Source organism: Cynocephalus volans, chromosome 17, assembly GCF_027409185.1.
Source record: "Cynocephalus volans isolate mCynVol1 chromosome 17, mCynVol1.pri, whole genome shotgun sequence".
NCBI lineage: Eukaryota > Metazoa > Chordata > Mammalia > Dermoptera > Cynocephalidae > Cynocephalus > Cynocephalus volans.
Window position 1 is genome coordinate 15751552 of NC_084476.1, and position 144179 is coordinate 15895730.

Genomic DNA, 144179 nt, shown 5'->3' on the forward strand with positions numbered 1-144179 from the left:
TTTTCAAAAGATGAGAAACTCTCAGTTGTTTTTGGGCAAAGTTGGGTCAGTGGTTGCTGAGGCTGACTCTAGGAGCCCTGGTATCTGGTTCAGCCTCCTAGGGACACCCAGCAAGTTCTGCCACCTCCTAGGGCATTGCAATGGAACAGGGAACCAGCCTTCACTTCTCCCAGAACCCCAGACTCCATTGAACCTCGGGCAAGCTCTCGCCCCTCCCATTTGCTCTCCCCCTGCCTCCACCCTTGCTCCAAGGGACCAGCCTCTCACCTTCTGGCATAATCGTGGCAAAGTTAGGCTTTTGAAAACAAAAGCCAGGGTGGGGTGTGGGAATTGTGGTGTTCAAGCAATTTCTATTATGGCACCAAGCTAAGGTATCTTAGGTCCTGGCTAACCTCAGAGACAAATCACCGTGAGCCAGCTCGAAGTGCGTACACAGATGATGGGAGCTGTTGTTATTGAGGCAAGCAGGAGTCCTGAGCGCAGACCGGGCCAGCCAACAACAGCATCTGCTGCCAGAACTGAGACCCGAGGCTGCCAGACAGGATCATGTTTCTGGACAGAGCAAAGATATCTTTTAGGAGTGTGTCAGCTACAAGGAGCCAAAGATCTAACTCAACACAGTTTATACATGCAGGAGGCAAAGACGGGCTGCTTCCAGGGCAGTTAATTGTATGGCTCAACGACATCACCTGGGACCCACCTTTCATCTTTCGACGCTGTCATCCTCATTGTCACAGAGTGGCTGCTGTCGCCTCAAGCCTCACACCCTCACTTTATTTGCTCACTCATTTATGGACACATGAAAGCACAGATGGGGAGATCTGACCATGTCGAGAAGATCACCGCAGGCCTGCTGCACGTAGAAGTGAAGGTTCATTCACCCAATCATTCCTTTAACATTTATGGAGCACCAGGGAGCTGAGGGAGTCCCTGCCCTCCTGGGGAGACAGACAATAGACACATACAGCTATAGCAGCAGGTCCGTGAACCTAAGGGCTGTGGGGAAAAATTAAGCAGAGTGGTAAGGGGACAAAGAGTGTGATGTGGGTGGGAGAGGCCAAGTGCTCCAAGGTGGGGCTGGAGTCCAAGGGGCTGGGAAGACTGGTAGGTGCCTTGTTATATTTAGAGCTCCTTTTGCATGATCACACATAATCTCATTTTTTATCTTTACGAATCCCTAGGAGGTAGAGATAATTATCCCCACTTTACAGATAACCGAGGCTCAAAGAAGTTAAGCGACTCCCAGCCTCATCCCCAAGGTCATACAGCTTGTGGAACTGCAGGCATAGAATTTGAACCCAGGCTCATTCCAGGCTTGCTCTACTAGATAAAAATTTTAATTCTAAAGCCTAGAAGACAGCATTCAAACTGAGGGAATCTGGTAAGTTAGCTTTTCTTATTTGTGTTTTAAAATTTTATTTATGAAACAAAAAAGGAAAAAACAAAAAATTATTTTTGTACTTGATTTAAAACATAGATAAGACAGTCTCATGGAACAACAGTCTAGAAGTATAAAAGAGCTTAAAACAAAATCTTCCCTTCCACTGTGACTATTTTCATTTTTATTTTTATTTTGTTTTATTTATTTTTTAAGATGGTAAGTCAGACTTTATTCAAGGGGAGGTATAGGGACGACTGCAGTGGGGTTTTGCAGTGGGGGAAAGAGAACAGACTCAACTCCCCCACTATGACCTTTTTTTAAAGGTTGGGAGAAGCACACTTTTAAAACTGGAGGAATGTAACTTTTTAAACTTTGGTTGCATAGGTAAAATTTTTATTTCAACTGGTAGAATTCTTTGGCCCTGGGAGCACTGACAGTTTTTTAAAAATGAACCCAAGAGCATAAAAATACTTGGCTTTCTCCCTGTTTCTGCCTTTTAAAATTAGAAATATATATAAATGTCAGAGGTGGAATTTAATATCCATCTTCAGAAAACAAAGGACTTCCAAGTACATAACCAAGTAAAAAGATAGGATATTTCCTCCCCTGGAAATAATGATTTTAACAGCATTTGCTTGGGGTCAATAAAGGACAGAGAAACTGATGGACTAGTCAATTCCTCCCTTCTTGTTAATCGTCAAGTCAGAAGGAAAACAGTTATCTGATGCCCGTCCTGAGGCAGGAAGCCTTTCTTCCATCTCTCTCTCTTTTTCTCTTTCTTTCTTTTTCTTTCCCTCTTCTTTTCCCTTCCCTCTTTCTCTCTCTCTCTCTTTTTCCTTCCTTCCTTCCTTCTTTCTGTCTCTCCTTCCCTCCCTTCTTTGTTTCTTTCCCTTGTGACTTCATTTTCTAGCAGTGATTCTGATTACCTCGATGGGAATAACTTCTTCATACACGACCTCCACCATGTCATCCTCCCTTTCCAGGGGTCCTCCAGAGGCTCCTTTTCATGGAAAGGATACAATGGAATCCCTGGCTCCCCCTCCAAAGCCTCTCGGCTATGGCTCCTCAGCCTGGCCCCTCTCTCCCTCCAGGCTGCCCCATGGCCCCCTGCAGGGACCTGGCTCTCCTGCCTTCCTGGTTGGAGAATTGAATAGCTCCCCCTGCCCGGTGCCCCTTCCGAGGGCTCTCTGCTCCCCCCCCACTTCCTCCTAGACTCTGCTCTCACGTGCCCCTTCTGCTTTTCCTGACTAACCAACCCTACCACTTCTGGTAGCTTCTTTAAAACACCTTCCACTTGGGACTTGGGAGTTTCCCCCACCTGTCTGGTGCTGAGGAGCCAGTCAGAGAGTTGGGAATGAATCCTAGCTCTGAAAACCCCAACTCTGTGCTCGTGAGGAAGTCAGTCCTCATCTGGATCTCATTTCCTCTCTGTAAATCAGGGGCTGGGGCTGATCCCCTCTCAGGGCTCCAGGGCTGTGTGTTTTTCTGAGTCTGTGGACATTTCACACGTCCTTCATCTAGTTTTCTATGAGAAGGACTCATCAAACTTGGAGGACTTTGATTCCTCCCCACCCTTTACCCTTAATAACATTTCTGTTCCCCACCAAGGTCACAAGGAGGCAATTTTCCCTGCAAAATGCACAACTTCCGGATGTGCATTTCAAACCCTGCCAGGCAGAGGCCACCTCACCTCGCTGTTTCTGACATGAAGAATCTGATGAAGAAAGAGACCTTGTTGGAAAGAGGAACGTAGAGTGAGAGGGGTTGGAGGCTGGTTGCAAAGTGCACCTGCCAAGTGCAAATTCCAGAAATGTAAGAGGTGATTATCCGAGTCATCAGGGAGGGTCTACCCCTCATCAGGCCCAGGGTGGGGTAAACAGAATGAACTAGAGGTGCCCCCGCCCTCTCAGGATATGTTCTCCATTCTTCCATGCACCCGTTCCTCCATCCGGTCAACACATGTTTATTTCTCCTGTGTGCCAGGCTCCTGTTATGTCCTGGGACGCATCGTGCCAAGTCAGATGTGGCCATTGGCTTGTGGGACATGCTACTAAACAAAAAGCTATGGTTGTACAGTTGTGATAAGTGGCATGCAGGGGACATACAGGGACCCCGACCCAGTGACATTTCATCTAGGACTTTAGTCAGGTACAAAAATGGAGGAAGAATATCTTTTCCTGTTTATTTGCAAGAGTTCCTTAAGTATTCTGGATACCAATCCTTTGTTGGTTATCCAGGTTGCAAATACCTTCTCTCAATGTCTGAGTTTGTCTTTTCTGAATGTTTAGCATTTTATTTTAGTTTATTATCTTTGTTTAGCATTTTAATGTAGTCAAACTTATCCGTATTTTTTTATGGTCAGTGCTGTGTGGGTGTGGCTGTGTGTTTAAATACACACTTACCTCTTCTGCAGTATAAAGATATTTTCCTCTAAAGGTTTTAATGTTTCTCTTTACCTTTATGCAATTTACCCATCTATTACATGGTGTGTGTGTGTGTGTGTGTGTGTGTGTGTGTGTGTGTGTGTGTGTGTGTATTAGGAATCTAATCTTATTTTAGTTTTTTGCATGGATAACCAATTGTCCAGCAACAATTTTTAAGTTGTGGTAAAACTTATATAACATAAAATTCTAAATTTAAAATGGTTAAGCCATTCTAAAGTGTACAATTCAGTGAATGTTCACCTGACCCACCCTTCCTCCCCATGAATTTTTCAACCTTACATTTCTGTGAAGTTCCTGTGACTCCAAAGCCATTTCCACGAAATTACCTCATTTTGATTTTACTTCTCTCACAAACTAGTCATCTTACTTTCATTTTGCATATGAGTTAAATGAATCTCAGAGGAAAGCGACTCATACAAGGCCTTAAACCGAGAACTCCTGACCCCAAACCCAACATATATGATCTTTAAGGTGGTTTCCAGCTCAGACATTCACTCAGTAGAATTGCTAGTTCAACTTGAACTATACAGCTTCTCTCAAAAGGAAAAAACAAAAAACAAAAAAAAACTAACAGCCACACAGTGTTGACTTATATTATTTCTATTTTTACTAAAATAGGTATGAACCTAAATTTAAGCGTGAACTTCTCATGCTCATACCTCCTATGCACCCAACCAAATCTTCAAAGCAAAAAATAAAAACACAACCACAAAACCAATAAAAAAAATTCAAATCAACAGCGTTAAATTAAATGATTAATGAAACCTCTCACTTTGGGTTTAAGAGTAGTGGGGCAATGTTTTGGTGTGTTTTATGTTTCCTGTGCCATCATCTTTTGATTTTGAGCATGATAGTTCATCATGTGAGCCACAGTTATATTCACTATCATTGTTTTCTTAAAAAAAGAAAATAACATTACCATCCAGTTTGATGGCCCGGGCAATTTAAACAATGAGTTCTCAAAAGCAATAATGAAAAGTGGGAAATAATGAACTTGGTGTGACGACGCCCATTGCATACTTGCTGGGGTGCTCACTACTGATGAACTGTTGCAAACATGTTCACAAAAGACAATAATGGTGCAATTTATCCTCTAGCAAAGGGCCCATTGTGCTGGCAGCCGTAGAGTTCCTCATTCCCTCCCTGGGGCTGATGATTCAATTCTCCCACCAGGATATTCCACTGGATCCACCAGGAAACTCCAACCTCCCAAACTCTCTGGTGTCACCTGGCCCAGCTGTAGGCTCTGTGCATCCTTCAAGTCTCTTCTCATTATTATGAGACAATTAAAATTAAACATCATGCCCATACTCTGTGCCATTGTCATGATGTCAAATTACAGTTCCAATGTATTCAGTTATTTAAGAAGCGAATTTCTTAGTCTATGAAAATGATGTTCAACGGCAAATGAACCCAGCAAAAGGAAGTTTTCCTTTCCCACTGGTAAAACATGTAGATCTGATATGAAACCAAGGGTGGGAGTGAGATGTCTGACATGACCACCGTGTCACCAGTGTGAGACAAGCTGGCCGAGCACAGCCTGATGTGCCTCTATCACCTCACCAGAAGTGAATCGCTGTCACTCTGGGCACAGAAGCACAAACTCTAAAATAGAATTTGGGGGGTTCTAGTAGGGAACCCCAGCGGCTGTGTAGTGCCCCGTTTGAGAAACTCTGGGCTCAGAGATCGCCAGGTGTGTGAACAAGCACGGACAGGCCCTGCACGAGGTGCCCAGTGACCAGCCCCTCACTTCGGATCTCAGGACTTGAGCAGGCTCTGGCAAGAGGACCCCAGCCAGCTGGCCTGTCCCTGCCTACATTTGCTCTCATCCGTCCCGGGAAGCACATGGTGGATCAGGCCTCCCGGGCGCTGGGCTTCCCGGGTGTTTGGCGGTGGGCCAGGGCGCCGAGGCCCCTCCCTGCAGCACAGGGTGACAGACCCCACCCCACCCTCCAGTGCCCCGGCTTCCTCTACAGCCACCGCCGCCGCCACCACCACCACCACGTGCAGGCCCCCAAAGGCAATAGAGGCCCAGCGGCCCTCCCCAGGGATTTTATTTTCTTTTTTGCTGGTTTCAGGCTTTTTTCTGCCTGAGTGAAAATGAAACAAACACCCCCTCCCCCACGCCCCACCACACTGACACACACACACACGCATTGTCACTCGCGCACTCGCGCGGCCGGCCTCCCAGCGCTGTGTGTCCGGGGCGGGGACGGGCTTGGCACCCACAGCCGCGGCCGGCGGGGACAGAGCGGGTAGCGCGCCGCCCGCTGTCCAGCGCTCGCGGGTCCCTCGCGCCGCCACCCGCTGCCCCGGAGGAGGCGCCCGGCCCACGGGCGGGAGACGGGGCAGGCGGGCACACCCCGCCCTGGCACGCCCGGCCCGGGCTCGGGCGGAGGCGGCGCGGTGACTGCTCGGGCGGCGGAGGGCGCCGCCGGGGCCGGGAGCCCAGGCGCGGTGCAGCGCTCGGCCCTCGGCGCCCGGGGTTCTGCGGATCAGGTGGGTCCCGCGGGGGCACCGTCCGAGCCCCGGGGGCTGCGAGCCGGGCGCGGGCGGCCGGGGTGGGGGTGGGGGGTCCGCGCGTGGGGCTGGGCTGGTGGGGGGAGCGGCGCGGGCCACGGCGCCGGCCCTGCCCTGTGTCCGCCCTGCCGTGTCCCTGCTTTTGTTCTTGTCGCTCCCTCTGCGCCCAGATCTGACCCAGTCTCGGTGCCCGTCCTGTGCCCATCGCTGCCTCTGTCCAGCCTTGCAGACTCGAGCCCGAGGGGCTGCGGGCCGAAGTCCCCCCCCAGGGGTCCGCGGGGTGGGGGTGGGGAGGAGAGGGGCAGTGTCACGGGGCACAGGGGACGACCCAGAAAGTCTGCGGGCAGAGCAGAGGAATGGCTTTTGCCCACGACAAGATGGGAAAGGGGGTGCCTCTGGGGAGGGGAAGCTGGGAGAAGAGGGTAAAGTGAGGGGCGCGTGAAGCCCGGAGGAGCAAGGCTGTAGACAGGGACATGTCACAGAGCTCGCGGAGGGCCGACCCAGCCAGAAACCCCGCACGGGGAAAGTTTCAGACACTGTGACCTGGGCAGCCAGAGTGCCGGCTGCGTGGGGGTGATGAGAGGCCAAGACGTCCCTTCCACACTCTGCAAACCACCCCCGTACGAGAATGGCAGGAAAACAGCTAAACAGAGTGATTGCTCAAAGTGTTGAAAAGCATCCAAGAAGCAGTTAAGGGGGGACATGTCAGCACGCCAAGACAGACCGAGCGCAGAGCGGCTCGAGATTCCCCGATCTTCCCGCGGGCGGGCGCCAGGGAGCGGGCAGGAGGGAGGGGGCAGGCGTGCGGGTGTCAGCGCCGCTCCTCCCCCCAGGAAGGAACGCACAGCCAGGCGGCTGTGTTGGTGGCTTTGCTTGTCGTCTGCACTCCTGGCTCCTGAGCAGGCCCTGCTGCCTCCTCATTCACCTGGAGATAGGTCCCAGGAGGCAGGAGATGCAGGGTGGAGCCCTGACTTTGCTGCTTCCCAGCTGGGAGACACTTTCCCAGGCAGAGCCTCAGGCTCCCGGACTGCAAAATAGGGATGCGGCTGGAGACCTCGCTCCCACGCTCTGAGTAAGGAAATGCCAGGTGCGTCGCAAAGGGCGAGGGGCTTTCGGGGAAGGGGGTGGTTCTTCTGTGGCACTTCTGTCCTTCTTTGGCTACACTAAGCTCTTTCCACCTCCTCTACCAGATGGGAGGCAGAGTGTACATCCAAGTTATCTCCGTTTCGGGTAACAGGTGCTTAGTGACAATAAGGCAGAGCTGAAGGAGTCCCTAGGGATTACCGGGTTGGGGAGATTTCAAACCGTGTCCTCCTGGGAGGCCCAGCATGCTAGCTGAGGGAGGAGAGAGGGGGACCTAGAGGGCGGGACTCTGGTTCCTCCCTATCTCGTTCTGACAGAACCAGTTCAGTCCTGCCTTATCTCTTCTATGTGTTGGGAAACCCAAGAGGATGTTCTTGATATCCAGTTCCTGGGATCCAGCCTGATCTGGTCATTTTCGGTGAGATAGCTGAGGTAAAGAGGTGTGCAAAGCAATTTGGGCTAGGTCCTCCAGTGGTGGAACCTTGCTGGGAAGGTTGTCTCCTAAGTCACACGCAGGAGCAGCCTTTCTCTGGCCATGCTGTCTCTGAGCAGTCATTTCTCCACCTCTTACCGCCAGCTCACCTAGACCCTAACTCCAGACTCCAGGGCTGCCTTCTAAACCTCATGGGAGAAGATGCCTGTGAGTCTCATCCTCTGAGCACTTCCAGGCCTTTCCTGGGAACTTTACATGTGAGTTGGTTTCACAGGCTGAGTAGAAAAAGAATTAGGTTCCACAGCCCAACTGTGTGTCTGTGTGTTTAGTTTGTTTGTTTGGGGGCTGGCCAGTCAGCCAGCCTGCACCTAGGATTTGAATACAGCTCTGCCTAGCTCTAAGGCTTATGCTCTTTCCATTACATCATCTCTCATGATGGCTAGAAAATGGCTAATAGACAAAAATGTCATAGAGATAGGTGCAGGGGTGAGGGGAAAGTGGCTTGGTGGGGGAGGCATTAAGTGGAGGCCTGTGCATTCACATAGGTGCATTCATAACATAAGTATAATTTCATTTGAAATGAATGTGTTCTGCCCTGCACTTTCTTTTTATTTTAGGTTTATTTTATAGATCTCTAAAAATTATTTTATTTTTCTAATTTTTAAAATATAACTTAGACACAGTAAAATCCACAAATCTTAAGTGTTTGGTTCAAGAAGTTTTGACAGTCATTTATATCTGTGTATCCACCACCCCAAATGAGACATAAAATATTTGCATCACCCTAGAAAGTTTCCATTTCCAATTAATTTTCTTTCCATCCCTCCTGGCAACCATTTTCTGATTTTATCACCATTGATTAATTTTGCCTATTCTTGGACTTGACGTAAATAGAATCATGCTGTATGTCCTCTTTTATGTCTGGTTTATTTCACTCAACATGTTTCTGAGATTTATCTGTGTTGTTTGTATGAGTAATTTGTTCTTTGTTATTGCTGAGTTGTATTCCACTGTATGGATATACCACAATTTGTTTATTTCATCCCCTGTTGATGAACATGTGGGTTATTTCCAGTTTGGGGCTATTATGTGAATATTCTTGTAACAAGTCTTTTGTGAATATTTGTTTTCACCTAGGAATAAAATTGCTACTCATAGGGTGGACCAATGCACACTCCCACAGCAATGTATGAGTGTTAGGATTATTTCACTTCCTTGACAATATTTAATATTGTTGGTCTTTTTGATTTTAGCCATTTTAGTGACTGGGTAGTGGATCTTGTTGTTATTTCTACCTTCTTTTTTAAAATTTATGTATTTATGTTTTTTACTTTTTTTAGCATATTCATTGTTACAAATCACACTCATTCTTTATGCTCCTTATCCAATCTCTCCCCTTACCCCTTCCTTCACCCTCTCCCCTCTTCCCCTCCCCCCTAACAACCATAGATTTGTTCTCTCCATCTGATAGATTAACTATTCCTCTCTTTCTACCTTCTGTTTTTTATGATTGAATTTTAAGAATTTTTGGACAAGACAATATGAGTGTGGGCAGAATATGAAATAAAATGGTGAGACAGATGCCACGGTGGACCATGACTTGGGAGGGAAGGAATCAAATGGTGGTTGGAATAATGTCCTTAGGAAAGGGATTTCTGGGCTCATGAGAGCTCTCTAGGTCTCAACTAGGATTTACAACCTGGTGCTTGTGCTCTATAAATAGCCGAGCAAGTTTATCCATGTTTATGGCTTTAAATGCTACTTCTATAACATTCATCTTATCTCGTTTTGGGCTCCCAATCCATATGTTTAACTGTCCGTTGCGCAAGTCTTCTTGGATGTTTCAAAGTCACTGCAAACTTAACAAGTGCAGAACAGGATTCATTATCTCATGGTGGCTTTCTGGCAGGGTTCACTGGATGAATGATGGTGCCACTAGCCAAGAAAATAAGGAAGGAGAAATGTTTGGGGTGGGGGGTAGATAATGAATGTACTTCCATGCTAAACGGTCCAGAGCAGTCCAGGATGATAAGGATTGGAAGTCACATTGGGCAACTAGGAGATTACTGAAATACACTGAGAGCAGTTTTGGTGGTGTGGAAGGCAAACAAGCTAGATTGCTGATAGGTGAGAGGGCATGAAATGGAGACTGTGAGCATAGTCAGCCCTTTCAGGAAGTTTATTTGAGAAGGTCAGGAGAGAGATCAAACTATAGCTGTAGAGAGACAGGTGAAGGAAAGGGTTTTAGGAAGGAGAAGACTAGTGAGGCATGGGTTCAGGGGAAGGATTCAGTCAAGGAGAGGGAAGGGATGGTGGATAGAACAAAGTTCTAAGAGGAACAGGAGGCAAGGGGGAGGGATAACTTTGAAAGAGAATGGATGTTTCCATCTCTGGGATTAGTTGTGAATGAATGAAGGTGAGAAGGTTCATCAACTAAAACATTCTCTGTTGATTCCCCGTTGCTCACAACTCCTTCTCATGGCATGCAAGTTCTTCAACCTGAACTTCTCATCTCATGGACACAGTGTGTAGCAGTTAACTTTTGCCGCAGCCACATTGCATAACAAATACCCCCACATCTTAGCTTTTGACCACAAAGGGTTATTCATTGTTCACCTAAGATGTCAGTTGCAGGGCAGTTGTGGCTTCATGGTTTTGTGACTCTGCACTAGGTGCCAGCCAGACAGAAGATTTGCTCCTAGTATCTTCTCATTCTGGGACCCAGGCTGAGGGGGCTGCTTCTACCTGGTATATGTTATTTTCATGATGAGAGCTCAAGCAAGAGAGAGATGACATAATGACTCTTAAAGACTCCATGCCAAACTGTCACATGGTTACTTCCACCCACTTTCCATTGTTCACAGCCAAAATCATTTAACTAAGTCCAAAGTCAACGGGGCAGAGATATATACTCTGCCTATTGGCAGGAAACAGGTACTTGAGAACAATAATCCAATTGAATATATATGTTTGTTAATAATTCCATGATACATGTCTGTACCTATCTTTATCTCTCCATCCTAATCCCCGTCGCGCAGCCTACTTTTTAGTACAGTTGCTCACACATGGCGATGCCCTTTCATATATGATCCCTTTGTCTGGGAGTCATCTCCCATTCCTACCCCTCTCCCCCCGCATCAAATCCATGACCTCGTTTGGTTGATCTCACCTCTCTACCAACTCTCCAAATTGTCCTTTTAGTTCTTTTTTTTTTTTTTTTTTTTACTTTTCAGAGAATTGTTTTATTTATCTATTTATTTTTTAATTAAAAAAAAATTTTTTTTTAATTTATTGCAAAAATGTCCTTTTAGTTCTGACCTCACTGCTCCCACTTAGTTCAGGTGCACCCCCTCCAGCCTGGACCCCAGCTGTCACACCCTCCCTACTCACTTCACCCGTCTTATCTCCTCCACCACATTCCATCCCTTCAGCCAAAGTCTTCTTTCCAGACACCAAACTGATTGGATGTTTTTATCTTTCCAAGGCTCCCCACTGCCCTCAGGATAAAGCACATATTCCTTTAGTGACATCCAAGGTCCTGTTCTCCAGCTTCTCATCACCCTCATCACCCTGCCTTCAGAAACTCTGCTCCAGCCCTGGGAAACTACTGCAATTCCGGAAATTCTCTCCTGGCCTTACGCCTCGGGGCTGTTTCCCATGCTGCTCCCTCTGCTTGGAACACCCTCCCCACTGCCTCCCCAAACCCACCTGCACACTCCTACCTTCAAGATCCAGCTACATCATCACCCTCTCTGTGAAAGCCAGCCTCTTTATCCTGTCCCCCGTGGATTAGGCACTTCCTGCCTCCCCCAGCAGCCTGGGTGTCCTGCAGTACATGGCCCCAGTTACATTTTGCCACATGTCATTATTTCTTCCCTCCTCCCCTGGGAGCTCCTGGAGCCAGAGAGCACAGCATACTATTCACGTGAATGCAGTGCTGTCTGCCGGACACACTCTGGGAGTTAAGTGTGACCCGCTGCCTGAGTTTGCATTCTTGATGGCTTCCAGACCTGGGGCAAGGCCCCTCACTTCTCTGCCCAAGCCAAAAGTTCTGACAGGAGCTTCCTCTTTGCTCCTGAGAGGGAGGCCAGTTGGGTTAATTTGGGAAGTCAGTGGGTGATGTGGATTTAGTCCATGGATGGAAGGCAAAGGAGTCATTATTTAGTATATACTTAACCTAGAATTGTTTCTAAAATTTCTTTCAGTTCTGAAAAGAGGAATTAAAAATATATTGTCTAAATCTCCAGGCAGAGAGCTGATCTGCTGGCCTTGTCCAAGCCCAACGGGGAAGCTGCAGACCTCCTTTACAGGCGATCTGATCCACACCCGGCCACGGGAGTTCCTGAGACTGGGGCTTCAGCAGCCATTATGCTAATTTTTATTGCCAAATCGAGTCTCATAAAGCAGAGGCGGTGATGGTGGTGGGGTGGAGATCCAATCCCTTGTGCTTACATTTTTGTGCCCCAGGGAAACCCCATGCAAACACTCATGAGGGACTTCAGGGGTGTTCTTCTCTGAAGCCCTGTGTGGTTGGCAGAGGTGACTGGCAGGAAAGAGCATGGGGCTGCCTGCCACTTGGGCCAGGACCTAACTCACCCAGTGATTGATTTGAGACAGAGGAGGAGAGTCCGGAGAGCGCAGCTGTGGAAAGCCAACGGAGGAGAAGAGGATGTAGTCGAGGGTGTAGAAAGGCTGGGTAGAGAGAATGGGCCCTGCAAGAGACCACCTGACTGTGTGCTGGCAACAAGACCCTGCGGAAAACAGAAAAGATAATTATAGAATTATTGTGATTAGAGTTCTCTAGGCTGGTCAACAGTTTGGGAAGTGAGATCACCTACGATCTCACCAGAGTCTCACACAAGCCCTGTGAGGTTAGCAGAGCAGAGATTCTTTCTCCCACTTTACAAATGGGAAACTGAGGCTTAGAATTTTAATGTCTTGGCCAAAGCCTCTCAAGAATTAAATGGAAGAACTGAGGCATGGGGTCCTGACTCCATACAGTGTGGCTTGGAGCCCCTGGTGGGCGCAGGCAGGGGAATGAAGGTGGACTGGAAGGTGGAGGGTGCTGGAGGCAGCTTTGCTGACCTTTGCTGGGGCACAGATCCATGCCCGATGCAGGAGAAGGCTCCTGCCTGGCACTGGTCAGACCCCAATCAGCCAGAGGAAGTGAAAAGCAGCAGGTGGAGGAAGCTGCAGAGAGAGGCCAGGTCTTGTGATTAGTTCTTAGTAAGAGTTTCTCATCCAACCCAGTCTGGATGCTCTTGTCTCCAGGAGGCTTGCTTTAAATGCCTTGGATTTGGCTCTCCTTAGGGGTAGGACACTAGAAAGACCTCTGGGCCAAAAGGAAGGTGGTCTCATCCTTCCCAGTGCCAGTGCTGCCAGCTGTGGGAACTGTGGGAGCCTCAGTTTCCCTGTCAGCCAAATGGCTCAAGGTGTGAGTCTAGCAAACTTCTCCCTGAGCAACACCTGCTGTTAAACAAAAAGAAGAAAAAAGTCCAAACACACAGGAAACGGGCACTCAAACCAAAACTCTACAACAGAAACGCAGCTGTTATCTCCAGTGGGATCCCAAGTTTCCAATTTCCTTATCAGTTTAGGCACCAGGAACTGAGGTTCTGGAAGATGCACCTGTTCCAGAGACTTGTGCTGTGAGTCAGATATTTATTCAGCATTCGCTAAGTCACCATAAATCCATTTGTATTAGTCCATTTCTGTTGCTTATAAGAAAATACTCAGAACTGGGTGATTTATAAGAAAATAAAATTCATTGCTTGCAGTTTCTGAGGCTGGGAAGTCCAGAGTCCAGACAACACAGCTGGTGAAGGTCTTGGTGGTAGTGACAATGATGGCAGAGTATCACATTGCGAAAGTGACTCAGAGAGCAGAGAGAGAGCAAGAGGCCAACTTCTTCATTCACTCTCCTTTTAAAACTCTCCAAACCATGTCCACAACCGCTGTTTTTAATCCATTCACTAAGACATCGTCCTATAATCTAATCATCTCTTCAATTACTTCAATTACACCTTTTAATTACTGTAATAGGATTTCCCACCCTCAACAGTTACAGTGGGGATTAAGCTCCTAATATATGAAACTTGGGGACACAATCAAGCTTCGTTTAGTTTTGGGGGGACATAATTCAATCCACTACACCATTCGTTCATTTAGTAATTCATCCAGAATCTACTGAGCACCTACTAAGTGCTGGGCTAGATACCTGAGACATGGCAGTTAACAAGAGACACCCTTGCCAGTGCGGAGGCTGTACTCTAGCTTAGGAGACAGTTGTGAAACAGCTAATTGCACAGAGCCACAAAGGAGGAGCGCAGGGCATGTGGAATAGGGACTGATCCCATCTGCGGATGTGGCCAGGAAACGCTTCCCTGAGGAGATGACCCTGAAATTGGGCCCTGCAGGAGTTAGAGGGTGATGAGGGAAGAGTGTTTCAGGCAAAGGGAAGACGTGGAGGGAACCAGCCATCCTGCCACCTCTCCAGTTGTTCCAGATTCCAGAAAGCCCTGGTGGCTGGAGGGACAGGGAGGAGCACAAAGGAGGGGACACATCTGGGGAGAGGGGCCAGCTGCCTAGAGCGGTGATGTTGGGGTTGGAAATGTTTGTGGTCAGAGGAGCAGCTTCCCACCTTTCTCCTGCCTCAGAGACCACAAGTCCTCAAGTGTCAGGTCAGCTGTCCCCAAGAGGAATCTGCCTGACACACTTTCAAAATCAGGGGCAGGGTTTCTTCTAAGGCAGGCTTGGCTCCCTGACAGCAGGGACTGCGTCTGGCTTTGCTCGGGGTTGACTAAATCTCAGACTGTCTATGGGCTGATGATTTGTGTAGCAAACTCTATTTTCATGTTAGCCAGAGCCATATAGAGGAAGGGAGAATTAATATATCTATCTACAAATTTAATTGAATGCTTAGGAATTCATTCCATGGCATGAAAATGCAACATGGGAAGTGTTCAGTAAATGTCTGGAGAAGATGGAGTGAAAACATAATTCTTAGATGCTGGTAAATTGAAGTAAAACAAAACAAAACATAAGATAATACAAATCTTTCCATGAACTTCTTGATGTCCCCTCATATACTGAGTAGCACATGAGGAGCTAGCTGTACAGGTCAGAGATCATGGTTGTAAGCAACAGAGGGAGATCCCAGCTCACTGAGGCAGAAAAGGCATGCCTTGGAAGGATTTTTTGTTGTTGACAGCATTCCTGGGAAGGCTGGAAAACCAAGCTGGCCAGTGCAGGTAGGGCATAAACACAGTTAGGGTCTTGCATAGGAGCTAATCTAGCTCTTGCTGCCACCAGCGCTGCTGTGAGCAACATTTCATTAGCATCCACCTTTGTGCTGCTTCCTTCCTAGGTCCCTCTCCTGCATTCCAGGTATGGATGGATGGACATGGGGGAGGACTTGGCCTGTTCTGCTCTGATGGTGGTGGGGGGGGGGGGTTCCTGATACTAAACTGGGCAGCCACAAGTCCGCTTGGAGAAGGGACCTTGCAGTGTCACAGAATTCTGCAGATCTAAAGCGAGTCGCAGGGCTGCTGCTGAGGGAAGGAAAAAGGCTTCTAGGGAATTTTCAGAGGGGCAGCCTGACTTTAGACAAGTGATTGAACCTCAGCGTCTTCATGTGTAAAATGAGTTGGGGTAGATTTTAGAGATAAGTATCTAGTGCTGGCATGTGGTACTATTAAATGGCAGTTGCTGTTACCATTACTTTAGAAGTAAGTCATGTGTGGCATAAGTGTTTGGGTCAATGACAGACCGCATATACAATGGTGCTCCCATGAGGTTACAATGGCTGTACCATATAGCCTAGGTGGGTAGTAGGCCATACCACCTAGATCTGTGTAAGTGTACTCTATGATGTTTGCACAACGATGAAATTGCCTCATGTCACATTTCTGAAAATGTATCATGCTGATAGGACACATTCTGAGAAGTGCACTGTGAGGCGATTTTGTCGTCGTGCATTATGAGAGGGAACAGCAATGGATTTTTCTAATATTCCACTGGCCACTAGTTGCATGAGTGCGGACCTCTAATTATGTTACTAAATCTCTTTGTGCCACACTTTTCTTTCTTTCTTCTTTTTTTTAGGCAGCTGGCTGATTTGGGAAACCCAACCCTTGACCTTGGTGTTACACCACCACACTCTAACCAGCTGAGCTAACCGTCCAGCCCTGTGTGCCACAATTATCTCATCTGTTAAATGAGGATTAGTATAATACCACCCCCACAAACTTAGGAAAATTAAATTACAGGTAGAGATTGTGCCTAGCATTCAGCAAGCACTCGATGTTAGCTTAACTGTCATTAACTATTATTTTGCTGTGGGGAATCATTTAAAAATGCAAGAATTCTAAAGTAGCACACAATCCTTCACTTGGGCTCAGTCCCAAGGTGTCATATGCTTGGCTTTCTATCTTAAAGGTCTGAGCTAACTTTGGGAGGGTCACCCAGTGGGTAAGCTAGACGCTCCTTCTCAACATATTTTGCAGTAGGTTTGTTTACCCCAGCATCACCACAAACACGTGTGTAATGAGTAACGCCTTGTGCTAGCGCGATGTTACAATGGCTATGATGTCACTAAGTAACAGGAACTTTTTAGCTCCAGTAAAATCTTGTGGGACCACCACAGTATTTGTGGTCAGTCACTGACCAAAACATTGTTATATGGTGACATATAATGTCATAGCAACTTTGCTCAACTGTTATCACAACGTCATGTCCTCAAAGGAAGGAAACCCAAGGTATGAAAATCTAAAGGGATTCACAAGTGACCATGCACATTTATACAGAGATTATCTGCAAGGTTCCTTTAGATTTTTATTTCCCCAGGATACTTAAGATAGGATTTAATTTTACCAAAAATAAATAAACAAATGAGTCTCCCTGTTATGGACCCTAGATAAATACCAAGCTCCTTTGCAGCAACAGACAGATGATTTAGAAATCCTAGACTTGCTTCCTCATGGTGGAAGCCTTAAAAAAGTAAGAGGAAAGTTCACACCCATGTGACTGGGGGCATCCCGCCCCCCACATCCCAGGAGAATTGGGATCTGCCACCACACCCTCTCCTCCCACTGGAAGAATGCAGCCTCCCACAAACACAGAAAGCCTGCAAGCAGTGCTGTGCTGGTAAATGTTTCAGGACCAGCTCTTTGAAAAATGAGAACGCTGATACGTGGCATTTGCCTGTTTCCATAGTGTAAATACAAGGGTACTTCAAAAAGTTCATGGAAAGAGTCATATTATCTTTTAATTCTATTTTTCCACGAACTTTCTGAAGTACCCCTGTATTTCTGCTGTGGTCAAACTCAAGTTACTACTTGAGGAACTGCAGAAAGATGCACAGTAGCACACTGTTGTATAGCATGGCCAGCTATGCCTAGATACAATAGATGTCAATAACTTCAAGAGTACAAAAAGTAGTCAAATAATTAGGAAGTGATGAGTTTTTATGGTTACCTTTTTTTTTTTTTTTTCCCAGCATCTGGACAGTGAGGGGATCCAAACCCCTGACCTTGATGTTATCAGCACCCCCCTCTAACCGAGTGAGCTAACTGGCCAGCCCACCTTGGTTCTACTGGCCAGCCCACCTTGGTTCTGAATGTAATTCATTTAATTGTAAGTTTGTTTAATAATAGCTGTGTTTAACAACTGGCTTGCCAAATTCCTGAAAATTTAACAATTGGCTCATGAAAGCCAGCGTGAACCAACCGTCTTGCAGGACCCCAGAGAGAGGCCAGCATGAAACCACTCCTGAACAGCGTCTCCCCCTCAAGGGACTTCCTAACACATCAGCATCTTTACTTGCTTTATAATGCTTTTCACCACCTGAAGTGATTTCCTTTGTTGATTTTTTTTTTCCTGGCTGGAATGTACCCTGCCTGAGAACAGAGTGCTTGTGTGTTTGGGTCACTGTGAGATCCCCAGTGCTTGGAGCAGCATGGCCTGCGAGTAGTAGGTTCTCAAGAAACATTGGGATTGATGGGATAAAGAAAGGAGGGCAAGGAGCCTTCCAGATTCACATTCTGCCCTGCTACTAGGTGCCTCTTTCCTTGAGCCTCCGTTTCTTCATCTGTGAGAGAAGAGGGCTTGAACAGAGACCCCTAAGATTCCCTTCCGCTGTAAAATGTCTCTATACCTGATAAACACATCGCTTCCACACACCTGGCCACGCAGAGATCCTCACCTGAGCATCAAGGGAGGGAGCTAGTGCATGGGTGCTTAGTCCTGTCGCTTTTATTCTCTTCCTCTACGGACAGCTTTTTAACACTGACTTCAAAGTGGCTCCCCTTGAGTATCCAGGACCGGCCTGCAGCGCAGCCTTCCAGGAGGTGCTGAGAGAGAGCCAGCCCTTTTACGATGTAAAAAGGCCCCGTCTCTCGGTGCCAGCAGATGTTATGAAGCCCATTCCCTTTGCTGCTGGGTGAAATGTTCTAGGGTCAAGGAGGAAAGTCTGCCTGGGTGAGTCGTTCCAGCAAGATGGTTGTTCCCACAACTCTGTCTTGAACACGCTTCTGCTGGGGCTAAATGGGGTCACCCCAGGGGGCAGAATAATGATCCTACCTCCTCTTGCATCTTGCTTTACATCTTAGCACCATTCTTCCTTTATTTCTAATCCTCCGTGGAGTGATACTTCAGTAAAATAGAGTAAAACTGAATTACTCTTGATTTCTGTGCCTCCCCGTGGGGAAACCAACAGCATGTGTCTGTGGGCCACATTTTAAGAGCCACCACCCTGGGAGACACGGATAGCTGCCCTGGGGAGCAGGTGTGTGAGAACCCTGAGTCTGCAGGTCCGGGCTGGGCTCCTGAAACTCCCTTTGAGGAGCAGAGGAAGGCAGCGGCAGCTGCACCTCCCAGGCCCCAGAGGTGAGGGGGACAGCCTGCCACACCGAGTCCTCATCCATTCTCCATTCCCCTTTTATCTGTGAGGTTCAGGGGCAGAGGCAGGGACAGAGATAAAGCCAGGACCATCTGTGTCTCACTGCTCTCCTCTCCCAAAGGGCGCCCTCTCCAGGGCAAACTGAAGTGGGCCAAGGACTCCCCCTCCACTGCCGAGTCTGGGTGCAGCTGGAGACCTTTTCTGGTGTCCGCAGCCGCAGCCGAGGGCAGCAGCCAACCCCCAAACCCATCTGCTACAATGGGGCACCATCATAGGATTTCCTGTGTTCCCCCTACAGTTTCCTCTTCCTGCTGTGCTTGGCTCAAAGGGATATTCAGATTTGCTTCCTCTGAGAGGGGGGGGAGGGCTTGGAAGTGGTCTGGGGGACCAGTCGGACTCTCTGAGCTCCCCTTGCCCCTTCTGCATAAACTGGGAAAGGGAAGTGATCCAGAAACCAGATTAAACAAATAATAGAACCATAATAGCTCACACTTCCTGGGCATTTTTAACTCACTCCAGACACTGTTCTGGGCCACTTACAGGAGCCCTGCCTTTTATTCATCCAGCAACCCTAGGTAGCAGGGATTGTTATTGTTCCGGTTTTATAAATGAGGAAACTGAGGCCCAGAAAGATGAAGAAATTTCCTAGGGCCACATGGTAAGGGTGAGATTTGGGACTGGGACCTGGGCAATGAGATGGTGCCCTTCATCATGGCACTGTACTGTCTGCATAAGGACAACCACAGAGTGAGCAGGGATGGGGAAACCCAGGCGCAGAGAGGGGTAGGGGCTTCTCTAAGGTCACAGCCTGGACTGGGGCCCAGGAGTCCTGGCTCCTGTTGGAGTGTTCTCTCTGCTCCTCCATCTCCTCTGTCCTGGTGTGCTTCCATCTCTGGTCACTGTGCAACATCCCTGACGCTATTAATCTGCTCATTCCATGCTGGGGCCTTCCATGAATAGACCGGGATGGGGGTGGCAGGAGCGGCCCAGACAGAGCTAAACAGTCTCCGCCTCCCACTATCTGAGAAAGGTCTTGGGGCACAGAATCCTGGCTTGAGCTGCAAAGTTCAGAAACTATTTGTTTCCCCATCAGCCTGCCCAGGCTGCAGAGAGACAAGCTGCTCATCCGCTGCTCAGGCCACATTTCCTGTTTGTGTGCCTGGACCCAACCAGAGCTGTAGGTGAAGGGCAAAGGGGAGGACAGAGCTTTCCTTACTGGAATTACAACAGTTGGAGGTGGGAAGAGGCTGGAAGACGGTACCTAAGCCTTCATATTGTGCAAGGAGAGTCAGAGGACTGGAGAATGCAAGAGCCTGGCTTAGTTCATATCGTGTGCTGGAATCACAAATGGTTTGTGTTGTTTGGGTTTTTTGAGATCATAAAATCATAGAGTGCATGAGCTGGTTGATATCTAAGATGTTCCCCAGTAACCCCCACTCCCATCTTCCCTAAATGGGAATCTGAGGATCAGGAGTGGAGGTGGGTGGGGGGAGAGGGGTCACAGAGCAGGTTTCAGCAGAGCCCTGAGAAGATCCTGTTCTCAACTTATGCAAGTGCCATTGAGTGCCACCTCTCTGCCAGATGCTGACTAACGAGGAGGTTACAGTCTGATGTGGGGGCATCTACCAACTGAGTAACCACACACTTGTGTCCAAATAGGAGTCAGTGTCCCAAAGGAGAGAACAGGGTGCTGCCAGGGAGAGTGACATGGGAAACCTTTCTAGTTTCGTGCCTCAAAGAATCTTTCTTCTTTTCCCCTTATTTATGTATTTATTTGGGGAAAGAGGCCTGAGGCAATCGGCTAACTAAACGAAGGGGTTAGCAGCAGAGCTGGAGTACTGGCACCCCACTCCTCCCTCACACCAGGGGAGTTTTAAAAAACCCTAAAACTGGCTGTTTCCTCACGGTGACCTTGAACAAGATGGTTAACCTCTTTGAGCCTCTGTGTCTTCCTCTGTGAAATGGAGCCCACGTCCCTGCCCCGCCGAAGATCTTTGTGCGGGCTGACCCATGAGGGAGCCTGAGCTGGTGGGCGGTGGGGGGTGGCTGCTGGGTTCCCCTCCTGAGCCTCCTCCAGGGCCCACCCTGAGCCCCAGGTCTGAGGGGCCTTGTCTTCACCCCACTGTTTTATCACAGTCCCGTCATCAGCCACACAGCGCTAACTATATTTTGGCAACTCCCTCACCCCCATAACCACCCCATGAAGACATATATTTCAGAGGTACATGACACTAAACCCTTACGCATGTGTGCACTTAACCTTCACAATAACCCTGCAAAGAGGTGTCCTTCTCGTTGGTTAGGTAGGGATGCACTGCCTAAGGACACTGGCACATAGTCAGTTGACCCAGAGCCTGAAACCCTTCCTTGAGGCTACATTCCAGTCTGTCTGCCCTTGAGCCAGGAAAGGTGGAACCATGTGGCCCAGAACCGAGGAACCTGGCAGACAGACAACGTTGGCCACCTTTCAGACCAATATTCTTTAAATATTTGCTCAACATTTATCAGAGGTGGAGGGGGAGTGTTGGAGGATGTGGATTTGCAATGAATACAAATGGTGGACCTCTTCTATATTCTGAATTCCATTCTACACAAGGACGTTTTCCAGAAGCTGAAGGGACAGAAATTCACTGACAAAGTCACTTTCGCAGCTGTAGCGAGTTAATGTCCTGAAAAAACACTGGCTGTCCCCACTTTTCTGTAGTTCTCTTATTCTTTTCAGTCTGCATTTGAGCTTTTCCAAGCCAGACAGCTGCTGGGAAAGCTCATTAGAGGATTTATTTTGGTTGCGTTTTTATTGGAAATTTATTTAAATATAGATGAAGACAACTAGTCTTAGAGAGGAGGACCACTCTGCCTGTCATTTATTTTGACTGAGCAGCTTGGTGTGTAGTTTAGTTGGCATCTTCAAACTTAGCTCCTTTTAGTAAGTAAGTACACAAAATATCACTTACATTTATACAACAACAACGATGCATTTTGGGGGAATGTCAGGGAACCACCAGATTTATTTACTTAACTTTTTTCTGGTTACAAAAGTAATGTATTCTCATTGTAGAATGTTTGAAAAATACAGAGGGAGAAAAGATAAACTGCCCCCACTCTCCCACGAGTTCACCACTGTTAACTGCGAGAATCCAGTTCTGGCCAATACTTTTTTTTTCTATTGTACTAAAATATGCATAACATAAAATTTACCATATTAACCCTTTTTGAGTGTGCAATTTAGTAACATTAAATACATTCACAGCATCGTGTAGCCATCACCACTGTCCCTCTCCAGAACTTTTCCAACATCCCAAACAGAAACTCTGTACCAAATAAGCAATTACTTCCCATTCCCCTCCCACCCCCGCCTCTAGTGACCACCGTTCCACTTTCTATCTCTATGGGCACATTAGTCCATTTCTGTTGCTTATAACAAAATACCTGGAACTGGGTGATTTATAAGAAAACAAAATTTATTGCTTACAGTTTTGGAGGCTGGGAAGTCCAAAGGCCAGGGAACACATCTGGTGAGGGTCATCTTTGGTGGTGGCTTTAAAACAATGCAGGGGTCTCACATGGCAGAAAATGGTGGAGCAGAGAGAGAGAGAAATTCTCGTGTCCTCTTCTTTTAAAGCCCTCAGAAGCACGCCCACAACCACCATTTTTAATCCATTCACTATGGCATGGTTCTACAATCTAATCACCTCTTCAAGTCCCCACCTTTTAATTTATTGTGATAGGATTTCCCGCCCACAACAGTTACAGTGGGGATTAACCTTGAGTGAGGTTGGGGGGATCTAATCTACAGCAATGAGGTTGACTATTCTAGGTACCTCATATAAGAGAAATTATGCAATATTTGTCCTTTTGTGTCTGGCTTATTTCACTTAGTTAAGAAATACTTAACAAGGACAGGTGGCTGCTGTCATGGAGTTCTTTTGATTTTTTTCTTGAGGATTCTTGGGGATCATCCAATTCAGTGGTTTTGAAAGTTCTTTTTAGCCAAAGAACCTGTATTAGTCATTTTTCTGTCACTGATAACTGAATACCTGAAACTGGGTATTTTTAAAGAAACAGAATTTATTCCTTACAGTTTGGGAGGCTGGGAAGTCCACGGTTCAGGAGGTACATCTGGTGAGGGCCTTCTCAACAGGGACTCTCTGCAGAGTCCCTAGGTGACATAGATTATCACATCAGGAGGGCTGGGCAAGAGCACTTCAGTGTGCTCACTTGCTTCCCTTGTAAATCCACCAGTCCACACCCATGATAATCCATTAAACCACTAACCCTTTACTCCATGAACGGATTAATTCATTCATGAGAGCAAATCCATTCATGAAAGCATAGTCCTCACAATCCAATCACCTCATAAAAGCCCCGCCTTTCACCACTGCCATGTTGGGGATCAATCTTCCACATGAAGATTTGGAGGCATTCAACCCATGTCAGGACCCTTACCTTAAACAAAATAGCATATGGAAGCACAGTATATAATAGCAAATGGATAAAAAGAGACAGGATGTAAAGAAGGGTAAATGGGGGATCAGAGTCCTTGGACCTCCCATCTCCACTTCATGGTCTCTGAGGAACTTTAGGAAGATTTGAGGGTTCTTTGGAACACAGTTTGAAAATCACCAGGCTGGTCCAGCACCTTTATCTTAAAGAAGGGATTGACAATTTGAGAGAGGAAGGGACTAGCCTAAGGTCAAGTTCATTCTTTTATTCATTCATCCATTCATTTTTTTTCCCCAACACACAGCACTCACTGCCTGTGTGTCAGAATCACTTAGAGAGCATGTCAAAAATACAGGCTCTCAGGACTCTTCCTTCTGGACTCCAAAGCAGTAGGTATGGGAAGGAACTAGGACTGGAAACCCCAGCTCCGCAGTCCTCACTGCTCTGTGGGGGGCTTACCATTCCAACCCCTGTGGGGCTCCTACTCAACTCTTTGAAGCCCAGTTCAAATGCAACCACTTCCTCTTTGAAGCTTTCCTGCACACCCCATGCAGGGTGGCTTACTCCTTCCTCTGTGTCCCCAGAACACAGCACTCTCTTCACTCATGTGTATTTCTTTTGGTTCTGCATACCATTCATTATTCCCAGGCCTACCTGCCCAATGAGAATGTAAACTTTTGGGGGGAGAGATTAGGGATTTGTAGAATCTCTGCACTCCCCACAGTGCCAGACACACAGCAGGCACGCTGTAATTGTTTGTCTGGAATTGGATCTAGTAACAACCCCCATATGTGGAGGATAAGAAAACTGAGGCCTAGATAGGGACAGCAACTTGTGGAAGGCCAGACAGCCCATCAGGTGCCCGAGGGTCCTGAGGCTCGGCCTCAGCACTGGTCATCTGGCAAGGAGGGCAGCTGTCTGGTCTCGCTGGGGGCATTGTTCCCAGATACCGCATCCCCCAGTCCTACAGTAGCCAGTCCCCAGCGCAGGGGCTTTCTGAAATCCAGAGGTTCAGCGCACCTGTCTGGATGCCTGTAATTTACTTTGTGCAACTTCAGCATTTACAGTATGGAATGTAATGGGAGGGCTACCTGGGTTGAGCCGGTGTGCGGATGCTAAGTAAGCAAGTCTAGTGGGGGTGGTCAGCTGATCTGCCCTGGACAATGCCTAGTCCGGGATGCAGGTCAGCCAGTGTTATCCAGAGGTGGCTGCTACAAGACCTCCTGTTATCCCATTTGTTGATTACAACTCATGCTTTTCCAATTAGCACACTGGATGTTAAACATCAATTTTTTGTTGTTGGAGAACGAGGGACTTGTTAATTATGATGAAGATTACACATGGGCTCATACTGCTGAAATCAAAGGTAGTTATGATGCGTGGACGGGCTAAAGTAGCAATTAGTCACTCCCCAGCCTGGCACAACGATGGCATATCCTTTACCCTGGAGTAGCGGGAATTCTGGATTCTATGGGAGAGATGGGGACAGAATCCTTCCTCTGGAAACCTGGCACCTGCCTCCGCAGAGGTCCTCAACCTCTTTTGTGCTATTGACCCTTATAGCATCCGGGAAAGCCAAGAGACCCCTTCTGAGACTGTTTTAAAATGCAAAATATAAAATAAATGAGATTATAGAAGAAATGAGTCGGATTGAACATAGTTATTAAAGTATTAGTATTAGGGGTTGAATCTCAGCTTGGCCAAACTGAGCTGTGTCCCCATCTATAAAATGGGGATGATTCCAGTACCTACCTCACAGAATTCAGTGAGAATTGAACAGAATAATGATCATAATGTGCTTAGAACCCAGCCTGGCATGCTGTAAGCCTCAGTAAATGGTAGCATTTGCTGCTGCTGCTGCTGCTGCTGCTGCTGCTGCTGCTGCTGCTGCTGCTGCTGCTGCTGCTATTATAATCAGTGCTATTATTGTTCATGTTATATAAGATACAGATCCCTGCTCTTAAGGAGTTTACAATCTGGAATAGGAGATAAGACGTACATAAATGATAGTAATTAAAGGTAGAAGTAAGGGGTGCAGAAGAGAAGCCTAGTAAAGGGCTAAGGAAGTTCAGAAAGAGTGAAGTTGCTTCTGGTACAGTGCAGTGGTCGAGCTTTTGTGCCAGCCACACTTCCACTTCTGGCTTTGGCCCTTAGCCATCTGAATTTGGACAAGAGATGTCACCTCTGTGAGCTTCACTTTTATTTTCTGTAAACTAGGGAGAGTAGTAGAATCTACTTCACAGGGATGCTGTGAGCTCCACTCCTTCTATCCCATGACCAGCCCATTAAACCACATGTCCCTCATTGTTTTTAACCACCATCACCTCCTTGTCTTTCTGGCTAACCTATCTGACCCATCAGTTTGTAACTGCAGATGAATCCAGTGAGTTCTTATCTCTGCCACTGTCCCCAGGTGGCTGGTTTCATTGCAACCCCAGCACGGTCACAGTGCTGCTTGGCACCCTGTGTCCTCATCCTTGGTCAGTGTCCTGTCCCAGTGCTAAGGGCTTCTGCTCCTAAATTGGGTGTCCCTCAGGCTGTTAGTCCACTTGCTCTGATCAAATGATTGATCTTCCTCTTTCCTAGGGAAGGGAGGCCAATGAGAACACTTTGGACTTCCTTTCCAAATTAGTGGAATGTTCACCATCTTCAGAACTTAAGGAGGAGGTTTCCACAGTAGGCTGGAGAAATGTTCTTGCTTCCTCTTCACTTTCCTTAATTCATACAGGGCTCTCCTTGAAGAGGAGGGTAAAAGGTTTTATGGGGGAGAGGGTGGACTAATCACTAGAGACTCTCCTACTCTGTGTGAGGTGTACAGTGTATCAGTCAGGATGGGATAGGTTATGCTGCAGTAACAAACAACCCCTAAATCTTAGGGGCCCAAGCCACAAAGGTTGAGTTCTCACGCCAATTAATACCAGCATCTTGAGTGAGCTGGGGGCTGTGCTCCTTGTTCCAGGAGCCAGACTGATGGAGCAGCCACCTTCTAGAATATACTCCACGGTAGGGAGAAAGACCCCCTAGAGGGTCCTGCACGGGCAATGAAATGGTTGGGTCCACTCCCATCTTATGGGTCAGACTAGTCAAATGGCCCTACCCAACCAATCACAAGAGGGCCAGGAAATGATCTCCCACCATGAAGGTGAGGAATATTTGGTAGAACAGCATCAATGAGCACACCAGGTTTGCTGTTCCCTTTTGTACCTTGCTTGCTAATGTCAACTCAGTGAGGTACCCGGCCTGGGTCCCCCAGACAGAGCAGCCTGTGGGCTTTCCATTGTGAGTGATAGGAAACCACACCTAGAGAAGAAAAACCCCAAAGCCACATCTCAGCCCCAGCACTGAGCGGAGGAACAGAAAGGGACACACAGCCGCCGGCTTCTCTGGGGGAACAAAAGTCAGAAGTTGGGTGAAGAAGGAAGTAACGGTGACGGTGACGAGGGCAGGGTCCCTGCTGAGAGCTCCGGGCTGGGGAGGGTGCTGAGCCTGAGGGCAGGAAGGCAGAAGCAGGTGGAATCGGGGTTTCCCAGCTGTGTTCTGCAGAACAGGTCTGTGTGACGATTTGCAGGTGGAGCTCATTTGAGGTATTTTTGCTATGTTTCTGAGCTGTTTTATGTTTATGCTTGAGTGAGGAATGTTTTTTCTGAATTTAATGCCACACGGGCCTTGGGTCCACACCTGATGCTCACCTTTTCCCAGTGGCGTTTCTATGCCCACCTCAGAAAAGCCACTTTGGCACCCCAGAATCATTCAGGAGCAGAGGGGCAGGGAAGGACAGTGACGTGGCCATCTCTGGCAGAGGTTTCTGGGGTTTTCTCAGGCACAGATAAGGAAACTCAGGAAGAAGACGGTTGGCAACAGCTCCCCTGCCCCCAGCCCATCCCTGAACTCATCCATTTCCTGTGCTGTGGTTAAGAGGCACCTTGTCCCAGAGAGAGGCTGGACACCTGGGTACCAGACCCAGTTTCCTCACTGCATTTCTGAGTGGCCCTGGATAATTCATTTTCTCCTTTTCAGTGCCTCAGTTTTCTCATTTGTAAAATGATGCAGCTCAGAAAACTGGGGACATGCTTGAGATGAAAGTGATCTGGGTAGTGAGGGTGCTCCTATAGCCACACAGCAAGGTGGCACATGAGTGTGCTCTCTGAGTCTTCCAGAAGTCAATGGAGCTCAGAGTAAAGGGTGACTGAATTGGGGGGTGATGGGGGTGGGGGTTCTTTGTCATCACTGTTACGGGGCACTCACCTCAGTTGAAGAATGCATTTGGTAGTGTGATGGTTGGACTCTGGGCTCAGCTTCCCACTAGAGTGAGCTCCATGAGAGAGAGGCCCCATCACTGTAGAACTGCAGCCTGAGCGGTGCCTGGCACGTGGTGACATTGACACTGAGTAAATATGAATGAGTAAATGAATGCACACACAACCCCTTCTCACTCTAACCAAATCAGCCACTTGCAGACTTGTTATGGGGCATGAGGAGGTCAGAGAACATCCTTGGCTCCACCCAAACTCAGCTTTGAGCCCCTGCTGAATCACCATGGAGAAGTCACCACACTCCTGGGTGTCATCTCCTCTCTGCGCAGTGGAGCGAGCAGCACGACCCTGTCTCACAGGCTGTGGCAGAAGCTCCTGTGGGAGGGAGGGTTTGGAAATGTTCTAGCAACTGCCAAGCCCCATGCAAAGGAAGGGCTGCATGTTTGCAGGACACAGGAATGTGGTGGACTCTGGGTATACAGAGCAGGTGGTGCAAGACCCTCGAGGTAGAGAGTTCTGGAATATTCATTATGAAGAATTGAATAGCTACCATTTATTGGGCACTTGCCACAATGCCAGGCCCGATGTCAAGCACTTTATGTGTGTCATCTCATTTACGGTGGTCTAAGAGAGGCAGTGCTATTCTCATTTCACAGAGGAGAGAGACCAAGTCTCAGAATGCTCAAATGACTTGCCTGAGGACATGCATCTATCCACACCCAGGCCGTCTCACTCAAATGCGGGTTCGAGTCTCTGTGCTGTGCTGCCTCCCACCACATGAGGAAGTGGAGACAATGCTTATCTCTTAGGCACCAGTGATAGTAATACAAGTTGCCTTTCCTAAGGACCTACTAGGTTCCAGGGACTTTATAGTTATTTATATTTACAGTTATTGTTGATCCTTATGATAACTCAAGGAGTCAGGAATTATTATTCCTATTTAACAGATGAGTAAAGTGAGGCTCAGAGAAGGTGAAGTGATTTAACCCAGGGTCACACAGCAAGAAATTAGAGGAGCTGGGATTTGAACTGAGGACTATCTCATTCCACGCACAGACAGAAGAAAAAGCCATCTGCGTGGTGGCCTGAATTAAGAGGTTTGTTTTGTTTTGTTTTATTCTTTAGCTTCCTGCTATGGTTCCTGGAACCTCATCATTAGAGATTAATTCTTGGAAGGCCTTTTATGCTCCAGTCAATTTATTACAAGAGACGCAAGAAAATCTAATGGAGGGGGAAAAAGAAAAAAAACCAAAAACCAAAACAACCTAGAGTTTTCCAGTAAATTCTCAGACTTTTGAATACCCTGTGGCCACGTGCTTCCTTTGAGTGTATCGCTCTTTTTGAGCAATGAATCAGGCAGGGAACAAATTTAGAGAGGTTGCAATCTAGCTAGACAAGCAAGAGATAAGCAAGAAATTCATGTGGAGCTGCTTAGGGGTGAGTGGGAGCCTGCAGGATCGAACAGGCAGGGAAGCTGGAGAACTGAGCCCTCCCGGCTGCAGGGCCCGAGGGTGGGCAGTGAAATAAGGGTGGGGAAGGCGTCTGTCCATAGGACTGGGCTTGCATCACCTCTGCACAGCCATAGGAAAGACTCCAGATACCAGAGAGGGGTATTAAAAACAAACCCTGCAGGGGGCTGCCAGTTAGCTCAGTTGGTTAGAACTCAGCCTTCTAACAACAAGGTCACGGGTTTAGATCCCCTTACTGGCCAGCTGCCAAAAAAAACCAAACAACACCCATATTTGGGCTGGCCACTTAGCTCAGTTGGTTAGAGCACAGCCTTATAACACCAAGGTCATGGGTTTGGATCCCCTTACCGGCCAGCCACAAAAACAAAATTTAAAAAAAACAAGTCCCGAGTCCAGAGGGTCCACACTGGAAAGGTTCTTGAAGAGGACTTCACTGAACTCTTCTTTACTGAAAAATTTTTATGTAGGGTGACCCTGTGAGACCTACATGCTTTTGAGAGTGAAATTTGGGACTAAAATAATTAGCCCACGAACTGGTCCACAGCAGGTACAAACCAGAACTGTCCTGGGGAAAGCAGTTCACATGGGCAATCTGATTTTACAGGGGTTTCCCTGAGTCCCACGTGCCATATCTATAAAGTGGGGGCGGAAACGACCTCCAGCAGGATGGGTTGCTGTAAGGAGGTAAGGCGCCAAAAGCAAAAGTAGGAGGATGGTAAAAAAGCAAAACACAGCAAACAATAGGAGCTGGGGCACCAAGGTGGAAAGGACGCCTGGCCTGGCACATGTCACCAGATACTTCTGGCACCTGTGTTGACACGTGTTCCTGCACCAGTCTAGACTGGAAAGGTGCAGGAAGTGGGTCTGATTCATTTCTGTGCCTGCCCCACTCCTAGGTACAGTCCCAGGTACTGAGTAAATGCCCTCCCAGTGTTCACTGACCAAATAAATGCTGGAGGGTGAGGCTTTGCCGAAGTGTGCTCAGCAAGATGGCATTTGGCTTGGAGGGGAGACAGTCAGGGACTCTGTCTCCCAGGAGCTGTTGTATTCAATGGCAAGGGCAATGCTAGCACAGACAGGTAGACCCTGTTGGCTCTGTCAACTTGTCCGTGTTTCTGAACCTCTGAGCCTTGGTTTCCTGTCTGGGAAATGGGGAGGGTGCCCACTGAGTGCTGTAAGGTTTAAATGAGACCATGTATGTAGGCAAATGGTAGCCTTTATTATTATTAACAACATCCTGGGAGGCCAAGCTCAGCTCCACACTGAAAAGACATGTTTTTTAATCAGAATAGTCCAGAGATGAAACAGGCTGTCTGGGGAGGTGGTGAGTTCCCCGTCATTAAAAGGCTTCAAGCAGAGGGTTCTGGCACCAACGCTGTAAATTGGGGAGCACCTTTCAGAGGCAGGCTGGGCTAGTGGGACACTGGGAGAGTTGATGGATTACCACTGGCATAAAAGCCTGAGGGACTTGAACCCCTGCAGATGAGAGTGACTTATTCCTCTCAGGTCACCTGAAAGACTGTGCTGTGGGCCCGCCAGAGGAGCAGCATGGGGACAACAAGGCTGGGACCAGGAGTGGGCCCCTTGAGAGATGGTGTCTTCCTCTGGGAGGGAGAACAGGAAACAGAAAGAGGCCAGCCCCCAAAATTTCACTTCTCCCAACGTGAGATGCCCCCCTTCTGCATCTGGGGCCTCCCAGTGTGGCTGAGGGAGGGAGACTTCTGCAGAACTCGACTCTCAGCAGTTCTGACATAGCCAGATAAAGCCTGGGATTAGGCACACCTGCTGGCTCCTGCCTCCCCACCTGGAAGGCCCTTCCTCCCCCTGCAGGCTGTGGGTCTGCTCTCCTGACTCTGGTCTCTGCAGCTCTGCAAGCACCAACTGCTCCAATGCAGGGGGTCTTAGCCTGGACTCTGGCTGGGCATCAGGGGCGCAGTGAGTCCCCAGAGCTGGGGTGCGCATGCAGAGCCAAAGACACTAGCCCCACATTTTTACCCAGCAGTGAGGGGTGGAATTAACCAGGCCCACACAGGGAGGTGCCGGGAGTTGGAGGCAGAGCTGGAAAACAGAAGTTGGGTTTCTGGTTCCCAGAGCCACCTGGGCCCTTCTTTGTGCAGCACAGGATTTCTGCCACACCTCTGCTTGCCTGGCATCCCTTATTGATTCTCAGACAACTACACAGCACCCTGTCACCTTCACACCCAGCTCAGGCAGCAGCCACGCTGCCCAGGCACACGTCCATGGCTTTCTTCTCTCTTGCAGAGGTAAGCAGGGCCAGAGGTGGTCAGATGAAAGAAGCCAGGGTGGGGGCAAGCCAGGGTGTCAGGCTGCACCCCATGAGCAGCTTACCATGGTCTAACTTGCAGCCCTCACCTGATGTTGTGGCAGCACGTGGCATCTTCTCCTGGCACTCATGACACCTGTGTTCCTGGGTGTCCTCCTGCTGGGCCCCTCAGGTTTCAGGGTGGTGCCTGTTAAGGACTCCCCCCCCCCTTTGCCCTCTGTTCTTCTTCTTTGCACACCTGAGACCCGCCTGCTCCTGTTCACCTCAACTGCCCCTTTGCCTATGCACTGGCAACTCCCCGGTGGGGCTACCGAGGGGCTCTTTCTCTAGGCCCCCACGGCAGGTGGTCTTCAGCAGGTTTCTTCAAACTCAACACATCTAGAACAGAACTCCCCAACTTCCCCCACCCCCAGCATCTTAAATTCTATTTCTTAGTCAACAGCAATACCATCCACCCACCTACTTTGACTGGAAACCTAGGAATCAACCCCGAGCAGAGCTTTGCAAACTTTAGCGGATGTCTGGCTCATCTAGAGCCTTCTTGTTCATACACAGATTCCTGGGCCCCACCCTGCACACTCTGATTCAGCGGGGCTGGGGGGTGCACGATGATCTGCATTTTCACTGAGCTCCTAGTGATGACGATACTGCTGGTGTCCACGGTCCACTCTTTGGGTAGCACAGGACTCAGGACATCCCCACCTCTCTCCCTTCATCCCATGGCATGCTATTTTCATTGCCATTTTCATTGCCATTATCATTGCTGTCTGCTTTAAAAATAGTACTTATTGTACACTTAGGGGCCAAGTCCTGTAATAGGCAAGTTTTTTTAGGCTACAAATATTTATTGAGTGCCAGGTGCTTTCACATTGGTACCAAACATACAAAAGAATATATCTGCCCCCAAAGTTGACATTCTGGTAGAGGAAGAAAAAAAAATTTTAAGATAAATAAGTAAACTACAAAAAGGTAGAAAGTAAATTTTGAATCAGAGAAGGTCTCACCAAGAAGGTGACTTTGAAGCAAAGTTTTAAAGAGGATTTCATGCCACCTAAGGCCACAAGATGCCCCTTCCTTTCTGTCAAACCACTGCTGCTTTCTTATCTTCTGGCTCCTTCCGTTGGTTTAGGTCTTTACTTCTTTACTTGGACATTGGCCAGTAGCCTCCTGGCTGGAGAGTCCCCTCCCACCCATCCTCAGCCTGCAGCTGATGATCCTTCTAAAGAGGGGATCCTGTAATGCCCTTTGCCTAATGTCATTCAAGGATTCCCCAGTACCTTCAGGCTGAAATGCAGATTGGCGGTAAGATTCCTCAGGGCCCTCCGTCTTCTCCCACCTCCCCCACCCCTCATGCCCTCCACCTCTGCTGCTAGGGATTAGAACTTCTCAACTTCCTGTCTTGTGAACTTACTACCAACCCACTCATCCCTTTCTCTTTCCTTTTTGCACAGAGGGGAAGGGCCTCGGCCTCTCCTGGGGGCGTCCCTCCATCTGTGTCCAGAGCAGCCCCTTCTGTCTCATGGGATGCTCTTCAGCATCGGTCCTCTCCCTCCTCTGCATCTCCAAGCTCTTTCTCTCCTTGGCCCTGCCCCATCCATGTCTGCAGCACACACCGGGAGGATTTCCTGCTTCTCCAGGGCCTCTCTAGCTGACACTCCCTCTCCAGCCCTTCCCAGATAAATTTCTTGAAAGAGGTCCTTACGCTGAGTGATGTCACTTCCTAGCCTGACCTTCATTCCTCGTCCCATAGTGATCTGGCATTTGGCTGTGTGCTTCCATTGAGATCCCTGATGCCAGCTGTCCTGGGGCCCTCTCGGCTCTTGACACCCTACCCCACCCAGGGTGAGCTCATCCATTCCCATCTGTGAGCTCCAGGCACCGTGAAAGCAGCATTTGCACAGGGGCTGTGGGAACTCAGGGGGAGAATTCCTTCTGGCCAGGAAGTGGATCTCTGAGGAGGTGGCGTTTGGACTTTGAAGGCTGCACACGCATCCGCCAGGTTTGCAGAGCAAGTGAGAACAGGCTTTTCACAGCACCAAGCCTTCGTGGGTCCCCGCCAAGTCCTTGCCACCCCAAAAACAACAAATCAAAGAGCCACGAAGGATCCTGGGGATCTCAGGATTGTTTTGCTTCAACTTGGTTGGCATCTGGATGGGAGCTGTGAGGCCCAGACAGGGAAACTGACTTGCCTGAGGCCACATGGCTCATAGAACCATGTCACTGGATTTATAAAGCACTTCGTTGGACTTTCTTTTTTCTAGTGTTATAATTAGTATTGGCTTATAATTTTTAAGGTTTTCTTCACTGCAAACCAGCTCTGTGTGCAGGCTCTTTGGGCAGGAAAAAGTGCTTCCCAGGCTAACTGGGTGGGAGGGAGACCCCGGTGGGATGGCCTGTTCTCGGTTAAGTTCACAGCTGCTGGGTTCTCACCCTGGCCTTTGCTGTGACTCAGGCAGGGAGGAAAGTTCTCTGTGCGCCCTAGAAGACCTGAGCCCTGTCTCAGGAAGCTGGGTTTCCCTCTCCTTGCTTGGCTGGTTGCCTCTGTTCCCCCTCCTCTCTCACCTGTGGGTTCAGGGCTTCTCTTGGGAGGGTGCAGTGGGGCTCCTGAGTGGGTTGGCTGTTCTGTGGCATTCACAGAAAGCCAAAGCTGGCTAGTTGTTGATAAGGTGACCCTGAAGAACTAACCACCAACATACAGGGCCTGATTGGAGGAGGATTTATCAGTCCTGCAGGGTGGGGCTGCCTCCCCCTCCCCAGCTGGTTAGTTTTCCAGCCTGTCTTCAGGAAGACACCCTCCTTCACACAGGAAGTCCTCCCCTTGGGCTAATCACATTTTTTCATGCTGTAGGTTAGACTGTTTTGTTGAGACGTTGGAAGGTGTGAGGAGCTCCCACCCAAGGGGGTCCCAGGCACAGATAACAGCCTGTGCTTGTGCCCCAGACACAGGTGGGTGGAGGATTTCTCCAACCAAGGAATCTCTCCTCTCCTCCTGCTCCCCCTGGGTTCTTAGGTGAGAAACAGGCAGCTCGTTTCCCTTATCAATCTTGTCTAGAAGGCTATCCTCATCCTTCTAGAAAGCCTCACCCCTCCACTGGGCTGTGAAAGTCCCAAGAAGCCATGTAGGCCAGCCCCCTTCCCAGAGCAGAACTACATCCTAAACAGGTAAGCTCAGCTTTCCTCAAGGTACAGCCATGCCCTGTTTAGAGCCCACTCCTGTCTACAAAGCCCTGTTTGACTTTCACACAACCCCAGAAGGTAATAGGGCAAAGATTACAGTCCCAAGTTAGACCAAAGGAAACTGGAGATCAGGTGGGAACCTCGTAAAGCTGTATGGTTTGAGTCACCATCCCTGGAATAGAAGATAAGTGTGGGGTCTTTCCATGACTATCCCACCATAACATCATCTACCCTGGTAGTGGGGAAGCCAGACTAAGCTGTGATGGTAATGGATGTGGCACAAGGTAGGAGCTGAATGTCATTAGAATGCAAACTATCAGAGCGGGGACTTCAGCAGCTTGAGACACTGTGCTGAGTCCTTTGCAGAGAGCATCTCCTTTAACTCTTGCAGTAATGGGTATCATGCATATAGCATTTACCATGTGCCAAGTGCTATTATCCCCATGTTACAGATGTACAAACAGAGGCACAGAGAAGTTAAGTCAGTTGTCCAGGATTGTACAGCATAAGGGGCAGAGCCAGGACTCACACCCAGGCAGCCAGGCTCTAGTCTATGCTCATAACCAGCAGGCTCTGTAGCCTCTCAACCACCCTGGGAGGTGGGGTTACGATTATCCCCATTACACAGAGCAGGAAGCCAGCCAGATAGCTCTATCCCCTGCAAGCATCAGCAAGCATGTCTTTTGTGACTGCTCTAAACGTATTTAGGATTAAACAAATAATGACAAACTACAACCTTGGTGTCTATAGTGTTCTTTGCCAAGAACACTTAATCCTCACACCCCCACGGAGGCAAGCAGAGTGGAGATCTTGACCTTCATGGTTCCCATCAGGAAGTGATCTGGGACGTGAAGTCAGGGCTCCCCATATCTAGGCTGCAGCCACCTCTGCCACAATGCTGAAGCCCTGTAATCCTTTGCCTCGGGATGTGGAAGACGGACAAGTGCTGAATCCTGGCAGCTATCTCATAGATTCATGGGCTGTTAGGGCTGGCATGAGGAGATTAACCAACCCAGGGCTGGGCACTGTGCCAAGCTCTTACCTGGGCAGCCTCTGGACACTTTGATTGGCAGGGCTCTGCTGCCCAAGGCTCATTTGCTATGGTTCCCTGCCTCTCAATTAAGAAATGATCATAAATGTGTGCTCCTTTGTTTTGAGAGTTCGGGGAAGAAAGTGTGTCAGGGAAGAAGGAAGGTCCTGCTGGAATCCTGTAGAAGTTGAGTTGTCTGCCTTCCAGGTTTGCATGCTTTCTATCCAGCCCGGAGCCATATCCTTCTGCTGATCTGTAGAGTGTTCCCCTCCAAGGTGGGAAGAGCAGCACTGGACCCGCCAGGGAAATGTCCCAGCTGGTGACTCTGCACGAGTCCCTGACACTCTCAAAGCCACTCTATGTTCATCTGTGAAAGTGGTGGAGAAGGACGCTTCCCTACCACTTCGTGGATGATCGTGAGAATCCACTGGATAAAGGAGAGAGGCTGCTTTATAAACTGTTATGTGGAAGACCCACGTGACCCGTAAGCAGTGCCTGCTCATCGACAGCACCAGTTTATTATAACCTGGCTCTTTAGGCTCCAAACTGTTTTCTTTCTTTTCCCCATTAACCTTGGGTCCAGATTCCTGGATTGTTTAATGCAACCTATGGTCCCTGGTCCCCTCCTGAGGTGCTCAGTGGTGCCTGGGATCAGGAGGGGAGCCCAACAGAGGGAAAAGGCAGGGCCCATGCACAGTCCTGTGGCTCTCAATGAGTGACAGGAAAACAAGAGTGCCCAAGAGATCGCAGCTTCCAGAAAGAAGGTTCCTATTATTTTTTGTTCTTCACATACATATGGAAAAGGCACATTGGTGATGCGTTCTTGCAAAGCGGACACACAAAGTAACACTACCCAACTCAAGAAACAGACATGACCAGCCCCCCTGGAATGTCCCTGGGTCCCTTCCAGTCACTCCCACCCCTAGGGAAACCACCATCCTGACTTCTAACACCACAAGTTAGTTTTACTTATTTTTGAATTTTAAATAAATGGAATCATTCAGTGTGTATTCAATAAATTCAAGACCTGGGTCTTATAGGTGTCTTATAGGTGTTCTTCGGTGGTGTTAGACCTTTAGTGCCTACTATCAGAACACTGTCTCTGTGGTTTTTTCCTGCTCTGTGGTGAATTTGTAGCAACCACCACCACTGCAACACTGCACTGGAACTACTTTGCTGTCCTATAGTTAGTTTCCAGATTGGGGGGACACTTCCTGTGGGGACCAGAACTTCAACTCTGTGCCTGAGCTAAATTGCTGCATTGCTGTTCCTCAGACTTTTTGCGTGGACTGGATTTTAATCCTCAACCTTTTAGTCACTTCCTGGCCACATGGGTCTCCACAAACGCAACTGGGCTGTGTGGAAAATCTAGCCCGGACCAAGTCTTCCCTGCATATGGCGCCCCCTGTGGTTCTGTCACACCGACTGGCCTCCACCGTGTGGCTCCCATGTTGAATAGAAGGCAGATCAGCTGCCAGTGTACCCTCCATGCTCCGCTGGTGGATCAGTCCCCTATCTGGGCACTCCAAATGTTTTCGGAGGGGCAGGCCCTGGACAAGTCCCCTGTGAGGACGCACCAACCTCTGGGCGATTCTTTCCTCTGGTCACTGCAGCCTTTCCTTCTCGTGCGGGCGCAGGGGAAGCTTGTGAGTAGCTTTGCTGGCCTGGGGAGTGGGATGGTGTACTCCAAAGTGATGCGTGTGCGTGTGCGTGTGCGCGCGTGCGTGCGTGTGCATGTGTGTGTGCGCGTGTGCGTGCGTGCGTGCGTGTGTGTTCCCCTCCCACCCCCGTGGTCACAGCAACCTTTTTCCCTGCAGACTCCACGAAGCTTCACGCAAAGGGCGCTGCTGTGGCTTTGCCGCGTCCTGGCAGCTGCTCCATGAGCTGTGCTGCTCTGGCCCAGGGAGTAGCACATCTGGCATGAATTCTGTGCCTGCTTCTTTTGCTCAATACTGTGTGCGTGAGGTTCATCCTTGTTGTGGCTCATTCATTCTCACTGCCATAGATTGAACCTCATTGTGGGACTGGGTGACAACTTATCTGTTCAGATGATGGGCCTTGGAGTGTCCAGTTTAGGGTGTGCTACGAATGTTCTAGCACACATCTCTTGTGAACATATATGTACACTTTCTTTTGGGTACAGAGGTGGGAGCAGAATGCCAGAGTGTAACGTGTGCGTTTGTTCAGCTTGAGTGGATACCAGCAGGAAAGACTTAGCAAGTTTTTAGAAAGAACCTCCAGACCCTAAAGGCTGTGGCCAACTAGCTCATGCCCTCAGAGGAGGAAGCTATGAAATGTTTCCTTCTGGAGAACAGGAGAAAGAGGATGGATTAGGCATTGCTGAGCAACCCAGGGGCCAGGCCTTGGCTCCTTCTTGCCAGCTTTGGTCCCCTCTCTTTAGTCTGGGATTTCCAAATGCACTCCCTGGAGATGTCTCAGCCACTTGGGAAGGATGAGAGAGGGGGCCCTGAGACTCACTCCCTTCCTCCAGCCAAAGCACTCTGTGTGCACTGTTTGGTGTGGGGGTTCTGAGAATGACTTTCTTTGCTTCTAGAAAAAGTTTTAGCTACTTTGATGTTTGAAAATTCACTGCTCTAAGGTCTCTTCTAGCTGGAAGATTCTATTTGGGAAGAAGGAGGTTGGGTGTGGGAAGTGTTAAGCATTACTCAGACAAAGAGCAGGGTTGGGCTGCCTTTTCAAAGTTCTTATAGGTCAGAAAAAAACAAAAACAAAAACAAAGTTCTTATGCCATGGTTTGCAGTGCGGGAGATCTCACAACATTCTATAAAAATGCAATGTTCAAGCAAAACAGAACTTCCAAAACCTAAAGGATGCAGAGGACGGGCTTAACTTTGAGGAAGATTTAGGTAGAATTTCCTCAAGAGTCTTGAAGACTCTCAGGAGCCCTTCACCCTCAAGTGTTTTTTTTTCTTTTTTTTTTTTTTTAACTTCTCCATTGGCTGTTCCAAGAATCAGTCACTTAAGGTTGTTTGGGTCCAGAATGTTTCCCATTTTTTTGCCCAGGAGTGGGTGACATGGGCAGCCTGACCTGTGTGTCCCTTTCAAGGGTGGTGGCCTTCCCTCCTACACCAGGCCCAGTCTGGACTGTGGTTTTGCTTGGCGAGGGAGGCTGGGCCGTTCATGGGCCCAATAAGGAACACTTCTGCCTTGGCATGTAGTTCCAAGTCAAAAGGCCTGATAGACAGTCCATTTCCTTGCAGCCCATTTTCCTTACAGGGCCTGCAAGGAACAAAGCGCCTGGATCTGTCCACCCCCTCTTCCTGAAACAGCTGTGTGTTCTTTTGACAGGAGTTGGAACCCAGTATCTTCCCCTCCTCTGAGCCCCGCCTCCTCCTGCAGGACAGAGCTCAATAGAACTTCGTTGTTTTGCCTTTTACTCCAGGGGAAAAGAAGCAGACGATGAGGTATGTGAAATGTTGAAATGATTTTCTTCTCCCATGCCAGGGTCACTGGGGAAGCCTCAAGTAGGATCCTTGCTCTCCCGCTAACCTCTCGCTGGTCCACTCAGTCATTCTGGGAGAGGACAGAGTCCTTCTCTCCCTGGCAGTGGATCTGGAAACAGGAGCTGGCAGGATGCTGGCTCTGGGACTTTGCTGAAAGTTCAGCTTTATTTTGCTCCCCTTGGCAGCATGTCACAGGGCTGCGGCTAGCCGTGGTTGAGGCCTCGAGTTTTCTTTGCAGGATTCAAGGTGACAGTGCAGAGGTGGGATGAGTCTTGGGGCCAGGGGTGAAGTCACAGATGGGTGCTGAGCCCTGTGAGAACAGTGCGACATCTTCCATTTACTTACTTTGGTTCTCTCAGAAAAAAAAACCCTGCACAGGGATTTCTGGGCCAGGTAGCATGGAAAAGCTGGCTGGATCCAGGCTTTCAATTTCTCTACAGGATTCATGAAAAGGCACTACAAGACGTACTGCAGAGAACAGGTTGTTCCCTTTGTGATGGCTGGAGCGACAGTTAGCCGTGTATTTAGTCTGAGACCTGTCTCTTCTTTTCCTGTGTCTGTGTTTACTCTGATGCTTATAATGAAAACCATAACTGGAAACAGCCTTCCATGCACTCTTTCCACCTACAAATGTTACCCTGTTTCTTCTGATGGGGAGTAGTTCCCTGTACCACCCACCTATTTAGAGAGGTTTTAGGATAAGAAGGCACTTTCTGTCCCTCACAATGCCAAGAGCTGGGCCGGGGAGGCAGAGGTCTGCCTGCATTTAAACTCTGGCACCACCACTTGTGGCTGTACTCAGGGATCTCAGGCAAGCTGCTCCCCTCACTAATGCTCAGTTTCCTCAGCTAAAAAGTCGAGCCAAGCCACAGCACTGCCGTTGCGAGGAATAAGCAGGATGGTGTGAAGGGGGACACCCCACACCAGGCACAGGAGGCGCCTGGAAATGGTGAACAGTTGAGCCAATGCTCACCAGTTGGTTCAAGGAAAAGCCAGCTGGGTGTGGCTAGCTTTGGGTTGGTCGCTGTGTGGTAATCACAAGAGGCAAAATGAGAGGATGCACCAGGGAGATTAAGCCTTCGTGTTTATTAGAGCAACTGAGTGGGTCGGTCGCTGTGTGGTAATCACAAGAGGCAAAATGAGAGGATGCACCAGGGAGATTAAGCCTTCATGTTTATTAGAGCAACTGAGTGATTAAGAGAGAGGGCACTGGAGGCTGACTCCCTGGATCTGAATCCTACTTTATGCTGTGTGATGCTGGGCAAGTTACTCAACCTTTCTGAGCCTCTGTTTTCATATCTAAAATGGGGATAATAATAGAATGACTTCATGGGGTTATTATGAGGCTTAACTGAGGCTGCTGGTAAAGGGATTACAGCTCAGGGCCTGGCCTGGCTTAGTAGGGGAGGATCCAGGCAATGCAGGGCTTGAAGCTGATTCAATTTGTGGGGCCCCCTCTTTAAGAAAAAAAATGCAAAGTTGCAAAAACAATATTAGGTATGGAAGTGAGTACTGTATTTAGAATATGAGAAGAGGGATTGCAACAAATAGAAACTGACAAGTACTCCAAATATGACAAAATCCAGAAGACAAATGTGTATTGCTAAGGTTCGGGCTCACAGGCCCCTCAAGCCCATTGTACAGACTGGGTCACAAACCCTTCACACACAGGTCCATGAGCTAGATAATAGGAAAAGATCCTGGGAGCCGTGGGTCAAAAAAAATTAATAGGCTTTGTTCAGAGCTAGGAGTAGCCGCCCTAGTGGCCTCCCAGAGCATCCCGAGAAGAGCTGTGTATCAGAACCGTTAGTCCTTTATACTTAGGTCCATAGCCCAGGACACCCGGGTGCCCATACGCAATTACATTAGATAGTGACCAAGGAACACCTGGGCCCATGTGGATTTTTACAGCGAATGCTCAGCAAGATTCTGAATATCTGAGGGGCCCTGACCATTTTCCTACATTTTCTCTACACAATGTAACAATCAAATGATGTAAAACGAATGCAAAAATGATTAGTATTCCTTAGCTGCCTGGTGCACCTGTTATATTTCAGCTGCATACTCTTTGCCCCTTTATCTGACAACGATTTTCTAGTATCATTTTCAATAGACAAAAGAAAGGTAAATTAGTTTCACCTCTAGCATGGTTAATCAATGGTTGCTTTTTATCACAGAGAGTTTAGAAGAGTTCCAGCTTCACAGCTTGTTATTGGTGGTGCCACATCTGTAAATCTTTGAACAGTTTCTTGCTCAGGTGGCTCCAGCCAGATCATGGGAGAATTCAGTCCTTTGATTCCCGCTGGGCACAGTGGGGCAGCTGAGCCTGGGTACAATGGGGGAGAGGAAGGGAGATGAAGGAGCCGTGAGGCCTGGGTCACAGTGACCCCTGAGCAGGGAGCACAGCATTGTGTTCAGCTCCTTCTCCTTGGGGGGTCAAAGGGAGAAGGTCCTGGGTGCTCAACAAGGTCCACCTGGGGGAGATTGTTACTGGGACCTAGGTGGGTATGCAGGTAGAGGGGTCAGCCCCTGGGCTCTGCCTGCAGCCCCAGGACAGGACCAGAGCTAGAGTGTGATCTGCCCAGGCAGGGCAGTGCCCTCGGCCTCTGGGAAGCATTTGGGCCCCACCCTGACCCCTATGGTCTTGTCTTGCTCAGTCTTGCCCTCAGTAGCGTGGGGGCACATGCTACTGAGGGTCCTGACCCCTAAGCTCCCTCAGCTCCTGGTAAGTTAGCCTCTGCCATCAGTGCGTGTTGGTTGGTAAATGCAATCATTTGATCACATGTCAGGGAGTCCACGTGGGCCATTGCGACAGATGAGTTCCATGCGTTTAAGTGATCCTCCCCTTAAAAAGTGATGTTTCCAGCCCTGCCATTGATTTCTTCTTATTTTCTGGGTCAATCAGGAAAGCCTGTTGGGGAAAGATAGGTCCAAAGGACTTGTTTTACTGACACAGAGACTGAGGCCAGAGGAATCATGACTGTAGTTTAGAAAGCCACTTTGGGTTGGTGCTGGGGCTGACCTCAGGACTGCTGCAGGGCTGGAACTCTGCCTCCTTCCCAGCCCAAAGTTAGTGCTGGGCAAGGGCACTGGGGACAAATCTGACAAGCAGCTGGGCAGTTAGGGCTGTGCCCGTTCCCAAGGGTGAAGTGGAGTAGAGCGACTTTATCACAGCAGGCAGTGTAGGTGTGGGCTTACCTGGACTGTTCTGGGAGGTGCTGCTATTGAGGACCAAGATTCCTCTCTGTTGAACCTACAGTGCTGCTTTCAGGACCAAGCTCTGAGCCACGTGTTTCTGAATCTCTCCCATTAAAGAGCATCGTGATTATAGCTGCCATTTGTGGAGCATTTACTGACTTCCAGGCACAATGCTTCTTGGACATGGTCTACTTTTGTCCTTTCAAGAATCCTATGAGCAGGGTGTTTGAATCTCCATTTTGTATATGTAAATAGAGGCTCAGAGTTAAACTGCCTGAGGTGTACATCTAGAGCTCTGCTGATTTAAGAGTCCTAGCGCTAGCCTGATCTTTACCTGGAATGCTAGGTCTAAACACGTCGTTTATGCTGGAGAATAACGACCTTGTCCAAAGTCATTAGCACCCAGTTAGTTCCTGCACCTTCCCCCATCGCTTTACCTGCTTTGTTTTCCTTTGCAACACTTGTCACTACCTGACATCACATATCCTGTTGAGTCTCTTGACTCCCATTGGGATGGATCTGTATGGTGGTCTTCTTCACTGAAGTATCTCCAGTTCCAAAAACCATCTGGTGCATCCATTGTTGATAGATCCATGGCAGAGCAGGACTGGGGCTCCTCAGAACTCGCCTCACTCATTTGTTCAACTCCAGAAACACCCAGGGTGCACACACTGGGTGCCAGGACCTGTGCCAGTCTGGGCCCATTGCAATAGCCCAGGGGTGATTAAGGCTCAAACAAAGCAGGGGCCGTCACTCGGGGAGGAGAGATGGGTTCCAGGGGCAGGGTGAGGAGTTACCGGCAGGGAGGCAAGCTCTCCAGAGTCTCCTGTGCCAGTGTTTTCACCCTGCACAATTCCTGTTCTTGAGCCAATGGCTCTTCCAGGCTTCTGAGCGCCTGGCTCTTCAACCGAGAAGGTCACCTTTTCCCCTGACATGAGATGGAGTAAACAGCATCCCCTGGAATTCCTTTCGGAGAGGAATTCTGTTTGGGAGGAATACCTTCACTTTGTGCAGTTGGGGTGGAACTGTGAGGTTCTCTGAGAGAGTGTATGTTGTTCTGTGACAGACAGGTTGGAGGTGGTTAGGGAAGAATTAATTTAAGGGCCACATGGAAAAGTCTGTCTGACACTGCTGGGAAACAGAAGTGGAAAAAGAAGAGGGTCAGGGTGGGGAAATGACAGGCTCGTCAACGTGACCCTGCCTTGCGAAATACCTCTACATTTTTAGCACAATCTGTACACGTTCCAGGAGGGGTGCGGTGCAAGTGGTTTCATCTGGGATCCAGTGCAGGGGTTGAGCTCTGGGTGACTGAGTTCTGAGAGTGGCTTGGGCAGCCTATGTAGGGCTGTTGAATGGATTCAGAGAAATGACAAAGCATTAAGTCAGAGGGGCTGAGAGTGGCAGGAAGGTTCTGGACCCTTACAGGGTGTGTAAGTGGGGCTGGCTGAGTTCCCCCAGTCCTCTGAGTGGTGGGCCTAGGGGACGCTGGAGGTCCACTGTCCCACCTGAGGCAAGGTGTTAATACTTAGCATCTTCTAATGCCGTGCTCTACCCCTTGAATGGGGAATTTAGAAATAAACCCATGTTTCTTACCTGGAAGGTGAGACAGTCAACCACCAATTCACAATTACACAGTGAAAATTCTGAAAAATGAACACATAAGCAAAGGACTTTTAGACCACATCGACTGCCAGATGCCTCATTTTTTGTCCAGAGAGAAAAATAAAAATGTTTTAAAAGACTCTGCCAACCCTTCCTTCTCTGCAAATTGGATTCCAGATTCCAGGAAGTATGTCTCTACCCATTTCTAGTGTTTTTCTAAAGGATGCAAAATTGGCTCCTTTGGACACCTTTGAACTGTAAGTCTCAAACCAGAGTGACACTGGCCACAGTAAAAAGTAAGATTCGAGCCATCTGTGAAGTCCAGAAAAGAAATGGGCTTCTAGAGTTGCCTCTGAGGCTAGTTTCTCAAAAAAACAAACAAACAAAACACAAACACCTGCCTATTTAGGGAGGGGAGGTGTGTCTGGTTTTGGCTCTCCCTGATGTAAGCATCAGCGTTCTCTACCGTGAGAGTTTGCACTTATTTAATGCGCCTTCCAGTTGGGAGACAATTAGCATTTGATCCTCAGCAGGTAGAGTCAATAAAGCCTGGTACACACACTGGCCATGCTGTTACCTCTGCAGCACACACAGGTGTTGTAGCAGCGCCTGGGGCTTGATCTCAGAAAATCAGTCACTTCCCACTTCCCGGGAGCTCTTAATCAGGCTTCGGCTGGGAGCAGATGGGCAGACCTTTAGAGTCCCTCACGTGCATCTATTTGCACTTCATTGTACAACAAGTTCTTATTCCAAAACCTTCCATCCTTTCCTTCAAATATGTTTTCAGCGCTTGCCAAGTGTCAGGCACTGTGCTCTCTCATTGGATCCTGCAAAGAGCCCATTTTATGGATGCCAGTAATAAGAACTAGCACTTTTTTGAGTATTTATACTATGCCAGGCACAGTGCTAAGTATTTTATAAACATTATCTCTTGTAATCATCGCTATTTTTATCCCCATTTTAAAGAAGAAGAAATCAATTTAATGTGATCCAGTAGAGGTCCACAGTCCCTTATCTGGAAACCTGAAGCCAGATATGTTGGAATTCAGAATTTTTTGGATGTGGATTATGTATCGTATGTTACATAGCATCCCTGGTGCAGCAGCAGTGCAGAATAAAATACATCAATAGTTTTGCAAAGGAATATTTAAACAGTCTCACTCAGTGGGGTGAAGATTATAAATGGCCTTGTGACAGGGCATTGAGGCCAAGTGAATTTCAAAAAGGTGTCCGGTTTTCAGAGCTTTTTGGAGTTGTGGATGAGGGCCTGAGGGGTGGCCACTGTGAGCTACCCAGTTTCGTGCGTCAAAGTTGGGACTTAAGACCCCACCTCACTCCACCGTGTCTTACCAGGATTCCTGTATGGGAGTGAAAACATCAGCACAGAGAGGTGGCCACAGCCTCCAACAGAGATCTATCTGTTCCCAAATCCAGGACTTTTCTAGCACTCAGTGCTAGTGCTATTGACGCAGACTTCCACTGGTTTTTTTTCAGCCGTGGGGCTGAGTGGCATGCAGCCAGCTGCACCTTTTCAGTTTGCCATGGGCCCTGGGCTAAATGCCAGCTCACATGGTATTTAGAGGGAAGAAGCCCAAGACCAATGCTTACATGGGCCCATCTTCTCGGGGTCTCTGGAATACCACCAATCATAGCTGTATCAAAAGGTAGAGACTGGGTTAGGACATTGAGTTCAGCCCTGGCTTTTCTGTTTCCAGTGGAGCTCACTTCCTAATCAAGGAAGAATAGAGTGTCCTGTCTGAAAATTCCATTCTTTCTCTTCTTTAACTGGATTTAATAATAAAGGTGATGTAGCACATGAGATCTGAGCCTAGAATCATCTAAGAACCCTCTTGGAAAAGAACTGGAAAATAACCTGCCTCCAGAAGGGATGAATTTCAGTGTCATTCTCGTTTTATTTCATTAATTTACCAAACACTTATTTAGGGCCTCTTCTGCTCTATGTGGGGCACTGGGGACTCAGGGTTGAATACCTCCTGCCCTCCGGAAGCTCACAGACTAACTGATGCAGGAGTCAGATGTCACCGTGTGAGCCACCTCCAAAAGTTATGTGTATAGCAAAGTGAACAGAGTGATGGGAAAGCCCGAGGAGAAAAGGGGTCTCAGCTGGTGGTCATGGTGGGAACGGATGTGGCTTCACAGAGGCAGTGACATTTGATGCATGGCTGGCCATGTCTCCTTTTAGCTTCGAGATGTCCACGCTCTTGGTTTTCCTCCTACCTCCTGGGACTCTGCTTTTCATCTCCTCTTCCTTCCTACCCCTAAATGTTGGCATTTTCAGGCCTCAGGCCCACGGCCACCTTCTTTCTTTTGTCTCCCTACACTCTTTTCTAGGTAATCTCATTCATTCCCTCAGCATGAAACACCTTCCAGATGCAGGCAGCTCCTCCCATCCATCCCGCATCTCTCTGTTGAACTCCAGACTTGAATGTCCACCTGCCTACTTGTCATCTCCTTTAGGAGTTTACAGACACCTCAGAATTAACATGTCCAAGTGCAGCTTATGATTCTTATACCCAAACCTGTTCTTCCTCCAATCTGTCCAACCCAGCTCAGGAAATGCTACAATTGTCCACCCTCTCCCTCCCCCCTGATGTCTAAATCACCAGCCAAATCCTGTCAATTCTCTCTCCAAAATATATTTTGAATTAATCTACCTTTCTCCATCTCTCTGCCTCCTTTTTGGCAGGGCCACCGTTCTGTGTTCTTTTATGTGATGGTCAGTCAGGTGTGGCCACAAGAGGAGACACAGAAGAGGCTCAGGAGAAAGACCAAGTTCATTGCAATCACAGGTCCTAGAGACAGCAGGCTTCAAGCTATTGGGGTGGTCCCTCATTATCTGTTACCTGGCCGTGGGTGTTTAAGGCTGAGGAGTATTGCCTCCTGGAACGTACAAGCCAGATAGAGAAGGAACAGCTCTGGATTGGTCAGTCTGCATATCGAAGGAACACTCCCGATATCTATGCGCAAATTGGTGGCTTTTGAGTGTGATGGGGGTAAACTGGGTGCAGCTGGGAAGTGGGGGAGACCTAGACTGTAAAGCACCAGGCTTATTTTCTCCTCTGAGCTGGGGATATGTAGTCAGTATGCCAAGGGCAGCAGAGCGAGGGAGGGAATAGAGTGACTGCCACAGGCACGTGCTGAAAGGTGGGGCTGTCTGAAGCCAGGAGGCAACTGGAGTCCTGGGAACCATTTACTGCCACTCCCTCAGTGTCCTACCTCCATGGTGAATCAGGATCCTTTCCCTCCGAGCCCCCGCGCGGACTTAGCATCCTTTCCAACACAGGCAGCCTCTTCAATGAACTGCATTGACCTAATTTGCTATTGTGGGCCTGTGTCCTTAGCTCTAGTTAAATATTTATAAATTTATCCTCTTGTAGAGAATGTAGGTGGAAACATTTGTTCAAAACCATATCTCACTCTGGATTTCTCTCTCTCTCTCTCTCTCTTTTTACCTTTTTAAAAAAATGGAAGCATAGTTGATTTTACATATTTGCGGGGTACATAATTGAATATCGGTGACTGTGTACAACGTGTAATGATCAAATCAGGATAATTACATGTTCATCATTACAAAAGGTAACCATTCCTTGTGTCCATTAACCAATATCTCCCTAACCCCTCTCCCCCTGCCCCTTTCCCACCTCTAGAACCATAATTCTGTTCTTCTGAAAGTTCCATGTTTTATTGCGATTGGGTTTTTTCCTTTTCTTTTTCTTTCTTTCTTTCTTTCTTTCATTCTTTCTTTCTTTCTTCCTTCCTTCCTTCCTTCCTTCCTTCCTTCCTTCCTTCCTTCCTTCCTTCCTTCCTTCCTTCCTTCCTTCCTTCCTTCCTTCCTTCCTTCCTTCCTCCCTCCCTCCCTCCCTCCCTCCCTCCCTCCTTCCTCCCTCCTTCCTTTCTCTCTCTCTCTCTCTTTCTTTGTTCCCACTTCTGAGTTAGGACATGCGGTATTTCTCTTTCAGTGCCTGGTCTGTTAACATAATTTTAAGTTAATCAGCTCATCCAGACTGCTGCAAATGGCAGAATTTCATTCTTTTTTATGGCTGAGTAGTATTCCCATTGTGTTTATGTACCACATTTCCCTTATCCAGTCGTCTAGTCAGTGGACATTTAGGTTGGTTCCCCATCTTGACCATTGTAAGTAGAGCTGTGATGAACATGGGAGTGCAGGTAGCCCTTCGACATGATGATTTCCATTCCTTTGGGTATATACCCAGAAGTAGGATTGCTGGATCGTATGGCAGTTCTATCTGTAGATGTTTGAGGAAACTCCATACTGTTTTCCATACTGGCTGCACTAATTTACAGTCCCACCAACAGTGTAGGAAGGTTCCCCTTTCTCTGCATCCTTGTCAGCATTTGTTATTCTGTCTTTTTTTTTTTTTTTTTTTTTTTTTTTGTCCTTCTTTGTGACCGTGCTCAGCCAGTGAGCAAACCGGCCATCCCCATACAGGATCCGAACCCGCGGCGGGAGCACTGCTGCACTCCCAGCGCCGCACTCTCCCGAGCGAGCCACGGGGTCGGCCCGTTATTCTGTCTTTTTGACAATAGCCAGTATAACTGGGGTGAGATGATATCTCAATTGGTTACGATTTGCATTTCCCTGACAATTAATGATGTTGAGCATTTTTTCATACATTTGTTGGCCATTTGTATATCTTTTGAGAAATGTCTATTCAGCTCCTTTGCCCATTTTTAAATTGGGTTTTTTGTTTTTTCACTGTTAAATTGTTTGAGTTCCCTGTATTCTGGATATTAATCCCTTGTTGGATGTATAGTTTGCAAATATTTTCTCCCATTCTGTAGGTTGTCTTTTCAGTCTGCTGATTGTTTCCTTTGCTGTGCATAAGATTTTTTGTTTGATATAGTCCCATTTGTTTATTTTTTCTTCTCTCTCTTTTTCTTTTTTTTTGCACCTTTTGAAGTCTTATTCATAAAGTCATTGCCCAGTCCTACATCTTGAAGTGTTTCCCCTATGTTTTATTCTAGGAGTTTTATAGTTTCAGATCTTTAATCCATTTTGAGTTGATTTTGGCATATGGCAAGATGTACGGGTTTAGTTTCATTCTTCTACACATGGATGTCCAGTTTTCCCAGCACCATTTACTGAAGAGGCTGTCCTTTCCCCAATGTATGTTCTTGATGCCTTTGTTGAATATCAGTTGGCTATAAGTATGTGGGTTGATTTCTGGGTTCTCTTTTCTGTTCCATTGGTCCAGGTGTCTATTTTTATGCCAGTACCATGCTGTTTTGGTTACTATAGCTTTATGGTATAATTTGAAGTCAGGAAGTGGAATGCCTGCAGCTTTATATTTTTTGCTCAAGATTGCTTTGGCTATTCAGGGTGTTTTGTTGTTCCATATGAATATTAGGATTGTTTTTTCCTATTTCTGTGAAGAAAGTTGTTGGTATTTTGATGGGCATTGCATTGAATCTGTAGGTTGCTTTGGATAGTATGGACATTTTTACATTAATTCTTCCAATCCATGAACATGAATGTATTTTAGACTTTTGGTGTTCTCTTTAATTTCTTTCAGCAGTGTTTTGGAATTCTCACTGTAGAGATCTTTCACCACCTTGGTTAAATTTATTCCTAGGTATTTTATTCTTTTGGTAGCTATTACAAATGGGCTTACTTTCTTGATTTCTTTGTCTGCTAGTGCATTGTTGGTATATAAAAATACTACTGATTTTTGTCTATTGATATTCTATCCTGCAACTTTACTGAATTTGTTTATCAGCTCTAGGAGTTTTTTGGTAGAATTTTAAAGTTTTTCTATATACAGGATCATGTCATCTACAAACAGGGACAAGCTGACTTCATCTTTTCCAGTTTGGATGCCCTTTATTTCTTTCTCTTGCCTGATTACTCTAGCGAGTACTTCCAATACTATGTTGAATAGGAGTGGTGAGAGTGAGAATCCTTGTCTTGTTCCTGTTTTTAAAGGAAAAGCTTTCAGCTTTTTACCATTCAGGATGATGTTGGTAGTGGGTTTATCATATATGGCTTTTATTGTGTTGAGATATTTTCCTTCTGTACCTAATTTGCTGAAAGTATTTATCATGAAGGGATGTTAAATTTTGTCAAATACTTTTTCTGTGTCTATTGAGATAATCACACAGTTTTTGGCCTTGATTTTGTTGATGTGGTGTATCATATTTATTGATTTGCATATGTTGAACCATCTTTGCATCCCCAAGATGAATCCCATTTGATCATGGTGTATAATCTTTTTGACATGCTGTTGTATTCTGTTTGCTAATATTTTGTTGAGGATTTTTGCATCTATCTTTGTCAAGGATATTGGTGTGTAGCTTCCTTTTTTTGTTGTAGCTTTGTCTGGTTTTGGTATCAGGGCGATACTGGCCTCATAGAGTGAGTTTTAGAGAATGGCCTCTGTTTCCATTTTTTGGAATAGTTTGAAAAGTTTGATAGAATTCAGCAGTGAAACCACCTGCTCCTGGGTTTTTCCTTGTTGGGAGGCTGCTGATTACTGCTTCAATCTCATTGCTCATTATTGGTCTGTTAAGGTTTTCTATTTCTTCTTGGTTCAGTCTTGATAGTTTGTATGTGTCCAGAAATTTATTCACTTCCCCAGATCTTCAAGTTTGTTGGTCTATAGTTGTTCATAATAGTCTGTAATGATTCTTTGTATTTCTGTGGTATCGGTTGTAGTATCTCCTTTTTCATTTCTGATTTCTGTTATTTGAGTCCTCTCTTTTTTTAGTTAGGCAGCTAATGGTTTGTCTATTTTGTTTATCTTCTCAAAAAATCAAATTTTTGTTTTGTTGGTTCTTTGCATCTTTTTTTTTTTCCTGTATTTCATTTAGTTTTACTCTGATCTTAATTTTTTCTTTTTGACTACTAATTTGGGGATTGGATCGTTCTTGTTTTTCCTAGTTCTTTTATGTGTAACTTTAGGTTATTTGAAATTTTTGTATTTTTTTGATGTAAGCATTTATTGCAATAAACTTCCCTCTTAGTACTGCTTTTGCAGTATCCAATAGGTTTTGGTAGGTTGTGCTTGTATTATCATTTTTTCAAGGAATTTTTTTATTTCTTGCTTTATTTCTTCTTTGACTCATTGGTCATTCCAGAGCATGTTGTTTAATTTCCATGTATTCATATAGTTTCCAAAGTTTTGTTTGTTGTTAATTTCCATTGTGTTCTGAAAATAAACTTGATATGATTTCAATCTTTTTTAATTTGTTGAGACTTAATTTGTTGTCTAACATTTGGTCTATCCTGAAGAATGATCCAGGTGCTGATGAGAAGAATGTATATTCTGTAGTCGTTGGATGAAATATTCTCTATCTGCCATGTGCATTTGGTCTACAGTGCTGTTTAAGTCCAATATTTCCCTGCTACTTTTTTGTCTAGATGATCTGTCCAATGCTAAGAGAGGCATGTTAAAATCTCCAACTATTATTGTGTTAGAGTCTCTCTCTCTCCTTAGATCTGACAACACTTGCTTTACATATTTGGGTGCTCCAAAGTTGGATGCATATATATTTACAATTGTTATATCTTCCTCCTGCATTGATCCTTTTGTCATTATATAATGTCCTTCCTCATCTTCTTTTATAGTTCATGGTTTGAAGTCTATTTTATGTGATATAAGTATGGAACTCCTGCTCATTTTTGGTTTCCATTTGTATGGAATATCTTTTTCTGTCCATTCACTATTTGTCTGTGTGTGTCTTCATTGGTGAAGTGAGTTTCTTGCAGGCAGCATATAGTTGGTTCTAGTTTTTTAATCCATTCAGCCAGTCTATATCTTTTAAGTGGAGAATTTAATCCAGTTACTTTCAGGGTTGTTACTGAAAGGTATTGCTTTGTTTCTGCCATTTTATTAATTTTTTGTAGTTGTTTAATATTTCTTTTGTTCCTTTCTTTCCCTTGTATTATTTATCTTTAGTGGTTTTTTTGTTGTTTGTTTTTTGGTACATAAGGTACCAATAAGGTACATTTTCTTTCTTTCTCATTCATGTATCTTTTCTACTAGCACTTTTCAGTCTTTCTTTTGTATATTTATGGTGATGTATCACTCTTTTGATCACAATTTAGGACTTTCTTGAGGGTTTGCTGAACGGCCAGTCTTGTGGTGGTGAATTTCCACAGTTTTTGTTTGTCTGGTGTATTAGTCTGTTTCTGTTGCTTATAACAAAATATGTGGTACTGGGTAATTTGTAAGAAAAGAAAATTTATTGCTTACAATTTCAGAGGCTGAGAAGTCCACACTCCAAGGAATACAACTGGTGAAGTCATTCGTGATGGTGACAGTGACCCAGGGGTCTCACATGGCAGAAAATGGTGGAACAGAGAGAGACAAACCTCTCCTATACTCTTCTTTAAAAGCCCTCCAAACCACACCCCTGACCACCATTAATCCATTCACTACAGTGTGGTTCTCAAGTCCTTGGGCAGCTCTGCTCCTATGGCTTTTCTAGTTGCAGGCCACACTTCAGCTCTCCCAGGCTGGCGTTTCTCTGGTAGCCACACAAGTCTGGGAGTCTCCATGGCAGTCCTGCTTTCAGGGCTCCACTAGGCATGGTGCTATTGGGGTTTTTCTGCTGCAACTCTGACCCCACATTTCCTCTCCACATTGCTTTAGTGAAGGCTGTCTGTGATGAATCCGCCCCTGTGACAAAGCTCTTCCTGGGCCCCCAGGCTTTTCCATACATCTGTTGAAATTTGGGTGGAGACTCCTAAGCTTCCACAGCTTTAGCATTTTGTGGGCCTGCAAACCTAACACCATGTGCATACCACCAAGGCTTCTGGCTTTTATTTTCCAAAGCTGCAGGTCCAGCCACACCTGAGGCCAATTTAGCCACAGATGGAGCAGTCAAAGCAGCGGGAGTACTGGTATGGAGAGCAGTTTCCCAAGGCGGCCCTGGGCAGTGAGCCTGTGGAGGGCACCTTGGACCTGTTCCTCAAGACCATTCTGTCTCCCTAGGCCTCTGGGACTGTAACGGAAGATGCAGCCTCCAAGATCTCTGAAATGCCTTCAAGGTCTTTTTTCCCTTCTCTTGATAATCCCTTTCTTCTGTACGCATCTCCTTAGCAAAGAGTCCCTGGGCTCTACCCTTGCTTTTGTGACCAGGCTGAAAGTTTTCCAATTTTTTGTCCTCTGCTTTCTTTTGAATTATAAATTCTGTCTTTACATCATGCCTTTTCTGCCATAATTCAGCATAGGTTGTTGCAAGTAGCCATGCAACTTACTTAATGCTTTGCCACTTAGAAATTTCTTCCACCAAATGCCCTGGGTCAGCACATTTAAGTTCCACATTCCATAATATTTTGGGGCATGAACAGAATACAGCCAAGTTCCTTGCCAGTTCACAGCAAGGGTGATTTTTGCCCCATTTTCCAATACGTCTCTTCTCATTTACATGTGAGATCTTCCCAGAATGGTCTTTACTGTCCATATTTCTATCAGCATTCTGGTCACCACTATTTAACCAGTCTCAAACATTCCAAACTTTCCCTGGTTTTCTTGTCTTCTTGTGAGCCCTCCAAACTCCTCCAACCTTTGCTGAACACCCAGTTCCAAAGCTGCTTCCACATTTTCAAGTGTTTGTTGTAAGCAACATCTGACTTCTCTGGTACCAATTTTTTCTATTAGTCAGTTTCTGTTGCTTATAACAAAATACCTGGGACTGGGTGATTGATAAGAAAATGAAATTTACTGCTTACAGTTTCAGAGGCTTGGAAGTCCAAAAATCCAGGGAACACATTTGGTGAAGGATTTGGTGGTGTTGACCATGACCCAGGGGTCTCACACGTCAGAAAATGGTGTAGCAGAGAGTCAGAACTTTTCATGTGTTCTTCTTTTAAAGCCCTCTGAACCACACCCCTGACTACCATTATTAATCCATTCACTACAGCATCCAGGCCCCACCTTTCAATTACCATAATAGGATTTCCCACCCTCAGCAGTTACAGTGGGGATTTAAGCTTCAATGAGGCTGGAGGATTGGACATCCAGTTTACAGCACCTGGGAAAGATAGTACTTCTCTTCATTTCTGTAGGAAAGCTTTGCTGGATGTAGTACTCTTGGGCAGCAGTTTTTTTCTCGTAGCACTTTGAATATGTCATTCCACTGTCTCCTGGCCTGTAGAGTTTTTCCTCAGAAGTCTGCTGTCAGCCTCATGGGGATTCCCTTATAGGTGATTTGACACTTTTCTCTTGTTTTTAGAATTCTTTCTTTGTCTTTGACTTTTGACAGTTTGACTATAACATGTCTTGGGGAGATCCATTTTGGGTTGAATCTGTTCGGGGATGTCTGAGCTTCTTGGATCTGTGAGACCATATCTCTCCCAATACTTGGAAAATTTGGGGCTCTTATTTTTCCTTTTTCTTCCCTTTCCGGTACACCCATAATATGGATGTTTGTACAGTTAGGGTTTTAAGAAAGATCTCCTAGGCTTTCTTCATTTTTTAAAATTCTTTTCTCTTTCTTTCTTTTTTTTTGGGGGGGGGGTCCAATATGTTAATTCAAAAAGCCTGTCTCCTACTTCAGAAATTATTTCTTCTGCTTGTTCTAGCCTGCTGCTTATGCTCTTGGTTGTATTTTTTATTTTGTTGAATAAATGCTTCAGTTCCAGGATTTCTCTTTTGTTCTTTTTTATTGTTTCTGTTTTTTTGTTGAATTTCTCATACATGTCCTCGATTGTTTTTTTATTTCATTGTTATTTCTATTTTTTTACCCATCATGCTGAGTTTTCTTAGTATTGTTGTTTGGGATTCCTCTTCCAGCAATTGTCAGTTTTCTGTTGTTTGCGGTCTGGTATTGGAGAGTTGTAGTCTTCTTTGGGGAGTTGTTTTTCCCTGTTATTTCATGCTTCTGATAGCTCTGCATTGATGTCTAGGCATCTGGTGGTGTAGTAGCTTCTACTAATTTTTGGAGTGGTTTTTGAAGGGTGAGACTCTTCCCTGAAGAAGTGTTTTGTATTGATAGTCAGGTTGGGCTTTGTAGGTTTGGTTCTGGGTGAGCACAGTAGTACCTGCTCGCTCACTCCCTGCACCTTCTCTGAAGGTGCAGGCAGGTTACTGTGTCAGAATGGACACTGGGCTCCCAGGGAAGGTGGCATGGATCTAGGCTACTGGCACACCCCTGGCTGGTGCTGGAGGACTCACTGTGTCAGGCAGACCTCTGATCTCCCATAGATAGGAGGGCATGGATCCAGGTGTCTGGTGCAAAGGAACAGTGCAGACCATCTTTGCTGTCTGTTAGGGTGGGGACAGGGCATTGAGTTAGTCAGGGCTCTGATCTCCCAGGGAAGGAGGGCATGGACCCAGGTGACCAGCCCAAGGGATTGATGCAGCCCCTACTTGCTGTCCTCTGGGGCTAGGGGTGGGATGTTGAGTTGGGAGGAGCTCTGAGTTCCTCTGGAAAGGAAGGTGTGGATCCATATGACAGGTGTGCTCTGCCCACTCTCCACTGGCATAGACAGTTCCCCTACGTTGAGTGGGGCTCTGAGCTCCTGGGGAGAAGGCTCCAGGCAGCCAGCACACTCCCCCGTGCTCTCCACTGGGGTGTGGAGCCACTGGGTCAGCATGACTCTGAGACCCCCAGCTCCTATCCCAATATGACAATGTTCAGTAGCAGCCTGGGGCGAAGGGGTTGGGGTGCCTGTGCGTGTAGTTCCCCTCTGGGAGAATATAGTCATATGGGCTCTTAGCCACTCCACACGCTGGGCTCAGTTTGCAAGTGCCATGCAGTTACCTTGCACCTAATTTTCAGGTCTCTATGGTGGGAGCAACAACCACCAGACCTGCACCTGCCTCCCTTGTCCCAGCAGCGTGGGGTTTCTCAGGTCTCTATGCTCATCCTGGTGAGGAGTTTCCTCTGTCCTTCTATGTTGCTGACTCAAGTTTCCAGGTCTTGGGGGGTTTTCCTCACTGTTTAGCTGGACTCTGATGTTTGTTTTCTCCCAGACAATCTATTCTACAGGTGACTGTTTGTTGCTTTGGGCTTTTCTTGCATTTGAGGCAAGGGCTTGCCACCTCTAGTGGGCCATCTTGCCGGGGGGTGGGGGGGACCCTCTGGACTTCATTTATTTAATCTGTTTTTTCCCTCTCTTCTTTTTTCTAGGAGAAAATAATGAATGTCAAAGGAAAAGTAATTCTGTCAATGTTGGTTATCTCCACTGTGATTGTTGTGTTTTGGGAATATATCAACAGGTAATTATGAAACATGATGAAGTGATGTTGATGAAAGTGCTGCTTTGACTCTGTCCTGTTAGTGTCAGCTGAGTCACCAGTTTCAATTAAAAGTAAGATTACCTGAAACCCTAAATAAGGGATTCCACCCATCCTGTATCCTGAGCCCTGGACTGTCCTTAAAATCGTTAGATCTCCTAAGAAACTTCTGGTTAATTAATCATCCTCCTTCCTGCCACATGCTTAATAACTTGATTTTTTGTACTTGTTGACTAGACCCAGAGATAGTGAGCTCTAATTAAACCCCAAATGTAATTTTAACCAAGGTCAAGGGTTCAGATCCCCGAACTGGCTAGCTGCAGAGAAAAAAAACCCCAAATGTAATTTTAAATAATTCATATGATCAGATATGGAGATAGCCTTCAGAAATTTCAGACAAGAATTCCATGAGAAATCCACCCTGAATTTTGCAACCCTAAGTTATTTTCAGAATTTAAAGGAGCAACCCTGCAGGGGCTGGCCAATTAGCTCAATTGGGCAGAGCACAGCCTTGTAATACCGAGGTCACAGGCTCAGATCCTTTTGTACTCGCTAACCGCCCAGAAAAAACAAAGGAGCGACTCAAGTTGTTGGCTTTTACTGCAAAATGCACTCTGAGTTGCTGGAGATTCAATAGTGCCTGGCTAAAACTTTTAGGTGTTTTTTTTTTTTTTTTTTTTAATTGTTATTTTTGTTTTTAAACTCTGGAAAGCAAGATGAATTAAACATATCTGAGTTTTCAAATTTATCTGTGGATTTATCCCAAATATATGGGCTGCCTCTGTGCTTTTTGAAACTACGATGGCTTGGGGATTCCAGCTGGAGAGGTTTCTGATAGAAAGAAGTCTTTATAAGCAGCTACAGAAATGCGTGATGCCTTTGACTCAAGAGGCATTGGAAGAGTTCAGCCGTCAGCTTCAAAAAAGTCCACTGTACAATTTTCAGCACAATTAATATTTTCACGGTGAAATGTTTTAGTGGCCCCCACGTTCAAGATGGTAGCCTGAATTGACATTTGAATATCTCTTTCAGTTCTTAAATTCTAAGATTCGAAGAGTCAGCAGGATGATCTTGGCTACTAAAAAAGAAATTCACCTGCTGTTGTTCTGTTCTGAATAACTCATTTTATGACAAGTATGACAAGCTAGAGTGTGACCAAGGTAAAACAGTCTGGAAACTAGGTCTTTTGAACTGAAGAAACCAAGAGTGACTAGTCCAAAAGAGAGATGACTCAGAGTTGGGGGTGGGGACCCTGGGACTTCCTTAGGTGCTTGAGGGCCAAGGAAATATCCTGGCCAGTCTCTAGAGCAAGACTGTCTGGGCTGGTCCAATGCCACCACTCACCTGCACCATGACCTTGGGCAAGTTACTCAGCCATTCTGTTCTTCAGTTTCTCTATCTTTAAAACTGGGGATAATAATTGTATCTATCTCATAGAGTTGTTGGGAGGATTATATGTTATTATGTATAAAGCACCTGGGACAATGCCTGGGACTTAATAAGGACTCACTCAGTAAATGCTAGTTGCTGTCATCATCATCATCATCATCATTGTTTTAGCTCAGGCCACTATAACAAAATACTCTAAACTAGGTAGCTAAAACAACAGGAATTTATTTCTCGCAATTCTAGAGGCTAGAGAGTCGAAGATCAAAGTTCCAGCCGGTTCAGTTCTCCGTGAGGGCTCTCTTCCTGGCTTGCAGAAGGCCACCTTCTCCCTGTATACACACATGATGAAGAGCAAGTGAGCTACAGTCTCTTCTTCTTATAAGAACACTAATTTTTTTTTTTCTTTTGGCTGGCTGGTACAAGAATTGAACTCTAAACCTTGGTGCACTGTGCTCTAACCAACTGAGCTAACCAACCAGCCAGACCACTAATTTTATCATGAGGTCCCACCCTCATGACCTCATCCAAACCTAATTACCCCTAAAGGCCCCACCTCCAGATACCATTACATGGGGGCAGAGCTTCCACATATGAATTGGGGGGGGAGGGGGACACAAACATTCGCTCCGTAACAATCATCATTATTATTTGCGTCAGAGGGCAAAACCTGACTGAGGACTCTGGCAAATAGAAAGGCAAGCTCCGGCAGTTGGAAGAGTCCAGCAGAACACAAGTGCTCTGTGGGGTTCCTGCCCGGAGTTGGAATGCTGGTTTGGATGAACTTCAAGCTCTGAGTCTGAACACTTGTTTAGATAACTTTGGTGTTTTGAACAGTAGCTAAAGTTGTACTTCCATATTTTGGGCAGTACACCTGGAATTAAAATAGAGTCAGAGTCTCAAATGTGCAAATGGACACTGGCCTCTCAGAAAGAGGGTTATTTTTCAGGGCTGGGAATGTTCTCTTTGCACAGTGGCCAGAGCAGGTTCTGGCTGCTATTCAGGGTCATAGTCGGGCACCCGGACTCCAGCCGCATCATTCTGTGATGTGCGGAATCCACTTGAACGTCTGCAAGAGGCTGCAAAGGGAGCGTGATCTTTTGCCACTTGATGAAGTACCCACATGATGGCTTGAGGTGAGCTGAGGACATTAACCTAGATGGATGGGCAGCACTGAGCCAAAAATGATTTTAAAATAACAAAATCAAGCACATTAACTAATTAGTAAATAGAAGAACTGTTGTAAATGAAGCATCCTGAAGGAATGTCATCCAGGATAGCATTTGATTTCAGGCTGGATGAAAAAGAGTTGTTTAGAATTTTAGAACTGGAGAGAAGCTTAAAAGTTATAATAATAATGATGGTGATGGTGATTATAACAGTAGCAGCTGCTGGCTGTTGAGTGTTTGCATGTGCCAGGAGCTGTACTATGCATTGCCTCCAATTCCGATACTAGCCCACAAAGTGGATATTATTCCAAGTTCTTGGACGAGGACACTGAGTCTCACAAATGTTAAATGTTAATGTTCAAGGTCACACTTTCAGGAAGATTCAGGTCCCCTACTGTCTGACTGCAGCTCATTCTCTTACCCAACACACAATCCTTCTTTTAGTTGAGGGTCCCCATTTTTCAAATGACAAAAATGGAGGCCAAATAGGTGAAGTGACTTTAACAGTGAGTTTGTGTCCATGTTCTTACTAGAACTCAGATCTTCTGATTTGTTGTCCTGGACTCCTTCTTGAGCTACTTGTCTGTGCTGAGTGTTTGTGAGGGATACAACGTGAGCCAAGTAGAACTCCTACCCTCAAGGGGTTATGATCTAGATGGGGCAATGAGATGTGCATATCAATAAGCAACGATACAAAGTAGATGGATGTCAGAGGTAGAGGAGAGGGCGGCGAGAGTTCAAGGAGGCAGAGATCGTGTTGCCTTGGAGGGGATCCAGTTTTTGCATTTGTTCACAGATATTTACTGAACCCCTACTATATGCCAGGCACTGTGCTAGGACCATATCAAGAAAGGCACAGGAGCGGTGGCATTTGAGCTGTGCCTTGAAGGATGAATACATGTGAAAGTGCCACTGCAGTGTGGATATTGCTGTGTTGAAGGATTCTGGGAGAGGAGGGTAGAAGGGTAAGAAGGAGGGATTGTTAAAGAGATGCGACAAGTGGATGAACCGGAATCTACAAATTGGTGCCCTCAGTTCCAGGTGGGGTTCTGAGTGCTGGGTTGCAGCTGAACCTTCCTCTCCTCTTTGTCTTGCCCTCCCTGCTTTCCCCCTCTTGCAGGACCTAGAGTCAGATTCCCCAGGTTCACATACCGGTTCTACTCCTCACTAGCAGTATGACACTGGGCAAATCACTTAATGCCCCTGTGCCTCAGTTTCCACATCTGTAGGATGAGGATAAGAGTAGAACCTACTTCATTGATGTTGTGAGCATCTCATGAGGTTAATGTAATATTTATATATATAAACACACACATATGTTGCCTAGAACAGTGCCTGGCTAAGTATCAGCTATTATGACTATTGTCAGAATCAATAAACAGATTTAGAAGCTGGGGACTTTAGAGCCTGGTCCATGAGTACTGGGCTCAGAGGGAAAACTAGGTGGTGAGAAAGGATGCATTTTCTTCTTAGGAGGAGATATGGATTCCCAGAACAGGGAACATGCTGGGAGAGGGGACTAAGGGGACTTGGGAGGGTCTGATCAACTATTATTCATTCATATGTTTCAGAGATGAGGGAGCTGGGCCAGGCAGGGGCGGGGCTGGGGCAGATGCTTGAGCCGAAGTCCAGAACTTTCTGCCAGGCTGTATCCCTCTTATTCACTGGGACAAGAAGTAAGCTAAGTAAGGCTTAGATCTCAGGCACAGCTTCTCTGCACAGAGCAACAGAGTAATCCAGTGTGAGGACAAGTCCTGTCACTTTTACCCTAAAATGTCTTTCAAGTCAGTGCACTTACCACCTTGATTCACAGCTGCCTGAGCCACTGCCATCACCTCCTAACTGGTCTCCCACATCTACTCCACACTCCCTGCAGTTTGTTCTCCAGTGACCTTTTTATCACTGCGGATAAGACCCTGTCCCTCCTCTGCTTAAAAACTTCAAGGGCAAAATCCCCAGCAGGTCCCAGCAAGATCTGGTCTCTGGCTACTTTGCTTCCATTTCTTTGCAGGTGCCTTCTTCCTTCTTACCTCAGGGCCTTTGCATATTCTTTGCTCTGTCTGGAACACTCTTTCTACCTTCTCTTCACCTGGTGAGCTCCTATTTATCCCTCAGAACTCAGCTAAATTGTTAACCCCTCCCCCAGGAAGCCTTCAAGTTCTTTCTATTCAGTGCTCGTGGTTACTGATACTTTTTCTTTACAGCGCTCCTTGGAGTTGAAGTCACGTAGCTGTGTGATTATCTGAATAAGATAGATGCTTTCCCTATTAGGTTAGATGCTCCAGGGAGATGCGGACAGTATCTGTTTTGGCCAACAGTGTATCCACAGCACTTGGCATGTAACACATTCACAGCAAGTATTTGTTGAATGATTGAATAGAGGTGGTCCACTGCAGGAGTCATGTATTTACTGTCCCAGCCTTATAGGTGGTTTAAGATGGCCTCACTACCTTCATTAGTTAAAGACTTGCCTTTTGAGACTGCTCTGTAAGAAGGCTCTGAGCTGGACATGGCACCAGGTGCTGCAGTTGACAATTTGTTTTCTAGGGGAAGAGAAATCCTGTGTGAGGGATAGCTAGGTCGTGGTGTTTCCACCCTTCAGGGCATTCTCCGTCACCAGGCACCTGAGGAAGTGGCAGGAGATACCCATCTGGTAGCCTCTCTTCCTCGGTGATGCCAACCCCAGGCAATGGAGAGCTGACTGTCTTCTCTTTTAAAAAAGCCATGATTTAAGATTCTCCAGAGACTCCCTTCCTCTTGAGCTCCTGAAGTGACTGCAAGTGGAAATTCTCAGTCTCCTGCTATGGTTGGTTATGCCTCAAAGGAAGGTAGAAACCTGGGAGTAGCAAAACCCAGGCCCTCAGCTCAGCCTTGGACTCAATGATAATGGTTACAGAATAGCCTTTCTTAGAATTGAAAGTAACATGATATGTTTTTCTCTTTTGCTTTTTAGCCCAGAAGGCTCTTTATTGTGGATATATCACTCCAAGTAAGTGCTTTGGATTCTAGATATCTGGATGTCTCCCACGTCCACGCTTGTGCCCCCTACAGTCCGTTCTTCACATGGCAGCCAGTGATGGCCCTCAGGCCAAAGTCGGAGGGAAGCGGGTGGATTCTTAGGGACTGTATTTTTCCAGCCCCTCTAGACTATAAGTACCAGGACTTGTGCTTTGCCCTCTGTTCTCATCAAGGAGCTCTCTAAGTACTGTCTTTTGGGGAACATTCCTGTCTTGCTGATAAGAAGAATCTGGGAAGATAAGGCCCATTATTCTGCCCAGTATATGTTGTCTAAAGACCTGTGCAAGAAATTGCTCTGAGAATAAGAATCAGGAAAAAGTTTGAGTCTCTTGATGCACTAGTGTATATCTTTAAAAAAAAAAAAATTTTTTTTTTTTTTAAAGATAACGCAAGCTATGTAAACCTTTATTTTCCTATCTTTGGCTTGGTTATCAGAATCTCAGAGCGTCTTAAATCCTGGCTTTTATGCTCATGTGTCATGGGACCTTGGCAACTTGCTCACATTTATTCAGTTAATATCTCAGTTGTAAAATGAACATAAAGGTAAAACCTTTATTTGGGATGACCGAGGTCATGTAAAAATACATACCTGGGTAATTTAATCAATTATCCATGCTGCTTCTGTTTCCTTTTGTTTTTCATTCTTGTGTTGTTTCCTTATTTATTGTGACCATACTTCTGTATTGTAAGCCATCTCAAACACTTCTGAAAGTAGACGGGCTTTATAGCAGTTTTCCTGTATTATTATTCCTGTTCACGAGTTACCTCACACCTCATTTGTCCAACGGAAGGGCTTTGTATCCGCAGGCTACCACCCTTCCTCTTCCTCCAGAAGGCCACCACCTTGAAGCAACTCTCATAATGAGAAAGCGTGGAAACTTTCTCAAGTGGGTGGCTCAGGTGGCTTCTAATTACAGTTTCCTGAAAATCTTGTTCAGCGACCTTCCGACTTTCTAAGGCTGTCACTGCTGACCTTTGTAGCAACCTGAATTCTCCTAGTTTAGCAAAAGAGATAATTCTTAGAAATGTTTATTGGTTTTTCATTAAGCCTACAACTCGTGACGGTAAACTTCCACTTAGAAAACTCTTTTGTATGCTATTTCATTCCTCAAAATTACCTTCATGGTAAATTCCTTATTATTATATTATTATTATTATCAGTATCATTATTAACAACTACAGTTTTCAGAGGAGAAAGTCAAAATTCAGAGACGGAGAATGTGCTATCACAGTCACGCAACTAGTAAGTGGTGGATCCAGGACTTGGGTTTATGTATAAATGCCACCTCACTGCCTTTTTCTCTCTGCTCCCTGCTAGGGCTCCCTGGGTGAGCAGAGGGTTGGGGGCTGTCCAAGGGAGGAGAGGTTGAGAGAGCTTCATTCAGCTGGAGTATTTCACTTCTGTTGTATGAATTGGCAGTTTTTAATTTTGTTTTGTTTTTTAAAAGTGATCTCTGCCAAAAAAGGAGTTTAGAAACCTCCAGTTTGGGAACTGCCTCATTTTCTAAAAATGTCTGTAATCTTTTTTATTTCTTAGAAACCCAGAAGTTGGTGGCAGCAGCACTCAGAAGGGCTGGTGGTTTCCAAGCTGGTTTAGCAATGGGTAAGGCACTGGAGGGCAATCTGCATCTGTCTGCCCACCGACACTTGTAGAGAGTCCAGATAAAATGGGTTCACGTCCATGACCTTCCCAATCACATATCTTTCTTGCTTCCTGAAATCATATGAGGAATCTATTTTGGGGGTGGGACTAGAACATGTAAGTTTTGTTTTGTTTTTCTAAAAAACTTGGGGGTGAAGCTTGGGCTGAAATTTAGATTTCAGGAAAGATAATCATTAAACAAAAATGTTCTTAGGAGGACTATTTTATCAAGTTTCCCACCCCTCCCGAAATAACCTGACAGTCATTGGGTCATTAAATTGCCAACCGTGCTGACTTGGAAGGGTAAAAAGAAAGCACTGCACTTTTTCATCAAAAGTATGTCTTTATGGATACACTCTTAGTGTCACACATGAACGTGTCTCCAGCCAGTTCACGTGGTGCACATATTCTCTGCCTAGCACTGAAGATCACCCCCTGCCTTACCTGGCTTGCTTTCCCTTTGTTCTTAGGACCCACAATTATCAAGAAGAGGAAGAAGAAGACACAGACAAAGAAAAAGGCAGAGGAAAAGCACGAAGAAAGGAAGATGATAAAGAAGAGCTGCAGCTATGGGACTGGTTTAATCCAGAGTAAGAAAAGAAGCGTCGCCCCATGTGCAGTAAATCCATAGCTCAGCAGGAGGTGGTGAGGCCAGTGTAGGCAGAACACTCCTGATCTGGGAGGAAGTGTCTTAGCATATATTGGACTTTTAACAATAGACTTATGATAAGAAACAGATCTGGATATTTTGAACCAAATTTATTGAGCAACCCAGTGGCTCTGACAGCCATTGGCCAGTGGTAGCCGATGAATCCCAAAATATTGGACGGGAAAGGGGTCTGGCAGGCCACAGGGTATTGTGGAAAGGCACCTGTGCTTAGAGCAAGAAAATTCTCTCTGCAACTCAGTTAACTCATCTGTAAAATGGGATCAATGATTTTTTAAAAAAAGATCTGATGAGGCCATGAATTCATTCATTAAGCAAGCACACGACGGATGTTTATCAAAACTTATGATGTGCTAGCTGATGTTTTTCAAACTGCTGGTCACCACCCATGAAAGTGTTCAGAAACTAGCTCAGTAGGTAAAAACCAGCTTTAAAAAAAGTAGAAATAGAATAGAATATCATGCAAAGTAAGGATAAGTATTGTTTAGTGGAATTTTTGCTTCTGCATACATATATGTATTCGCATGTGTTTGATTGTCACATAAAATGTACTTCTCATAAATGAGTTATGATCAAAAACACTGTGCTAGGCATGGTATTAGGCACAGGAGACAGGAGAAATAGTCAGTATGGTTATATTCAAGAAGTTCATGGTCTTATGGGGCAGTATTTTCTGCCCCCTGGAAAACTAGTATTTTCCAGGATTGGCAGGGAGGTATGATCCACCCGACTGGAGGGATGTGGTTTGGGGAGCAAGGAGATAGGAGATGTCCAGGGTGACTGTGAGGCCCGAGAGACTGGTGAGTGGTGGGGCCGTTGACCAGGAAAGGGACCTGAGTGAGAGATGCAGGCCTCGGAGTTGGGGGAGGTGAGGAGCCACATTAGGTTATGTGTGTGGATTCAGATGCTTAGGGGGCGTCTGGACAGAGAGTCACAAGGTGCCCGTGAGGTTGGCAGAAGGTATGTGCTGGAGATGTGGAATGAGGCGTCATCAGAGTGCAGGTGCAATGGGATCTGTGGGCATGGATGAGGCCGCCCAGTGGGAGGAATAGGGCCGGGTCCTGTCTGATATCAGCAGTTAAGCGGCTGGTGGAGGAAGAGAAATCTCAAAAGAAGCAGGAACAGCTGTAGAATTAGAAGGAGGATCAGGAACGAACAGCATCTGTTCCAGTGTTCTTGGGCTCTAGAAAGACTTAATATGTTCTGGCAAGCTCTCTTATTGTTTTGGGGATCCATGCCAGTGTGGAAGGATGGGAATTTTGGCTTGCCATGTGTTATTCAATCAGCTGGACAACAGGGTAGCCACGTATGAAATGCAAAACCACTACTAGGAATGTAAGAAGAGGGAAGCATTGTTGCTTTAGTGAGCCCCTTAGATAAGGGAGTGAGACTCCCCGCCACCCCACCCGTCCCCCCGCCAAGGGGCAGGCAGGCTAGACGAGCCACAGACAGACACCAAGTGCTCTTCTAAGGAGGGTGGGGCGGCCTTACTGTGGCACTGTGCTTTGCCGAGTGGTACCTGGGAAGCAGGGCCAGGGCCAAATGACTGAGGGCAAAGAGGAGAGACAGACCATGGCCACCAGCTGTCACTCTGCATGGCTCAGCTTCACCTCTGAATGCATGGTGAGCAGACATTTAAAGAATAATGATTTGAGGCGGCACCAAAGTCTATTTCTTACCTACCTGCATGATTGGATAGAAAAATGAATGAACGAATAAATATATTTTATCTAAATGCATTCTTTTCTGTAAACTACCTGAAACATATTACAGTACATTGTGCACATAGTTCCACATCAGGATTTCTTCGTTTCTATGACTCCCCATCCTCGTTTTCTGCCTATCTCTCCATCTCCTTTCTCAGTCTCCTTGCTAAGGGCATCTCTCTCTTCCCAGCCATCAGGGATGAAAGTTTCTGGGGCCTGAGTCTGGCATGCTCTTCTCTTTTCTTTATATAACATTTTCCTTTGTGCTGTCATCCACTTCCAAGGCGTTAGATCCCACTGTGAGAGAATGACTCCCATACCTTTAGCCCAGCCATTTCCTGAGCCCTGACCTGTATCTACCTGCCCACCTGACATCTCTGCATGTCTCACAGGCCCCAAAATGCATTTCTCACTTCCACCCCACCCCCCGTTCTTCTCCTTACTTTCCAATTCAGTAAATGGCTCAAGCAAGAGCCTGGGAGACCTCCATACCCACCGCCTACCCCTCCGTCTCATTCATTAGCACGTTCTGCCAGTTCTTTCTCTAGAATCCCCTCCACGTCACCCCCTTCTCCCCACTCCACAGCCCCGCCCCTGTCCATGGCACCACCAGCTCTTCACTGGATCCCTGTCTAGCAGGGTGCTGCTTAGAAGGAGTTCAGTCAATAATGCCTTGTGTACATTCCACATCTATTTTTACTTACTGCATGATTAATAGAATTTTAACATTTCCTCTACCTGACTCTTGGGTACCGCAACGTACCCATAAATAAATACATAAAATTAAAAAGCTACCAATAACCTAACGAGGCTTTGGTGATGGAGGCCCTTAAATTTGGGGGAAGCTTTTGGTCTGGACTGGTGTCACTGCACCTGACGATGTCGCACAGTTGGGTGCCTCTTGGAAGGAAGGCATTTGAGCAGCTCTTTCCTGGCATTTTTTTCTCCTTTTAGAGCCTCATCTTTGTGATCCTGGACTTCCCTGGCAGTTGACATTGTCAAGGACTAGCTCTTGCATATGTGTGGGCTGCCATCAGTCACTTCTTTTCTTGGGTTTTGATGACTAAGGCTCCTCGATACAGAGATTCATCTAGGAAGCCCATCTTGATCTCCTTCCCCCCCCATCCCACGGCCTGCACTTTCAGGCTGTTGTCTGGCTTCTTAGGGTTGCTGCCATGTTGGAATTGTCAGTGGAAATAAATTACAGCTGGAAATAGAACATTTTTATTTTTAATTAAAAATTCATATTTAATATTGCTACTTTTTCTTCCTGCTTAAAGGAATCCTTCCCATCCAGGTAACCAAACTGGACACTGGCTTTCTGACTTGGTCTTTCTAGAAGACGTAGACTTAGTGGTCATGCAGTTGAGGAGCGTGGAGCAGGCTGACCACCTGTTGGGACTGCAAGACTCTCAAGGGGCAGGACTGGGTTGCATTTCTCTGATCTCAGTGCTGAGCACTAGACGACCTGGTCCAGACCAGGACTTGGGAAATGCATGTCAAGGGATGAGTGCCTCGGTTTGGCCCATCATATAAAGTAAATGGCAAAAGACTCTGTTCCCTTTTCCTTCTCTCCTACCCTGCTTTCTTTATTTGTAAAGTAGGGGTGATGACAGCACCCACTTCAGGGGGGTGGTTGTAAAGATTAAATGAGAGAATGAAAGGCAAGTGCTTAGTCCCTGGGACACAGTAAGTATTCAATCAGTGTACCTACTCCTCTTTTGTTTTGTTTTTTTTTTTTAACATAATGTTACCTACTTACCAGATGTCCAGCACAACTACAAGACTTGGCTAGTGGACTGGGTTAGAACTACTAAAAGATGTTTGATGGACTAAAACTAAGACTGCAATGAATGAGGTGGTGAGACATGAGGGACAAGTTTAGAAACATTGGTTATAGAAGTATAAGCCACGTGCGTGTTGTGTGTGTGTTTTTTTTGTTGTTGTTGTTTGAAATCCTGTCACTCAACAAAGCTGGAGTTTTTATAGGACCGTGTAAGCTTCCGAAAACAAGAAAAAAGCTCATTATTTCTGTTTGCACTGGTGAAAATGCTAAAGCAGCTAAGTGAGAAAGTTTAGATCAGGACAAACCTCGGTGATAAGCCCAGCTTTATCAGCATAGCAAGTAAATGTCTGTATAAGAAGCAATATAGGGTGGTGGCTTAGAGCATGAACTACAGACTCGGACTACCTGGGTTCAAATCTCATCTTTACCCCTCACTAGCTGTGTGATCTCAGGCAAGTTACTTAAACTCTCTGTACTACAGTTTCTTCACTGGTAAAATGGAAAACAAAATAGCACCCACCTCAGAAGGGTGATCGCTTTGCACAGTGCCTGGTCCCACAGGAAGTGCTCAATGTGTGTTAGCTGCCATCATCAGCAATCAGCTGCATGGCCTTGAACAAGTCAACAAAGCTTCTCTGAGCCTTGGTTTGGACAATGGACATCACAGGGCTGCCATAAGGACTATATGAGAAAGTGTATATGAAGGCATCTGGCACAGGTTGGTGTAGAGTCCATGGTAGTTTCTTTCATGATTGAAGGAAACAGGGAGCAGCTGTGTCCTTCATTAAGCAGGTGCACCTGGGGTGCTGAGGGCAGAGCTGAGTCTCAGAGTTTGAGACTCCAGACAAGATGGCACAAGATAGGAGAGCAGCCTCAAGGTCTTCCCTGCTTCACCATTTCTGCAACTCTGCTATGCTGGGGAACGAGGAAGCAGGCCAGAGCAGGGCACAGGGCTGGGGTGGGAGGGCAGAGCTTGGTGACAGAGAGACAGGAGTCTTGAGGGAGAGTCTGCTGAGGCTCCTTCCATGCTGGGGCTTGAGCTGGAGCTGCACTGGGGCCAGGAACAGGCAGCGGATGATCCAGTCTTGCCCATCAGCCTCGCTGTGGAATAACCCAGCTCTGCTGATGGGGTTGGGCAGTTTTGTGAAAACCCTGCCCTCCACTGGCTATGTAAAGGGCTGGGGATGTTTTGCTGCCCAGACTTCCCAACAGCCTGACCAGGGTTGCATGAGCCCAGCCAACAGGGACCACAAAGACTTTGCCCCAATCTGTCGCCTGCTGGGGGTTGAGCTAAGATGCTTCCCCTAACAAAGTACATACAAGCAAATGCCAAGCAGGGTGCCAGGCCCATACTGGGGTTTGAATGTAAATGACCAGGTACCAAATCTCCGCTCCCTAATGGGGGAAATGCGGCCACTTTCTGAGCAGTAGTGGTTGGACGAGTCTCCACCACTCCCTCCTTTACCCTTCATGGTGGTTCTGTGCTTTGCCACTGCTCTTAGATCACTTCCTCTGTGTGTGTTGGCTTTGCCAAGTCCCTTTCAAGTTCAGTGCAGAAAACATATCCCTCTAACGCCCCTTTTGTGTTCCCAGTAAAGAAGCAATGTGGTCTAAGGAGAGAGTCTTCACCAGCGTCCTTTGTTCCAGCCTTGGCCTTGTTGGGCCTTTGCTCGTCCCTTCCTTTCTGGGTGCCTTTGTCTCCTTGTTTGTAAAATGAACAGTGACACCAGAATCCCCTTAGTCTGGGTCCTTTCTGGCCAGTAACCAGGTTCCTGTACAGAAGTACCTTTCTGGCAAAAGGCAAATTGAAATAGCTTTTTGTCTTTCAGCTCCAGTGTCACCCTCTCATCCCCCTGTGCCAAGGATCAGGATCTTCTTAAGCTCAGATGGCAGCCACAGGGGTAAATAACACCCAACAATGCCACCGGCAGCTTAGGAAGGAGCCGGGGAGATAGGGAAAGGGATTTAGCAGTAAGAGGGGAACCAAGAAAAAAACCAAAGGATCTTATAGGTGAGATCTAAGGGCCACAAGACAGCCCTCAGAGGTACCTGGGCCAAAGCCTCCTGTCCCTCACCCAGAAGATGCTGCCCCTGCAAATGTCACACCTCCCAGCCAAGTGCTTGGAGTTAAGCTACAGTCAGGATTCTGGGACAGTCACTGCAGTCATAGCTGACCCATTTTTCCTCAGACAATCTCTGCCCTGCCTTGGCAAGGCTGTCCTGACTCATGGGGCTCTATGTTTTATCACCAGGAAACGCCCGGAGGTTGTGACAATGACCGAATGGAATGCGCCTATTGTGTGGGAAGGCACTTATAATGGAGCCGTCCTGGAAGATTATTATGCCAAACAGAAAATTACGGTGGGGTTGACAGTTTTTGCTGTTGGAAGGTAGGTATCACTGATAAAATTGTCCTTGACTTTTTCTTGTTCTGCTGTCAAAATGTTTGTGAGGGGACCCCTAAACTCATGGAGGCCGCTCATGACTCGACTGAAATCTTAGACAGGAGAATGTTTACGTGGGACTACTTCAGAATCCTTCTGCTAAGGCCCTAAAAGGGTAAGAACAAAACAATAGTAGGTGAGTCCACCCATTCCCACATCAAAGTGAAGGTTTCAGGTTGCAGGCAAAGGTGTCTGCTACACCCACCAAACCCAGAGCCAACAGCACACTCACAGCCACCTTCTCCCCGACCTCCATGGCCTCCTTCAGAAATTCCAAACATGCCAGCTTCTAGACAGTTCTCGAGGCCCAGGACCAAGGACAGAAAGACTTACAGCCGGTTCTAGGCACAGCGTGACCTAAGCACAGTGGTTGTCAATGTTGGAGCACGGCTGACCACTTCGGTGGGCTCTTCAGGTCACTTGTACCCTATCGCTCCTGGAGGATGTGGCCCTGGGAGATTTGGCTGCTGAGAACTTCCTCTTCCAAAGCTTGGATAGTTTTCAATCTCAGCTTCCATTTCCTGTTCAGAACATTTGACACAGAAAAACTACCGTCATTCTTACTTAAAAGTCGTACCTGTAATATTAGTTTTTAAATATAACCCATTTTGCTTTTTTGGAGAATTTTCAAAATTATTTTTCCCCAAAACAAAAAAGTTCAATTTTTCTATTTTCTTCTGCCCTCTGGGCTTTTCCGAAAAGTACCTGTTCTGAAAAGGCCACGTGGAAAGTCAATTCCCTTTCCTTGTACAAAGAGAGTTGAAGACTCAGGTTGATCTGAGCTTGAGTTTTATCAAGGTAGAGCCTAAAAGAGAGCTCTGTGAAGATCTGATAGTTCCCCAAAGATATCCTTCCCCAACCCAGCAGCCGTCACTGCTGCTGTCATTAATGATACTAACCAAGTTCTAACGTCACCGAATGTGCTGACTCCAGACACCTGTGTGGCGTCTTGGATAGAGAAGGGTTGTAGAGTTTTGACATTTTCACTAGAAGAATCTGTACCATTGTAGTCAGGAGCCAATGCTCAGCTCACCTAATCCTTTGGCACGAAAGGGGACAAGGCAGCCACATTACAGATTGATTTGATCCTGATGTTTCCAAAAAGAACAGAACATTGCCCCCTGCCCCACAATGGCTTCAACCAACCAAATGCAACTCTGCAGAACTCCACTGCAGGTTGCACATCCTGGTGAAAGCACTGTGCTCTCGGCTATGAGGCAAGAGAGGCCTGTTTGTACTCAGCAGCAATAAATCTCCATAACAAGTGGATTTGGACATTGAGGAAGTGTGATGTTTGGTTTGTTTTCAAATAACCATGCATGGAGCCAACTGCAGTGCTTTCATCTCTAAACAATGTTGAACCTCACAATGACTCTCCCTCCCACCCCTGCCCAACCCCAGTATTGTTTCCCAAGTTTCAGGGCATGATAGATTTTTCTTGAAGTTCTAGAGTACCAAGAATTTCCTGGCCACCAGCCACAGAATCATGTCAAAGTCCCTCTATATATTGCTCAGATATATTCTCTCCATTTAAAGAATCAATACTTGAAACCCTTAGGTTTCCAGAAGCCAAGATTAAAAGCACACTTTATTTTGGTAGCAAAGAAAAGGAATCCAAGCAGCAACAAAAAGTGAAAAGAATGCCAGTCATTATTACGCACAAAGCATCCCGCTTGGCCAGTTGTGTCATCGGTAAATTAAATTTGGTCCGCATTCACTGCACACAAGTTTTGGGTTTGGATGAATTGTTTTAAGCATCTGACTTCTTCTTTTCCCCTATAATCTCCATAGGATGGCTTCACAGATAGTCTGTAGCTTGGGCTTACAGAAGACATCGATGTAATTTTTTTTTTAATGAATAGATAAATAGTTAAAATATTGCTACATACCTATTAGAGTGGTCAAAATCCAAATCGCTGACAACACAAATGCTGACAAGGATGTGGAGCAATAGGAACGCTCATTCATTTCTGCTGGGGATGTAAAATGGTACAGCCACTGTAAAAGACAGTCGGGTAGTTTCTTACAAAACTAAACATACTCTTACCATAGAATCCAGCCACTGAGTTCCTAACTATTCACCCACGTGAGTTGAAAAGTACGTCTATACAAAACCTGTACTCAATGTTTATAGAAGATTGATTCAGAATTGCCAAAACCTGGAAACAACTAAGATGCCCTTCAGAAGGGAATGGAAAAATAAACTGTGGTTCATCCAGACAATAGAATATTACTCAGCACTAAAAAGACACGAGCTATCAAGGCAGGAAAAGACATAGAGGAATCTTAAATGCATATTCCTAAGTGAAAGAAGCCAAACTAAAAAGGCTACTTACTGTATGTTGCCAACTGTATGTCATTCTGGAAAAGGCAAAACTTAGGGGACAGTAAAAAGATTAGTGGCTGTGACAGGTTGGGAAGGAGGGAGGGATGAATAGGCAGAGCATAGGGGATTTTTAGGGTGGTGAAACTATTCTGTATGATACTATAATGGTGGCTGCGTGACATTGTACATTTGCTAAAACCGAGGGAATGTATAACGCCAGGAGTGAACTCTGATGTAAACTCTGGGCTTTGGATGATAGTGGTGGATTAATGGAGGATCATTAGTTGTAACCAAGATACTGCTCTGGTACAGGATGTTGATGTGGGGAGGCTGTCTGTGTGTGGGGGCAGGAGGTCTGTGGGAACTCTCAGTACTTTCGGCTCCATTTTGCTGTGAACCTAAAACTGCTCTAAAAAAAATTGTCTTTTTTTTTAAAGACAGAGAAAATGGTTAAAATAAGGTTAATCAGAGTTAGTTTGCACTAGTGTTTGAAGGGATTTTATAATGGTGGTGTGTGGACAATAGATTTGTGTTTTGAGTGACCAGTGGGAGGCTCACAGGTGACTGTGTAATATGGAAAGAGATCCATGTCTCGTAACTCATTCTCTGTGTCACAGAGTGATGCTGGTTGGGCTTAATGCAATTCCTAAAGGACCCAAGGGTCACATCATCTTTGCATCTGGTTTTGAGGGATGCTCAGGAACCTGAACCCCCTTTGACTGCCCAAAGTCTGAATTAATTGATAAATAAGATAAAGGTGTAAGGCAGATGTAGTAAATATCACCTGCATTCCAGGTGAAGCTGGTATTGGGGGGTGTGGCTTATCTGTGCAGGCCCTAGCCCTCCTACATATTGAACCACAGAGTTAGAAGGACTTAGGCACCCGGGCACCTATAATATTAAAAACTGCAGGCCTCTGGATTTGGGAATGGAGCCTGTGCCACTAAGTTTTCTGCAAGGCCCAGGGCAGCTGAGAACACATGCTCTCTCAGACTGGCTGGCTTCCAAAAGCAAGAGGAGAGAAGGGGACAGGACGGTGCATGCCCGATTGCTCTTCCAAAACTGGCAGTCAGACTAGTCATTCCATCTCCCCCAGGACTAAGTGACTGAAAGGTGGAGAGTAGCCAGAAGCGTTCCACTGACAGATGTCCCTTCACATGAAAACACATGTCTGGGGTGGGGAGAAATTATTCACCTCCTCACCTTAAAATACAGACAAGGTGATTAGAATAGTACATGGTTTCCTGCGGGGATCCCAGAGGTTAAATGTATCCCTTTTTTCTTGGTTTCAGATACATTGAGCATTACTTAAAGGAGTTCATAACATCTGCTAATAAGTACTTCATGGTTGGCCACAAAGTCATCTTTTACATTATGATGGATGACCTCTCCAAGATGCCTTTGATAGAGCTGGGTCCTCTACGCTTCTTCAAAGTGTTTGAGATCAAGCCTGAGAAGAGGTGGCAGGACATCAGCATGATGCGCATGAAGACCATCGGAGAGCACATCACTGCCCACATCCAGCACGAGGTCGACTTCCTCTTCTGCATGGATGTTGACCAGGTCTTCCAAGACAATTTTGGGGTAGAGACCCTGGGCCAGTCGGTGGCTCAACTCCAGGCCTGGTGGTACAACAAATATCCGTACCAGTTTACCTATGAGAGGCGGAAAGAGTCAGCAGCATACATCCCATTCGGTGAGGGGGATTTTTATTACCACGCGGCCATTTTTGGAGGAACACCCATGCAGGTTCTGAACATCACCCAGGAGTGCTTTAAGGGAATCCTCCAGGACAAGAAAAATGACATAGAAGCTGAGTGGCATGATGAAAGTCACCTAAACAAGTATTTCCTTCTCCACAAACCCACTAAAATCTTGTCCCCAGAATACTGCTGGGATTATCACATAGGCCTGCCTTCAGATATTAAAATTGTCAAGCTATCTTGGCAGACAAAAGAGTATAATTTGGTTAGAAATAATATCTGACATCAAATTGTGCCAGTAGGCTTCTGAATTTGAGAGAGTATTATTCTGGCTGCTTCCTCAGAAAAGTAACAATTTTAACTTTAAAAAGTACTAACAAAACACCAACACGGCAAATGTATATTCCTCCTTGTAACTTTGAGCCTTGTAATATAGGAGAATGAATCAATGGTAATCATATGTAAATTCCCAGTGATTTCTTATCTATTCTGGGTTTGGGAGAAATACTATCAGCTGAACCAAAAAAAAAAAATTGTCATACGCATAAAATAAGCCGGAAACACTCGACAGGTGCCAGATAATGTACTGGAGAAAAGGGTGCTAACGGAAGGTTTGGCAACAAGATACTGTTATGGGGGTTTGTCCCTTTGATTTCAATGTCTTCCTGATTTTGAGGGGGTCTAAAGCAATGCAGAGTTGCTTCACAGCTGGAGAACTCTTAGTAAGGACACCATCTACCCTGGCAACCCTCAAAGTCTTAAACAGCAGATTGCTTCAGGCTATCTATAGTCCATGTCCTTTTCTCATCAGGATGTTGTTTGGCTCCTGTGTGAAAGACTGGTGGAAATTCCCAGTGAACATCATGGTGGTGAATTTCAGAGTTCCAGGGAATATGAATGAGCCAGTGGCTGCTCAGCATGAAGTGAAAACAAAGTTTCAACATGGGTTTGCAACGTGATATAGCAAAGAAGAGGAAAGAAAGTGGAAAGGAAGGGGCTCTTCTTCACTGTGGGGCAGTGCCACCCTGGAGGGACACAGGGTCCAGTGTCGGTGCTTAAATGTATCGTGGATCCAGGCACTGAATGGGAGGCAATGTAGATGATCTCCAGCCTCCTGGCCCTCATGACTAACAGAGCAGCAGGAACTTGAATAGAAGATGCTTCTTGTTTTGCCCAAGTTATATTCAGTCTACCAGACTCCGCAACTGGTGGCTTCAGATCCTTGGTAAAGGGGTGTGGATGGTGTCAGAGAAGGCAAAGGCCCAATGTGGATTTGAAGAGGCTTGCAGGGAGTTACATTTCCAGGACTTGGGCTTCATCTGAGGACAGTCATCAGCTGGCCCTACCACCCGCTCTAAGACTCAGGGTCCCTCAGCCTGTCATGCCCTGACTTGAAGGGCTGAGATCAAGGAGTGGAACAGAGGAACAGCCCCCTACTAAGTAACTTCTCATTTCCCCCTGTGCCATCTGCACTATGGAAGTGTAACAACCAGACATATTTAACAAAACAGTAAATTGATTTTATAACAAAGGCAATGGGAAACCCAGTCCTTATGACTGAACAGCTTAACATTCAATTCCCTTCTCTAAAAGAAGCTGTGAAATCCTGCATATTAGAGTGAAGCAAGTCAATGTAAAGGAAGTTAGGAGGCAACATTTACATAGTCACATATATGCTCATGCATCACTTAAGGAGGGATTCGTTCTGAGAAATGCATCGTTAGGCAATTTCATCATTGTGCAAACATCAGAGAGCGCACTGACACAAACCTAGACAGCATAGCCTACTACACACTTAGGATGTAAGCTCCAGCCATCATAATTGGCCATAACGTCATTAGGTGGTGCATGACTATTTATGTTTTGCTTGTGTTCCAGTTTAGGTCATTTGTTTCTACTTTCAAGCAATTTATTTGAAAAGCCATTGCACTGGCTTGATGTACAAGGCGATGGGCTTCTTTGATAAAACAAAACCTGCATTTCATCTGCCCTTTCATTGTGCCTCCTACTCTTCAATTCTTGCCAAAAAAAATCTCACATCTAACAAAACAAAACTCCTGGATTAGTGGGCTTTGAAAAAGAAAAAGGAGATAACATGTCAGTTAAGAATCTTGCTTCTCTATTACTCAAGTTGTCTTGGATCCAATCTGGACGAGTGTGAGTTTAATGGTTTAAATCCTGAAACAAAGAAATGATCTATCCTGAAAGTTTAGAGAACAGAGCTGATGTTTACTTTTGAGGGAATTTCTTGATTTTTTAAAAATTCATTTAAATTTAAATCCCAATGGATGAATTCAAGATCTCATTAATAGTTGTTATAATATTTTTTTTAAATAAAAGTTCTGATTTACAATTGAATAAATTATTTTCTCAGTATATTCTGGTTTGGTCATGAATTGTGCATTTTCTTTCAAAGATGTTTAAAATTGTCAATTGTAGAATTTTAGGTTCTTAGAATCAGAAAAGCCCTCATGCCCTTCTGAAAATGTGTCCATTATTTCAGAGATAGAAGGAACAGGCTTGAGATTCATCCCGCAATTTTTAAAAGAGATGCTTTCCAAAACAATGCACTGAAATAATTAACTGCCAGTGGAAGAACCTTTAGTGGAAGGAAATGGCTTACCTCTGAAGCCCAGGGTGGGGTACCAGGGCAGAAAAAACAATACCATCACCATCTCTGGGGGTTATTAGTCCTGAGCTCTGGGGAATATATCTGGCCAAGGGAAAAGGCTGGATTTCTAGCAAGTCTAGGTAGGTATATTTATAATATAAAAATTAAAGGTGATCAGGCAGATGTAGTGAGATGCACTGAATATACAAGAAGTCATGATTCCCTCATAGTAGAGAATTATTCCCATCTTATAAATGAGGAAAGTGAGGTTCAGAAAGGTTAAGCCGTCCAGCTGGTAAGTGGCCAAACTGAGGCTCAATCCAGAGAAGCTCACAAAGATAAATATTTTGACCCAGTATATATGGAGGGCCATGTTTAATATCAGAGGAAATGCAACTTATAGAAGAATCTTATAAAGGGGAATTTTTGCCATAATAATATTTTAAAAGCTAGATACATTCCCAGGCTTGTACCATCTCCCACTTTTTATGCATTTAACCTGCCCCAAATGTATTAAAGTTAAAATGCATCCTGTAAAAAAATAAAAACTTATCATTCTTATCTTTAAATTGTGCATGCAACGCTGATGTAAGCACCCTGGGCACATGCTGAGCTGCTGCACCAAGGCAGTGCCTCAGGAGGCATGATCCCCCAGAGGGGTTGGGTAGAAGAGACAGCTATATCTCCTTCTTCCATTCCATCTCCAATCTGGGAACCATATGCAGCTGGAAGGGGCAAAGTTTGTTCAAGGCTGAAGGACCTCTCTTTGACCTTTGATCTCTCCTAGCCGAAGGCACCATCATGTGAAAATCTCAGCTATGGCAATACTTATACTTACAAGAATTTATTACATATACTATTTATTAAATATGCCCTGTGTGAAGGAATAACACAGGCATGACAGCATACTCACAAGCATGAAAAATCATAGAAAGAGTGAAAATATAACACAATAAGCATATACTGTAAGGAGAGAAAAAAGGGTCAAGTGGGGACTCATTGGTCAAAGTCTCATCTGAAAGGGTGCAGAGCTAGGATTCCAACCTAGGACTGCCTGACTCTAAATTCTGTGCCCTTTCCACAGCTCCAGGCTACCTGTCTCACTTCAACCATCTTGCTTTTGAAGTTTGGGGACACCAAAGGAATCACCATCAAAGCTCTCAATTCTTTTGTTAGGCATTAAAGAGAGGGGAATTTGGTAGACTGAAAATTCTTCAAAGGCAGGATGTAGGTCTGAAGTTGGAGAAGCAGGAAAATGAAACCTGAGCAGGTATGAGGTACAGGTAAGTGCAACAGCTAAGGGAGTATGAAGGGAGGAAGGATATCTGGGGAGGTGGAAATAGCTTCAGAGCGGCTGACTCCTAACTGAGCTTTGAAAGGAGAAGGGATCACTGTGAAGAACTGATGGAAAGGTTTCAGAGGAAGAAGCAGCAGGTGTGAAGCCCAGAGGGCTGCAGTAAAACCCACAAGAATGGTGTCGACGCTTTGGGACTGGATGAAATCACCTGGCAGAACCTGTATGAAAAGAAGCAAAGACCACATGAGGGCTTTGGCTGGTTGACCACCCCACATTTACCCAGCATTTGTGGCTCTCTCTCTCTCCTTTCCCAGCAATCCTTTGTCTCCATTAGGAAATCTATGGGTTTCTATGGAATTTTTATGGAAACTGGTGCCATGGTTGGAGCAATTGATCTTGGCTAAGCTAATCAGCACTTTCCAATGCCCTGGTGGCAATGATTGATTCAGGGCTGGGCAGGTGACCTAAATTAGTCCAAACAAAGTGAATGTCAGGTCTTTTACTAGAAATGAAGAAGGATATATTATTGTGAGCTGCTAGACAAGGGAGGTTAGACTTAGGATGAAAATGACAATAGGAAAGGAAGAGCAGGGACACTGAAGGAAACTCAGTCCTTGGTGACAACCATGAGCCAGTGGATCCAGCCTTACCTAAGGTCTGCACTGCCTGTGGGCTTTTCAAATGTGTGAGCCAGTAAGTCCTATTACTGTTTAAGCCAGTTGAAATCGGGCTTTCTCTTACTTATAACTGAAAATATCCTCATTGAACCCCTCCAGGAGAGTTAGTTCCTCTAAGGCAGGACCGTAGTCTGCCTCTGAATCAGCTCCAACACCTATTACATCATGTATGTCAGAGGTACTTCTTAACAAATATTTCCTAAATGAATGAATGCATCAACATCCACTCTCAAAATATAAGAAGGGCTTTTCTTTAATTTAAAAAATTTCCATCTTTCATTGTGGACTTTGTCTTTTTAAGAAGCACTTAGGACTTTTCCTCCTGTAGTACACAGTGTGGGAACTCAGGAGTTACAGCCTGGGCATCAGGCTTAGGCTGCAAACCAGTGCCATAACCTACTGGGTTCAGTGCAGCTTCAAGGCTAGTGATGCATGGGATAAATTTGCTTCATCAGCATACAGCCGTGCTTCTCAGCCTGGGAATCACAGTCCCCTCCCCGCATCCCCTACTCAGGACATTTGGCAATGGCAATGTCTGGAGGCATTTTTGGTTGTCACAACTGGTGGAGAGGTGCTATCAGCATCTAGTGGGTAGAGGCGAGAGTACGACTAAACATTCTGCAATGCACAGAACAGCCCCCACGACAAAGAATTATCTCACTCAAAATGTCATTAGGACCAAGGTTGAGAAAAATCTGGTGTCAAGCTCTCTTGGACTCCATTAAGAAAGGAACATTGAGGAGTTAATATGCATAATACCCACCTGTCTGTACCCTGGGAATAGTCCCCTGATAGGTGTCAAGAGTCTCTAACTCAGCTCCTAGTCTTCCATTAACATTCACAGCTAAGACAAAAGTAGTTCCCTATACTGGCCACAAGAGGGCAGGGATTTCCAAAGAAAACCCTGTTATTCTTAACGACTGCATTGATTAAAAACATACTTTTCTGATGTTGGTGAAGATTCTGCACATTTGTATAAATAGGTATTAATTTTGCATATAAGTGAAAATTGCTATAAATATTTAAAGGATGCAGCTGTGAAAAATCAGCAAAAGCTTAAACACTTTTAGTGAATTGGTTGTAACTGTTCAGAATAAGAGGTAGTTAGGTTTTTAGTTAAAAAATTTTTATTGCAAGAAACAGAAACCCCCTTGAGCTGTCTAAACTCCAAAAGGAATTTGTTGGGAGGCTACTGGAGATTTCCACTGAATACAAGGGAGAGTTGACAAGCAGGCAGTGATGTGCTGAAGCTGGCCCATACCGGCTTGCGAGAGCCAATTACATGCAATATTCCCTGCTCCCTGTTCAGAGACATCATTGTGGTAGCTTGAAATAGGCCATGGTTGAAGTATTTACACCATGAGAACCAACAAGCCCTAGAAACCGTGGTTCTTTTTCCTTTCCTTTCCTCCTTTCTTTTCTTTTCCTCTTTCTTTCTTTTTTTTTTTTTTTTAATTTTCTTTAGGGTCTGTTGTTTAAAATTTACCAGCACATCACTGCAAATGGGCCCTAAGCAAGAACCAGGGACACTCAAGGGCCTCAACAGCTGAAAATTGTGAACTCCCCCTTGAGGTTTGCCATTAATAGGATCCAGCTCCAACTATCTCCGTTCTCAAGGTTTGCTCTTTTAAAACTCTAAATTCCTGAAAAAGAAATCCGAAATGGCACAGTACCACTTCTGCTCCCAGTAGCTGTGCCCCGGGATAGGTTAATTGGAGGGCGATTACACTATGGGGCAGTCCTCAGAGAAGGACATATTGTTGTGAGCTGGGTGTCTACCCTGTAAAAGTGTCTACCATTTTCCACATCGGCTGTCTGGCTGTTCAATCACTTCTTCCCATACATCTAAAATACTCCCACCTACCATGATCCAAAAATGTTATGCACTATCCCAGCACAGCCCACTCTCCTAATAGCAGGCCGCTGAATCCACAGGTCATGTCATAGGGCCAGCCTCCTCAGAGTCTACTTCTTCAGATAATAACCATTTCTTTTTGGTCCCTGAGACAGCTCATTTGACTGCTCTGAAATCTGTGAAATAAACGGGAAATTTAGCTCACACCCAAACACACTTCAGTCAATAGTGAGAGACAAGGAAGAAAGAGCGGAAAATTATAGTAACTCCTATTTAAAAGAGGGAAATAATGGTTATCTGTTCAAAGGGCATTCCCACACCCTGGAATTCAATGGGCCTCTGTAAGTTTTCTGTGAAGACTAGCCACAGTCTTCACCCACCATCCCAGTCTACTTCAGACCCCTTGTACTATGCAAGATATGACGGGTCGTTAAGGGTCCAGTGGCAGGGTAACTTGCCTACAACCTCCACCAGCTGAAGAGCGTTTGTCTAGGGTCCCATTGGAAGCTCACTGCTTTGACCCTTATCAGTTTAAAGGGGAGGCAGCTGGACACCCACATGTGTGGGACACTGCCTCCTAAATCCAAATTGGACCATAGGAGTTATTGCTCTTTCTGAGTGGCAAGGGGCATAAAGTATTGGTTCTCAAATGTGGCTGTACCCTGGAATCACCCGCAGAGCTAATAATGATGCCTGGGTCCCACCCCAGAGATTATGACTTAATTGGCATGAGGTGGGGCCTGGACACTGGGGTTTTTAAAAGCTTCCCAGGTGATTCTAGTATGCAGCAAAGTTTAAGAAACACTGGCACAAAATACATTAATTTGCCCTGTGATTTTCTAGGTGTGGTTTTCTTTGTATTTTTATTGTTTGGCATTTGCTAAACTTCTTTGATGTATAAATTTACAGTTTTTTAAAAATTAAATTTAAGACATTTTTTACTATAATTTCTTTAAAATTTATTTCTGCTCCATTTCTATCTTCTCTACTTCTGGAAATCCAATTACATGCATGTTAGACAGCTTGATATTGTCTCATAGATCACAGGGTTTTTTTTTATTTTATCGATTATTTTCCTCTCTTTTTTACATGGGATGATAACACTGATTTATCTTTCATTTCACTAAGATTTCCTTCTGCAAGTTTTAATTTGTTGATAGCATTTTTATTTCAAATACAGTGCTTTTAAAGTTCTAGAATGTCCATTGTTTTTATAGCTTCCATTGCTTTGCTGAGAATTCCTATCTGTTCATTCATTTTGGCAAAATTTTCTATTAAATCTTTAAACATTTTCATAACAGCTGCTTTAAAGTCCTTGTTTATCACTTCCAGTATCTGGGTTATGCTGGTTTCCTGAGTGGGAGAAAGTATTGACTTAAAGAGGCACAAGAAAAATTACTGGGCTCGTGGAGATGTTCTATATCTTAAATAAGGTGGTTGTTATACATGTGTACATATATAATAAACCCAATGAAATGTACACTTATATGACATGTTTTACTTTATATAAATTATACCTCAATTTAAAATGTATTATAAAGCTTTATAAAATCCCCCCAAAGCAAAAGGTGCTTAAGGGCTCCTTTTTTTTTTTTAAATGGGACAAAATCTAGTTCCCTAGGTAATAATGAAGAAAAGCTGCTGGCATATGAATTATGATTGTACCTATCTAGTTATTTCATCATCAAAAGAGAATCTGATGACATAATCACTCACAGAAGACTGAAATAATGAACACACAAACTGGAGAGTGCCATAAAACCAATACTGGGTATCTGATTCATGATTTTTCAAGGGTCTCAGAATGTCCTGCTTGAAAACTGTCTGTGCTTCTAAGATTCTGCACATGTCTTCTCAAACTATTGTACCATAAATGCTGAGTCTCCAATGAAGAATCTGCATAAAATTCCTACATGATCTTAAGAAATTTAAGGTAAGAGATTGTCCTTAATTTCAACTAAATTGAGCCACATCCAGTTCCTTTTCTGCACATAAACAATTTTATATAGTTTGTTTGTTTGTTTGTTTGTTTGTTTAGCTGCTGGCTGGTACATGAATTGAACCCTGAACCTTGGTGTTATCAGCACCACACTCTTACCAACTGAGCTCACCAGCCAGCCCCCATTTTGTATTGTGTAGATTAAATAACACAAATGAGTTTTGTAAACATGATGACTAAAAATCCAAGGTCAATGCACAGATAACCTAAAAATTACAGTTGCACCTCTGGCCAGTGCTCTGAATCAATTTTATATTCAAATAGTTTTGAGACAGGGCATATGTTTTATGCTGCTCTCCATTTTATCACCTTTCTTGGAAGGATCAACTTCACAATATGATGTAACTAAAAATAATTAACAAATTCCTTCATAAGTATGTAACTCTTTAGACTCCAGGTAAGTATTTTTATAAATATCTCTTTTCACTGACACCCACCCTGTGAGTTAGGCTGGGAAGTAGTTTTTAAATTTCTTTTCTGTATGTAAAGAAATTTGTAATTTATCAGCACCATGCTCTAACCAACTTAGCTAACTGGCCAGCGCAGTCCTTTGTAATTTAGAAAAGACAAATGAAGATCATAAAATTTCTTGCATCAAGGTCAGCTAAGACTTTTCTATAGCTAGCTTAAATAAAAGCAAGTGTCTCCACTAACTTAACTGTTTTCATATAGAAATACCCAAGGAGCAGCAGTGCCTTAATTGCTAGTCAATGTCTATTAAATCATCTGGTTTAAGTCGCAGAGAGGCAGACTTTACCACAGCTTACTCTGTATACACTGTACTTTATTTAATTTACGTTCATCTCTTTCTTTTTTCCTCCCAGGAAAGAATGATATACAAAAGAAAAATAATTCTATTCTTATTGATTTTATTGTCTCTGTGGGCCCTGCAGAGGGAGTATTATTTCAGGTAACTATAAAAACTTAATGAATATTTTATTCTGATGTTTGGTAAAGTATGTCAAAAAAGGTGACAGGCTCACTTCCTGAATAAATCAGCATCCAAATATATCAATTCAAATATATTCAAATATATCAAAATGATATCCAAATATATTGGCATAAATAGAGCCTTCAGCATTCAAATACTTTGTTTCTAATAGGAATGAATCTAAAAATAATTTCTGTAGGCCCACATGTTTGAGGAGAAGCGATGTTAAACTACCAGTGACCGTGGCAACGTAATGTTGGTAAATAGAAACCGCTCTTTTGAAGCAGGAGGCATCCTCTTTAAGAACTGTCCCTATTGTCGGTGACTTCAGGCACTATATATTGTATTTGCCCTCACAAATTTGAGACAAGTAAAAAGACTTCCTTGGCAATTAGCAAGTTTCATTGTTCTGATGATATCAAATAAGCTTCTCTTTTATTTTGTCTGAAAGAATTAGGTTGTGGATATTGTTGTTTTAAAGATATAGCATATGAGGTTCTTTTTTTAAATTTATTTATTTGTTAATATTATTACTTTTTTACATTCTAAGATGTTGCAGAGCAGTTGGGGGCAGGGGGAGAGGGAAAGGGGGGGAAATAGGGTGGGAGGAGGAGGAAGGTGGGAGGGCAGGGTCGAGGCCGGGGGGAAATAGGGTGGGAGGAGGAGGAAGGTGGGAGGGCAGGGTCGAGGCCTGTGGCACCCCCCTCATTCTGGCAGGGGAGACCAGAGGGTTTCCAGAGGTGGCTTGGTCATTGCTGGGCTGGATGCAGATGTCAGGGGGGTATGGTTAAAGCCCTCAGAGCCTCACTGCCCCAGCTCGGGAGCCCAGGGTGTTTTCACCAGCATATGAGGTTTCTTAATTGTAATGGTTTTCATCATTTTTATTACTGTATCTCTGTAACTAACAATGTATCTGGTGCATAGTATGTGTTCAATAAATAGTTGGTAATATTAGGTAACAAAATAAATGGACAGATGAACTCTAGCTCTAGTCATCTTATATGTGGAAACCCTTTATATACATTTAAAAGTAATATAATGATTTTTATTTGTCCTAAGCACAAAGAAACTAAAGAAGATGTATCACTGCTGGTAAGTCTTTATTTACAAATATGCTATGACCTCTTCTTTGAGGACATAACTGGTTGGAGGGCAATGGAATACCTGTAGGTTCTTGGTTTGGTTTACTCTTGCAAGCACAGTAAACCAAAGGAATTTTACAAACACATGTTGGAGATAGTTTGCTTATGGTCAGAAGCTAGGAACCAAACCAAGAGCAGATTGGCAGAGTGCCATCTCAGATAGAGGGGATGGAACTAGTTAGGGAAAACATATTTTAGGAGCTGGAACCCAGCCACCAGTAACCCTGGGTCTTTTAAAGCTCTGGGCAAACACACAGGAGTAAAGACTTAGCTAAAAGACTCTTAGGAGATTGTATTAACTACATGCCACCCACAGGTCATACCATCAATATGTGTCCAGAGAGGTAAACTTTCCCAAAATTTCCAATACTATAATATGTTTTTCAGTATCTTCCTGTAGTCATGAGAACCATATGTGTGAAGTGAAGAGCGGTTTTCCTTTCTGATGCTTATTGTGTCCAGGGGCCTCGTCTTCCTGATGATTCTATGACTTTTTTTTTTTTTTTTCCTGGCAGCTGGTCAGTACAGGGATCCGAACTCTTGACCCTGATGTTATCAGCACCACGCTCTCCCAAGTGAGCTAACTGGCCAGCGATGCAACACTTTATAATAAGTTCTTTCTATTATTAATATTAGTTCTCCTTAGCATCAGGATTCTACAGCCTTGCCATAATAATATTCATCATCCAAAGGCACAGCTGTCAACTGTAGTGGCCATTTGAGTACAATGCCATGCCCCAACATTGCAGTTACTCCTATCTATTGGAAGCAGAGACAGTCTCATGACATAGGATTTAGCTTCATAGCTGCCCAATTCCTGCATTAACTCAGCCCAGGATCAATTCTCCAAAGATGTCCCAGCTCTGTAGCAGAGTGCCATTAGAGTGTGTAGCAAAGAGGAAGGACTTAGGCAAAACTGCTTGTCCTTCCACTTACATGTGATACTGGTCAAGATAATGAAAGCCCTTTGTCCCTCAGTTTTCTTATCTGCTAAAATGCGGATAATAATAATAATAATAGTACCTCTCTCATATGGGTGCTGTGTGGATTAAATTAGGAAAGTATTTAATGAGCATTAGCTATTAACAAAGGGATCTAACCTTATCTAACAGGTTAGGGAACACTTCCCTTAGGAAGGGATATTTAAAATGAGCTATGAAAGCTAAGTGGGGATTAGTTAGTTGAAGTTGTGGCATGCTTTAGGGGGGAAAAAAGGGCTTGGTAAGAGATGTGGCTGGAACAGTATAAAGGGCCAGGTCATGCAAAACATTGTGGCCGTATAAGGAATGTAAACATGATCCTTAGGACAGTGTGAAGACATTGAACACTATTAAACAGAATAATAACAGAAACACTGGAGCTTCAGGAGCATATTGGAAGCAGAGTTGGAATATGGAGAATGGGCTGAAATAGGGCAATGCAAGGACAGGCAGGGGGGTAGCATCTTGCTAATTCTGGTTGATGAAAATATGGAGGTTCCTTATTTCATTCTCTTTGCATTTGTGTACCTTTGAGATTCTTCCTACTACAGAGTCTTATTTTAAAGCATAAAAAGTGAGACCAATTAGGAGGCTATTGCAGTAACCCAGACAAGAGATGACGGGGATCTGGAGTCATGTGGTGGTAGGAAATGGAGACAAGTGATGCATTTGAGAGATGCTTTGGAGGTAAAACCAGCCCGGTTTCCTGATTTGATGTTGGGATTTAGGAAGCACTCTGAATGTAGAATGACTCTGCTGTTTCTGTCTTGCCAATCCAGGTGGATTCAGTAAGATCAGGCAACACATGAAGAGAAGCTACTTTGGGGGAGAAATGATTACTTTAAAATAAACGTCTTCATTGTGTGGTGTCTATGCAAAATTCAAGTAGAGAACTTCAGAACAGTTGGCCTTCTGGTCTTGAGTTCATGGGAGAGGCCTAAGTTGGATGTAAAAATATAAAGCCACAGGAAAGTGCCAGAAGAGAGTGTTGTGATAAAACAGAGGGGCTAGAAGAAACCTGAGAATAATTGTCAGATCGAGACTCCTGAGCAAGTAGTATATTTAAGGCTAACCTTAGGCAGAAAGTAGGAATATATTTCCATTGTGAAAGATGAAAAAAGTTCAACACTATAGGTAAATTTGGGTGTGAGATGGCAGAAAGTTGCAGAAGCTTTCATCTGATGGCTGCTATTTTCTCTGTGAATTAGGAGAACGAGGATGAGGATAGGGATGCACGTAATGATTTCTCAGCAGCAAAGAGGATTCCATGGAGGTTGGAAGCCATGATTTTTCCATGCCACCATCACCAAAGTTCATCGTTGTTTTTCTTTCTGCTTCCCTCTTATTTTGCATTTTGCATCTTACTGTACTACAGTCCATGACTTGATAGACACTTATCTTACACTCTAGTAGGTATAGTGTGACTCTTTGCATTGTTTTTCCTTATAGGTCTCTGAAAAACCAACCAGAATTACAGCTATCAGACTGGTTTAATCCCCCGTAAGAATCCAAATCTTGCTCATGTGAGATGAATGCATAGAAGTTAACAGATGACAGCAATACTACTACGGGCATTCCAAATGTTGGAGAGTAGCTGGACCTTTGATTACAGCATTTAGGAAAATAAGCAGCAGCTAAGACCCACTGGGGATGGACATTTGGACCCACATCCTCCATGAGTGAGAGTTTAAATTACATAAACTCAGAGGTTCTGAAGTGATGGCAATCCAAAAGTAAGAGGGTGTGTCTGAGATCACTTGATTGATTCTCCTCACTTTACCAATAAGAGAATCAAAGTCCAAAGGGGACAGGTGGGTTGTCTGTGTGCTTCATGCTTTCGTACAACAGACTTCCTCTGGCCTGTCTGCTTCCATCTTCCCACTCTGCTGGTCCATCCAACACCCAGATGCTAAAGGCTTTCAGACATTTCTTAATTAAAACTTTGTTTTACCATTACACAATGTAATACTTTACATTTTGGGAGACATTTCAACTACGTGTCCTTAAAGATTTTGGAACCACCATGTAACTAATCTGTTAGTGTACTTTTGTAATAATTTGGCTATTTCTGATATACTGCTTCTCCATCAAGGCTTTGGGTTAGGTGCAAAGAGATACTGCAAGTATACAGATGCTGCAATAATAAATCTTAGATTTATGCATTGATAATATATCCTGCAGTTTTATTATGATGTATTTTTTTCAAAAATGCTATGTCTTTCTTACAGTGCATACATGAACATGACTATTACTGAATGGTCAGCTCCAGTTGTGTGGTACGGAACTTACAATGAGTCAGTCTTGGAACATTATTATGAAAATCATAAAATTACTGTGGGGTTGACTGTGTTTGCTGTGGGAAGGTAGGTAATGATGTCAAATGTCCTTTACATTCAGGCTTTTTGTTGTAGGAAATGGGACGTAATCTACTAAAGCACCTCGTAATTTCACCTAATGATTATTCTCTCTAGGCCAGTGCTTGCCATAATTCTAATCATCATCAGCCACTTGGTCCACTCAAAAAACATCCCAACCCCTCAGTTTCCTTTCTATTACCTGATTTTACAATCCTTTCCCAATATTAACTTAATTTCCTGGGTTTATTACCAATCAGTTTAAATACCGTCTGTTCCTTCATAGGTTGGTGCTTCTTTTATAGCCATTTTTCATTGTCTTTACACTGGATCAAGCCAATAATTTGTCCCCTCCTGTGCTTTCCCCAAGTCATAAAGTTCTTTCAGATAAACTTTCTTAACTGTGCTTATTGACCCCTCACAGGAACACTGGTTTAATACACAACAAAACAATGTAACTGTAATTATCTGTAGTAGAATTCTTACATGCTACATTTTCTGACCACCAATCATAATGCAAAAAATTAAAAGTACATAAAATTATCTAGTAATTTAAAAATAAAAGCCAATCTCTTCGTAGTTCCTGATCAAATAGAAATTTTTTTAAAAATTAAGGTAGATTCCTTAAAAAAATTACAATGAAATATTTCCATTTAGAGATGGATGAATATTACAATTGCATTGATCACCTCTCTTCTGAAACCCTGTGAAAACAACAAATATGGATAAAAAGAAGAAAGGTTTAAATTCAATGAAACCAGGAAATATTAACACTTAACTTAATCACTTAACTTTGAACACTTAACTTTGAAGATTATTTGCCAAATGTAAAATTTGGACCAAATATAGAGAAGCCATCAAATTGGGTGTCTACATCTACCAACCTCATAGTGTGCACTTGAATGTTCAAAATAGGTTGAACAACCCTGAAAAAGCCCAACTGACCATCCCTTATCTAGAGTGTTAAGATCTAGGAGTAAAAGTAACCCATAACGGTATCCATTTAGGTTACCATTCCACACTGGTGCTGTTGCTGAGCAAAGACAAATCTACTTGTAGCATTTATCTTTGATCGAGGTCAGCTGATTTTTCAATAACATCAAGTTTTAGCAGTGCCACTCTTTTTTCCTTCACACACACAGCCTCTTTTCTAATGTATGCATTTAGTGCTATAACAACCATATATAGAACATTGCACCAACAATACACATTCTTCTCAAGTGCACATGGAACGTTTTCCACGGTCAACCATATTTTACACTACAAAAAACCTCAATAAATTTTTAAAAATTGAAATTAAATCAAGTTTCTTCTATGACCACAATGGAATAAAATAAAAATCAATTACAGGAAGAATCGGGAAATTCACACATATGTGGAAATTAAACAATACACTCAACCATCCAACAGTCAAAGAAGAAATCACAAGGAAAATTAGAAAACACTTTGAGATGAATGAATAAAAACACAACATGTCAAAATTTATGGTATGTAGCAAAAGCAGTACTCCCAGGGAAATTTATAGCTGTAAATGTCTACATTTAAAAAGAATAAAGGTCTTATATATCAATGACCTAACTTTCTACTTTAAGGAACTAGATTAAGAAGAGCAAGCTGAACCTAAAGCAAGCAGAAAAAAGGAAGCAATAAAGATTGGAGTGGAGATAAAATAAAGAATTTTTAAAAATAAGATCATTAAAACCAAAAATTTGTTCTTTGAATAAGATCAGCAAAATTGACAAAACTTTGGAAAAAAACAACAACAAAACAAATTGAGGGACATTCTACTAAATACCTGATAAGGACCCTTCAAAACTGTCAGGGATGTAAACGACAGGGAGAGAAACTGACACAGATTGTTGGAGACTAAGGAGATGTGCTGGTTAAATGCAGCGTGTCCTGGATTAGATCATGGAAAATAAAAAGGCCGCTTGGGGGAAAACTTGGTGAAATCAAAAAAATACCCGCAGTTAATAGTATTTTACCTCTCCTAATTTCCTACTTTTGACAAATGTGCAATGATTACATAAGATATTAACGTTAGGGGAAGTTGTATGAAGTGTGTATGGGAGCTCTCTATCACATATTTGTGGCTTTTCTATAAATTTAATATCATTTCATAGTAGAACGTTTTTTTAAATTGAAAAAAATAAATTTGCCTGATGTCATAAGATCCATAAAAATTAATTCAAATAGATTAAAATAGAGTTAAATGTAAAAGATAAAACAATAAAGCTACTAGAAGAATATGTAGAAGAGGATTCTAGTTAATTGTGTGTGTGTGAGTGTGTGTGAGTGTGTGTGAGTGTGTGTGTGTGTGTGTGTGTGTGCGTGTGTGTGTGTGTGGCTGGCTGGAATAGGGATTGATTCCTGGACCTCCGTGTTATCAGCAGCATGATCCAACCATCTGAGCAACCAGCCAGCCTTGAATATTTTAATTAACTTAAGAAGGCAGAGATTTCTGAAATGTGACACAAAAACACTAACCATGAAATAAATGTGGGTAATTGGACTTTTTTAGATTTGAGTTGCTAGCTTACAACTCAATAGAATATTTTAAGTGATATTGCTCATAATTTACCTAGTAATTTTAGGTGTTCTGAACTAGAAAGTTTTCTCTGACCTCTCATCTACTTTATTTCTTAAGACTTAGAGCAATACCCAGAATTTATTTTTACATATTAGATAAACATTATTTGAAGCTAAGCCACCTATGATTACCTTTTCTTTTTTGAATTTATCTGAGGCCATTTATTACTGTGAGAATCTTTTACTGGCTCCAGAGACTGGAGATCAGGAAGTTTTTCAGCCCAGCTATTCCAGCACCATCATAAGGACCATAAGGAAAAATAAGTAAATGATGCAGATGGTGGACTACTGACTAGGTCACCTCTGATCTTGTGTGCGTAACTAACTACACTACTCATAAAGCAAGCACAGACAACAATAACTCCTCCTGCAATGACCTGACACCTTCCTTGCCTACAACACCGAAAGCAAGTTCCTAGTGCTATGATAACCCTGAAAACTCTGGCTCTCATCTTGGGCTGGGCTCTGCTCAGTTTCCTGATCTCACCAAGTTTCATTTCCTCTCGTGAGGAACTTCTTTTCTATCCTGTGATCTGTAGAACCCCAGCAGGGAGAAGAAAGGCAGATACTTTCACTTTCTTCTGTACTACTTCAATAGAACTTGAGAAGCCTATCTAATATTTGGTACTTTAATAGCATTGCTGGATAAGCTAGTCAGTGTAATTTAAATAGTGTGTGTTCCACTAAAATATAAGAACTTAATCTCTTCTTATTTAATTCACAGATATCTTGATCAGTATTTGGAAACTTTTTTGTTATCTGCTAATGAATTTTTTATGGTTGGCCAGAAAGTCATATTTTATGTCATGGTAGATGACACTGCCAAGATGCCTCAGATACATCTGCATCCCTTCCGTACGTTCAAAATTTTTCAGATTAAACAAGAGAAGAGATGGCAAGATATCAGTATGATGCGCATGCAGACCCTCAGTGAAATCATTGCCCGTCACATCCAGTATGAAGTGGACTTCCTCTTTTGCATGGATGTGGATCAAATCTTCAAAAGAAAATACGGATTGGAGACTCTGGGAGAATCAGTAGCTCAGTTACATACTTATTGGTATCAGGAAGATCCTGGGAGTGTACCTTATGAGAGAAGTCAGTTATCAAAAGCTTACATACCTAAGGGTAAGGGAGATTTTTATTACCATGCTGCTGTCTTTGGTGGCACTCCTATTAAGGTTCTTGATATTACCAGGGAGTGCTCCAAAGGAATCATGAGTGACAAGGAAAATAACATTGAAGCAGTGTGGCATGATGAAAGTCACTTAAACAAGTATTTCTTTCTTCATAAACCTGCTAAAATCTTATCGCCAGAATACTGCTGGGATTACCGTCTTAAAAGGTCTCCTGATATTAAAAATGTCATGCTCTACTGGGATGTTAAGAATTATGAAGTTCTTAGAGTGACTCTAACATAATTTTATAGCCTTTCCTTCACGTTTCTGAATTTAAGAACATCATTTTTGTCTTATTCTTTTGAAAATTGTCTTATTTTTTTAGAAAATAAGCACTTGACAAATTGGAGCACTAAAATATTACTAACAAAATGGCAAGCCCACCAACAAAACAAACCCCCTACTTTCCTCACATCCATGTTGAATTATATAACATAGGATATAGTAGTTGCAGAATGAGTTTGTTAAAATCAGATGGAGATGTAGTAATTTCACATCTTGTGTGAATGTTGAGGAAATAGTATTTGTTAGATCACATTGAACAAAATTAATTGTCACAAGAAAATTAAACCTGAAATAATCGAATTGATCCAAGTAGATATACATTTATCATATTGCTTAAGGAAAAGGGTTGTTGGGAAAGGAAGGTTCCTGCAGCTATACTAATACGCCCTGTATGTAAAACAATGAGGACATTAAAGCTGCCACCAGATGGAAAGAAAGTTAATTAGGAAACTTTGAGTCACTTGAAAAGAACTATGTGCTTTAAACCCACAAAGTTGTAAAAACTAATGAAAAGAAAGTAAAAATATGTATAGAGAAAATTGAAAGCCCCCCTTCATGCTCTTTGAAAATCTATTCCTTCATATTCTTTCAATATGCTTTTATATACCCTCCACGTGAACATATATATACACACACATGCTCGTGCCTATATATTTTATGCAAATTAACTTATATTACCCACACACACACTCATACACACACATTTTATCAGCAGTCAGGGTCCAGTTAGGAAAACAGAAACTACTCTTCTAGGTATTTCAAACAGTAGGAATTTAATACAGGGAATTGGACATAAAGGTGATAAAAGAACTGAGGAGCATACAGGGGAGAGAGAGGCAACCCATAATTTTTGTTTAAATGAAGTCAATGGCATCCCAAGGGCTAGAGAGAAAAATGTAAGATGTCCAGAAAGAGCTAGAACCTAGCAGAAGTTGTCTGGCATGGGACAACATAGAAGTTTTAGTGACTATTAGATAAGCCACCCAAAGTGTAGGGAGGGAGAGATTTAGGCCTTTCCTCTCCTTCTACCCTGCTTTCTTGTGTCGATGTTTTTTTAATTGCCTGGTACTATGCAATAGTCAGAGAGTACGGGTGTCTGGGTAATGTAGGCCCCTGCTACATCGAGCAGAGCATGAAAAAATGAAAGATAGATTCAAGAGTAAACAGGCGTATGGCTGCTACCGTCCACCGATTTTGCCACGAAGCACCCATTCTCACCTTTCTGCCCATACCTGACTTGTAAAATGACTTCGTGTTTCCACCCAGCAGAATTCAATTAACTTCTGTACAAATGGACAATCACTTTCTTCCCAAAAGGGTGAAACACAAAGTACCATCTGATAAAGCATCCTTCACCATGTCCAGGATCCCCACATGATATGACGTCCTCTCCTTCGAGAACTGTGTGTGGCTCCTCACAGTTTGGTGAACTCTCATCTAAATAAACAAAAGAACAACTAACACTCATCACAAAAAAAAACAATAGCAGAAGTAAAAGGGGAAAATAAATAATTGGTTAACATACATGATATATATTATATAACAATATATATTTATATTTATAACATGTAGGAAGAGAAATATGCATGCCTACCACAGTCTTCATTTCTGTAACTGGTCACAAAGTCAAGCTCATATTTGTCACTTCTTTCTTTCACCACCCATTCCATGGTTCTTGCCCTCTGCTAGAAGCTTGGCTGGTCAGGGTTCTTTACCTGGTGGGATGGCATAAACCTTTCCCCTATGGCAGCCGAGTCTTTGGTGGGTCTTTCTTTACTGAATCACCACAGTTTTCTCTTCACAAGGGCTGCTGGAAAGGTAGTATTAAGAGGCTCCCCATGAATACCTGAGTTCTAAATATAGCCCCTATTTCACTATTGTATAGTAGCAACTGACTTCCTTCTTGATAATTGTGATTGGTCCCCCAATCCAGTGGAGAGAATCCCCTCTCTGGCTGTTGATTCAGCATGATGAGAATGCAAAACAGCCAGGGAAGCGTCAAATTCCAATTCAATAGGATCATGACTGTGTTTCCTGGTGGGAACTTTTCTTCCTATGCACCAGGTCTTCCAAACTCACTGAGCCCAAGCTTGCAGAGATGAAAGCAAAAAGTACTCTAGTGGATTATTTGGTGTAATTGTAAAAGAGGTCCTCACACTCTACCGCATGCCTGCTGGCTGTGAGGAAGACAGCATGACATAGTGGCCACTATTTAAAATCATATCCTTCAGGACAGAGCCCCAACCTCACAGAATGTTGTCTCACAGCTGACATTGTAACTGAGTCTGCAGCAGGCCATTTCACAAAGTGAGCTGCTTCCAGGCATGAGTTGCATGGTAAAACCAATGCACTCCATGGGCATGAGCCTATTGTTGCCCTTAACTCACAGTAAAATGTATTTCCTAGTCAGAGGCAATGGATGAAGCTTCTATAAGTCCACATATGTTGGTGCTGGCAGAAAAACTGTAAGAAAGGGAGGCAAATCTCTACCCTGAACTTATTTGTTTGGGGACAAATTTCTTCTCCCTTCCATGATGGAAAAGATCCAAGATAAACAATATGACACCAGTAGCCAGATGGTCCCTCAGAAGAAAGGTGCTATATGAGGTACTCAGGGTAGCCTCTACTGTTGGCATGTTGGGCATTTAGCAGTGAAGATACCAGATCAATATTACTGAGATTGTCTTCTTGAAGAAGTCTATCTTACAGAGCCTGGCACAGCCTCCATCTCTGCCACTAAGGCCACTTTGTACATAGGCCCATTGAGCAAGAACTGTGGTAGCTACAGAAAGAGGCTGACTGGCCTCACAGAATAGATGATCTCAACCTGATTATTTATTTATTTATTAATATTGTTATCTCTTTACATTGTAAGATGTTGTTGTGGAGCAGTTGGGGAGGGAAGAGGGGGAGAGAAAAGGGGGAGGGAAGTAGGGTGGGAGGAGGAGGAGGAGCGAGGGCATGGTCAAGGCCCATGGCACCCCTCTCATTGTGGCAGGGAAGGCCAGGGGGCATCCAGCAGCAGCTTGGTCATTGCTGGGCTGCATGCAGACATCAGAGGGGTGTGGCTGAAGCCCTCGGTCCCCCACCACCCCCACTTGGGAGCCCAGGGTGTTTCTGGTGGGGGCAAGGTAGTTGTCGCTGGGCTGGTTGTGGACATTGGTGGGGTGTGGCTGGGGCCTTCAGGCCCCCCCCCACCACTACCACACAGGCTTGGGAGCCCGGGGCACCTCCAGCAGCTGCCTAGTGGTTGTCGCTGTGCTGGGTGCAATTGTCAGGAGGGTGTGGCTGAGGCCCACAGATCTCCCCGCTCCGTGGCTTGGAATCTCAGGGGTCTTCCAGTCCTTCTAGGTTTTTATAGGTGTTCTTTGCTTCTACATTTTGATATAGACCTTTACAGGTTAATATCAAACTTTGCCTCTGATCTATGAGTATTTTGTTTTTTCTTTCAGTTCTGTGTTGGATTATTTGCTGTTGCCACCACTTAAACTATGCACTGGAAGTAATTTGTTGTCCTTTGGTTACTTCTAAAATGGAGGAACTTCCTAAAGGAACCAGCACTCGAGCCCTGTGGTTGAACTAAATTGCTGCTTTGCTTCTGATTTTCTGGGGAAGACTTTTTGTACGGTTCAGGTTTTAATTGTTGACCTTGTAAGCACTTCTGGGTCTTGTGAGCTCTGGTACACCTGGGTTGTGTGGAAACTGGTCTGGGCAAACTGCACCCCCTGCAGTTCTATATTCCTGATGAGTCTACACTGAGTGGTCCTGTGCTGATTGGGGGGGCAGATCAGCTGTCCATGCTGTGCCCCAGTGTTCCCCTGATGGCCTGTCTCCCCCACCACCCACATTCCAAACACTTCCTATGCTCCAATCCCTTGCAATGACTCACCAGCCTCTAAGTGGCTCCGTTTTTCAGTTGTTCTGGCTCCTCGCTCGTACGTGGGTCCATGGGAACCCTGTTAATGGTCTTGCTGTCCTGGGAGCCACCAACACCCTCTTCTCTCCTGCTGCCTCCAAGCAACTTCATATGAAGGGCACAGGTGCGGCTTTTGCCAGCTCTTGCTCTGTGTGCTCATCAGCTCCAGCCTTGAAGCAGCCGGGGCTTGAAATGATGGGAATGATCCTTTCTTTCTCTTATCATTGCTTCTCCTGCCTTTATGAACTCCTATCTCCTTGATTATTGAGAACCTCCTCTACTGAGAATGCTCTTTGGTGAGCATTTTCATGGGACATGTATGTTTTCACTCTCTATGCCTATTTCAGAAGCTATAAAGGATCTCAGACTTTCTAATCACCAGTTTTCCAGTCTACCCGAGTACAATCTCATATAAACTACTTCCATTTCATAATGGATTCCAGATGCACACATCCAAGCTTTTAGTTTGTTGGATCAGAGAGCATTAAGTTCATTGCAGGTAGGGAAGGTCATAGCTCAAGTAGATTTCCCATGTATCGAGCATTCATCCTCTACCTGGGCCATGTAAAATGCTCCATTCAGTGCCTATATTTGCCAGTTGAATCTGTTAGGTGGCACAGACCTTGCTCTGCAGACTGAACCTTATATAGAGCCTTCTCTTGCCCTGCGCCTCACTCAGAATCAGCGGGGTTACCAGTTTCTTCATAAATAAGTCACAGTGGCACACCCAAATACAGATTATATTGCCTCCAATATCCAGAGTCCCACTGAGCATTATTCCTCCGATTTAGTTGAAAGTGGTGCAAGGTGCAGAATCTTGTCAAGCAGATATGCCTACATGCTCCTCAGAAATGTTACTGACATGTCAGGCCCTTGGATTTCTGTTGAGTTCTTCTTCCACTTCTTGGTATACATTTGTATTAGGATAAAACTGAGATTCATGCTATTTTCACCTCAAAAGATCCAATCGGCATGATGCTAACAATGATATTCTGTGAGGTGTCCAGTTGATCAAGGACCTGTGGGCTATATTATGACAAAGAACATAGCTTTCACATAGCTCTCAGGTTTACTGATATCTCTGCCAGGTGAAAGCAAACTGTATTTGATAATCCTTACTAATTGATATAGGGAAAAACACATATCAGCTGCATACCAAAATACCAGCAAATGTGTTGATTGGCTCCAGCAAAGATACACCTGGGGAAGTAACTGTCCTTGGATTCATCACTTAACTTTACAGTGATTCATGAACATTCTACAAATCCATCTAGCTTTTATGCTGACCAAGCAAGCAAGTTAAACAAGGATATGATGGGAATTAACAGTGTTCAAGTCTTTAATGGTTAGCACTAATCTTTACAATTTCCACAGGGAGGTGTTATTACTTTGGATTTACTATTTTAGTAGGAGAGCCTTTTCCATCGGATTTCATTTGACCCTTCTCACCACATGTAAAGCTACAACAACCCCTCGGGTCTGTTGCACAGATGGGGTTACAAACCCTCCACACACAGGTCTGTGAGCTAGGTAAAAAAAAAAAAAAAAGGTTTTGGGAGCCGTAAGTATAAAAAATGAATGGGTTTTATTCAGATCTAGGAGCAACTGTCCTAGTGGCTTCTCTGAGAGTTGTGAGAAGCACTGCGGATCAGAGCTGTTAGTCTTTTATACTTAAGTCCACAACCCTGGACACCTGGTACCCATACAACAGTTTACACTAAGTAGTAACAAGGAACACCTGAGGATATTTACAGCAAATGCTTGGCAAGATTCTGAACATCAGAGGGGCCCTGACATTTTCCTGTTTTTCCCAGCACCACATTAGCCCTACTCCATATGTCAGAGACTGATGTAAATACCAGCTGCTAAGTATAAATATTCCAACCATGAATTCAGGAATTCAGAAATTCACTAGGGCAAAAGCCATAGAGTGGCTTTTTTTATACTGGGACCACTCTGTGATAAATTCAGGGCAAAATTTCACTTATCCTGTATTCTGCATAAGTCTTCACTTTGTTCAGTAGACCACAATGGCATTTCTAAACTCTAGAAATTGTCAACTCAGAGCTAATGTCCATTCTGCATTTTCCCCAAAGGACATAGTCATCCTAGTAAATGACCACAGGTCTTCCCTCAAGGTGACATAGACTACCCTTCAATCAAGGAACTCAAGGTCTGTAAACCTACTTAGGTATGGGAACATAGTTGAGAGACCATAACTTCTTATTGTGGCAACTCAAGACACATTTTTGCTCACCAGACCTGGAGTTTTTCCAGTATTGTAGAACCCATCATTCTTATTGAAATCAAAGATTTCATTTCAGTATCTCCACACACTGATTCATTTCCCAATGACTTATGTCCTCTCAGACTCACCCTCCACCAGGAAACTTAAAGAGAAGGGAAATGGACTGTACATAATAAATTGACACCAAGATCCCTATCTCTCTAAACCTTCGGATTTCTTCTTTTGCATCATGCCAGGGAAGTTATGACATCTAAACTTCATTAATTGTAAGCTACCACTGAATTCAAATTTTAGTTTAACAACCAAGAAAACTCTTAGAACCACTAACAGCTAAGATAACATATTAAGTCCAGAATCTTAGGTAAATATACCTGTTTTAATAACTTCAGCTCAATCCAATATTGGTCTAAAATCCTTATAATCCATTCCCACGTGTGTTCCTACTAACATGAATTAGCAAGACCTTGAAATTCTTCTTAATATAGAAGCTGTCTCCTACTGGAGCAGACCTTGAATTCTCTCCCTGGGGCACCCTATATCTAGGTGTTAGGTCTACAGGTAATGAGGAAAAGCATTGCCTTACAAATCAACTATCTTTGGTGGATTCATTACAACATCTTTAAGCAGGAAAAGACTTGTCTCCTTAGAAAGATGAGGAGCCATTTTCACTGACAAGGGAAACTCAGGGAGATTTAGAATTTCAAGTTCTCAGATTCATCTGAATCCACCCAAATTTTCTTATCCCATGTATAAGGGTCCCATCCCAGTTCTGTAATTTTAACACAAGAGACTTTTAGAAGTTGTATATTCAACTTACATTCTAGTCATTGTGTCTAGTATGAGACACAATTACATTTCAGGCCTTACCCTCAGCCATGTATGCCTTATGGCCACACACGCACATACATACACACTCACGGGCACCATAAAAGTTCCCTGTTCATGCCTTGAGCTGAGAGTTTAAATTTCCAGACTTGTTATTTTATTTCTGTAAGCTCTCTAGAACAATCAGAAGCAGAAATCCCATCCCATGGATCTTGTACTCATTATAAGCACAATGGTGAGTACAGCAACTACTTAATGGCCCAGAGTCTTTCCTTCAACTAACACTTCCTCCAAAGCAATCACAGATGATAAGGTAATTTAAATAATTGCTATGTCCCTACATGCCAAAGATTTCTAGTAATCATATTCTACTTGTCAGGAGGTTTCACGGTAGTCCAACTCAAGCAAGTGAGCAACCCAATCTCAGAATCTCACTGTAAGGGTCTATTTCTCAGGGCCTTTGGTAGATAGTTTGCATAAATGGCCATTATTATCCCCTCTCTGTATCCATGGCCTTCTGCACTGTCTCCTTCTGGCAGTTATCCAATAGCCAGATGTGTGGATATGGACCAGCAAGCGCCCAACCAACCTACCAGATGATTATAGCTACATGAGTGCTGCCTAGCGGAGATTAATTGAACCTGGCCCACATCAGCAGAACCACACAAATTTACTCATAGACTCATAAGCAAAAATAAAGCATTGTTACATCAACCCATAAAGCTTTGGGTGGTTTGTTATGAAGCAAAAAGGAACTGATACCAGACTACTCCTAGTACTAGGAACTATATCGATCATGGCCCAATCAGGAAAATCTGGGTATTTCAAATGAGCAATTTTAATGTGAGAATTGTTTACACAGATGATGGAATTGCTATGGAACTAAATGGGGTAGTAAAGAAACTGAAAAGCTGTGACCATGCCTAGGACTAGAGGAGCAGAGGAAGGCCAAAAACCAGGACCATCAGTCAGAGCTGGAACCCACTGCAACCACGCAGGCAGCAGCTGTCTGATGGAAGCCAGAACCACATACAAGCTTAGTGCTTTTTATTTAAGCTCTCCAGTGCCATTAGATGCAGCCATTGAACCTGCTTATTGGTCCTCAATTTCTTTGTCATTTAGTTCATGAAATAAGTTAACATATATAAAAAGCCTCGGACAGTGCCTGGCACATAGTGTTATATGAGTGATAGCTACCATCATCATTAGCAGCAGCAGCAGCATATGCTGTTATGGCAGGTGCTATAATTGTCCTAAAGTCTTTGGCTTCAGTGAGCACCTGATTCATGTGAACCTAAGGATAACTTAATTAGCTACTCACTATTACATTCTACAAGCTGCTAGACGTCTATCTGAGTATGAATATGATTTTTTAATTGTCCTTAGTCCCAAACAAGGCCTGATAACCAATTCTAGGTTCCCCCCGTCCTTATGTTGCCTACAACTTCCTCTCTGTTAAGAAAAAAAAAAAATTACTTGAATTTGTCAGAGCACTGAAACTGATTCTGATTCATCTAAACAGAGAATGTATGGAATGGGATATTAATAGGAAATTTTAACCCTTAAATCTTAGCTAACACACACAAGATAAGTTTCTCACTCGTCCCACAGAGCCAGTGAGGGTTGGGGGCAGGCAATCTGCTCCATATTGTCACTTAAGAAACCAGAATGATGGCGCATCCACTGTCTGCAATGTTGCTGGTCCCATGTCAGGGGAAGAAAGACAGAGGAGAGCCGTGCAGGGGCTCTTCAGTGCCTCAACCTGTACTGAGCACGTGCCCCTGTCTACGTGCAGTAGGACTAGAAAGTGGAATCTACCATCTCCTCGGAAGGGAGAACTGCATAGTGGTGAGTAAGAGTAATGTCCGCTACAGAAAGGCAGAAGGCAGCTCACAGCACTTAGCAAACAGCTGCAGGAAAAAAAAGGTAAGTATGAAAAGAAACTAAGGGAGAAAACACATAGATAAAATCTATTACAGGAATAATGCTTAGACGCCAACACCGATCTCATCACCCCTGACACTCATTATCTCACTACTGATCTCCATACTTCTGGAAACGTCTGCCATAATCTTAATCCTTGACTTCACTACAAAGAACCTCAAACTGAACCCCCTTAAGACTCAAAGTCTTAGATAGGAGCAACTGATGAGCACGCCAGGTAGTTTAGGTCATGTGCCCATGGTTTAGCTGCAAGGGGTGGGGAGAGGAAATTTCTGCCTATTTCAGCTTCCATAGTGGACATAAGGACACTGCTGCTTCTCGAATTTAGGATTCTCCCTTACCAAAAGACAAAATGACAACAAACATCTCAATTGGCTTTATTTGAGATTCTAGAATCAGGCAACACTTCATTCTGTAGAACAGAATAAGTGTTCCAAAGAGCAGAGGAGATTGGCTTTATAGGCAGAAAAAGGGCTGAAGAAAGCAGAAAAAAGGAACAAAAAGCAGGCGGGTCATTTCCAAGTTACAGGGAGACAGCACAGTAGAAAAATGACTGATTGGTTAACATCAGGTTACTTCAGGTTACTTTTTGTTGTAAGGATTAAAGTAGAGGGAACTTCATTATCATGCCAACTGAAACTGCCTTGTTTGGGAAATTAGGCTCTGTCTCTCTGTCCTGATCTCTAAGAAGGCCAGATATCAACTCACTTTTGGTTTGGTGAGGTGGACCCTCAGCATGAGTGATTCCCTATTGATTTTTAGTCTGGTTTGTTGGGGCCTACTGTAGAAGCTTAGTCTAAACAATATATTCTTGGGCCGAGCCCGTGGCGCACTCAGGAGAGTGTGGCGCTGGGAGCGCAGTGACGCTCCCGCCACGGGTTCGGATCCTATATAGGAATGGCTGGTGCACTCACTGGCTGAGTGCCGGTCACGAGAAAAAAGACAAAAAAAAATAATAATAAAAAAATAAAACAATATATTCTTATAATTGATGTTTAAACACACTGAATGAAATGTGTTTAAATTCTGGGCAGCCAAAACATAGAAATATGTACTACATAGTTTAAATGTTCTACGTTTTTAAGAATTGCATATAAAAAGAATCATACAGTAAATGCTCTTTTTTCTTTTCTTTTCTTTTCTCGCCTGGCTTCTTTCATAGCATAATTATTTTGAGATTCATTTATGTTCTAGCATGTATCAATACTTATTTTTATTACTCAGTACTTTTCCATTGTATGGATATTCCATTGTTTGTTTAATCATTCACCTGTTGACGAATATTTGTTCTGTTTCCACTTTTTGGCTATTACCAATAAAGCTACTATGGGCAATCACGTACCAGTCTTTTTATGGACATATGCTTTCATTTCTCTTGGATAAATACCTAGGAGTGGAATTGCCAGGTAATATGGTAGGTGTGTGCTTAACTTGTTAAGAAATTGCCAGTGTAATTTTATATTCCCAACAACAGCATAGGAGAGGTCCAGCCTCGGCATCCTCACCAACTCTTGGTATAGTGTTCTAATAGGTGTGCCATGGTATATTGTTGTAGTTTCAATTTGCATTTGCCTGATAACTAATGATGTTTAGAATTTTTTCATATACTTATTTGCATTCTCAGTGTACTTTTTTTTTTTTGGTAAAGTGTCAGATCAAATCTTTTGCCCCCCCCCTTTTTTTTTTAACTATATTTCTCCCAAGCTGCAGCTTCCTTTTCTTTTCGTTTTTCTCAGTGTTTTTTCTCCTATGTTTTCTTCCATATGTATTACAACTTTAGATTTTGCATTTAGGTCAACAATTCACTTTGAGTTAATTTTTGTATATGATATGAAGCATGGATCACTTCCTTTTTTTTATTAGCAAATGGATATGTGATTATTCCAGAGCCATTTTTTGAAAAGACTATTCTTTCTCCAATGAACTGCCTCTTCTTATTTGTTAAAAATCAGTTGTCTATACATGTGTGGGTCTACATCTGGACTCTATTCTGCTCCAATAACCTATTTGTATATCTTCAAAACCATATGGTCATGATTACTGCATAATTACATCTAAAATTAGGCCAAAATAAAAGTTTATTTTAAAAGGTGTAAAGAGACAAAGACCTAATAGAAAACAAACAAAGGTTATAAACAGACAGTTTACAGAGAATACAATGGGTCTTAAACATGTGAAAAGATGTTCAACATCAGTCACAATAAAATAAAGGTAAATTGATACACGTGTACTTCAAAAAGTTCATGGAAAAATAGAATTAAAAGGTGATACAAATCTTTCCATGAACTTTTTGAAGTACCCTCATACACTGATGATGAGAGTTAAATTGGTAAAACTTCTATGGATAACAGTTCAACAATATTTACTTAAATTTTAAATGGGCATAACTTTTGACCCAGCAATTTTATTTCTAGAAATTTATCCTGCAATATAAATTCTAGGAATTTATCCTGCAGTTTAGTTCAACATGTGCTTATAGAGTATGTTCAAACCTTTCACTGCAGCAACGACAGAATTGACTGTAAACCACCAAAATGTCTAGCAATAAAAAACTGGTGAAATAAATTATAACGTATTCATGTAATGAAATCCAATTCGCCAATAGAAAAAGAATAAGCCATATTTATATGTGGTGTAGTGGAATGATCTTCAATTAGTGACAGTTTGCTTGTACTGAAAAATATGTTTAGTAACCTGCCATTTGTGTGAAAAGGGGAGCTATGTACTTAAAATATATTTGACTCTGTAGGCACAAAATAGTTATGAAATAAAACCTAAGAAACTGTTAACAGTGGCTGGCTGCTACTGAGGATGGGGTAATGAGAAGAGTCAGGTGCCGGGGCAGAAGACCTAACGTGCATTATATAACCATTTTTCCATTAGAATTTTTTATCATGTGTGTGCACATATACTTGCACATGTACTTATTTTTTCCAATGAGAAAAACAAATTTATTTTTTAATGGGAAGAGAAAAATAAAGATGCATGTCATAATATCAAATTAAGAGTGATTATCTCAGCATAGTGTGATTACATTTGATTATTTCTTTGTGTTTTTATGCACTTGACAAATTTATAACATGAAAAAGCGTTATTTCTATAATCAAAAAAAATAAGTACAATAAATATTCTAAGAAAGAATAAGAAGGGGTTAATGCTGCCTGGGATAATTGGACAATGTCTAAAAGAGGATGAAAAAGAAAGGATGTTTTATTTTTTCTCTGTCATACATACATATACACACACATAACAAACCATTAGCAATATGTGGCTAATTTTGAAATATATTTCTGTTAAGTAAAAATCAGTCATTAAAAAAGGGCAAGGAAATACAACAGAGGAAACTAAAAGAAGAACATTTTTTATGTTTCTTAATTTTTCAGATGGACAAAGTTCCATTGTTGGAAGCAATGAGAAGAGCTTGCTAGCAAATGTATCATTATGACAGTGACTTTCTAATGCTTTCATCATCAAAAGAGTCTAGTGACATCGCCACTAATAGAAGACTCAAACAACAGGTGAGCAGTATACAATATCTGATTTGATTTTTTGTTTTTTTGCAAAGACCCAAAAATATAATGCTTGGGAAACGTTTGTCCTAGCACTTCTCTTTACATCACCAGAACTAAAGGTAAAGTGACTCACAGGAAGGAACTCTATGTAAATGTTTGGGTGATCATGGCAAAATCAAAGGTAGGGATCACCCCCAAACCTTGGTTTTAAAAGTATATTTTATAGAATAATAGGTGACACACCAACATATTACTGGCTTTTAAGAATAATGTCATTGAGGGCATATTGTCAGAAAATAATCCGGTAGATGGGCCACAGTCTTACCTCATTCTTAAAAAGTGGTCACTTCACATTGCTGGGACACTAAATTGTGCCCAACTGAAGCTTGCCCAGTATGGTATTTTCTATAGAAGAATTTTTCAAAAGAAATATAATGCAAGACACATTTGTCACTAAATATCCTAGGAGCCACATTACAAAAAGAAACAAATGAAATTCATTTTAATAATATATTTTATTTAACCCACTATACCTGAAATTTTATTTCAATGGGTAGTCAATATAAAAAAGTTCATGAGATACTTTAATTTCTTTTTTTCATACTAAGTTTTCGAACTCCACTGTTTGGACTAGTAACGTTTCACATGCTCACTAGCCGTATGTGGCTAATAGCTATTGTATTGGAAGGCACAGACTTAAAACATCTCGTTCATGAAATAAATGTTCAGGAATTAAATATCAGAGACCTCTATTTTGCTATAATATGTAACCCATGAGCAAGACCTGCTCTTGGATGAAGACTACTATAAGCTGGTTTATGCTTGTAAACCTTCAACGCAAGCTCAATGTGCTGACTGGAGCCAAAGATTCCATTTTAGAGTTTAATGCCTTTAATTTAGACTTTTAATCACTGTCTACAAGAATATATCTTTGAGAGAGCTCATATATTTTTATGTCACTAGTCCTATCGTCTTTGAATAAATTAATGGTCTTACTAACTTTGTGAAGAATAATATATATAAAAATCAACTTTGGGGTGGAGTAGATTCTAGCACATAAAGACATCTTCGTAATCACCTCATTTTATTTTCGCAGAAGCACAAGTGAAATAGTTTTATTGAATTTCCTTTATGCGACAAGGGTGCACTCAAATAAAGGAATGCAAAAGGAATGTCACGGACACTTTGAAGCTAATCTAAAAACAGTCAGTGGGCATCATAAGGGAGATTGTTTTAGGCCCTTCGAACAGAACAGGTGGCTATCCTGGTCCGGGTATGCCTTCCTCCTCAGGCTGAGCATTCAAGAATCAGGCATGTACATTGGCGGCCACACTTCCATAAATTAATTTGCTGTTAGAAGATGGCAAAGAAGTAGTTTTTTACTCCCTCCCCCCACTAAAAAAACAACCTCTTTTTTCTCCCCTTTTTCCAGGAGAGAATGAATTCTAAAAGAAAAATGCTGTTATTGATTTTGTTTGCTTTATCACTGACACTGATTGAGCACCATATCAGGTAAATATAAAACACTATGAATTATTTTTAATGACGGGCAGAGTTGATCTAAAATACTGACTTTTGTCCAAAAGATATTAATAACAACTCCCTCAGTTAATCAGAAACTACCTCTTCTTTGGGGAACAAATACATGAATTCTTTCATGTTTTCAACATTCAGTAAGTATTTATTGACTACCTTCTTGGTGCCAGGCCCTGTTCTAGGTGCTGGAAAAACAGCAAAGACCGAAAGTCACTGTTCTTATGGAGCTTTACTTTTAGGTGGAAATATGTAATGTCAAGGATGTTATACTTCGTACGATAATGCTGTGAAGAAAGTAATACAGCAAGATAAGAGGATAGTCTGGGGCTTCTATTTTAGATAAATTCTAAACTACATCAAGGTTTCATCTAATGTGAACAAGACTGAAAGCAACCTGCTATAGAAACATGGCTGTATTGGGGAACAAATCTGTTCACCTGCTAAAATTTTGTCATATAGAAAAATTCATATTCTTACCTCCTGCATGCGCTCCTCTTATGGTCTTCTTTATATGCAATGCAATGTACCGAATGCTATTTAAAAAGCAGCTATATTGTGAGAGCTAATGTCCCTTAAAATTAATTCTGTTGCTTTGGTATCATGCTCTGCTTGTTATTTGCCCTCCAGGGGCATTGTACCTTAATGGAAAGGACTCATGGCCAGTTGTAATCGTATTAATATCATCTTTTTGAAGATTAAGTAAAGGGTTATCTTAGTCAAAGAGGACGTAATAAACCATAAGCTAAAGGCAGGCCTGGATTTTGTCATGTATTTCAGAACTGCAGCATTATGCCTGGCATATGGTAAGTGTTTAGTAATTGTATGGCTAACAAATGAGTGAATTAATGAATCTGAATTTTATATTTTTAAAATTCTGATTGCAATATGCATTTGTTCAAATTGAAAACTAAAATGACTTTTTTGTTGTTTATCTAAAGAATAAAGAGTCACCTACAGAAGATGTTTGTCTGCTGGTAAGAATCTGTCCTGTAATATTCTACAAACTATTGAGGGCAAACTGGCTGGAGTCAAATGGATTCTGATGGTGATGGTAGGCAGAAAGAATAAAAAACTAGACTCAGTTCTCTAGAGGCACCCACTGATAAATTTGTTGCATATTAGTTCAGAAATATTCTATGCACATGCATATGTACATCTATATGAGCTTGTATGGGTGTGTTTATGTGTACAATTCCATTTACACACTCACCTGCTTACACTGGACAAATTTGACATTTGACATGGTTTCTCTATCCAGGACATTGGTTTTTTCTAGATTATGATAGTCTCCTTTAGTGTTTTCTACCATTGACCATTGTGTAGGACCCCAACATTAGTAAAACCACACTCAAAAGAAAAAACATTTTTAAAGTTCTCCATTTGTCACTGCATAGTTTTAATGAATTGAGGCATGGGCAATTTGTATTTTGAAAGAGCACCAGTCCTGGGGAATCCCATAATGAAAAATCTTTGGCTAAAGACACCTCTGAAAATATCACAAAGGGATGCGCTCTTTAAGGGTTTTTTTTTTTTTTTTTTACATTTTATTTTTAAATAATTACAAAGTCACAGGAGCTTGCAAGAAGAGGTCATGTATACCTTTCACCCAACTTCCCACAATGTTACATCTTACATAATTATTTGGTACTATTCAAAATCTGGAGTCTTTTAGTGAGATAAAGGGAATGAAAACAAAACAAAAAGCTGGAAACTTTGAGACAAAATGTATGTGTAGTTATTTCATTTTTGTCACATGTGTGGATTCATGTAACCACCACAGCAATCGAGATACAGAACCATTCCTTGACCACAGAAATGTTCCACTTAAACTTAAACTCACATAAAATTCCCTCTTCTGGATCCTCCTCAATTCCTGGTGCCACTACTGATCTGTTTTCCATTTCTATAATTTTGTCATTTCGAGAATGTTTTATAAATGGAATTATACAATCTATGACTTACTGAGATGAGCTTTTATCACTCAGCACAGTACCCTTGAGATCCAACGTGATAATTGTGTTTATCAATAGCTCACTTTTTTTTATTGCTGTGTAGTGTTCCACAAATGGCTGCGTCAAAGCTTGATTAACCATGGACATGTCGTTGGACAAGTTTTGTCTTATAGCACCTGAAAAATATTGTGCCACTTCCTTTTGGCCTCTATGGTTTCTGATGAGACATCCAGTCACACTGGAATTGTTTTTCTACTGTAGGTGATGGATCATTTCTCTCTGGTTGCTTTTAAATTTTTTTCATCTTTAGTTTTCAGAATTTTGACTATTACACATCGTGGCATGGATTTCTTTGGGTTGATCCTGTTTGGAGTTCACTCAGCTTCTTAAATATGTTTGTCTTTTGCCAAATTTGGAGAATTTTCAACCATGATTTTTTCAAATACTTTTTCAGCCCTATCCTCCTCCTGTCCTTGTGAGACTTGAATTACATGAATGTTACATCATTTACAACCACATGAATGTCCCACGTGGTTCTGTTCTTTTTGTTTGTCTGTTTTAAAGATTTTTCTCTTACTGAGTGATTTCTATTATTCTATCTTCAAGTTCACTGATTCTTTCCTCTTTTCTCTCCATTCTGCTGTTGACCATATCTGTTGAGTTTTTTTATTTCATTTATTTATTTTTTTTAAGTTCTAAGGTAAGTTCCATTTGATACTTCTTTCTTCTATATCTTTGGTAGGACTTTCTATTTCTTTGCTGTGGCTTTCTATTTTTTCATGTTTCAAGTGTGTAATTGCTTATTGAAACATTTTTACAGTGGCTGCTTTAAAATCTTTGTCAGATAATTTTAATATCTATGTTATCTAGGCATCTACACATTGTCTTTTCTCATTCAGGTTGAGATCTTCCTGGTTCTTAGTATAATGAATGATTTTTTTATTGAAAGCGAGACATTTTGGGTATCACATTAGGAGACTCTAGATCTTGTTTAAATCCTGTGTTTTCTCAGGTGCCCTTTGACACTGCTCCAGCTGGGACTTCCCATTTGGGTTGGTGCCACCTCATAACCATCAGATGGGATGAAATTCCAGGTTCTCCACTCTGCTTTCATTGAAACTGGGGGTGGGGGAGTTGGGAATAGGGGACTCCTCCTGACTGATGAGTGCAGATGGGAGTTCAGGCTCTCCACGTGGTCTCCACTGACACTGCAGGGGGTGGCCTCAATTGCTGGTCACAGGTCTAACCTCCACTAACCTCCTCTGGCTCCATACCAGTGAGGAGGAGAGGGGAGCCTCATTACAGCCTGGCAAGGGCAAAAGTTTAGGCTCTTTACTTGACCTTTGCTGGAAGGAGTAGTGGTGGAGGCCACAGTTTTTCTGTAGTATTTGTCTGGAGTGGAATGTTTAGTGTTTAAGTTTTCTATCTTGCTGGGTTGCCCTATTTGTGGCCCTTTAACTATAAAGTGCAGACTTTCTTAGGGCTCTTTTTGTGTCTGCATGCATCGGCATTTCTGGGTTGCTGGATTCTCCGGTACCCACTGTGGGATATACATGGCAAAAAAAATAACCTAAGGAACTCACTGCCATGTTTATCCTTGGGTTCTGAGGCCCCAAACTGATCTGCTTTCTTCTCTCTACATTTCAGAGTCTTCTTGTGTTGTTACATTATGTCTGTCCAGGATTTTTTTAACTATACTTAGTGAGAGGAGTAGGCAAAATTAGGACTACTTCATTTTTCTGAAAACACAAGTTGCTAAAAATTATTTGTCTTATTTTGCAAAATATCCCAGGTTTATAAAAGGGAAGTTGCTTACTAACATTGTAAAGTGAATAATTAACTTAAAAGTACAACAAAATCTTAGGTCGATATTATCTTTAGGTAAAAATCAGAGATAAACATCTTGACCTCTACTTCAATCCCATTATTTCAACACATAACACAGTACTTATCACATAGTACTGTGATTAATAAATCATCACTAATGATTAATAAATTAGTTAATTAAATCTGCATTTTTGTCTGAATATCCATTTTTCTATGTTCTCTGTTAATTTTTGAAATATATTTCTCCCCACACCCCCAAGAACCCTGCCTTCCTGCCTTTGGTCATGACCTCTCTACCATATGCCTCTTTCCTGAATTATCCCTTATCTTTCCAGATCTAGTTTGCATATTTATTCTCTAAGGGGTCCCCCTGAACCCAAAATCTATGTTAGATGCCCCACTTGTACGCTCCTAGAGAGCTCTGTTTTTCCGTATTAGTACTTATCACTCTGTACTGTAATTGTTGATTTAAGATTGCCTTTCCTCCTCGTCTGTAAATTTCCTGAAGGAAGGAGATAGATCCAAAGTTGCATAGTCACAGAACCAGCACCAAACTGTGCCTGTTGTCATATTATAGGGGCTCAAGAAATAGTTGCTGAGTGGGTGGATTACTCTTAACTTGATTTTCTCTTTCTACCTAGGAATGATCAAGTGGAAGAACCTCAGCTCTCTACCTGGTTTAATTCTAAGTAAGAACAAAAAATTCTGCTCACAAAATAATAATAATAATGTAACTCAATTTGAAGAAGGATTTTTTTTTTTTTCCCCTATCAAATTGAAGCTATCCCAGGAAGTTTCCATGACTTAGAGTTTTACTTTTAAGGCTTTTCTATATAAATATAGGGTCTATTTATCAAGAATCAGTCAATTAAGGGTTATGATGAGAAAGCTGTCACACTCTGTCTGGTTTAATGTTCCTGTTATTATTGGGGGAAAGAAAAGTGTCTTTAGAAGTAGCCTGAAAATGCCTTCAATGACTCCTCTTGATTTTGGCATTAACACTGAGGGGAGAGCCTATTTTTTTATTATTATTTTTTTATTTATTATTTTTTTTAAAGATGACCAGTAAGGGGATCTCAACCCTTGACTTGGTGTTGTCAGTACCACGCTCACCCACTGAGCTAACCAGCCATCCCTATATAGGGATCCGAACCTGTGGCCTTGGTCTTATCAGCACCACACTCTCCAAAGTGAGCCACAGGCAGGCCCCAGAACCTATCTTTTCAATGGTTATGTATTATTCTATTTTATGGTTATATATCAATTTATTTAGCCAATTCCATATTGGTTTTATATTGTTTACAATTTGGGGGCTATTATAAGTAATGTTTCTATGAATATCCTTGTATGTATATTTTTGTTTATCAGTATGTGAATTTATCTGTAGGATAAATTCTTAGGGTAGAGTTATCAGTTAAAAGGATATAGATTTTAAATTTTGATCCAGGTTGCTAAATTTCCCTCTAATAATTGTATCATTTTTTTTTTAATGTACAGTGGATAGATGTTAGTAATACTTTATTTATTTTGTTATTTTATTTGTTTACTTGATATTAGTCTAGTAATATCAAACATTTTATTATTGGCAAAACTGTTAGTTAAAATATTTCAATTCAGTTTTCATTGCTCTACTTATTATTGAATTTGAGCATCTTTTATCTATTTATTATTCATTTGTATTTCATCTTCTGTGAATTTTTTTATATTTATATTTTTCAATGGACTGCAGGTGCACAGAATTAATAAATAATAAACCTTGGTTCATGACACGTCATCACTGGTTCTTGCAAAACCCATATATTATTTATTCGTTTGCTTTCTTGCTTGTTTATTTTTAATGAAACAAAAATTACAACCTTCAATAACTTCAACATCCAGCTTTGTGTCCTTTCCAATACTCTCACCGCATCTTCGCTTGACATCCTGAAACAGCCACCATCCTGAATCTTGGTTCATCATCCTTTTTCCTTCTTATATTAAATATAAATTTATATCTTCTGCATGTATTCAGGTGGAAAAGTCCATTTTAAAATTTTAGTTGTTTATAAATTTGTAAAGAGGATATTATGTGGCATGTAATCTTCTGGGACTTACATTTTCCCTTAATATTAGATTGCTAAGATTAATTCAGAAATTGTATATCACTGTAATTCATTTTGCTGGCTGTATAATAATTGACTGTGGAAATATCCCACAGGTTATTTATCCACTGCCCCATTAATGGGCATTTGAACAGTTTCTCAGTTTTTGCTGTTATGAGCAGTGCTGCTATATTCTTGCACATGGCTCCTTGAGTAGAAGTAGAACCCCTGAGAGCTGAGGTATGTGAATGTTCAGCTATGAACTAGTGCCGATATTATTTACCGATGTGGGTACGCCAATTTAAATTTCCACCAGCAAAAAGGAATAGATCTTTTGATTAGCGTGCTCTCTGACTCTCAGTATTGCCAATAGAATGGACATAAAAGTCTGTCTTTGTGGTCTTTTAAATTTCTTTAATCACTAAAGCGTGGAACATATCTTCATGTGTGTGTTTGGTCACATGCTTCCTCTTGAGTGAAATGTGTTCATATTTTGCCCATTTCTGTTGAATTATCTGTGCTTTGGTCGCCTGATAGAACATGTTCTTGGTAACAGCTGTGTGTATCATGGATGTCTTCTCTCAGTTGTAGGTGAAATAGCTGCCCAACACCTACCTCTGACCTCACCTTTGACTGTCGCCTCCCTCACCCGCTCCCCTGCACTTGCACTGGCCTTCTGGGTGTTCCTCAGACACATGAAGCATGCTCTCACTTCAGGGCTTTTGCAGCTTCTGTTCTTTCTGCGTGGACCATTCAACCTCCACCTAGCCAAATGGTTCATTTTTTCTCTTCCCTCAAGACTCCACTCAAATGTTACTTTATAGTAAAGCCTTCTCCAACCACCCCATGTAAAATGACAGTCCCCCCTTCCCTTTCTCCCTTACCCAGTTTTACTGGTATTTTTCTTCACTGTGTTCATCAACATCTGATATGCCGTATTTTTGCTTGTTTACTTATTTATTATCTGTCTCTCCTCACTAGAGTGTGTCTAGAAAAGTGCCTAGACATAGTAGAGGCTCAATATTTGTAGAATAAATACATGCATGAAATGTCTTGTCTAATTGCAATGACTAGCACTTTCATTTAATGGCTCGTGTTTTTTTACTAAGCATCATATTGGCTTTTAGCTTAAAGAGAAGTGAAATGATTTCTTCAGTATGTGAGACATCAGAGAAGATGCTCATTGTTGGTTCTTATTAAAAAGAAAAAACTAGATTGGATAAGGGCCATAAAGAATAAGTATGATTTCTTTCAATGAATAGGCTAATAAAAAATAAATTTAAGAAAAAGATTATTGTGGGGGCAACAAAGGCAAGAGAGAACTGGCAACTGAAAATAGATTAAATAATTGTAATCACTCTGTATTTGGCAGAAAAACAAAGAAAAGAAAAAACTATAAGCTTAAAATGAATATGAAAGGATAAATGTCTCAGAACAGCCAAGGAAAGTGTGAAAAATAAGAAAAAGGGTTTTGCCTTAACAAATATCAAAACATACCCATAATACCATTGTAATCAAATCCGAGGACTAAATCAGAGGAATAGTGAATCCAGAATTAATCACAGTATATATGAAAGTAGACATATAACAAAGATAGTATTTTAAAAACCAGAGAAAAAAGAGTGGATTATTTAATAAATTATGCTGGCATTACTGGCAATCCAGCTGAAAAAAAAGTGGGCCCCCATCTTATGCCATATATGAAAACAAATTCCTAATGGATACATTTAATTTTAATAAATTTATTTTATTTTATTAATAATTTTTATTTACTTAATAAAATAAATTGACTAGTTTACTTTAAGACTTGCATGTATAAAATAAAAAAATAAGGAGTCTTGTTAGAAAGTCAATAAGACAACGTGCAAAATCTAGGCAAGGAGATCTTGATTAATGTTGGAAACTTAGTAACTATTTAAAAAATATATTTAATTACATAAAAATTCTAAACTTTCATTTGGTTAGAAAAAATATTAATAGATAAAGTCATCTGGGAAAAAATTTGTAATACAAATGACAGAGTAACTAAATACAAGGAATTTTATAAATTGCTCAGAAAAAATTAACAATGCAATAGAAAAATATGAAACAGTAGAGCAAATTGAGATGGTCAAGAAGCTTATAAAAAGATGTTCAAATTCACTAGAAATCAGAGAAATGTAAAATAATTAATAAGCTGTTATTTATACCCATCAAACTGGAATTTAAAAAATCTATAACCTAATAGTGTAGGAAATATGCTAGTGGAATGTGAAGAATTACAGACTTTTAAAAATAATTGGGTATCTATTAAAAATAAAAATACATATACCCTTAGGCCCAGCAATCTCACTCCTGGGACTAGTCAGTAAAAATAATAGCTCTAATACATAAGGACAAAAGATTAAGAAAGATTATTACATCAGTTATCATAGTGACAAAAATTCCAGAAATAAAATAAATGCCAATTAGTAATGAAATGGCTAAATAAACTGTCCACACCTTGAAATTTTATGTAGCCATTAAAAAGAATGAATAAGAACTACACCACGTAACTTGGAGAGTTGTCCGCAAGGTAGTACTGAGTGAGAAAAGCAAGACGCAGAAAAGTATGCATTATCTCATTATTATAAAATAAACGAGGTTTTAAAAACCTGGGTATATAGTATATGTATATATGACTATGTATGTATTATATACATGATATCTGTAGAATTACATAAATCTGGAGAAAAAGATGAAAGGGCACAAACCGGGCTACTAATATAGTGATCCAGCCAGGAAGACAAGAGGTGGAGAATTGTATGACATACAATCGGATGACATACCTTGGAATTGGATGACATACCTTGGAAATTTTCTGAAACTATTCTATCATGGTTCTTTCAGCTCATGGTACATTTCCACTATATCACTTTCTTCTTTCAGGTTCATGCTCTGTTTCCTAGATCTAAATACAGGTCCATATAGCCTTGACTTACAAAGAGGACTCCCTACCTTTTCTCTACAGATATGCTTTTTGAACAAATTATACCCTCCCATATTAATATCATGAACCAAATATCATCAAATTTGCTGATGCCTTCTAGCACTGAGATTGCAAATTCGTTACAGTACTTACTCTCTCTCTACTAAGAAGTGACTATCTCATGCCATATACGTTATTTCTCTCCTTTATTGTTATGTTTTTTCTATGTCACACTTATGATACTCTATAGTACTACGAAACTTTAGCCTTTTATCTGTATACCTTTTTTTTCTGGAAATTTTCATTGTAAATATTATACTTTGTGATCAGGTCACCCGTGTGAACACCATCTGCTCCGGCCTCACGTGGTATCTTCTAACCTTCTCAGATACTGAATCTGTCAGGGTATAAGAGAAACAACTCAAGTGAGATGCAGTAACTTTAACGATGGGATTGTTTGCAGAGATTTGGGCAAGGTTGAGAGATGCAGCAAAGGATATGGAAGCACCAATAGGCTTAAAACAGCAGGAAGCTGTAACCAACGCTAGGCCTACAGGGACAAGGAAAGGAACCATGAAAGAAGAGCCACCCAACAGAAGTCCTAGTCAGAGAAGGACACAGTCACTGCCAAGGTCTCAACAAAACTGAAGGGAAAGAAGAAAAACAAATAACCCAATCTCTCTATCTTCTTGTCCTCTAGCAGAACCCACTGACAGCCACAGATCAAGTGGCCTTGGGTGACTGGTCTGCTCCAATCACACAGCTAGGCAGAGAAGGCTGAGGATGGAGAGGGAGAAGGAAAATGGAGAATAACTAGCACAATCCACCCCTTTTGCCACGCCACCATTTCTCAACCTTTACTTAGATGAAGAAGCTCATGCTCCCAAAACTGGAGAAACACAAAGTCCTATCAGCTATTATATCATCGTGAAGTGATGGCAATTCAGTTATATTTTCACCTGGAACCTAAATTATAACGTTAGCTATCTCCAGTACTCTTCACATAAGGTAGCAGGGAAAGGGGAGAATATAATTAACATGATAAATCACAGCTACAGTCACACTTGTGTAGCTATTCAGGAAGGTGACAATAAAAAGAGGTCATTAATAATCACTGTTTCACAGTTTCTTTATCCTCTGCTAAGGCCATTGAAGGCCACAGTACTTACCTGATAGGGTGACCCAAACTTCCATTTCTGAAGACTCTGAGTCCTTCAGTGGTCCCACCTTATTAAGTTGCCACAATTTCCCATTGACTATTATTATGGAAATGGGAGTACTAAGGGGCACCCCAGAGAATTTCTTGGGTTCTACATGCAGCCCTCCTTGCCATCATTTGTGTAACAGCAGCTTAGTATCTCCATGGTGATGAAGATCAGTCACCCCAGCCAGTACAGAAAAGCTGTTTCTGCCAATTAATTCAGCAGCATGAGGAACCTCAAATGACCTGCTTTTAGTTTCATAGAACCATGACTTTATTTCTTAAAGGAGGGATTCCTCCCTTGAGAAACAGGAACTCCAAACCTATGGAACCCAAGGTTACAACTATGGCAAGCAAACATTCCATAAGTGAGTTTTTAGATGTAATCATGAACAGAAGCATTCCCACCTCCACCTTGCCTTATGGACTGTGTATTTTAGCTTTGGAAGAAATGCCATCTCACATCGGTCATTGATTCAAACATGGGTGACCTGTAATAGGTCAGTACTTCAACCTTTCAGGGAGTTATCTCTGAACTAGCACTGAAATTGAGACTTCCACTGGCTATTCCAGTTTCTACCAGGCCATCTGCCTCTGGACAGTGAGGCACATAGACAGACCAGAGAACTTTATGGAAATGAGCCAACTGCCACACTACTTTCACTATAAAGTTCATAGGGTGAGGCATTGTTATGTGTGATACCATGACAATGAAAAAGATATTCTGCAAGTCCACAGAGCTGGCAGATTTGTAGACAAGGAAAGCGAATCTGTACTCAAAACACAGAACTATTTCCCCTTAGGAAAATGTGCTGCCCCTTCATGATGGAGTCTCATATAATCAACCAGCTATCAGATTGTTGGCTGGTCCCCCCGGGAAATCGTGTCATATTGTGGACTCAGAGTGGGCCCCTGCTGTTGGCAGTTTGGGTACTTGGCACTCAACCTTAGTAGGAGGGTGTCCATATTATTGAGCCCATGCATAATCTCCATTCCCATAGCTGGGGTCACTTTGTACCTGGGCTCACTAAACCAGCAACAAGGGTAACTAGGGAAGGTGTCTGGCTGATATCCAGAGGATAAGTCATCTTGTCCACCTGATTACTGAGAGCCTCTCCGGCCAGCATTTACCTCTCATGTGAAGAGCTTCATATTTATATCATAAATCTAAAGACTCTGTCTCTTCTCCTACTTCTTCCTCTTCTGTTTTATCTTTTATTAAACAATTTCTTAATATAGGGTGAGTTTTATTTTCTCACATTTTCAAAAAGCTTTACTGAGATATACTTCACATAACATGAAATTTAACCATTTAAAGTGTGCAATTCAGGGCAGGCCAGTTAGCTCAGTTGGTTAGAGCGTGGTATTGTAACACCAAGGTCAAGGGCTCCCATTTCCATACCCTCCAGCTGCCAAAAAAATTAATAAATAGTAATTTCCTTTTTTGTTTGTTTGTTTTAAACAATAGAAATTTGTCTCACAGTTCCTGAGGCTAGAAGTCTAAGATCAAGGTATCAGCAGAGTTAATGACCTTCTGAAGACTGTGTTCCCTGCCTCTCCCTAACTTCTGGTGCTTTGCTGGCAATCTTTGGCATTACTTGGCTTGTATAAGCATCTTCCCAGTCCGTGTCTTCATCTTCACATGGTGTTCTTCCTATGTGCACGTCTTTGTCCAAGTTTCTCCTTTTTATGACAACAAGTATATCTGCTTGAATGACCTTATCTTAATTACATCTGCAGTGACTCTATTCCAAATAAGGTCACATTCTGAGAAACTGAGGTTTAAGACTTCAACATATGAATTTGGGGGAGAAACAATTCAACCCATAGCACCATGTAATTAAAAATGTATTATCTTTTCATAGATCCAAAATCCAGCCTGCCACCTAAATTCTAAAGACTCCATAAAGGTCTCTTTTTTTTGTAACTATATAGATGCCTGCCTTCCCCACAGCATAGAGACCTGCAACTGGTTTTAAGTCATCTTTCATTTCCCCTTAACTGTTACATGTGTGCAAGTGTCTCGACAGAAAGTTCTTCAAAGACTGTGATTACAGGAACACAAGCCTGAGGCAGTACAAGTTCTAGATTCCCTTTACATATGTTGTTGTAACATCAGGTAACTGATACTCTTTTGCAGATTGTTCTAGAAGGGCACTAGTTCACAATCTTATAGAACTTTATTTATTTATTTATTTATTTATTTATTTATTTATTGAATCAAAATTGATTATACATATTTTGGGGGTCCAACATTGAGATATGTTGATCAAATCAATATTACTAGCATATATATTGTTACAAATCGTAATTATTCTTTATGCCCCTTTTTCAATCTCTCCTCATCCCCCTTTCCCTCCCCCGCTCTAATTGCCCGACATTTCTTCTCTCCTTCTGAAAGGATAATGGTTTCTCTGTTTATTTGTTGCCTAGGTAATCTGTCCAATGCTGAGAGGTGCGGTCAGTTCCCCCAATGTTATCACAGAGCAGATGCTTCTTCTGTCACTTTGAAATGGGCTTTGTGGAGAGAGACATCCTCTTCTTTTCTTTAACTCTGCTAGTGACTCTCCTTGAGCAAATGCACTCCAGTAGCTGGCAGACCATCTGCGTGGTAGTTGTGGCATCTAGCTGCTTTTGCAACAGCCATGGTTATGGTGGTGGCTGTGGTGGGCCACCCACATGGAGATGATGGTTTTGGCATGCTCCTTGGCACTGGCGGTATGCCTGGTTGTGGGAAGTGTCTGGCCTCGGGCCCCAAGGTGCTGGTGCAGTGTGCCTAGTTGTGGGAGGGAGGTCCAGTCCCCTTCTCCATACCTCAGATCCCTGGGCAGGCCCTGAGGCACTGGCACAGTGTGCCTGGTTGTGGGAGAGGGGGTCCAGTCCAATTCTCTATGACTTGGGTCCCCAGGCAGGCCCCAAAGCACTGGCACAGTATGCCTGGTTGTGTGCGGGAAGTCCGGTCCCTGGCTCCATACCTTGAGTCCCTGGGCAGGCTCTGAGGTGCTGGCATGGTGTGCCTGGTTGTGGGAAGGGGGTCTGGTCCCTGGCTCCATACCTTGGGTCACCGGGTGGGCCCTAAGGTGCTGGCATGGTGTGTCTGGTTGTGGGAAGGCGGTTTGGTCCCTGGCTCCACGATGTGGGTACCCAGGCAGGCCCCGAGGCACTGGTGTGGTGGGCATGGTTGTGGGAGGGGTTCCAGTCCACTTCTCCATGTCTTGGGTCCCTGGGCAGACCCCGAGGCTCTGGTGGTATACCTGGATATGGGAGTGGGGTCCAGTCCTGGCTGCATGCCTCATGTCCCCTGGTGGGCCCCAAGGCGCTGGTGGTATGCCTGGGGCAGAACTAATTTTTTGTTCTTTGCTTACTTCTTTAAATGGGGGAACTTCCTGTGGGAACCAGTACTTGAGCAGTGTAGTTGAGCTGCTTTGTTCCTGTTTCCCAGGGAAGACTTTTTGTGCAGCTCAGGGTTTTATCATTGACATTATAGGTACTTCCAGCTCTCCAGAGACCAGGTGCATCTGGGTTGTGTAGAAACTGATCTGGGTCTTTTCATCAATCTGTACCACACGCTATTCTGCATTCCCGACCAGTCTTCTCTGAGTGGTCCTGTGCTGATTGGGGGGCAGATCGGCTGTCCTTGCCTTGTCCCAGTGTTCACCCACTGGGCCTGTCTCCACCACCCCCCATGCTCCAAACACTTCCCATGGGATGGGACTTGCACCAGCCCCTTGCGATGACTCACTGGCCTCTGAATGGCTCCCCTTTTTCAGCTGTTCTGGCTCCTTGCTCCTGCGTGGGTCCATGGGAACCCTATTAGTGGTCTTGCTGTCCTGGGGGCCACCAAGGCCCTCTTCTCCCCTGCCACCTCCAAGCAACTCCATCTGAAGGGCACAGCTGTGGCTTCTGTCGGCTTCTATTCCATGTGCTCCAGCATTAAAGCAGCTGCAGCCCGAAACGCTCTGAGCAGTTTTCTCTTTCACTCACCGTGGCTTCTCCCCCTTCATGAACTCTATAGGTCTCTCCTCCTCTTCCCCTGAGCTCCAGCAGCCCCGGCTTGGCTGATGTTACATTTTAATAGTTGTAAATTGGTTGATTTGTGGGAGAGAGTGACACTGGGGACCGTCTATTCTGCCATCTCAACCAGAACTCCCATGAATGATCTTTTTAATGTTCTGTTAAATTCTATTTCCTCGTATTTTGTTGAGGATCTTTGCATCTGTGTCCATTACGGATACTGGTCTGTAGTTTTCTTTTTTTATTGTCTATTTTTTCTTGTTTTAGTATGAGAGTAATACTGGCCTTGTAGAATGAGTTTGGGAGTATTCCCTCCTCTTCAATTTTTTTGGAAGAGTTTGAGAAGAATTGGTATTAGTTCTTTGCCAAATGTTTGGTAAAATTGGGCAGTGAAGCCATCTGGTCCTGAGGTTTTTTCTGTTGGGGGGACTTTTGATTACCCCTTCAATCTCATTACTCATTATTGGTGTGTTTAGGTTTTATACTTCTTCATTCCTCAACCTTGGTAAGTTGTATGTGTCCAGGAATTTATCCATTTCTTCAGGTTTTTCAGTTTTTTCACATAGAGTTGTTCATAGTAGTCTCTTATGATCCTTTATATTTCTGTGGTATCAGTTGTAATGTTTCCTTTTTCATTTCTAATTTTATTGATTTGAGTCTTCTCTGTTTTTTTCCTTGTTAGTCTAGCTAAAGGTTTATCCATTTTGTTTATCTTTTTGAAAAACCAACTCTTTGTTTCATCAATCTTCTGTATTTTTTTTTAAATCTCTAATTCACTTATATCTGCTCTGATCCCTGTTCTTTCTTTCCTTCTGCTAATTCGGGGCTTGGTTTATTCTTGTTTTTCTATCTTTTTGAGGTGTGATGCTAGGTTGTTCATTTTAAGTCTTTTTTCTTTTTTGACATAGGCATCCATTGGTTTAAACTTCCTGCTTAGAACTGCTTTTGCTATATCCATAGGTTCTGGTATGCTGTATTTTCAATTATACTTGTTTCCTGGAAATTTTAAATTTCCTTTTTGATTTCTTCTTTGACCCATTCTTTGCTTAGGAGCATTTTGTTTAATTTCCATGTATTTTTATGGTTTCTATGTCCCTCTTGTTATTGATTTCTAGTTTTATTCCATGGTGGTCAGACAAGGTAATTGATATGATTTCAGTTTTTTTTTAATTAGTTAAAACTTGTTTTGTAACTTAACATATGGTCTATTCTAGAGAATGTTCCATGTGCTGCTGAGAAGAATGTGTATTCTGCAACTGTTGTATGAAATGTTCTACAGACTTTCATTAGGTCCAATTGGTCTAGAGTAGAGATTAATTCTGATGTGTTGTGGTTAACTTTCTGTTTGGATGACCTATTTTTTGCTAAAAGCAGTGTGTTAAAGTCCCCAATTATTGATATGTTGGAGTCTATCTCTCCCATTAGGTCTAATAGTAATTGCTCTGTATAACTGGGTGCTCCATAGTTGGCTGTATATGTATTTAGAATTTTTATATCCTCTGTTGAATCAATCCCTTTATCATTATATAATGACCTTCCTTATCTTTTTTTTACTTTCTTGTCTTGAAGTCTATTTTATCTGATATAAGTATAGCTACTCCTGATCTTTTTTTGTCTTCTATTTGCATGAAATATCTTTTTCCATCCCTTCATTTTCAATCAATGTTTGTCTTTTCAGGGAAAGGGAGTTTCTTGTAGGAAGCATATTCTTCATTCTTGTTTTATAATCCATTCAGCCATTGTCTTTTAATGAGGTCATTTAACCCATTTACATTTAGGATTATTATTAATATATAGACTTGCTGCTGCCATTTTATTGCTTTTATTCTGATAATTTAGTATATCATATTTTCCCATTTTTTTGGTCTCACCCTCTTTGTGGTAAAGTGATTTTCTCTAGTAGTATCTTTTGATATCTTACTATTTATTTTTAGTATGTCTCATAATTTTTTGTCTTATGGTTACCATGAGGCTTATAAAAAACATGTTATAGTTATAAAAGATTATTTTAAGTTAATAATAATTTAACTTTGATATTTAAGAAGGAAAAAACCAAAGCCAACTCTACACTTTGGCATCATTAGCCTCCACTTTTTGACATTTCATTGTTTCAATTACATCTTTTAATATTGCCTGTCTCTTTTACAGTTGTTGTATTTGTCACTGTCTTGTCAGGTGTGTGTCCTTTAGACTTCATACTAAGGATGTAAGTGGTTTATTCACCACACCTACAACACTGTAGTATTCTGAGATTGTCTGTGTACTTACTTTACTAGTGAATTATGTACCTTCAAATATTTTCATCCTACTCTTTAGTGTCATTTTTTTCCTTCAGCTCTTTGACTATACCATCCCATTTTCTTCCAGCCTACAAGGATTGTATTGACAAATCTGCTGAGAGATGTATTGAATGTTATGTGTTTCTTTTCTCTTGCTGCTTTCAGTATTCTTTCTTTGACTTTGGTTTTTAATAATTTGATTATGATGTGCCTTGGGGTGTTTCTGTGTGGATTGAATTTGATTGGCAACCTCTGAGTTTCTTGTATGTGAATACTGTCACTTTTCTCCATTCCTGGGAAATTTTCATTCATTATTTCTCTGCATACGCTTTCTAGATTTCTTCCTTTTTCTTCTCTTTTGGGTATTCCAATTATCAGAGGTTATTTTGCCTGAGGGAGTCCCATATTTGCTGTATTTCTTTTTCATTTTTTCTTGTTCTTTTTCTTTTCGATCTTGTTATTGGGTAGTTTCATATGTTCTATCTTCAAGCTCACTGATTCTTTCCTGTGTTTGCTTAGGTCTGCTCATGGAGCTTTCTATCAGATTTTTCAGTTCAGATAGTATATTCTTTATTTCTAGAATTTCTATTTGGTTTTTAAAAATTGATTCTATACCTTTGTCAAGTTTCTTGTTCTGCTACTGAGTTGTTTTCCAGATATCATTTAATTTACTTTCTGTATTGACTTGTGATCTGAATTCTCTTTCAGATGTTTCATAAATCTGCTTTTCCTCTGTATACATTGCTGATGCTTTGTTGGTTTCCTTTCGTGAAATTATATTTCTCTGTTCTTTCTCAATCTTTGTGTCTTTATGTTGATGTTTGGGTACTTGAGGGGACTGCTACCTCCTCTAGGTTTTATAGGTGTTCTTTGCTGGTGTTAGATCTGTAATGGTTAACATCAGGGCTTTGTCTCTGGCCCATGTTTTTTGTTTGTTTGTTTCTGTTTTTTCCATTCTGTGGTAGATTATTAGCTACCACCACCACTTAAACTGCACTGGAACTAATGTACTGCCATGTGGATAATTCCCAAATTGGGGAACTTGCTGTGAGGACCAGAACTTGAACTCTGTGCTTGAGCTAAATTGCTGCTTTCCTGCTCATTTTCTGGGGCCCTTTGTGTAGAATGGACTTTAACTGTTGGCATTTGAATCACTTCTGGATCTTGTGAGGTCATCACAGATTCCTCAGCTGTGTGGAATTTCTAGCCCAGGACTGACTCTTTCCTACACATTGCACCACTCTGAAGTTCCATCACCCTGACAGGTCTCCACTGGGACCAACTGCCTGTGCTGCACCCCAATGTTCCCCCAGCAGGCCAACCTTTCTCCTACACTCCAAATGCTTCCCATAGGGCGGGCCATTCATAGATCCCTTGCAATGTCTCACTGACTTCCAGGTGGCTCCTTTCTCTGGTCTGCTGCAACCTCTTGCTCCTATGCAGGCCAAGGGGAACAGTGGTCTTACTGGCCTGAGGGCTGATATTGTGCACTCTAAAGCCCTCTTGTCCTTGCAGACTCTAAGCAGCTTTGCATAAAGGGCACTGCTGCAGCTTTTGCCGGCTCCTGGAAGCTGCTCCATGTGCTACAGCTATTGCCTACTTCATACCAGGCCATCCCAGAAGTGGCCAGGACTCAGAAGGAACAGAGCAGTCCCTATTCCCTCTCTCCCTCTCATTATGGCCTTTTGCACCTTCATGAATGCCATGGGTCTCTCTTCCTCTGCTCTGAGCTCCAGCAGTCCCAGGACAGCTGTCTTTGCCTTATAATAATTGTAAATTGATCAGTTGTTGGGATGAACGATGCTGGGAATCATCTATTTTGCCATCTTGATGACATCATTCTGTCTCTTCTAGTTATTTTTGTTCAAATGTAATTGTCATTTGCTGTTTTGTCTGTGTAGGAAAGAAAAGAAGTAGGGTCTTCTAGTTGGCCATCTTGCTGATGTCACTCCTTCACACAGGTTTTTAATTGTCTTCTGTTTTGAGACTCTTTTTCTTTCATTCTGGCAGCAAATCTCTAATCTGATCTAATGAGAAAAGAGGGATAATCCTCAAACCCTTTCATCTTCTCAAATAGATGTTGATTTGCATATGTAGCATGTCATCACTGTGACAAGAATACACATGGCCAGTGTTAAGGTGAATTTTGAGATTTGTGAGTCAAACAGAAGTGTATGACTATAAATTCTAAGTATAGAGAGAATTTTAAAATAACTGTATACGAAATAAGTAAGTGTGTAAGTTAAAGCATCCCTAAAACCCCTAAGGAAGCACTTTTGAAGGATTTGTTATTATATTATTTTTATGACTATTATTAATGTACTATTAATGGTTGCCAAATCCTATTCTTGTCTGGGTATGGATTTGTAATTAAAACTTGCAATCACCAACAGCAAAATGATTTCTAACTCTGTATTTAATTCCTTCCAAAATGAAGGCCTTAATTTCCTTTGATAGTTTAATGCCTTGCCTCCAGCCAAACAATTTATTATTACTAATGCTGCCACTTCTGCTGTTGTTTTGTTATAATTAGAAGCAAATCTAATGATTTTCTCCCTTTTGGGACTAATTGCATTTTCTTTCATGTATATCTATGGGCCTAAAGCATAAGGGAAAAGGTGAAAAAGGTATATTCTAGATATCCCAGGAACAGAGGAGAGAGAAAAAAAGGAGACGGAGAAAATAAATAAATAAATAAGAAGATAGTGGTACTGTCAGTTTTAGGTAACAATGAGAGGAAATGTTTGGACACTGGGCTACCTAAATACAAGCTGCAGTCAGAGCTCAAAAATAAATTAATTAATTAATTAATTAATTAACTAACTAACTAATTAAATAGATAAATAAATAACTCCTGGGCTCAAAAGTCAGTACTGTGTAATGAGTCAAGTGTGCACTCTGTAGCCAGGCTGGCTTTATTATAAATCCTGACTCTGCCATCTATTAGCTGTGTGATACTAAGCAATTTACTCAACAAATCTGTGCCCAAGTTTCCTCATATGAAAAATAAGGGTAATAATAGTAAAAATATAGGACATAGCAAGAATTAAGTAAGTTATGAAAGCACTTAAACACAGTTCCTGTGACATAGTAACTACTCTGTAATCATTGGCTATTATTACTTGGACAACCACTTCTGCTATCGTAATGAAATATTATCTGCTTAATTTGTTTCTTGTTTATTCAACAGAAGACGTCCTGATGTTATAACAACAACTGAGTGGCACGCTCCAGTCATATGGGAAGGAACTTACAATAGACAGGTCCTGGAAAAATACTACAAGAGGCTGAACATTACCATAGGCTTGGCTGTATTTGCTACTGAAAAGTAGGTGCTAATATTCATCTTTTTTTATTTTGGAAAAATATGGATGAGTACCCATGGACTTTCTACCTCCATAGAACTACTCATAATTAAACCTAATCATTATTTCTTGCTGTCCTGTAATAGTTATTTATAGCGGTTATCTTCTCCAGCCTTGGCTGAGTCCTTAACACTGCTTGGGAATCTTTACACTAATATTCATTTAACTCTCTTTCCCTTTCTTCACAACAAACCTTACGGTTCTTCAGGTCCTCAAGCATACCACATTCTCTTTCACTAACCAGTACAATTGCAGCTATAGACCCAACTTCTCTACCCCTACCTTCTTTAGCTTCACTGACACATATGTTAGACACCGTGTTGAAATAGCACGTACCCTCCTGATGTTTAGCAAAATAATTATTTTCCTTTGTTTTTTTCACGTTTCACAGATTTGTCGAGTACCTGCAACAGTTCATACAATCTGCTAATAAGCACTTTATGGTTGGCTACAATGTTATCTTTTACATCATGATCGATGACGTCACCAGGCTACCTCCCCTAGAGTTAGGTCCCCTTCGAACGTGTAAAATATTTTCTAGAATCAAAACACAAGGCTTTCAAGATGCAATTCTCATCCACATGAAGAACTTAGAAATACACCTCATAGATAGCATGCAGCACGAAGTCGACTTTCTCTTCGTTATGGCTGTAAACCAGATCTTCAAGCATGACTTTGGGGTGGAAACCCTGGACAGGTCTGTAGCTCAGATCCATGCGTGGTGGTGTTTTACAAATGCTAAAGATTTCCCATATGAGAGAAGACCTCGAGCAGCAGCTTTCATCCCCGTGGGACAGGGAGATTTCTATTACCACAGTGCAACGTTTGGTGGCACACCCAATGAGGTTTTAACCCTCCTTCAAACATATCACAAAGGAGCTATTCAGGACATCACAAAAGAAGTGGAGAGCACATATGAACAACACCTAAACAAATATTTTTTTCTCAACAAACCTGCTAAGCTGTTATCACCAGAATACAATTGGGATCCAAATTTTAAAACTCCTTTACAAATTAAACGTATTAACATAGCATGGCAGTCAGAGATGCTTTGATTGCTGTACCATTAGATTTATGAATTAAAAAGTAAATCACAATAATTCCTTACATAGAAAACTTGGGAAATTTTTCAGTTTTGTAGAAACTTAAAAAATGTACAATCTTCCAAAATAAATTATTTCTCTTCCTGCAATTTTGAATCATCTAATTCTTCCTGTTGGATAAAAATTAAGTAGATGATAATTTAATGCAATGTTATTATCTATGTGATATACATGTATCATAAATAATGTGGAAATACTTTTGGAGGCATAAAATGACTTTTTAATGAAGAAATACACCCAAACTCTAGTTCAGAAAAAAATTATGTATATGTGTACACACACACACACACACACACACACACACACACACACACACACATATACACATACAATATCAAAGGATTATATGTAAGGGGAGAAAATTAATATTCATCAACTCAGATATTTGCTATGTTTTTCAGTGTTGGGATATATATTGCTTGTGATTAATCTCCTCAATTAGTATTCAATCTGTCTAGTATCTGACTGAATTTAGGTGAACCAGAAACCTTCTACCACATATGTATCTTACTTTTATTGTTACAAAGAGAGATGTTGAGTTCATATTTTTTTAAGTGCTACAGAAATGTTATTTTAAAATAGGTATTCACTGAACTCCATAGCAAATGTACTCTTCTGGATACAGTCGGGGACAGAAAAAATGTTAGAAACATAATTTGTCCTCCTATAACCTACAGTCTAGCAGGGAGATAAGACTATATTTCTTTTGCAAGTTTAAAAGTGCTAAAAATCACAAGGAAGACATGGCTACTTTGCTACTGTTGCTCGGGAAAGGGAGCAGCCACCTCCACGAGAACATGTAGTCCTATTGGCTATGTTCTCATAAATTTAGTGAGGCATTATACCATATTTATAAGAACTGGAGGTTCTAAGATTACAATTTTTATCCCCTTTTATGAGCAAAAAAATGAGGTTTAGTAAGTATTCTATAAATGATAAGTATTCTTGGTTATTAACACACCAAAATTATAATAAATATTGATGACGACTGCGGCAGGCAGGCTCTATGACTGCCCTTAATGGTCCATTTGCCCTGGTATTTGTGTACTTGTGTGATCCGCCTCTCCTCTCCCAACCTTGAGTGCAAGCTGAACATAGTGACTTGCCTTCAACCAACAGAATGTGACAGAGGGGATGAGATGTCACTTTCATGATCAGGTTACAAGATTGTGACTTCCGTCTTACTAGAGGACTTTCTTGCTGCCTTTGATGTAGCAAGTTGCCATGTTGGAGAGGCCCTCATAGCGAGGAACTAAAGACAGCCTCCAGCCAACAACCAGAAAGGAACTGAGACCCCCTCAGTCCAACAACCCTCAAGGAACTGAATACTAACAATCACATAAGTGAGCTCGGAAGCAGATCTTTCCCCAGTTGAGTCTTCACATGAGACCTCATTGCCAGCCAACATCTTGATTACAGCTTTGTTGGAACCCAGAAACAGAAGATCCAGCTAAGCCATGCCCAGGTTCCTGACCCACAGAAACTGTGAGATAATAAATGTGTGTAGTTCAGTGGTTGCTTGTTATGCGGCAATAGGTAATTAGTATAGATTTGGTAGCTGGAAGTGGGGTACCGCCATAAAAAAATACCTAAAATTGTGGGAGTGACTTTGGAACTGGGCAGTGGAAAGACAGTGAAAACACTTTGAGAAGCATGATAGAGAAAGTCTAAATTGCTTTGAACAGACTATTCATAGAAAGTGGCACTTTGAGGACACTGCCAGTGAGAGCTCAAAAGGAAATGGGGAACATGTTATTGGAAACTGGAGGAAGGGAGATCTTTCTTATGTAGTGACAGAAACTTGGCAACACTGTCTCTTGCAGTTACATGGGAAACAGAACATGGATCTGATGAGCTTGCTTATGTAGCTAAGGAGATTTCCCGGCTTTCTTCTTCCTGTTTATAGTAAAATGTGAGAGAAGAGAGATGAATTGAGGAAAGAACTGTAAAATAAAAAGAAACCTGCTTTCTTTGAGTCTTTGGTCCTACACAAGATGACCTGCTTCTAGACACATTTCTCCCTGTTACTCCACTCTAAATACAACTAGAAACCCTGGAAATAATTACACGCAACCATAAAAGGACTCTGAAAGAGGAAGGTAGACTGCCTAGGAACCTCAGGATTTGAGAAGCAACACCATGGTGAGTCCCCTGGGATTTCTTCTTATTTCCCATATATTCCAGACTGGGCACTGATGAGGCCTACAACTCAGAACTACCAAAAGGGATAGACCAAAAAAAAAGCCCTAAGAAAAGCTTGCTGTCTCTGGCCAAAGGCTCAAGAAAGAGACAGCCCAGCAGAGACCTAGTGAGGAACTCCACCTCCCCTCCATACCTGGCTGGCTTGCTCTGCCTGTACCAGAAGCACCTACGAAGAGTAGGTAGAAAATTCCACCCCCCATCACCCACCCAGGACCAACAGGACCAGAGTCTCCTGGCCTTCTGCTCAGCAGTAGAGGGAGACCCAAGCCAGAAATCCCTTGGCCCGCCACCATGAGGCAGAGTAACCCAGGCCTCCCATCTCCCAACATCTCCCAACATCTCCCAGACATCCCCAGTGGCAAAAGATCATCCACGCATAGTGTTTCCTGACCCTCCCTCTCCACCATCAGTGCCAGAAGGCAGCCCAGATAGGTGCTTCCGTCCCTTAGCAGTTCCAACAGAGATCGAGTAAGAAGACTGTCAGCACCAAAGCAGGTCCTGGGAAACAGCCTTTGTCCCATAAGTCCAACATCCTTCACCCACCACCTTGAGGCACTGGGATCCCATGAAAGTACCTTTTGTCCCCTCAAGCAACACCAGCAGGGATCAAGCAGGAGCGCCCATTCCTGGCACTGGCCAGCCCAGATAGCAGGCTCAGGGAAGTGCTCACCGCCCCACGGACCGCATCTCCCACACTTCACCTAGCAGGACAAGGCCTGATACAGTGCATTCCACCCCTGCAGGCAGCACCAGCAGGAAAGAGCAGGAGCCTCAGCGGTACCAGCTGAACAAAGCAAACTAGAAAGAACAGCGCTGTATAGGCTCTGAAACCTTTACTGCCATTAAAATCACAGCCCAAAAAAGTAGGCCAGGAACTATGCACTGTATTAGCCAGAGCTCTCTAATGAAACAGAGCCAAGAAGATGGATACACACACATGCACACACACATACATACATACATACACACATGCAAACACATACACACAAGAGGGTACTTCAAAAAGTTCATAGAAAAAATAGAATTAAAAAATGATATGAGTCTTTCCAAGAGCTTTTTATAGATCCTTCATGTGTGTATATGTAGAGAGAGAGAGATTTATAGCAGGAATTGGCTCACACAATTAAGGAGGCTGAGAAGTCCCAGGATTTGCCATCTGCAAGCTGGAGAATGAGGAAAGCTGGTAAAGTAATTTAGTTCGAATACCAAGTCCCAAGAACCAGGAGCATCAATTTCCAAGGGCGGGAAAATATGAATGTCCCAGCTTAAACAGGGAGCATATTTGCCCTTTCCCCACCTTATTGAGCTAATCAGGCCCTCAGTGGTTTGGACGATACCCGCCCACATTGGTGAGGGTGATCTTTACTCAGTCTACCAATTCAAATGCTAATCTCCACCAGATGCACCTCACAGACACACCCAGAAATAATGTTTACCAGCTATCTGGGCATCCTTTAACCAACTCAAATTGATACATAAAATTAACCATCACAGGTTATATATTATATGATTCCATTTATATGACATTTTGGAAAAGGCAAAACTATAGAGATGATAGACACTTCGGTGGTTGCCAGGGTTTGGGGGCTGGGAGGGTTAAATAAGTGAAGCACAAGGGATTTTTCAAGGTGGTGAAACTATTCTGTATGATACTGTAATGGTGGATACATGTTACTAGGCATGTGTCAAAATCCATAGAACTTTACAGCACTGGATAGAATGTACACTGTGACAAAATTTTTTTAAAAAACAACTAATTATATTACAAATATATGAATTGAGCTCACTGAAGACATGTGAGGGGACAAGATGCTGACCTAACTTCGGAAAGTAACTTTAGAAATGAGGGGAGACCGTAAGACTAAAAGCAAAAGGAACCATACGTAAGGACTGGACTCTAGTTGGTAGAATTTTTTCCCATAGGGGTATGGGTCGACAATTCTGAAACCACCATCCGTGGACATACTGGAATTGAACAACTAAGTAAATTGGTGGCAAATGGTGGGAGCCAGGTTTCTCACTTTTGGAATGTGAGGTTACAGACAAGCAAAAGGAGGGGGCCAGAATGATCCACTGAGTAATGGATAAGAGTTCGAGACATCAGTATGAACTCACGTTTAGCTTAATATAGATACAAATGGATACCTGTAGAAATATTTATAAGCATGTGTATATACACAGATTGGTAGAAACACATACATTTCCTTGTTCTGTCAGCTGAGAGGGGCTTAGAAATATGACATTCTAGTAGTAACAAGTAGATCTAGCGCCCAGACCTCGGTTTATAATACCATTTCCCAATAAAAGGAACCAGAGCTCCTTGGAGAAATTGCTGATTCCAGAGCATGGGTAGGAAACATACAAGATGAGCCTTGTCTTAGTTTTCTGCTGCTTATAACAGAATATCTGAAACTGGGTAATTTATAAAGGAACAAAATTTATTTCTTACAGATCTGGAGGCTGGAAAGTCTGATATTGAGGGGCACATCTGGTGAGGGCCTTCTTGCTGGTGGAGGCTTTCTGCAGACTCTGAGGCTGTGCAGGGTATCCTATGACAAAAGAGTAAGAGCATATGAACATGCCTCTTCCTCTCCTTCTAAAGCCACCAGTTCCACTCCCATAATAAACCATTAATCCATTTACCCACTAATCCATGAATGGATTAATTCATTTGTGAGGACAGAGCCCTTATGGCTCAATCACCTCCTAAAGACCCCACCTCTTAATACTATGGTCCTATTTCCCACCCTCTTACTACTGTTAACAATGGGAATAAAGTTTCAACATGAGTTTTGGAGGGAACATTTTAATCACAGCATTTCACGACTGCCTCCCCCAAACTCATGTCTTTCTTGCATATAAATACAGTTGGCTCTTTAATAACATGGGAGTTAGGGGTGCCTACTACCTGGGCAGTCAAAAGTTCACACATAACTTTTGACTCCCCCAAAATTTAACTACTAATATCCTACTGTTAACCGGAAGCCTTATCAATAACATATTCAGTCAATTAACATATTTTGTGTGTTATAAATATTATATACGGTATTCTTATAATATAATAAGCTAGAGAAAAGAAAATGTTAGTAAGAAAATCTTAAGAAAGAGAAAATACATTTACAGTGCTATACTGTATTTAACGGTTCCATAAGTTTACATAGTCTGTTTCCAAGATGATTCATCTATCTGTCAGTACCTATATCAATATTGTCTCATATGATACAAAACACTGTAGATGCTACACATATTAGTAACACTAAACATCAAAAATGAAAAGATAATGTGGAAAAGAAACTCACATTTATGGACAGGTATAATGATTTATGCATTGATCACAAAGCAGCAGCAACAACACGATTGCTTTACGGTAGCCTAGTGTAATCGATACAATTGCTTCACAGTAGCCTAGCCTATACACTCATGAATAAATTACTAAAATATTTTTATATCATACAGTATTACAGCCATATTTATAATATGGTATCGGAAACATTGTTCCATACTTTTTAAAACCACTTACCTGCATGATAGGTTGATATGCAGTTTCTCCAATTACAAGAGAGGCATACTGTACTGTAATGTAATTCCTTGAAAGCAAAGTTATAAAACAGTAAAAAAAACCTAACACATTATTAATTTTATATTAAATATGACTCACCTTATGCCTCCATATGGATAGGTTATCCACTTCAATACAAGTCTTGCTCACGTTATTCCACATGATAAATACTTAGGCGATGATGATGGTGATGATGATGACACAAAAACACCTCATACAGTTCTTGCCATACAGTTATTTTTTCACATGAAGACACTCACACACATACACAACAGATAAGTTTATTAACTGTACGCCATAATGATTATTTACTATTTATTAAGTGGAAGTGGATTATCATAAAGGTCTTCAACTTCATCGTCTTCACGTTGAGTGGGCTGAGGAGGAGGTGGGGAGGGAGAAGGGGAGACGGGAGAGGCAGGCACAGTTGGTGTAACTTTACAGGAATATATTGTAATCTCTATCTGACTTTTATGCCTTTCCATTTCTCTAGAAATGTTTCTATATGGTACCAATCTTTCTTCCACCATTTGCTTTCATGTCAGTGCCTGTATCGTAGAAGGGTCCATGTCATAAAAGCAGTCGTGAATAATTGGAACCCTTCTGCCAGGCTGTCTAATATCAGTTTATTTTCTGCCACTGCTTCGTTTCTTTTTTTTTTTTTTTTTCATCATCTGGCACTGATTCAGACACACTCATCTCCATCAAGTCATCTTCCGTTAATTCCTCTGGTGTGGTATAGATTAGCTCTTAAATTTCTCCACGATTTGTATCTTGAAAGTTTTCACCCCCTGACCTCTTTTGCCATATCCACAATCTCTTTCATGATTCCCTTGACTGGCTCTGGCATGAATCATGTGAAGTCATACACAACATCTGGGCACAGTTTTCTCCAGCAGAAATTTTTGATTCAGGCTTAATGGCTCTCAGAGCTTTCTCGATAACAACAATGGCATCTTCAGTGATGTAATCCTTCCAGGCTTTCATAATGTTCTCTCTAGTGGGTTCTCTTCCATCACATGGACTATCCTTTCCACTGAGTATCGTCTGCCTTAAAGGTCCTTATAACCCCCTGATCTAGAGGCTGGACTAATGACATCGTGTTTAGGAGCAAGTAGACCACGTCAACGCCTTTACCATTGAACTCCTGGGTTCTGGGTGGCCAGGGGCATTGTCAATATCAAAAGAACTTTAAAAGGCAGTCCCTTAGCCTCTTCAGCAAATGGTGCTGGATAACTGGATATCCATATGCAGGAGAATGAAACTAGATCCATACCTCTCACCGTATACTAAAATCAACTCAAAATGGATTAAGGATTTAAATATACACCCTGAAACAATAAAACTTCTTAAAGAAAACATAGGAGAAACACTTCAGGAAATAGGACTGGACACAGACTTCATGAATACGACCCCAAAAGCACGGGCAACCAAAGGAAAAATAAACAAATGAGATTATATCAAACTAAAAAGCTTCTGCACAGCAAAAGAAACAATTAACAGAGTTAAAAGACAACCAACAGAGTGGGAGAAAATATTTGCAAAATATACATCTGACAAAGGATTAATATCCAGAATATATAAGGAACTCAAACAACTTTACAAGAAAAAAACAAGCAACCCAATTAAAAAATGGGCAAAAGAGCCAAGTAGGCATTTCTCTAAGGAAGATATACAAATGGCCAACAGACATATGAAAAAATGCTCAACATCACTCAGCATCCGGGAAATGCAAATCAAAACCACATTGAGATACCATCTCACCCCAGTTAGGATGGCTAAAATCCAAAAGACTATGAACGATAAATGCTGGCGAGGCTGCGGAGAAAAAGGAACTCTCATACATTGTTGGTGGGACTGCAAAATGGTGCAGCCTCTATGGAAAATGGTATGGAGGTTCCTCAAACAATTGCAGATAGATCTACCATACGACCCAGCTATCCCACTGTTGGGAATATACCCAGAGGAATGGAAATCATCAAGTCGAAGGTATACCTGTTCCCCAATGTTCATCGCAGCACTCTTTACAATAGCCAAGAGTTGGAACCAGCCCAAATGTCCATCATCAGATGAGTGGATACGGAAAATGTGGTACATCTACACAATGGAATACTACTCAGCTATAAAAACGAATGAAATACTGCCATTTGCAACAACATGGATGGACCCTGAGAGAATTATATTAAGTGAAACAAGTCAGGCACAGAAAGAGAAATACCACATGTTCTCACTTATTGTTGGGAGCTAAAAATTAATATATAAATTCACACACACACACACATACACACACACAAACCGGGGTGGGGGAGAAGATATAACAACCACAATTACTTGAAGTTGATACGACAAGCAAACAGAAAGGACATTGTTGGGGGGGAGCGGGGGAGGGAGAAGGGAGGGAGGTTTTGGTGATGGGGAGCAATAATCAGCCACAATGTATATCGACAAAATAAAATTTTAAAAAATAAAAATAAAAATCAAATAAAAATAAAAAATAAATAAAAAAATTTTTTAAAAGGCAGTCCCTTACTGGCAAGATACTTCCTGACTTTAGCGACAAAGCATCAATGAAACCAATCCAGAAAAAGGGTTCTCTTTGTCCAGGCCTTCTTGTTGTACAACCAAAAGGCTGGCAGCTATGTTTTTCTTTTCTTTCTAAGGCTCAGGGTTGAGCAGCTTTATAGATAAGGGCATTCCTGATCAAAAATACTACTGCATTTGCACAAAACAGTAGTTAGCCTATCCCTTCCTGCCTGAAATCCTGGTGCACACTTTTTTTTTTTTTTTTTTGCCTTACTAATAAATGTCCTTTGTGGCTCCCCCTGCCCCTCCGAATAGGGTACTTTCGTCTGCATTAAAACCCTGTTTAGGCAGATATTTGTTCTTCTCTATGATTTTAAGGGCTTCTCAGAACTCATCTGCTGCCTCTTGGTCAGCAGAAGCTGCTTCTCCTGTTACCTAGACATTTTAAAAACTAAACCTTTCTAAGGTTATCAAACCATACTTGACTGGCATTAAATTCTCCAGCTTTAGATCTTTCACCTTCCTTCTGCCTTAAGTTGTCATACAATGACTTTGCTTTTTCTCAAATCATATGACTCTATATGTATGCCTTTCTTACAGCAATCCTGCACCCACATAAAAGCTGAATTTTCAATGTGAGATAAAAAGGTATTTCACAAAAAGTGCAAGGTTTTTGTGCCTACTGTCATAGCTGCAGTGACAGCTTTACAAATTTCCTTTTCCTTTTTTACAATGGTCCTTATGCTGAATTCATTTATCTTGAAACGGCAGGCAACCGCAGCTGCAGACCTCAATCTGCCCTACATATCAAGCAATTCAACCTTGTCTTGTAATGTCATAACTTTTCTGTGCTTCTTGGGAGCACTTCTAGCATCACTCGTGGCACTTTATATGGGTCTCACGGTGTTATTCAAGGCTTACAGTACTGCACTAAACGTGATGGAAAATATAAGCGAGAACCCCGAGACATCACTTTTTACTGAGATATGCAATTTACTGGGGAGAGGAACTACTCACACAGAGATGATTAGCGTCACACCGTGTTTTAAGTGGATACTCCCAATGCTTGAGCTCACCACAATAGCAACAGAAGGTGGCTACAAAATTACTATAGTATTCGAGAATGTACTACAGTTAATCTTATGCAGTTATGATTTAAGGCTGCATCTTTATGTTTGTTTACATTTCTCTTGACTGCGGATGGCACCATGTGCAGTCTGAAAGTGCTTGTGTGCATAAGTTTTGATAAATTTTAACTTTTTATAATAGATTTGTGCATATTTTATGGTTGTGAATGATAAAATAGACTAGTATCTACATATCTATTATGCATTCATGACATACCTAACTTTTAATTTTTTTGATATTTCTAGGCTACATTGTTCATCTGAGAGTTTTTTCAAACTGTCACACATCTCCAGAAAACTCTGCCAATATTGTTACTGAAATTTTTGCATATGAATGGACCCACACAATTCAAACTCATGTTGTCAAGGGCCAATTGCATATTTATTCCATTGTCATAAACCAAAAGTCTTAACTTGTTCAAGCACCAACTCAAAAGTTTGAAGTCCAAAGTCTCATCTGTGAGACTGTGAAATTAAAGCAAGTTATCTACTTCCAAGACACAATCGTGGGACAGGCACAGGGTACATATTTCCATTCCAAGAGGGAGAAATAGACCAAAAGCAAGGGGTAACATGTCCCAAGCAAGTTCAAAATCCAAGAGGACATACATTGGATCTTAAGATTCCGGAATAATCTCCCTTGACTTCACGTCTGGCATCCTCTGCACACTAGTTGTGGGGGGTTGGGCCCCCAAGGCCTCAGGCAGCCCTGCCTCTATGATTTTGCTGGGCTCAGTCTACCCAGCTCTCCCAGGCTGGCATTGCACAATGGTAGCTCTACAGTTCTGGGGTCTTAGTGGCGGTCTCACTCCCATGCCTCCACTAGGCATGGTCCTGGTGGGAACTTTCTGCAGCAGCTCTGACCTCTCTTTTCTTCTCAGCATTGCTGTAGTGAAGGCCCTCTGCAGGGCTCCACTCCTGTGACAAGTCTCTGCCTGGGCCGCCAGATTTTTCCATACATCCTTTGAAATCTGGGTGGATGCTGCCATGCTTCTAAAACTCTGTCATTATGCATGCCTGCAGACTTAATACCACATGGATGCTTCTAAGGCTTATGGCTTGTATCTTCCAAACCAGTGGGTCCAGCTGCACCTGAAGCCATTTTAGTCACAGCTGTGGTAGCTGAGGAGTGCAATGCTGGAATGCAGGGAGCAGAGACCCAAGGTGACCCTGGGCGGGGAGCCCATGGAGGGTGCCCTAAGCCAGTCCCCAGAAACCATTCTGTTGACCTAGGCCTATGGGCCTGTGATGAAAGGGGCAGCCTCAAAGATCTCCAAAATGCCTTCAAGGTCTTTTTTGCATTCTCCTGATGCACCAACACCTGGCTTCCTTTTATCCGTTCTAATCTCTTTAGCAATGTGCAACTCCACAGCAACTTTGGCTCTCTCAAACATGCCTTTTCACTCCTTACATAGGCAGGCTGCAAATTTTCAAAATTTTTGCACTCTGCTTTCATTTTGATTATAAGTTCTGTCTTCAAGTCATTTTTCCCTCACAGCTTAATATAAGGAGTTAAAAATAGCCATGCAGCAGCCTGAATGTTTTGCTGTTTCTGTATTTCTTCCGCCAAATATTCTCATTTATGGTTCTTAATTTCTACATTTAATAAAGCCCTTGGGCATGGACACAATTTAGCCAAGTTTCTTGCCAGTCAATACCAAGCATGACTTTTACTCCAGGTTCTAGCACCTTATTCCTGATTTCCATCTGAGACCTTGTCAGAATGGCTCTTACTATCCATGTTTCTATCAACATTTTGGTCACAACCACTTAACCAGTCTCTAAGAAGTTCCAAACTTTCCCCAGTCTCTTTGTCCTCAGAATCCAGGCTTTTTCTAGCCTGTTCCTCCAAATTTTTCCAGTTTCTGCCTATTACCCAGTTCCAAAGCCACTTCCACATTTTCAGGTATTTGTTTCAGCAACACCTCAATCCTGATACCAATTTTATGTCTTAGTTCTCTGTCCCTTATAACAGAATATCTGAAGCTGGGTAATTTATAAAGAAATAAAATATATTTCTTACAGATCTGGAAGCTGGCAAGTCCAAGGTGAAGGGGTCGCATCTGATGAGAGCATTCTTCCTGATGGGTACTCCCTGCAGAGTCTCAAGGCAGTGCTGAGTTTCACATGGCATGAGTGCAAGAGCATGCTAATATGCCTCTTCCTCTCCTTATAGAGCCACCAGTTTTACTCCCATGCTAACCATTAATCCATTAACCCATTAGTTCATTAATCTATTAATCCATCGTTGGAGGCAGAGTCCTTATGACCCGACCACCTCTTAAAAGCCCCACCTCTTAATACTAGAGTCAGATTTTCCACCCTCTTAATACTGTCACAATGGATATTCAGTTTCAACATGAGTTTTGGAGCAGACATTCAAACCATAGCATGCTTGGAGTATATCACACTGACAGAAAGTAAGGACGTGCTCAAAAAGAACACAATGATGGGGGTATGTTGAAGGGACACAAAAGCCAACTGAAAGAGCTTCCAGTGGAGCAATGTGAATAACAAAATAAATGATGTAGTACTGAATTCTAACCCCAAGTACAAAATAAATATCGATGAGTCTACACAGATAGGTATAAAGGAATGATTGCAGAGGAATTCCAAATAATTTATGGAGATACTCTTCCCTCAAGGAGGTGGAGAATACGACTCACTGAGTGTGGGCTACCCGTAGTGACTTCCTTCCAAAGAGAACAATATAGAAGCAGGAAGAAAAAGAGTAACTTTACAGTGAAGAAGCTTGACAAAAACTATCTTACCAAGTGATCAAGGTTAACATCAACAGTGATAAAGCCATGTTGATAAGTTGTATCCTTCATATGATTGATAAGAATGGTACTGTGATGGGTTGAATTTTGTCCCCCAAAAAGATGTGTTCAAATCCTAATCCCAGTCCTGTGAATGTGACCTTATTTGGAAATAGGGTCTTCACAGATGTAATTAGTTGAGTTAAAATGAGATCATTAAGGTGGACTTTAATCTAATATGACTGGTGTCCTTATAAAAGAGGGATATTTTGACACAGACACACGGGGAGAACGGCCATGTGAAGACAGAGGCAGAGATCAGAGTGATGTGTCTACACGATAAGGAACGCCAGGGATTGCTGACCATCCCCAGAAGCTAGGAGAGAGGCAGGGGATAGATTCTTTCTCACGGCCCTCAGGAGGAACCCACCGTGACGATATCTTAATCTTGGACTTCTAACCTGCAGAACTGTGAGAAAAAATAATTAATGTTGTTTTAAGTGACCCAGTTTGTGGTACTTTGTGGCAGTCTTAGGACTCTAGTACAGGAAACTTATTTCTATGGTATTCCTCCCCAAAACCTCCAAACCTAGAGTAATTATGATAAGCACCTAAGACAAATGCCAGCTGAGTTACCTTATTCAGTCCCTCAATACTGTGCAGTTATCAGTACTATTCAAAACTGTCAGTCAACATAAACAAGGAAAGTCCGAGAAGCTGTCCACAGCCAAGAGGAGCCAAAAGAAATATCATGAATACATGTCATGTAGTATCTGGATGGAATCCTGGAACAGAAAAAGGACATTATGTAAAAACTAAGGAAATCTGAATAAAGTATGGACATTAGTTAATAGTGTGTCAATATTGGTTTATCGTGACAAATGTACCATTCTAATATAAGATGTTAATAATAGGGGAAACTGGGTGTGGGGTATATGAAAACTCTCTGTACTATTTGCACAACTTTTTAATAAATCTATAACTTCAAAAACAAAAATTTATTTTAATGAATGTAAAATTAAAGTTATTAGCTCATGGGCTATGCACAAAGAGGAAGGCCACAGGCCATAACTGCCAATGTCTAGGTTATGCAATCAGATCAAATTCTTTTACCAAATGAGGATATCACAGAACTAACAAGATAATGTAGAATTCCCAACCCAGGATCTAAAAGGATGGAAGCTCAGAGAGTGAGCCTGTGCCGTCTTTACCACCTTATCTGTAGTCCTTCCCCAAATGTCATTAAAATGACGGGGAAAACTAAAGTATCTCCAAGAACGGAGAAAACATTAGATGACAGAAGTCACCAAATTTTTGGAAAAACTGCACTAGGCAGTATGCCCCAAGGCTAAGGACAACTACAAACCTGGAAGAAGTATTTTTTAAAATTTTACTGATGACATCAGAAATATGTTAAAGAATTTCTTAGCCAGAAGGGTTTACAAAAACAGAGGCTCAGAAAGGTAAGCCTGGTATTCTCCCTGGGGTCATTCACCTATTCAAGAAAAGTCCATTAAGAGGATGAGTGTTGCATTTGAAAACCTTGAGGGGCCGAGAGGACAGGGACTGAAGTCCAGGATTCACCAATTATAGACTTTGGTATGTTAAGACTTAGCTCTGACGATCCATTTTTTGCTTTCTATTTTTTCCCTGTTTTTTGTTTCCTGTTTCTCTTTTCTTACCTTCCTGTGTGGGTTACTTGAATGTTTTTTAAAATTCCACTTTGATTTATTGAGTGTTTTTACTGTATCTCTTTGTACAGATTTAAAAATTTTAATTGAAACATATTGATTATACATATTTATGGGGTACAGAATTATATTTCAATTATGTATACAAGTGTGTAGTGATCAAATCTGGGTAGTTAGCAATTCATCATCACAAAAAAGGTATCTTTTCTTTATGAAGAGAACTCTTCAATTCCTCTCTTTTAGCCATTTGACAACACAAATTACTGTTAATTATAGATGCCTAGCACTACTGTACACCAATAAACTTATTTTTTCTATCTAGCTGTAATTTTGTGTCCATTAACCAACTTCTTACTTTACCCCCTCTGACTTCCCCTTTCCTGCCTCTAGTAACCACAGTTCTACTCTCTACTTCTAAACGTTCAACTTATTATGATGGTGATGAACTTAGCTCCCACATGTGAGTGAGAACACCTGGTATTTCTCTTTTTGTGCCTGGATTATTTCATTCAACATAATTTTCTCCAGCTCATCCATGTTGCTGTGAATGGCAGGATTTCATTCTTTTTTATGGCTGAGTAGTACTCCATTACGTATATATACCATGTTTTCTTTATTCAATCATCCATCGATGGACATTCAGGTTGTTTCCAAATCTTGGCTATTGTGAATAGAGCTGCGATAAACATGGGAGTGTAGGTATCCCTTTAATATGTTGATTTCCTTTCCTTGGGTATATACCGAGCAGTGGGATTGCTGGATCATATCGTAGTTCTACCTGTAGTTGTTTGGAAAACTTCTATACTATTTTCCATAATGTCTGTACTAATTTACAATCCCACCAATGATGCATAAGAATCTCCCTTTCTCTGCATCCTCAACAGCATTTATTATTTTCTGTGTTTTTGATAATAGACAATCTAACTGGGGTGAGATGATATCTCAATGTGATTTTGATTTGCATTTCTCTGATGATTAGTGATATTGAGCATTTTTTCATATATTTGTTGGCCATTTGTATGTCTTCTTTTAAGAAATGCCTATTCAGCTCCTTTGCTCATTTTTTAGTTGGATTATTTGGTTTTTTTACTATTCAGTTTTTTGAGTTCCTTGTATATTCTGAATATTAATCCCTTGTCAGATGCATAGTTTGCAAACATTTTCTCCCATTGTGTAGGTTGTCTCTTCGCTCTGTTGATTGTTTCCTTTGCTGTGCAGAAGCTTTTTAGTTTGATATAGTCCCATTTGTTTATTTTTGCTTTTGTTGCCTGTGCTTTGGACGTAAAAATAAGAATTTTAAATTTAAATAATATCTTTGCCCAGTTCCATGTCCTAAGGCATTTTGCCTGTGTTTTCTTCTAGAAGTTTTATAGTTTCAGGTCTTACATTTAAGTCTTTAATCCATTTTGAGTTGACTTTGGTAAACACTGAGAGATAGGGGCCTCGTTTCAAGATCTCTGCTTGGTTCTTTTTTATGATATCTACCTCTTTACTGAAATTCTCCTTCAGATCTTGAATTGTTTTTTTCTCATTTTTTGCATTTTCTACCTGTATTTTCTTGCATCTCTGAGTTTCCTTAAGATTAATATTTGGAGTTTCTTTTCAGACATTCCTTAGGTTTCCTTTTCTATGGGGTCTCATAGTAGAGAATTATTGTATTCCTTTGTGAATGTCATGTTTCCTTGTTTTTTTGTGTGTTTCTTATATCCCTACAATGATGTCTGGGCATCTGATGGAACAGTCACTTCTTCTAAGACTCTAGAGTAGCTTTTGAAGGGAGAGACACTTTCTTGTAGATGTGTTCTATAGTGACAATGAGTGGGGTATTTTAGGTTTGGTTCCAGGTGAATGGAGTAATGTAGTCTCCAAATGATTTCTTTAACTGTATTCAGTGTCAAAGTGGTCCATGAGTGTCTCCATGGCCTCAGTGCTGGGGCATTTGGCAAATCTTTGCTGAAGTGGGTGACACAGGGCTGAGTCACAGGGGCTGCGGGTGAAGTCTGAACCCTTGGGAGAAGTATTGGGGTGTTCTGCTGCTCCTCAGCTAAAGTGCATGATACTGGAAAGGCTCACTAGTACCATGGCCAGGATCCTGTGCCACTGATAGATATATTGGGGTGCTCAGAAGCTCCTCAGTTGAAGTGGGTGACTCTGTATGGGGTCCCTGGTGCTTCGGGCTGGGCCCTATACCCCCAGAGGAAGTACTGGAACACTCTGCATCTCCTCAGCTAAGTCAGGCAACACTGGACGAGGTCTCTGGGGCTGCAGTGGGAACCTACACATGATAAAATGGCATAGTACTATGCACACACATTGTACCAATGTCACTTTCTTGGTTTTGATATTGTACTTTAGTTACACAAGATTCAACTATTGGTAGTAACTGAGTGAAGGCTACATAGGACCTCTCTGAACTATCCTTGGAACTTTCTGGAAATATATAATTATTTCACAATAAAAATTTTTTGTTATTTTTTATTTTTTTATTTAAGTTATTTTATATATTTTTATATATTTTTTACATTTGTGATGCTGTTGCGGAGCAGCTGGGGGAGAGGGGGAGAGGGGAAAGAGGAAAGAAATAGAGTGGGAGAGGGAAGAAGGGGGGGGAGTTGAGGCCTGTGGCACCACCCTCATTCATACATGGGAGATTTGGGGGCTTCGGCAGTGGCCTGGTCTTTGCTGAGCTGGGTGCAGATGTCAGAGGGGGTGGCTGAAGCCCTTGCCCCCCCACTACACCAGTTCAAGAGCCTGGGGAGCTTCCTGCAGCAGCTCAGTGGTCATCGCTGGGCTGGTTGTGGGTGTCAGGTGGGGAGGCTGAGGTCCTCAGCTCCCCACCCATGGGACTGGTTGTAGGTGTTGGGGGGCATGGCTGAGGCCCCCAGTCCTCCCCTCTCCCTGGCTTAGTAGCCAAGGAGATTTCCATTCCTTCTAGGTTTTATAGGTGTTCTTTGGTGATGTAAGACCATTACTAGTTAATGTCAAACTTTGTCTCTGGTCTGTGGGCATTTTGTTTTTTTCTTCCAGTTCTGTGTTAGATTATTTGCTGTTCCTACCACTTAAACTCTGTACTGGGACTAATTTGTTGTCCTTTGCTTACTTCCAAAATGGGGGAACTTCCTATGGGGACCAGCACTTGAGCTCTGTGGTTAAGCTAAACTATTGCTTTGCTGCTGATTTCCTCAGGAAGGCTTTTTGAGCTCAGGTTTTAATGGCTGAGTTTATAGATACTTCCACATCTCACAAGATCTGGTACACCTGGGTTGTATAAAAACTCTGGTCTGGGCCTGGGTCTTTTCAGCAAACTGCACTCCCTGCAGTTCTATATTCCTGACTTATCTCCACTGAGTGGTCCTGTGCTGATTGGGGAGCAGATCAGCTGTCCTTGCTGTGTCCCAGTGTTCTCCTGGTGGGCCCATCTCCCCCACCACCCATGCTCCAAACACTTCCCATGGGACAGGCTGTGTACTGGTCCCTTGGGATGACTCACCAGCCTCTGTGTAGTGACTTTTTTTCAGTTGTTGTGGCTCCTTGCTCCTATGTGGTCCATGGGAACCCTGTTAGTAGTCTTGCTGGCCTGGGGGCCACCAAGGCCCTCTTCTCCCCTGCCACCTCCAAGTGACTTCATCTGAAAGGCACAGCTGAGGATTTTGTCATCTCCTGCTCTGTGCACTCAGCAGCTCCAGCCTGGACGCAGCTGGGGCTCAAAACAGTCAGAGTGGTCCTTTCTTTCTCTCATCATGGCTTCTCCCACTTCATGCACTCCATAGGTCTCTCTTCCTCTTCCCCTCACCTCTAATAGCCCCAGCTTGGCTGTCGTTGCTTTTTAATAGTTGTAAATTGGTTGATTTGTGGGAGAGAGTGATGCTGGGGACCATCTATTCCATCATCTTGACTGGGAGCCCCCCACAATAAAAAGTT

General features: G+C 42.9%; 3 protein-coding genes across 3 annotated transcripts; all 3 read left to right on the top strand.

Annotated features, from left to right (window-relative positions):
* The first annotated feature begins 6148 nt into the window (after window positions 1-6148).
* Window positions 6149-76055, top strand: GGTA1 (glycoprotein alpha-galactosyltransferase 1 (inactive)). Its single transcript, XM_063082421.1, has 8 exons — window positions 6149-6324; window positions 38724-38839; window positions 55796-55884; window positions 61411-61446; window positions 63013-63078; window positions 63588-63707; window positions 69529-69666; window positions 73339-76055. The coding sequence occupies exons 3-8, from the start codon at window positions 55805-55807 to the stop codon at window positions 74030-74032; spliced, it is 1134 nt and encodes a 377-aa protein (XP_062938491.1). The 5' UTR covers window positions 6149-6324; window positions 38724-38839; window positions 55796-55804; the 3' UTR covers window positions 74033-76055.
* A 1577-nt stretch (window positions 76056-77632) lies between these two features.
* Window positions 77633-91605, top strand: LOC134365549 (N-acetyllactosaminide alpha-1,3-galactosyltransferase-like). Its single transcript, XM_063081665.1, has 4 exons — window positions 77633-77643; window positions 86691-86741; window positions 87470-87604; window positions 90909-91605. Exons 1-4 carry the CDS (start codon window positions 77633-77635, stop codon window positions 91603-91605), a joined length of 894 nt encoding a protein of 297 aa, XP_062937735.1.
* Window positions 91606-118356: 26751 nt separating this feature from the next.
* Window positions 118357-126349, top strand: LOC134365550 (N-acetyllactosaminide alpha-1,3-galactosyltransferase-like 1). Its single transcript, XM_063081666.1, has 3 exons — window positions 118357-118406; window positions 125120-125257; window positions 125686-126349. Exons 1-3 carry the CDS (start codon window positions 118357-118359, stop codon window positions 126347-126349), a joined length of 852 nt encoding a protein of 283 aa, XP_062937736.1.
* Window positions 126350-144179: the final 17830 nt, after the last annotated feature.

What these genes read in the sequence shown, in the direction of transcription:
- LOC134365549 (XM_063081665.1), top strand. An exon ending in TCAGACTGGTTTAATCCCCC is followed by an intron (nt 86,742 to 87,469) that starts GTAAGAATCCAA and finishes TCTTTCTTACAG; the next exon opens with TGCATACATGAACATGACTA. An exon ending in ACTGTGTTTGCTGTGGGAAG is followed by an intron (nt 87,605 to 90,908) that starts GTAGGTAATGAT and finishes TTTAATTCACAG; the next exon opens with ATATCTTGATCAGTATTTGG.
- GGTA1 (XM_063082421.1), top strand. Translation starts at nt 55,805, where the DNA reads ATGAATGTCAAAGGAAAAGTAATTCTGTCAATGTTGGTTATCTCCACT. An exon ending in TTTTGGGAATATATCAACAG is followed by an intron (nt 55,885 to 61,410) that starts GTAATTATGAAA and finishes TTTGCTTTTTAG; the next exon opens with CCCAGAAGGCTCTTTATTGT. An exon ending in CCAAGCTGGTTTAGCAATGG is followed by an intron (nt 63,079 to 63,587) that starts GTAAGGCACTGG and finishes CTTTGTTCTTAG; the next exon opens with GACCCACAATTATCAAGAAG.
- LOC134365550 (XM_063081666.1), top strand. Translation starts at nt 118,357, where the DNA reads ATGCCTGGTTGTGGGAAGTGTCTGGCCTCGGGCCCCAAGGTGCTGGTG. An exon ending in GGCCCCAAGGTGCTGGTGCA is followed by an intron (nt 118,407 to 125,119) that starts GTGTGCCTAGTT and finishes TTTATTCAACAG; the next exon opens with AAGACGTCCTGATGTTATAA. An exon ending in GCTGTATTTGCTACTGAAAA is followed by an intron (nt 125,258 to 125,685) that starts GTAGGTGCTAAT and finishes CACGTTTCACAG; the next exon opens with ATTTGTCGAGTACCTGCAAC.